Here is a 104228-nt window from a genome sequence, read left to right as displayed (position 1 = left end):
ATAGGATTCTTATCTTTTCTATAGAAAGATTCTGCACAAGTTTTTCTACTAAAATTAAAATGGTTCTATTATAAATGATGCAAAATGGATGAAAGGTTTACGTCTTATTACAAATATTGCTCACAAAACATCTTAAAGTTCCAGGAGATACTTACGCTAAGAATAAAATCTCCTTGAGAGCTTTCTTTAACGACGCAATTAATACAAACATAAATAGAAGTTTCCAAGAAGTAATAAAATATCGATGTACTAAGTAAAGATATATTTATTTAAGTACTTAACGAAACAACAGTATTCTAAAAACATTTTCTATGAACAATAATAGATCCAGACTCTTCGTACTCGGATTTGGAGATCCACATTTGCTGGAATGTCGTCAAGCTTGCCAAAATGCTTCCACCTGTCAAATATAATTTTGTTATTAGCTAATTTGATGTTATCGCCAAACTAAAGTAATCAGTAATAAAACATGGAGAGCGATTTTATCTGAAATTAAAAAAAATCTGATTTTATCTTAAATTTGAAGTGCTGTTTCCAAAAATTGCGGTTACTTTGAGATAGAATGTACGCTAAATAGTTTAAAACAAAGTAAGTATTATAAAGAAGTTATTATATCAATGTTACGGGTACAGTTTTGCTTAAGATTTATTTGGAAATATTATCTTTTGAATAATAATGTAGCAGTTCTAGGCAACAGCTAAAAATCAAATTAGATATTTAATATTTTAAACATGATATTAAAGACGTGGTAAAGGTTTTCTGCCCAATGCCCCTACATCTGACTAACCAGACGACATAAGTGAAGCATTCTATGTATAATGAATTATCTAACACCTTCCCAAAAGAGATTTAATTTTGATTACGGTCTATGGATTATTATGAAAGAAACACTTTCAGTGATCAAATGCTTTCATTTCTCCCTATTAGTTGTTTCATTTTTTCTTCTTTGTAGTTTCTTTAAAAAATTTCAGTATATAAATAAGATTATACAGGGTGTTTCAAAAAAAGGTAACCCCGTCTCTAGGGTAGGTAAAAAACTAAAAAATAATTGTGGTTTGCTTAGTAAAAAATTTTTGTAACGCCATCCGTTTTCAAGATACAGGGCGTTAAGAAAAAAAAATTTTACGCATTTTTTACGATTTTGCCAAAACTACTGGCAATATTGTAATGAAATTTTATACGAATATGTTTTGGAAGCTGATACATCCCATGAATTTGTTTTTATATCTGATTCTCATAGAGGACGCTAGTTACACGGATCGTACTAAGTATTAGTCAATATAACTTTTTTAAGAGTATAATTATTAATCAAAATTTCAAATAAACTTAAACATCAATTTTACACGAAGAAGGTACTCTTGGTAAAACTCGATACTGTGTACCGTGTTCGGAATATTTTTATTTGAAAATTATAAAGTAATAATTGATGCTGGTATAAAATAGTTAGTAATTAAACAAAACTCACAAGAAGAAAATTAAATTAATGACTAAGAACATAAAATAAAATTCAATTACAGTAAGTGTTCAAAATGCCCTCCGTTTTCGCGAATACACAAGTCTATTCTTTTTTCTAACGATTCCATTAACCTTCTAAACGGTAGGGGATCAGCTATGATGTCATTAAATTGACGTTGAATTCTTTCTTCCAATTCTTGGCGTGAATTTACCTCTGTAGCATAGACTTTTTCCTTAATATACGACCAACTGCGTAGTCCAAAGGATTAAAATCGCATGACCGAGGAGGCCAATGAATCGGAGCTTCTGCACCTCTACCAATCCATCGATTCGGAAAATGATTACTCAACCAATTACGACACCTTCTATCAAAGTGTGGTGGAGCTCCATGGTGCATAAAAAATAAAGATCTTCGCTCGTTTAGCGTTAAATCTTATAATATCTCGAATAAGGACTTGTTTAAAAAATCAAGATACATATCACCATTTAGATTTACAGGTAGAATATGATAACCTATTAATTTGTTACCTAAAGTTGCTGCCCAAACATTAACTTTAAATGAGTGTTGGTAATGTGATACCCTTTTGACTCGTGGATTCTCATCACACCGGTAGTGTGCATTATGGGAGTTAAACATACCTTGTCGCGTAAAGGTGGCCTCGTCCGTAAAAAGAATGCATTTTAAAAAATTTGGATTGTGGGCTGTCCTGTGTTGCAATGTTTCACAAAAATCCACTCTAAGATCATCTGGCAAGAGCTCTTGGACTTGTCTGTAATGATAAGGATATAATTGCTGTTTTTTCAGTATCCGCCAAGTACTTGAAGAAGAAGTATTTGTTTGTCTTGCTATATTCCTTACGCTAACTGTTGGATCTTGATCAAGTAAATTTAAAATATTATTTTCTTTATTAATTGTTCTTGTTGTTCTTGGTCTACCAGAATTTATTTAATTTGGTCTCACATTCCCAGTTTCTCGACAACGTCGTTCAACGGCTCTAAATTTTTTTTTACTTGGTAAGTGTCTTCTAGGAAACTTTTCTGCATAACGTGTCACAGCTGCACTAGAACATCCTAAACATTCGCCTAAGGTTAATAACATGTCAGTGTATTCAACATTTGAGTACATTTTGATTTGATTTTACAAATAACAAGGTTTCAAAACTCTAATTAATGTTGATTTATCGTCATAACAATCAATAAATGTCAGATTTCCATGGCACACTGGGAGAAAATAGAGGTATACCTATTAGAACTTTATCATTACTACCAGCATCAATTATTACTTCATAATTTTCAAATCAAAATATTCCGAAAACGGTACACAGTATCTAGTTTTACCAAGAGTGCCTTTTTCGTGTAAAATTGAATGATGTTTAAGTTTACTTGAAATTTTGATTAATAATTATACTCTTAAAAAAGTTATATTGACTAATACTTAGTACGATCCGTGTAACTAGCGCCCTCTATGAGAATCATATATAAAAACAAATTCATGGGATGTATCAGCTTCCAAAACATATTCGTATAAAATTTCATTACAATGTTGCCAGTAGTTTCGGCAAAATCGTAAAAAATTCGTAAAATTTTTTTTTCTTCAACGCCCTGTATCTTGAAAACGGATGGCGTTACAAATATTTTTTACTAAGCAAACCCCAATTATTTTTCAGTTTTTTACCTACCCTAGAGACGGGGTTACCTTTTTTTGAAACACCCTGTATATTAATTGACAAGCGTTATAGAAATGGAATCAGTGCAGTTAAAACATATCCCGGAACGGACACCGGTTCCGACCACAATCCTGTTATCGGTAAAATCTCAATTAAACTGAAGAAAATCAAACGCAGAGAGAAGATAAAACCTAGCCTCGAAAAACTTAAAGATCCAACAGTACAGGCAGAGATAGAGAAAATACTCAATGATACACTCAAAGAAAAATTCAGTGAAGCACCAGCGGTAGCAGAAGAATCAGTAGAAAATATTTGGAACACCTTTAAAACAACAATCACAACTATACAAATAGAACAACTACAAGACAACGCAAGAAAAACAAAGAATACATGGATGACATGGATTCACTAATGTTTGTATTTTGAGAACGATTTCCGAAGTGGAAATTAAAACGTCAATAAAATTAATTTAACCTTTAATTGTGGCTTATTCCCATTTAAATAGTAATTACTTTAACATGCCACAAGAAAATAGCTTCAGAACAATATTAAGATTAAAATATTATTCTGTTGTCGTCCTAGCCTTAAATAGGAGAAAGACAGAAAAAATTAAGTGGAGTGATTTTAGATACAATTGATTGGATCCCGCTAAATCACTAGTTTGTTATAAATATCTTGAAGATATGAAAATTTTTATGGAGAAAAGGCTCCGACACAAAATTAAACAAATGTACTGTTATTGTAGTACTTGTACTAAAAGTTGTATAATGACTCGAACGAATAATATAATTTCTCATCGCTCACAATAAGCATAAAAATATTGTTGACCTGTTTATAGTGCTCCAATGATTTTATTCTTAAATTCACGATTATTTTTATGTAAAATATCGTTAAAAGTTGAGTGCTTTTTTACACCTTGATTTTATTATTATTAAATTCATTGAATAATGCTAAACTATTAAATTATAGCCAATTTAAAATTTATATTTGTAGAAAATTTTCATTATCATTTTAAAATCGGTTCTTGTATTATCCGATGGTCACTCTTTTTGGAGTTCTCATTAATTTTATACTTGTTTTCAGGTCTTATTTGCATCTATTCTTTTTCGACAAAAAGATCTTCAATATGTTTTTATTCTCTATATGATTTTATCATCATCATCATCATCATCATCATCATCATCATCATCATCATCATCATCATCATCCAGCCCCATTTTCACATCCATTGTTGGATATAGGCCTCCTCCAAACGTCTCCAGTTCTCTCTATCTCTAGCTGCTGCAATCCAGTTTGTTTCTATTCTTCTTAGGTCGTCGGTCCATCGGGTGGGTAGTCTGCCTCGACTTCGCTTGTCGGCTCTTGGTCTCCACTCCAATAATCTCTTCGTCCATCTTCCGTCTTCCATTCTAGCAACATATCCAGCTCACCTCCACTTTTGTTTATTGATTCGCACTAATTCGCAGTATAATATCGTCTACGCAAGTTCTTCGGCGTATTTCCTCATTTCTCACGCGATCTTTCAAGGTTAGGCCCAGCATTGATCTCTCCATTCGCCTTTGTGTTACCCTCAGTTTTTCGGCAGTAGCTTTCGTTAAAGTTAGGGTCTCTGCTCCGTAGGTCAAGACTGGTAAGATGCATTGGGTAAATGCCTTCCTTTTCAGGTGAATTGGGGTATTTGTTTTAAAAATGTCTCTCATCCTTCCATATGCCGCCCATCCCAACGTGATTCGTCTATTTAGCTCGCAGGTTTGGTTGTCTCTGGTTATTCTGATTTCATGACCCAAGTATGTGTATTTATCGATTAATTCTACCTTGTTGTTATTGATCTGTATCTCTTCGCTGGGAACCATATTGGTCATCATTTTGGTTTTCTCGAAATTTATCTCCAGCCCAGTTTCTTGTAGTATGTCATTCAGTTCTTGGAGCATGTCTTTGATCTCTCCCAGATTATCTGACAGAAGCTCGATATCGTCCGCAAAACGTAGATGGTTTAATCTTTCTCCATCGATGGATATTCCTTTCTGTTGCCATGTTAGTCTTTTAAATGCATACTCAAGAACGGTAATGAACAGCTTTGGTGACATGGTATCACCTTGCCTGACTCCCCTTTTTATTTTTATTTTATTAGTTGCTGAATGTAGACTTATGGCTGTTGTGGCATTTTCATATATATTTTTAACTATATTACAATATCTGTGGTCGACCTTGCAATCTTGTAGTTATGATATCATATGATTTTATACTACAAATTTTTTAAACAATAGAAAAATGTACACAAAAAAACGATGAAAATTTAACAGAAACTTTAACAGAATTATCGCCAGTAAGTATTTAATTGGCTGCATTACAAGAAAAAGTACCAGTAACTAATATATAACTAAGAATCTAACATAAAAAATAGGATTCATATCATGTACATCGCTATTTGGTGTTTTTGGAATTGGTATAGTGGCTCCGAGAACAACTAGTCAGATTGATCACATTTTAATAGATTCAAGTTATGGAACAGACGTAACAAACTGGAAAAGTTATAAAGGCGCAAACATAGACACATATCATTGCCTAGAGATCTCAACAATAAGGGACTAGAATTTCAAATACCTACAAAGAAAATAAAATGGATAGAAAAAAATGGAATATGCAAAAGTTGAGAGATGCGACAATTGTAGAACGGTATTCGGAAAATGTCACCAACAGACTAAGGAATCAAAATGTAAATGAAGAAGGCCAGACAGATATAAACTCCTACTGGACCAGAATAAAGGAAGACATTGAAGCAGCAGCGAAAGATGAAATAGTTTGGCGATGAATGCAAGAATGCAAAAAAAGAAAAAATAGAAGCCTACAGAAAGATGCTTACTCGACGATCTAGAACAACTGTACTTGTAAAATCTCAATAGAGAGAAAGAATTCAAAGCATTCTATGAGACAGTTAACATCAACAGACATGAATTCAAGGCAACCACAAGACAATGTATTAAATAAATGGGTGGAATACTTTAACCAGGAAGCAGATATCGTAAACAAGAGCAAGAGTAAACAAGGCAGAAACAAGACCTGACACAGAGAGAACAAAAAGGATGTTAGAAACAGCAGAGATGAAAAATTAATGGTAAGACACTATGGGACAAAGCTAGAAGTACAGATATACGACATAGATGCAAGGTGGAGAACATCAAAAACTAGGTAATAAATAGAAGAGTAGAATGGAACGATCATATAAGACTAATGACAACGAATACAGTAGTAAAGACGATCAGTAGAAAGACCACGCAAACGATGGAATGACAACTTACTGGAGGCACATTGAAAAACAGACAGAGTCATGTCTATATAAAAAGAAGAAGAAGAAGGAACCAGATATCGTCAAATATATAAGATAGGACGTCTGAGGTGGACAGGGCATGTAATGTGGATGGAACAAAATGACCCAGCTAGAAAAATGCTCCTTGATAGACCCATTGCCCAGAGAAGAAGAGAAAGGCCCAAAATAAGGTTCCTTGATATCATCGACGAAGACCTGAGAAATATGGGAATACGTGAGGAGGCTAGGAACCAAGCAGGTTTGTAAAGCCAGAATGATGATGATAGTGGCTCTGAAAATGCTTTAGAACTTTGAGTGATCTATATTAAATCGTACATTAAGAAATGGCTCATAAAAAAAACAAAATCTTGGAATGAGAACAAAAATAACGAGACTCAAATGAATCATTGGACAAAAAAGAAAGTGATGGATACAAAGAGAAAAAAGAACAAAGATAACGAGATATATATGCAGAAAAAAATTAGGAACCAAATAGAAATGAAGAAAGAGACATGAATAAATGGGAAATATTAAAAAACATTAGAAACAAGCTAAACATGAAAAACCATCGAAAAACGCCGATAAATCATGAAAGACCATTAAGACCTATAATATTTATATAAAACATCCATTTTCTCACCTATCCATACGGAATATTTCCTCTCCGGAGGTGCGATTATTTTGATTTTCATGGAAGCTGGTGCCAGTGCAGCTATTTCTTTTTGTATTCTATCTGCAATACCCACAAACATAGTACTACCTCCTGAGAGTACTGTATTGGCGTACAGATCCTTCCTGATGTCCATATCGGATCGCATGATGGATAGATATGTAGTCTCTGCTATGCCCGGGATTTCCATACCTAAATAATGGCAAAAAATACTTAATTTCGTTAGTTGGGTGAATGAAAGTTAGTTTTTTTATACAGTACGTTAAGTTTTAAATTAGATATGCACGCTATAAATGGCAACACTGCTCGCCGTCGACTTTCCACGAACCGCCGTTGCCCCGTCACTAAATATTTGTCATTATACAGTGGTTATTTAGAGCAATAACAGCGAAGATTTTTAATTTATTTTTGTAAAAAACAGTGTTTTTGAGAAAAGACCAATTCCTTATGTACAGTCAGTTGATAATATTGTTAAAAATTTTGAGAGTTGTTATTACCTCTAAGGCCTATATTCGGCAATCCGAAGAAAAAACAAAATAGGATATAAAAAATCAGAGGAGTAGCCCAGAAAACGAAGGTTTTCACCTCGCATTTTTTTCAGAAAAGATCTATTCACTTAAAAATTTAAGAATAAGTAGTAGTTAGTCCAAGGATCAAAATCTATATGATGCCGAAAGGCGTCTTAATCATGGGGGCTGTTGCCACCCCATCTCGGGGGTGGAAAATTTTATTATTTTTATTTTGGTAATGAGGGATTACTTATGACCCTTAAAAATGAATTTTCAAGGATTGCAATATTTAAAAATTTTACTTAGAGCACCAAAAAATCATTATTCAATTCATCTGAACCAAATTTCACTCTTTTAAAGCTTTTTTTTATATAGGTTTTGGTAATAAGGAGCAGCTATTGCCAAAATGCACGTAAAAAATTAAAAACGGCCGTCGGTCCAATAAAGATTTTGAAGTAGAGGATAAGTTGAACTAAATCCCAAATTTTTATGCAAATCGGTCTTTTGTGCGGGAAGAAAGCGTGTATAATGGTTGAAAATTTTAAGAGACTGATTTAGATTCAGTTCAATCAAACTTTATTCTTGCCTTTCAGCTACATTCATCCATTTGGATCCAGTTTACATAGACTATATAATTTGCAAAAATATTTTTTTTGTTTTCTCCATTATACACGTGAGTACTCGTGAATTTACAAACTTTCTGTGCCAGATCTCTTATTGTTATTACTTCCATTTATTTATTTTTTTAACTTTTTTTGTAACATTTCAGTGTCCTTCTCTGTAACGTTCTATAAGTCAATTCCTAAAAAGAAACTTACCAATTAGAGATGGCTGAAACATAGCTTCCGGACATCTGAACCGTTCATTTCCCAGCGTAATGATCTGCCCGTCGGGCAGTTCGTACGATTTTTCCAAGCAAGTAGTATTTTGAGCGATCGCTAGATCTTGGTCGAAGTCCAGCGCTACATAGCAAATTTTTTCCTTAAGATCTCTGATAATTTCTCGTTCTGCTGAAGTTGTAAAGCTATAACCACGTTCCGTGAGAAGTTTCATTAGATAGTCTGTGAGATCTCTTCCAGCCAGATCCATACGCAGGATAGCATGTGGTAGGGCATAACCTGAAATCATTTTCACGTATAAGTTAGTAGAATTTGATTATAACTGTCGTAAACATGACAAAAGTAAAAGAAAAGTCGACTAGTATAAAATCTGGAAAATAAATTGGCTAATATGTCTTACATGAACAGATAAAACTTTGAAATAAGATACAATTACGTTGGTTTACCTTCATATATAGGAACTGTATGAGACACTCCATCCCCCGAATCCATAACGATACCCGTTGTCCTCCCGCTAGCGTATAAAGACAGGACAGCCTGTATAGCAACGTACATGGCCGGACAATTAAACGTTTCGAACATTATTTGGGTCATTTTCTCGCGATTGATCTTTGGATTTAACGGCGCTTCGGTGAGCAGGACGGGGTGGTTTTCTGGAGAGATTCTAAGTTCGTTGTAGAAGGTGTGATGCCAAATTTTTTCCATGTCGTCCCAGTTGCTGATGATGCCGTGTTCGATGGGGTATTTGACTGTAAGGACACCGCGTTTTGTTTGAGCTTCGTCTCCGACGTATGAGTCTTTTTGCCCCATACCAACCATTACACCCTAAACAAAGTTGTTAATATGATCAGAATTGTTTTAATTGATGATTTTTATGTTTTATTTTCCTCCAATTATCATTGGAAATTATTGGTTAACCCAGATATTACTACCGTCCTTTTAAAAGGCAGTGTAAATTATGCGTAATTTAGGTTAGTACAGCTACCAACTGATAGATGGCTCTAGATGGAGTGTTTTCAAGAGCCAGCATTCGACAAGTTTTAACGATTTTAGTGCGCGCACATGCTGTAATAATTGTGAGGTTATCTGTGTAAATTGCCAGGTTTTGGACTACAAAATGGATGCTTATAATTGGAGGTAAGTCTAGAATTAAAAAACTGTTACTTCACGGCATTGGCATGTGGATTATTGTATAATAGGGACTTATGTACGTATATTCTTGGCTCGAATAGTTGTCACGTTGTTTCAAAGGCTCGCCGCTTGGGATTTCATTTTGTTCTTTTAAAAGGACGGTAGTAATTAGTACTACCAACGTGCGTATTGTTTCAGGAGGCCTCTCAAATTGCATGAGCTATTAGAAGAGCTTGATTCTGATGAAATCCCAGTCCCTCCAGATGGTTTGATCATATTTCCCCCAGAAAATGCCAATGATGATGTCACCGATTGCGACTCCGGCGATGAAGAACTAACTACAATAAATAATTTACCGGGTAGTCAGTTGAGAAACGATGTAGAACTTGTTTTTGACAACGCGACTGAATTACCACAAGATTCTGTGAATTTTAGCCTACCAGAAGAAGATTCGGATGATGACAATATACCATTGGCTTTGTTTCTTTCCAAGGAAAAGCTGCCCCATCAATTAGAGAAGAGAATATCTGCACACTGGATTCAAGGAGACTTGTATCAACACCCTGATTGTACCTCCTGGAAAACTCAATTTGGACCGAAAATGACTCAGTCGCCGATGGAAATTTTCAATTTATTTATTGATGATGAAGTCATCAATTTGGTTACCGAATACACTAACATCTACGCAGGACAAAGCAATCTTTTGAACGACATTACTCAAAATGAGATTCGATGTTTTATAGGCGTTCTTGTATTGAGTGGTTATGTGGTTGTGCCGAAAAGGTACATGTACTGGGAAAATCGTGACGATTCGCACAACGCAATGGTGGTAGCTGCTATATCTAGGGATAGATTTTCCCACATAATGAAAGTTTTGCATGTTTGCAATAACTTGTCATTAGATAAATTTGATAGATTTGCCAAGATGCGACCCCTGTTCGACGTAATAAACAAAAAATTTATACAATTTTCCCCTTTAGAACAACATCACAGCATAGATGAGGCAATGGTTCCGTATTTTGGTCGCCATCCCACAAAACAATTCATCAGGGGAAAACCAATCCGTTGGGGGTACAAAATGTGGGTAGGAGCCCTTCGTCTGGGATACATAGTTTGGTTTTCTCCTTACCAAGGTAATTCCACTACAATACCTGAACAATATAAAGTCCTTGGATTGGGTGCATCAGTAGTTCTATCCTATGCAGACAGATTGAATGAAGTATGGCCTCAAAGGCGATTCCATCTTATTTTTGATAATTATTTTACTTCTATTCATTTAGTGCATGAGCTAAAACAAAGAGGCATATTTGGTACAGGCACTGTAAGGGAAAATCGCACCATGAAATGCCCTTTACACTGTTCATCTATTATGAAAAAAACTGAACGTGGTAAATACGAGTATCGTCTTGATAAAAATACAGGAATAGTGGTTTGCCGCTGGCATGATAATAATATCGTTTCTATTGCTTCCAATTTTGTACCAGTAATGCCTTGCTTCTCTGTAAAGAGATTTTCACAAGCAGAGAAAAAACATATTCAAGTTCCTCAACCAAATATTGTTAGAATATACAATAACTTCATGGGTGGCGTTGATCGCAGTGACCAGAACATCAGTTTATATCGAGTGTCCATAAGAGGAAAGAAATGGTATTTTCCCCTTTTTGCTCATTGCGTTGATATGGCTATTCAAAATGCGTGGCAGATTCACAAAACTCAAGACGGTAAACTGGATCAACTTGAATTTAGAAGATCTATTGCAACTAATATTTTGGAAACTTTTAAAAATGAAACAAAACGCGGACCTTCTAAGCGGAATTCGAATTCGGTAGCCAATTCAAGATATGACGGTATTAACCACTTGGTTCTTTATCAAGAAAAGCAATCGCGATGTGGATATTGTCACAAAAAAGTCCAGTTTTTGTGTGAAAAGTGCAAAATACCTTTACATCCAAAATTTTGTTTTAAATCCTTTCATTCTTTGTAAATTGATACTAATAAAATATATATGATATCTGGTACCGTATATTACTACCGTCCTTTTAAAAGAACATGTCAAAACTTGACAGGTATCGTCATAAAAAAATATATGATTGTGTTTTTTGGTTCCATATGCTATAATTTCCATGAAAATTCGAAATTAATTCAAAATGTTAACAATAAAAGTTTCAGTAATATCTGGGTTAAGAAGAGATTTTATAGTAAAAATAAGTAAAAAGAACACTTTGAAAACTTATCCAGAAATACAGAAATCCAGAAATTATCCAGGTAACTGTCAAGTTTTTTATTTAATATACAGTGCTAGTCAAAAGTTCGTTCCCTCTCGTGTCTTTTGAACGGTTATTGTTCATAACAATCTACTAGTCATAACAGGTGACGTAATAGTGACAGATGACGTTACAGCGCCACTGTAACAGATAATTTTTAATGGGGCCTTGCCTAATGGCAAGTGATAACTTGTTTGAAAGGTATTGGAAATACCCATTCAGTCATAATACTTTTGTTTGAGTTTAAGCCCATTTTGATGAATAAATTAAATAAATACTAAAAGTGTAGCTTCTCAATAAATTTTTAATAAACGTACTTTAACCTTTAATTGTAGCTTATTCCCATTTAAATAGTAATTACTGTAGCTTCTCCTTTAATTAATAAATATTTAACAACCAGTTCTTATAGTAAGTGTTTAAAGAGAATGAGTCCAATGCGTGCAATGGAAGTTGTAGAATAGCAAAAAAATCTAGTATAGTTACCTTATATCGTGGTCTGCCTACGACACTGGCAAACACGGCACGTGGTGCGTCATCTCCCGCAAAGCCAGCTTTACACATGCCGGAACCGTTGTCCACGACAAGGGCGGTAACATCGTCGTCACACATTTTTCGAGATATTTAAAATAGCTCTTTAAAATAAAAAAAGTTTTTTTATATTTTACATACAGGGTGAGTCTTTGGTGCAACATTGATCGATAATTCATTATGGTACAGATTATAGAAAAGTTATTTAGAAAAATATAGGCAATGATGTGCTTCATGCTTGGAAAATGTACCGAATTCTACAAAGTGATTAATAAATGCGTGGGAAAGCAAACATACATTTCTTGAAATAGGATATCGTGTATATTTTTTCACTGCCTCAAAATTTTGGGAAGAATATGAATTGGAAAAGGCTATTAAAATTGAACAAACCATAAGCAAAGAGGAACTAAAGGCTATAAGAACTTTAAAAAATGACGACTCCATAATCATCCTACCAGCAGACAAGGGGAATGCAACTGGGATAATGGATAACATTCAATATGAACACAAAATTAAAGATCTAATAATAAACGGACCTTATACAAAATTAACAAAGGATCCAACAAAGCCTTTGGAAAACAGAATAATATAGAACTTTATTCAAGTTTAAAGATTATTTAACAAGTTATCAGAGATTAATTACACCTCATTACAGTAAGAGCCCTCATTTTTATGGAGTACCGAAAGTTTATAAAACGAATATACCACTTAGACCCATTTGTAGTACCATGACTTCTCCTTGTAGTGAACTGACAAAATTTTTATTAAATATTATACAATCATTTGCAAATAAAAATGACACATTTATAAAAAATACACAACATTTTTTAAATAAATTATCAAATATTGAATTTAATTCAAATAATACTTTGGTAAGTTTTGACATAAATAGTTTATTTACGAATGTGCCATTAGATAAGATTTTAGATAAAACAAAATTAGAGAGTGATGATACATTGGCAACTAAAACAAGACTAAACATATCAGCTATAATGGAGTTATTAACATTATGTAACTGATACATATTTTCAACTAAATAATGAATTCTATAAACAAAATTTTGGTCTGGCAATGGGCTCTAGTTTATCTCCATTATTAGCCGATATATTTGTAGAAGATTTTTAAACAAAATTTAACAAAATTTAAAACCTACGGTATGATCGAGATATGTAGATGATGTATTCTCAATATGACCTTATGGATCAGAGTTTTTGGACATATAGCTGAATAATATAAACGATAAAGAAGAGACAATAACATTTACCACAGAAAAGGAATAGAATAACACACTACCTTTCCTGAATGTTTTAGTCTCTAAGAACGATACTGGATATGAGACTCAGGTGTATAGAAAACCAACACACACCAACAGATATTTAAATTTCAAATCAAATCACAATATTAATATTAAAAACGGAATCATTAAATCCTTATACGATAGCGCCAAAATTGCTTGTTCTAACGAAAATTCGTTCTTGGAGGAAAAACATTTGTTAACATCTGTTTTATTAAAAAATGATTATCCTTGATCGTTTATAAATAAGGAATTTTTAACAATCGACCGAATAGAACAGAACAACTTAGAACGAGATCCTACAGCATACACAAGTAATAATACGAGGAAAATAACAATACCATGCATAAAAGGATTATCAGAAAAACTTAAAAGGAAACGAAATAATTTCAACATTTCAACAACATTCAAAACAACAAACACATTAAGATCTATTTTGTCTAAAACCAAACCTAACAATGAACAAGAAAGGACAAAGAATTGTATTTATAAAATACTTTGTGAATGTGATCAGTTTTAGTTAGGTGAAACATCAAGGCCATTAAATGTTAGAATAAGTGAACATCAATCTTATATTAAAAATAAAGAATTTGATAGATCTCAAATATGTAAACACGCATGGGATAATGAACATAGGGTTCAATGGAATGATTCAAATATAGTCCTAAAACAAACGGATGGTAAAAAGAGAAAAATCAAAGAATACCAATCAATCCTATTTACAGATGAAATTTACTTTATAGTTCAGGGACGGAGCCGGCGGTCGAAATTCGTCAGGAATTCTTACAATGAAAACCTTACACATTTCATATTGATCAAACCGTAAAACATTTAGTCAAAAAAATATTTTGGTAATGTTTTCATACATGGAGGTTAGATCTTTGGCACCAATCCAAGCCATGATGAACAGTCAAAAATACAAATCGATGTTGGAACAGAGTTTGGACAAAATGTCAGTCCCAAGGAGGAGCGATTCTTCAACAGGGCTTCATGTCACAAGTTAAAGCAAAGTTTAATGATGTAATTTTTCAAAAATAAGAAGATTAATGTTTTAGATGGCCCTGTAGTTCCCCATTGAAAATTTATGGCCAAAGCTAGACTGCGCGAAATCGACTGTACTACAAACATAATAATGATAGAAGCGGTTATTCAGGTTTGGTTTCGAGATGAAACGATATCTGGGAACTGTCAGAAGCTCGTAGATTCTATGCCAAAACGGATAAAAGCAGTAATTGCAGCCAAAGGAGGATATATTTCCTATTAAATTATGTAAGTTTACCTTTATAGTTTTGTCAAAATATAATTTTTTTTCTAATTAAACTGTTTTTTCATTTATTGATATGATTCCAAAGTTCGCACAGTACTGTATATGGATAGAGAAGATAGCAGAAGATATAGGTAGGTCAGGGATGGATAATGATTTTAAAAAGTTCTATCAAAATTAAGAACCGAAGATGAGACGTCAATGGATATAATGGGGGAAATAAAGAACAAGTAGAAGATAACAGAGAAGGGAAGAGGATAACAGACTAAAAACCGAAACAAATTAAAGAAATATGAAAATATAGAAAAAAATGAGGAAAAACGCAGCAAAAGTTATGAAAGAGAAAAAAGGGGAGACAAGAAAAAGAAGTAAGAAATAAAGTGTCTAACCTAGGAAGAAGTGACAATATCAACACAATAGACAAACAATGACAAAGCAGTATGTGAAGATAATATTCTATATGAACTGATAAAACATAGAGAAGAAAAAATAAATGAATCAGAATAAGTAATAGTAATTAATCAGTACAAATTCATAAAATTTGTAGAAGTGTGTGGAGTCGTAGTAGAGTCGTGAATTTGTAGTTTGTGGAGTCTAAGAAAGCTGGGCAAAAATCAAGTCTAATATCTTAACCTCGGCCAATAAAGTTCTTGGTAAAAGAAATATAAATGAAAATAAATCGTTTACAAGGCCAAGAACTCCATGGTTTTGTACAAAAGTGTCAAGAAATGTAAAGAAGTAGAAGAAGAAATTTATAGAATGAATATTAACACCTAAAAAATTAAACACAGAAAAAACACCAAGACCAGAAAGCTAAGTTAAAAGGAAAAATAACACATGCGATAGAATCAATCAATGAACAAAAAACAAGAAGTGAAGTTGAGAAACTTGAATGGAAAATGATAAGAACAATTCTAGGACCTTAAATCCTCCCATACGGAGAAAGAATGTTAAAAAGAAAAATAGTTATATATAGTAACTAAATCACAACGTTTGGAATGGATAGGACATATCATCAGAAGACTGACAGACAATATGGTCAAAAAAAGTACAAGATGGGCCTCAATCTAACGAAGATGCCAAGAGATACCAAGAACTAGAAGGCAGATGGCATAAAAATCATGATAATAAAGCAATGGGAAAATAAATGTAAAAATAAAAGGATTGCAAACCGACAATAAAATCAGTATCAATTACGAGGATGATGATGAACTACTGTAGTGGTGTTTAGCAACTCTATAATATATAATTTTGTATTTTAAATCATTTCGAAATGCAAATTTTTAGTTTGATAATATTTAGTGATCCTCTTGATTTCTTAATAAAAAAAATATAACTCGTGCTAAAGTTAAATACAAACACTGAAGTATATAAAAAAATACAACAAAAGACCAATTTACTAACCAGCTAGTGCCCACAACTGCCCACTAAACTAGACACTAAGCCACTCAGAACCTAACTGAATAGTAACGTTATGGTAAATGTCGATCTTGTTGGCTGCTCTGATTAATATCGAAGAAGAAGCAGAATATATTATAAACAATCACTGATTCCGCACCGTTAAAAGTAATTTTTACGTAGCAATTAAACATATCGAACTGTCTAATTTTTAACGGGCTGTTTCAAACTCAATTTTTTTCCTCGTTTATCGGCATTTGTTAGCTGTGTAGTTGTAAGTAATTGGATCCAACGGGAATGCTTATTAAAATTGTAATCTTATGTTTATGTAGACTCTGTTAGTTTGTACGATAAAATTTCTAGTGAGTCTAATAGTAAATGACAAAATTAACAAAATACACTTACTTGTCTAGGTTGTATTTCAATATCTATAATATACTTCATTAAAGGCAAAAAATCGCAAAAAAATAAAAAAAAAAATACGATTTTTCCACTCAGTGTGCCCTTGTAGGCTGTCTTAATCAGTTCTGGCCAGTGCCGGATTAAGGGGGGGCTATGGGACTATTAGCCCCAGGCGGTAAATTTTGAGAGGCGGTACGTCGCTCCCAGTACGTTTTAATTCTATATGTGGATATTTCAAATTTATGGCGTTGATTTTCTGAAATATCATGGTAATAAAACTTCGACTCGTTACCGATAAGATCCGTGCCTGCGGTAGCAGGTCGCACAAAAACTCGTTTCATGTGTCCGAGAAATCGGCTAGCGCCACTGCGCCTGACGGCAGCGTGTCCGGCTCCAACACGCCATGTCGTCAGTGGTCAGTCGTGTTAGCGCAGTTTTCGAGACTAGTCTCAAATTTTACTTATTTATTAGTGAAGTGTTTTCGTGACGTTTCGAAAAAATGAGCGGCAAGGAAGGAGGTGCATTTTGGAAACGACAAAAGTTAGATAAACAGCAAAAATTAAATGTAGTATTAAAAAAACCCAAGATTTTACATCCTAAAAAGAGTTCTCCTGAACGTCAAATTCTAGTCGAAAGTGGTGTTAATCAAGTTGATTTACAAGATCCAAAATTCTGTCCAAATTGTGTAGACGAAGTGCTGAAAGAATTCAAAACACAGGATCTTAACTCTTTGAATCTTCAAAAAGAAAAATAGGAAAACAAAACAGGTACTGCACTAAATCATTATTCTATAAAGTTTTAAAGAATGGTGAAAAAATTCGGCGTGAGTAGTTAGTTTATTCCAAAAGTACAGGCTCTTTATTTTGCTTATATTGTCGACTCCTTTCAAGTGGAAATTGTACTTTTTCCTTTTTTACTGGATTTGACGACTGAAAAAAGGCTAAAGAAAAATGTGACAGTCACGAAAGGTCAGTCGTTCATTTAGAACATCTTTTCAAGAAATTCATTGGGTATGAGGAAGATCGATGATTCTCTGTGGCAACAGATTAAATATGAGACCACATATTGGCAAAACATATTACAAAGAGTCGTTATTGTCATAAAATTCGTAGCTAGTAGGGGACTACCTTTTAGAGGAACCGAAAATTTTGGTTCTACTAGCAGTGGCAACTACCTTTATTAACTAGAGTTGTTGGCGGAATATGATCCTCGTTTAAAAGAAAATATGCTTCAAAAGGCTGTGGTTCAGTATTTTATTTATCAAAAACGATTTGTTTTAAATATTTGCAGGTGCTTTCGAACCACATATTAGAAGAAATTGTAAAACAAATTCATTGTGGCAAATATTATTCAATCAGTGTTAACTCTACGCCTAATATAACACGTACTGACATTCATTATTAGGTATTTCTCGGACACCGAAACACCTGTCGAGAGGTTCATACAGTTTTTAGACAAAACTGACCACAAAGCCAAAGATATTTCCATATCTTCGGTAGCATTGTAAAAATTTTGTCCGACCTGAATATAAATATCGATGACTGCAGATGACAATGCGAATAACATGTCTGCCGTTTATAGCGGTCTTCAAGCCCGAATAAAATCTAGAAATAGTTTGGCAAAATACGTACCATGTGCAGCCCATTCCACTAAATTTGATTATGCAACAGAATGCACTATGGAAAGTACTTTTTTTTTGTTGCTGAAGAAATTTGTTTTTCTCAGCTTCAACTTACAGATGGAAACGACTCACTGATCTATTGAAAAATTGTGGCCATACAACATTTGTTCCAAAAAGAGATAATGTGACTCGATGGTCAGGACGATTTAATGCATTAAAAGCTCTTAATTTATGCTATCAAGATATAAAGCAAGCACTTTTAGAGTTATCCTCTAATGACGACAAGAAGATGCCAGTTGGGTGTCGAGCAAACAATTTACACGAAAAAATGGCTACGTTAGAATTTGGTATTTATGTTGCCTTTTGGTTCGAAATACTGGAAAGAACTGATCTAGCGAGTAAATATTTACAAAGCGCAAATATGGACTTACATACATGTTCGTCTTTGTATAGCTCATTACAACATTTTTACGAGTCTCTTCATGATAAATGTAATTTATTTGAACAAAAGGGACAGCTCTTATCACAACAAACGGAATACAGCAAAGAAATTATAAGTCGCAAAAGAAAATTACAGTTTGACGAAGCAGGTACAAAAGAGATCCTTACACCGCAAAATAAGATTAGAACTCAAGTTCTGTATAAAACAATTGATTGTTTAGCAAATAATCTGAAATCTAGAGGAAAAGCTTATGAAGATCTTGCCATCACTTTCTCATTTTTATTTTCTGTACCCCTTTCAGAGGATAACGTGATTTCTTTCTCTTTCAGTGGCGGTATAGTATGACTTAGCCCCCGGCGGTCCATGAACTAAATCCGGCACTGGTTCTGGCGGGATAAAAATATCTCAGTGGTTAGAGATATGGAGTAATCAGATATGAGCTATGTGTCTAAAGTGTGGACTCATATATATATACAGTGGTAACTCGACATAAGAGCGCTTTAAGAGCGTAGGCGCAAAATTTCGGGCCAATGCTTTTTAAATGCATTCATTTTTTTCCAATCCTGAGAAAACTAACAAATATTTTTGAAAAATTTAAACGCAGAATGAAAGATTACATTATTACAGAGGGCCAAAAGTCACTTAGAATAAACAAAAAGTTTTTTTGAATGAGATATTTAAAATTCAAAATCATACTAAATTTTCTCTTTTTTTCACCCCTGTAACTTATTAAAATAAACATTATAGAAGTTTTCAGGGACTTTCGGCACTCGGTAATAATGTATTCTTTCATTCTGCGTTTAAATTTTTCAAAAATATTTTTTAGTTTTCTCAGGATTCGAAAAAAAAAAGAATGCAGTTAAAAAGCATTGGCCCGAAATTTTGCGCCTACGCTCTTAATATACTGTTATGTTTTTATTAAATCTAATTTATTGTTTTTATTTAATATTGAAGGTTCTACACTCATAACACTTAAAAGTTTATTTAAATTCTTTATTTGTACAATATAATTAATTTATATTACACCAATGTGTAATAACGCGATGTTCAAAAACTAACTGTCCTGTTTACAACAAAATTCCTCTTCAAATATAAAATGCCGTTAATTCCGGAATCGCCGCGATTCCCGATCGAAGAGCCCAGAAGGTCGCTCATACTGGTTTTATTCGGCCTGCTTCTGGAAATTTCAAGTCGTGGGTGACTCATCAGAATTCAGGTAAACAGGTCTTTCAACTGAGCGCCGAAATAACTAGAATAGAAAAGAATTAGTTATAATATATTTACAGTTTTATATGCGATAATATTTATCGTAACAATACGAGTGTTTTGAGATACGAGCCGCGGAGCGAGCGATATTTTGCTTTGAAACGAGAGCAAGATTTGAGATACGAGGAATCGGTTTTTATTCAAATTCATACCTCTCATTTGACTACTTCTAATTTGCTTTGTAAATAAAAGGTAGTTTTACTAATAATAGATCTTTACAGCCTCGCCATAAAGATTATTTTACGGATCTGTACGTGACTATTACTTGGACCGACAAATTAAATGGTGATTGGAAGTTAAATCCGACAAAAATTCGGATTCTAATACTAACCTTATTTCACTCTCGATGTCGGTGTAATTTACACTGTGTACATTTTTACTATAGACTTCACTCTGTCTGCTTTGTTTCTTTCCCTCATTTTCGAAGTATTATTGATAAGTTGGGTTCGCGTTTTGTGCTTTTTGTACATAACAATATAACATTTGTTTTTAGAATCATGAGTTCGAAGAAGAAGATGATGTCTATTGAACTGAAACGTGAAATGAATGAAAAAGATGAGCAAGCTGTACGTTGCTGTACGAGCTGTACCAATAACTGACTTAGCGAGAATGTAAGGACGTACCACATCAATGATATATACTCTACTTAAACGGAAGATGGTGATAAAAATGGTATAATGACAGCTATCTAAACTCCGGACTTCTCTCTATAAAAAGATGAAGAATCTATTAATGGTGTGGGTGACAGAGAAGCAGGGTATAATGACAGCTATCTAAACTCCGGACTTCTCTCTATAAAAAGATGAAGAATCTATTAATGGTGTGGGTGACAGAGAAGCAGCTTCAAGGAGGAACCTTAACATAAAGCATCATATGTGAGAAGGCACGAGCGATTTACGAAGATTTGCTGAAGCAGATTACACACACTTCCACAAATGGTGAATCGGAAGACTCATTTAAAGCCAGTTGGACTGGTTTGACAACTTTAGAAAAAGGACCGGCATTCACTTCGTCGTCAGGCATGGCGAGGCAGCAAGTTCGGATGTGAAAGCAGCTGAAGTTTACATCAAAATACAGGATAAACCTGGTGTTTGTCCCTTCTGTTAAAAAATATCTACAGCAAAACAACCTACCCATGCACATCCTTGTTGTCCTCGATAATGCCTCTTCTCACCCACCAAATCTCTAAGAAGATGATCTACTTCAAGAGTTCAAATTTATAAAGATTCTCTACCTACCAGCCAACACCACTCCTATCTTGCAGCCCATGGATCAGCAAGTGATTTCTAATTTTCAGAAGTTGTATACCAAGCACATTTTTCGGCGATGCTTTAAGGCGAACCCTTCGAGAGTTCTGGAAGGACCACTTTAACAGAGTAATATGCCTAAGAATTATTGAGCAAGCCTGGCTAGGTGTTACAACAAGGACCTTAACCTCTGTATGGAAGAAGCTGTGGCCTGAGGTTGTAGATGGAAGGGACTGCGAAAGACTGGAATCCGAAGTGTCAGTGGTAGATGAGATTGTTTCTCTTGGAAAATCCATGGGTCTGGAGGTGGATGAAAGAGATGTGAAAGGACTTGTCGAGGAACAGTCTCAGGAGCTGACAACCGAGGAGTAAGACGAGCTACATTCGCAGCAGCAGACGTTGGTTCAACGAAAAATTCTCTACAAGAGATATAAAGGAGATTCTGGGAATGTGGGTAAAAATCACCCCGAAAAAGTTACAACTGATGTACTACCACCAGAAGAATCGAAGCCAAAATGTCGATATACTCAAGACAATAAGGATTTTACTAAAGGAGATCTGTCATTTGGATGAAGATGTCGTACCAGTTCAAAGAACTCCGGGAGCAATTGGGAGCTGTGGTGACTGTGGATGGAAAAATAATCGATAAATGAAATATTTTTGTTCGATTTGTAAAAAGTATCTTTATTTTTAACATGTAAATCCAATTTGCAATGGCTGTAACAATATTCCGGTTTAATTTTATTATGTTTTTTGCCATCTCTCCAATTCATGTCCCATTTTAAGTCCTTGATGTCTTCTTTGAGTTCGTAGACTTTTTCATCTTGGCTTAATGAGCTTATATTTCGAGTTGCGATGTTCAATCGTGTGGTTTTTGGCGATTTCTTGCTTCTTCCAGATTCCATGAAGCTGTCCTTTTTTCCAAAGGAGTGGGATTTGTCATTATTGTATGGTCTACACATCTGGGGACCCATTCCTTTTGTTTCAGATATCGCCATATTCCTCTTAAAAGGTTTTTTAGCCGTAAAACACCACGCTTTTTAGACGGGTTGGTGAGTGATTTTATACAACTCCTAAAATCAAGGGATTGGCACTTCCGCCATCCACACCGTACCGAAGATATTCATCTCCGCCGTGGCTGCCATTGTGGACTTCCAAAGGACTATCCAAAGGAGTTCCTACCAGCTACCCAAAGATTATTTTATAAAAATTTAAAGAAAATGCATCCAGGGGAATATTCTATGACCGGTCTAGTAGACCGAGTGCTACTACTGATACCCAAAATTAAACTGCGTCCACTGAAAGGGTAAGTCACAAGAGATCCTAAATACAATTAAATACTGCAGAAAATAATTATGTGATGGATTCAACTACACATTTAATTAACCTAGTGTAACCTATTAAAAAAATGCTGTAGAAATAAAACTTTTCATGCAAATGCATATTAAAATCGCATTTTCCGAGTTTCTCTAATTAATAATTTATACGATTTTTATATTTACGATATCTAATTATATGCAAGAAAATCATATGCCGAACGTGAAACGAAAACGTTCGTGTTTGATTATTTAAATTACATTGAATATGAAAATTATATATGCAACACGGCGGAAAAATAACTGTTTTTTGTATATAGATTAATATAATGCGTTAGTGAGTTTCAAATGTTTCGTTAATGATTGATAGAAATGTAAATTTTTGACATATATATGTCACCTTTAATACCGTTGTAAACAAGAAATAAATCCTGCGTTATAAAAATAGAAAATGTATCAACATGTAGTTAGTAAGTTAGTGTATGTAAAAACTTTTGCAAAAACTTTATTTCTAATTGAAAAATAGTGTAATTTACGCCAAACACGATGTATTGTGTGTTGTATATGTGAGGGGCCTAGAAGCAAAACCAGCAATCTCCATTTTTTTAGACAAATTTTTCAGGAAATAGAATTTTTTAATAAAATTTTAACGTTTAATTTTTTTGTTTATATTTATTTGTACATTGGCTATAGTTATTCACAAAATTAACCTAATTATTTCATTAAATTTTAAGTAATTAACAATTTACGTTTGGAGATTTCTGGTTTTGCTTCAAACACTTAGAGATTGCCGATTTTGTAACAGAAAAAACAAGATTGCCGTTGTAAACAAGAAATAAATCCTGCGTTATAAAAACAGAAAATGTATCAACATGTAGTTAGTAAGTTAGTGTATGTAAAAACTTTTGCAAATATTTTATTTCTAATTGAAAAATAGTGTAATTTACGCCAAACCCGATGTATTGTGTGTTGTATATGTGAGAGGTCTAGAAGCAAAACCAGCAATCTCCACTTTTTTAGACAAATTTTGCAGGAAATAGAATTTTTTAATAAAATTTTAACGTTCTATTTTTTTGTTTATATTTATTTGTACTTTGGCTTTAGTTATTCACAAAATTAATCTAATAATTTCATTAAATTTTAAGTAATTAACAATTTAAGTTTGGAGATTTCTTTTTTTGCTTCAAACACTTAGAGATAGCCGATTTTGCAACAGAAAAAACGATATATGAATGCGAAAAAACACACATCTTTCTTGAAACTAAATTTTTATTAAAAAAATCTGAAAACAAATATTTATGGAACAAAAAAGTTTTAAACAACCAAATCTAAAATTTAATCACAAGCTTGAGCTTGATTTCTTCAATATTGTTACGAAAGATTTATCCCACATAGGAAAAGTCCATTGACAAAAAAAGAAGTTTGGAACGTCAGAAAATATATAATTATATAGTTGTCAGTTAGTTAAAAAGATTGTAATATTGTTGGTGTTGAATAAAGTTAATTTTCAAGAAGTGTAACATTGGTGACAGCGGTGGGATAGAGAAATATTTAGCAGTTGTTAATGGTAAATACAAGATCCACTGAGTTTGACAAAGAAATGGATACGTCCGGACCCCCTGCATGGTTTTTAAAAATGAAAGAAGATGAAGAGAAGCGTAGACAAGAAGAGAAAGCGGAAAATGAGAAGCGTAGGCAAGAAGAGGAAGAGGAAAAGGAGAGGCATAAAAAAATAGAGGTACAAATCATAGATGGTTTATCCCAAATTCACAAAAGTTTTCAGTTAGAGATAAGTCAAATCATTAGCAAAATAGATAAATTAGAAGAAAAACAAAACAATTTTGAAAATAAAATAGAACAACAATAAAATGATTTGAAATCTAATTTACAAATACAAATAGTTGAGTTAGAAAAAAAAAATTAATACCCAAGCTTCTTTATCTAATGTTTCAGTAACTAACGTCGAATCTAAACAAACAGCTTCATCACCTTCCATAATTGAACCAGGTACAATTAGAACTAGTAAATTTTTAAAACCACCCTCATTCGATGGTCAGACAGCATGGGAAACTTATCGTTTTCAATTTGAAGCTGCAGCTAGAGCAAATGGCTGGAATGAAAAAGAAATGGCAGCTTCTTTGGTGGTGTCGCTTCGAGGACAGGCAGCAACCGTTTTGCAATTCCTTCCCCAAGATGCACCCAGTTATACCTCTCTCGTTGAAGCTTTAGAGACAAGATATGGCCAACAGCATCTAAAGCAGGTTTTCCAAAGTCAGCTAAAAATTCGATATCAAAAACATAACGAAAGCCTGCAAGAATTTAAAGCCGACATTAAAAGACTATTGCACTTGGCATACCCTCAGGCACCTAAAGATTTTCTGGAACAAATTGGAATACAGGCATTCATAGATGGACTACAGGATGTTGAAATGCAACAAGCTCTCCGATTACAACATCACAAATCGCTAAATGGAGCACTAGTCTCAGCCCAGGAGTATGAAACGGCAAAAAGCATTTCCAGATCTCACCCAAAATTAAGAGAATTAAGATTTCAAGAAAATGAAGAAATCACAACCGCAGATAACCAACAACCTATTTTATACCAAATTTTAAACATAGTGCAAAATCTTCAACAAAAACCTCGAAATGAAAACAGAAGATGTTTTAATTGCGGGAGAATAGGACATTTTCAAAACAATTGCAGAAGTCCATCCCAAACAAGGAGAGAACATCCAAAGAATGAGGCTAGAAGGTCGCCTAGATCAACATCCAGAAGCCCATCACACAGTCCTATTAGAAATACTAGTAGAGATAGGTCTCTAAGAAATCGATCTCCCACAATTGACCACAGATACGCAAACAATAGCCAGGGAAACGAATAAAAGTCGACACTAAGGGGCGGGCGTCGGCTGTATCTAATAAAAGCCCCCAAATTCCTACTTACACTTTACATAAAAATGAACAGAATTTATTACTTAAGGGCTACGTTGAGAATCAAAAATGCACCTTTATTATTGATACCGGTGCAACCAGATCCTTTATTCGAACCGGATTTCTGAATGAGAAACTACAACCCACTAAAACAAACTTAGTTCTTGAAGCAGCTTCAGGCCACACTATTCCAATTCATGGAGAGATAACGGCAACCATACAGATTGATAACAATGTGTTCAATATCTCCTTCATTTTCTTCAGAATCAATAATGTTTTCTAGCATATCATTATTAGTGTTTAAAGCGTTCTGGTAAAATTCGTAATTTTCTAGATTTTTGCATTCTTCTCCAAAATGTTTTGTTAGGAGTTAATAACGTTCTGAAATTTTAAGGGGTTAAATCCTGATATCTTTTCCAGCCTTACAATCGCTTAATAATTGAAAACTTAAAGTGCCAAGAGGCAGTGCCTTTTAACATCTTGTGCTATAGGCTTCTTCTTTCTAATTAGTAACTTCAACATCTTTTCCCATACGAATTACTTTGACAAATTGACTGAATACCTCATTGTATTGTTCTGGCCTGCTAATAACTCATATTTTCTTCAACAGTGTTGTTCGATTCTGCCAAACACGCGATCTCTAGAAAGAAATGAGTGACCTGCAACTGGGTATATAAGTTCAATAGAATGTAAATTTTGTGGGGAACCCAAAAACCATCTAGCGCATATGGCGACTATACTGCAATTTTTATTTTGACCACCGCATCCATCGGAGACCAATCTCAAAGTTTTATAGCCTTCAAAATTTGTTTCATTAAATCGACGAAATAAAGAGGAACTTACCTCACTGGATCCTTTATGAAACTCATTTTCGGTCCATGCATACATGAAAGATTTTTCTGTGGTTTGCTTATTTTTTGACGATCCTTGTATAAATATACAACTGTCGGCTATAGTAAGCGTTTGATGCGAGCCCTTTGACAGTACTTGATTTTTTTGACAGTCGAAGTTTATGGTAATTAAATCATCTTTTGTCTCTCGTAGTAGTGAATAAAAAGCCTTTGCTCTTAGTTTATGAACGCCTTTGTTGATAAATACGTCTTTCTTTTTATGCGCATTATTTGTTTTAACTTTAATTTGCTCATCAAATGACAAACAAGTAAAACCAAACCAAGATTCCAAACCCCAAGTTGAAACATTTCTTAAAAATATGTCGAAAGCAATAATCTTTAACTTTGTTTTAATTAACTTTAGGCCTGCAAGTAAATGAGGAGAAAACTAAGATAATGGCATCAACACCCAATAATAGAGCCAGAATCATCGGCCACCAATTCATGATTGATAACTCTACCTTTGAAGTGGTGGGCTCCCTGAACACCAAGGAGAACGTCTTGACGGAAGAAATCAAGCGAAGAATAATCCTAGCAATCCTTTTGGACTGAGTAGACATATGAAAAGCAGAAACTTAAGCCAAAAAACAAAAATAACCATATACAAAACCCTTATACAACCAGTGTTGACATATGGATCGGAAACATGGACTATTTCCAAGGCAAATGAAAACCTCCTGCTTATATTTAAACGAAGGATCCTGAGAAGAATATGCGGTGGCATCTGTGAAAATAGTGTTTGGAGAAGGAGGTACAACTACGAGATATATCACAGATATAAACATATATTTGGTGGTAAAGACGTAGTATTCTTTATAAAAATAGGAAGACTAAGATGGGTAGGACATCTGGCAAGATCACAGCAGAACAACCCTCCTAGAAGAATCCTTATGTCACAACCTGTGAGAAGTAGAAGTAGGGGTAGGCCAAAACTCAGAAGGAGGAATGGTGTAGATTAGGATGGTAGAAAAATAGGCGCAGCAAACTGGCAGCAGTCGGCAATGGATAAAACTGACTGGCGTAATAGACTTGGGAAGGTCGAGGCTCTTTTATAGGACTGTAGCACCAATGGTGATGATGATGAACTTTGTTCTAGTTCAGTTCAAGATACAAATATACATGATTCAAATAATACTTCAACTTTCTTACCACAAATACTAGATACTACAAATACTGCAGCTAGCTAAGATGACGCCCCCGTACTACGAAGGTCCCAACGGGTGATAAAAAAAGCCTGTAAGGCTGGACTTTTTAATTTATTAACCCTAAAAGTTTAGCATTTCCTTACGAGAAGGAGAATTGTCATATACTTGACATTTTAGTAGTTCTATGACATATTCTATGACGTACTCATTCCATTACTACCGGAGTTACGGTATGTAAGTTACCACACACATGTTTTTAATTAGTAAAATAAAGGAACATAAAATACATTCAACACCACTTTTTAAATTACACGTACATATACAACAATAACCACAGACAAAATAATTTGGATATTCACCTAAATCAATGCAGGCCTTAAGTAGCTTATTAAACTTAAGGATTACTCTTGCTTTGGACCACTATAGAAGTTCTTGATTGTCTATGTTAAACCCATAACAATACCATTACTCTCTTTTAACAATAATAATTGTTTTCTTGTTGGTTTACCTTTCCTAACTCATCACAAATATACCAAAAAGTTTGACTAGAAAGGTAAACGCAAATACAATTTATTTATGAAGATTTTACCAGCTGCATAAATACACTATTTTGTTAAATATAGGTACGCATTTTAAAAACTGTTATAATACACTACATATTAATAACTTTTAATGATTAATAAATATCTGCAAATGATTTTAATAACTATTAATAACTATTAATAGCTGTTAATAACCGTTAATAACCGTTAATAACTGTTAATAACCGTTAATAACCGTTAATAATTGTTAATAACTGTTAATAACTTTTAATAGCTGTTGATAACTGTCAATAACTGTTAATAATGAGTACTATCTAATCCGAACCAATTTGGTGATGTTATATAAGAAATTGTAGCTCTTTCAGACAATTAAAAGTAAAGTGTGGTGGCGTTTCAAAACTAGATTCACAAAAATCAATCAGGGGGATATAGTTAAGAATCTTATAGAACTGATTTAGCAAAACCTAGACTTGGTTGTTCAGATTAATTGCAGTCAAAAGATCGAATAACCGTTTCAAACTTGAAAGAACCTATTCAATTGAAAGGAGATGACAAACTTTATAAAAAAACTGCTGGAAGTGTATTTCAATGCTATAAAATGGACCATAATACATTTATTATCTTTTTGCTAGTAAATTTTGCTCGAAAACATTTCAGTACTGCACAACCAAAAACTGTTACAGCCCTCTACCTGTCAATTGTCCTTCTTAACTGTTATTATAAATTAGTTGATTATCAACACAGAAGGGTCAAGGAATGCAACGATCTCCTGTCTATTCTCTGGGAGCTCTGCATAGTGCTTCAACCATCTGTGATAAAGGATCCTCTACGTTGATTCCATCTTCGGTAGATTTCCATTATTTCTTACATTGAGAATTAAATAAAACACTTTTTGAAAGCCACCGAAAACATCTACTTCCATAATCCAATACAGGCAAAGATAAATGAAAAACTAACACAGTGTATACCAGTATCAAGCGGAGTCAGACAGGGTGACTCGTTAAGTCCACTTGTCTTTAATATAATAATGGACGAATTAATACAAGCTGTACGTAAAGGTCATGGTTACAGAATTGGGAACAAAGACATCCAAATATTATGTTATACAGACGAAGCCGCATTAATCGCCGAGATAGAAGACGAGCTCCAAAGATTACCACACATCTTCAATACAACAGCTAAGAATTACAATATGATAATATCAGCAGAAAAAAACAAATGTAGGACAAGATCTAAATTACCACTTTGATGTAAAATCGAAATTGATGGGAAAATAATAAAGCAGGAAGCAAGGTTTAGATATCTGGGAATAGATATATCTAGTTACGAAGATATTGAAGAAGAAGTACGAAAACAAAGCTTAAAACAAGTAAAGCGGCGGGATCTCTTAATGACACAATCTGGAAGAACAATCACCTAAGACAAGACACAAAAACAAGAATCTATAAAGCAGCAATTAGACCTATGTTAACAAAAACGGCTGAGACAAGACCTGACAGATCTAAAGCGAGACGACTACTAAAAACAACAGAGATAAAAATACTTCGACGAATATCAGGGAAAAGTATGTTGGAGACAAACGGAAACAGGAGTGGAACGAACAAATTAGTAGAATGGCAGAGGATAGAAAGGCATGAATACTACGAGATAAGTCACCAAATGGACGAAGAAGTATTGGAAGACCAAGAAAAAGATGGTGCGATAATTTAAAAAATTTAGAAGGCTAATATTGAAGAAGAAACAAGCTTTAAAGCCTACATTACGAAGGAAGAAGAAGAAGAAGACATTTTTAAAGTAAAAACTTTCACCAGACAAGAATCTAGGCGTGAAAAAGGGGAGTAGAGCCCCAGCAGAGGGCTTCCAGAATGTAATAAACTCTATATGAGAGTCCGCGCAAAACTGACTTCTCTGACCTAAAAATGTTCCACATTTTTATACGTTCGTACGCGTCGATGTGGGTATTTCCAGGTAAACTGACCAATGATAGAGGTTTTGAGGCGAATCGATGCACAAGGGGTTGCATATTAGTCTATAACTAAGAGCCTACGTTGACATGGCCGATTTATAAATAACACTAGATGACGTAGCAGTACTAATCGAACAGGATTCAGAGAAGGGAGCAGCTGCACCTACTTGGTAAGTAAGTTTTGTTCCTTATAACATCCCTTAAGGCTAAATTTGATCAATCGCCTTGTTTTACAACTTGTCAATCAATAAAAAAACGTCTAATCAACAGACTTTTGCAAGTATATTAGAATGATTCTAAGAATGGCGTTAGAAAATTGAACGACGACCTATCTTAAGCTTCAGAGCTTTCTTCAACATTACTTGAAACATGTACGGCTGATATCATTACACAGCCAGAAAACAAATGGTCGAGAAGCATAGTTTGTTTATCTCAATAAGCCTAAAAAGGAAGCTATCGATACAGTACTTTCATGTCTAGCTACAGACTTATTCTGTTGGCATTAAGATAGAAACTTTTGAAAGATTTTTTTTTTCACCTTGATCTTCACCAAGCTATCGATACAGAATTTTCATGTGGAGCTAGACACTTATTCTGTTGGCAGAAGCTTTTAAAATATTTTTGTTTCTTCACCTTACTATCTTCACCAAGCTATCGATACAGTACTTCCATGTTGAGCTACACACTTATTCTGCTGGCGTTTAGATAGAAGCTTTTAAAAAATTTTTATTTCTTGATTTTGGGTTCAGTTTTCTTTTAGAGGTTCCATTCGGAACCAACTATTGTTGACAGTCCAACTATTCTCATTATTTCTTTTATATATAATTTTGTACAGAGGTTGATACATTCTGGTTCTTGTTAACTCTCTTATATATTAATATCTCTCTGATGACCTATTAGATTTAGGTGGTATTTTGCAATTCTCTAGAACAATAGGAGAAAATAAAAACAGATATTATAAAATATTTATTGTCTTTTTATAAAAGCTTACATATGTTGTTTACATAAAATTTAAAATTAATTAGCACCATTACGGAGTATCTTACATTGCTGGTGTAGTTTTCCAGTAACTCAGGTATAAAAAAATAGCGAAAGGTTTAGTAAACGCGGAAAAATAGGCCCCAACCATCACCGATTAGAAAATTGAGCACATTAGATTGGACAAAAACGAATTTCACAGTTATAAAAATGTGAAAGATATTTTTGTGGTTTATTAAAATATACGTTAAAATAGGGACAGTGTGTCTCGAGTTTTAAGCAATTTTTCAAGAAGATATTTCACTTTAATGTATTAGATACATTTGGTCATCATGAACACATTTGTTTCGGTTATAAGCTTCTCAGAATCCAAGTATAACCAAAAGTTTGGAGATCGTTTTAATGATTCAATTATTCATCTATTGATTTTTTTATATCTAAGTTCCTTCTGATTCCTATTTATATCGTTTTAAAACCTTCATCTATTTCCAGTACCAAATTGTTTTATTTCAGCTATGTATTTAAAGTTTTTGTCTAAAGTTATGCTTTTCTACAATCTTTTTTTATTTTAAAAACATATAAACCCATAGATTTGAAGTAAAAAAGTATATTTTGGGAAAATATTTATTTTATAATCAACAAAACCCATTTGTAGGCTGAAATCAACGTCGGATGGTATTGGGTAACCAATAAACAATAACCAATAAACAACGCTTCGTTAATTACGAATTGGCGCCCAACGTGGGGCACAAACCCATGACTCTAATTTTAAAAGTTTCATGCTATCATGTCTATCGGCTGAGCTAGCCGAGAAACATTTTTTTATCCCAGGCTTTTAATAATTAAAAAATTGTTTACCAACTAGTTTGTGGTCAAATGCGCTGTTTATTATTCTATTTGATCAATCAATCCGTTCTCAATTGTGTAAAGATAATTTAGTGAAACACCTTCCTACTTATTATATGGTAAGCATTTTACAAAACTTAATGAGACACATTGCCCAATACCCAGTTCTACAGTTCTTCAACTTAGAGGACGTTATTTGTGCTTGAAAAAGTGGAAAACCAGGTAGGCCCCTTCGAATAAAAAATCGAACCAAAAACACACCTTACATTGTTATCACAGCTTGTTACTAATATTATTTGAATTGAGAATTTGTTTTCACGGATAAAACATTTGCATTATGTAAGTATAAACAATATTAATCTGTTGAGCAAATATTTGAGGAGAAGGTCTAATTTGGCAACCTCGGATAGTTGAAAATTTCGTCTCTGAACAGTCTCTTTATTATTTAGTCCAAATTTTTGGACTGAATATTGTTTTTTTACATAATGCAAACCTACAGATTGTATTAAAATAATAATATGCGTTTAAAATTTAGAGGTAATATACAAAATAACAAGAAAATTCTTTCTTAGTATAAAAGGGCAGCTTTTCTTTTAATATTAGCACATAATTAGGAATATCTGAGTACTTTAGGCAGTGTAACTGCTTTTTAAATAGACCTACAGGCATTCACAAGCTGCCTTTGTAGATATTCGATTTATTTGTAGCTAGCTTCGCTATCGTTATCACCGAACCAGCCTTTCGGCGGCTGACTACGCCCGACGTAACTAGAAGACGCTTGGCTTCTGAATTCTTGAGTTACTACTTGACTGGTACCGCGAGGTCCGGTCGTGGTACTCGCTTGGCTCGTCTGCCAGACTGCGCGCTGCTCGCCTGTGCCTCGCGGAGGCTGGAATCGGGAGCTGCGTTGGGATTTAGGAGTTCCTACAAAGATAAATTTATTAGACCAATGTATTTTGATGGTTGTGATCTAATTTTACCTTCTGGTGAAGTAAACTCGCTCGCTGTATCGTACCTAGACGGCGCCACCCATCTCTCCGTAAATTCGCTAGCAGATCTGGCTAGACTCGGTTGGCTCAGCGATCTAGCCAGCGAAGGATGCCCATGTTCGGAATCTTCGTAGTATCTCTTGTCGGGATAGTAGCTGGACGTTTCGGAAAAGTTATCCTGCCTTCCGAAGTCCACCGTCATCTCCGACATAGATCTCAAATCGGCTTCGCTTCTATAGCTTGATCTGGAGTTGGAGTTTTTCCTCGATCGTTGTGGCAGGACTAGAGGCTCTCGGGTGAGAGTGCGAACGGAGCTCTCGCCATCGGAGTCGTATTCATATAGTGTTGGCAAGCTGCTGCGGCGACTCCTAAGAAAACACGTTTTGTTAAATCATATAAAGAAAGAAAAACACCAATTTCATAGAAAATAGGAAAAAATAGGATATGATGAATCAATGAGAAAGAAATGATTAAAATGAGATGAGTGAGAAGGTATCAGAAAGCCGAATAAGCCTAGGAAAGACAGTATTACCTGTTGTCCCATTTTCTGCTTTTTGGTTGCCTATCAGGTGGCGCAAGAATCCTGATAATAACATCCCATTTAGGCTGCTCGAAAAGATTAGTGTATCTCGTATCACTCCTAACTCTTTCGTAATCCTCTCTTATCACACATTCCGTCAACAAGGTTCTTAAAGTTGATTCTGTGGTGATGATCTGTCGCCATTTCATTTTATCTGCTGTCGTCAATTGTGAATTAAACGTTTCTGCACTATCGATAACTGGACCTTCCTCTTGTTCGGTTGGTTGGAAGACTCGGATGAGGACGTTCCAATTTGGAACTTCGGGATTTTCTGGTGGTATGTTGAACATCGATAAGTAATTCTCTTCTCTTGTGTGCACTTCCGATGTAGTTGTATATCTACAGAGAACACAACAAGATAACAATGTATGTTAGAAAGAAAATTATAAAGATTTTTTACCTTGGAGGGGATGGTGCTCCCAAATTAGCGACAATTTCTGGTGCGTTAAGTGGTAATTTGTCATCTACGATCAGGTTTTGTGGCGGTAAACTCATGGTAGCTCTCTCTGGTTTTGGAGTGAGAGTCAAGCCTGAAGCTGAAGATATGTCAGAGAAGTTTTCCCATTCTGGAGGTTCTGCCATATCAACTGGGTAGTTTCTATAAGAAAAATAAATACATTAATACTCCCAGCAAATTTATAAAATTCTAGTAGTCATTACCTAATGGTAACGTTCCATTTCTGGTCATCCACCGGTTTGGCTCTGGTGTGGTACTCGGTAACCAATCGCCGATGGCGTTCTATGTCCTCTATTGTCTTCTTTTCGGTGATGGTCTTTAAGAAAACATCGTCAACCATGTGAGAGGTTATCTCTGGTTTGTGTACTATAGCTATTGGTGGTTCGAAGGTATCCGGTACGTCCTCTGTCAGTCGTTCTCGTTTTGGTATTATTGGTGGAGGTGGTGGAGGAGTTGGAGCAACATATCTATAAAATTAAAATATTAAAACAAGCTCAAGTTAAGTGGAAAGCATTTTTAAGGTATTATGAGTAATCGTATCTTGTTTTTCCTTTTCGTCATGATTTGCAAATCGATATCCTCAACAAGATAAACTGAGCAGCAGATTTTTTGCTAAGTACATGCAATTCTTGTGGAATTTCATCCTCTTAAATACATTTAATTTTTTGCCATCTCCTTTTGATATCTTCTGTCCAAAAATTGCCTTATATTAATGACACGCATATTAACATATGAGAAAATAAATTGTTAAATAAAACACATTGAAAAGAAACAAAAAAAAAAGAGTAGCGCATGCAGAAGCTTTCTGGCACCTTTACACATTCCCAAAATCAAAATCAAGCATAGCAAAACATTCCTTATCTCCATTTAATGTTTACTAACCGTTCCTCTTGCATCTCCATTTGCCTTCGAAGGATTTTGTTATAAGTGGGGGCGGGTTGAATGTGTTTTGGTGGGGGATGAAGCTCTGGTACGTAAGTGAATTGATTTCTCTCATGTACCAGAGGTGAATCCAATGATCTGGAAAGAATTTATATATTTACATATGTCTAATTAATATTGTTAGGTATGGTTTTGATTTTAATGTGAATATGGTTAGAAAAAGTTATGTTCTTTATTATTATATGATTGTTATTTATGTTTTTTTTTGTAAATCGAGGTTATGTTATGTTTCTATCGTCAGAGTAGGTTGATAAACTTTTGATTTGATTTTAATAAATGAAAAAAAATGTTTTCTGAAGATGTCATCGTCTTATGGAAGAAACATTGTAGATCTATATATCAAGACAATAATCTAAGCAAAGAATAAGTATATAGTTGTGATGAGTGACAGATGTAGATCTTTCCTCTTTAAGTTTCTCCACATTTCTTACTGGCTATCATCTTATCTATGCAACAAAGTGCATTTTTTTTTTTTTTTTTTTTTTTAAAAAACAAAATTTGTTTAATTTACTAACAAAGTGCATATTTAGTTTTGATCTTTTTTTCCTTTTCCATGTTTTCTATCGTAGTAAACTTTTCATTATCTTGACCTATCCTAATCATGATAAATGTAGACGAAGAACTGATAAACACAGCAGAAGATTAATGACATTGAAAAGTAAGCTCAGTCCCAAGACAAATTGAGAAGATTATGTCCAAGAGTGGACAAAAAGGGCTGAATGATTGTAATCATTGTCTAATCATATAGTTGTTTCCTTGTCCTATATTACTCTTTTTATTATCAATTGTCTCTAGTTCATAATATTATCATTACCATGCGACCAATGAGCAGATGTACAAATTTACTTATATATCAATTCACTTTTACCAAATATTTCACGATTTGAGGAATAAAGTTGTGTAAAATACGTCTTCACATTTGCAGTAACACTTTAAAATATAATAATGTACCATGCATACCTTATACTTTCTTGCTGCTCTAGAATAGTCGACAAATTCCTATCAGTCCTAGTACTCTCAGTATCAGACAGCGATATACTAGGCGGTGGAGGAGGACTCTTTTTGACCTTGACCTGGACATCGAACTTGGGCTGCTCCTTTACAGCCAGCGGCAACCGCGGTACCATAGCAGCGGTAGCGACTGCGTTCTGGACGTGCTGCTCAACGGTATGGCCGTACCCTTCGCTGTACACGCTACTGTTATCTTGTATGTAGGCTTGGTTATCGTAGCTTCCCGCAGACGATACTGGCAGTGATCCGGTGTCTACGTCTATTTCCGAGTGGGACTCTGATGGGTAGTCTGAGGGTAGATTGTCACTCATGAGAGGACCTTCGCTTCCCGCACTGCTTGCTGCTGCTGTATATGGTAAGACATTGGCTCGAGGAATTTTTACACCTTCCATTATGGGAAGGCTTCCTATAACAAACATTTAAAGATGTTAGAGGAAGAAAAAATTATCGAAGGCTCGACAACATCACGTTGTTGTGAAAATTTAAAAAGTTTGTAAAAATTTCTAATATTACTTTTTAAGTAATATTAGACACTTTTAAATGCTTTAACTTATATCTTTAGGCAGTTTTTATGTATAAATATGTATATAACAAAAGTCAGCCTAATCAGAAAACTCTTTTGTTTGAAAACACCATTGTGAAACAGTTTTTTTGAATCCAAGTACTTACCTAAAGAACTTCTGGATATTTTGGTAATTTCCGATCCACTTCCCAGAGTAGAAAACGGTTGTCGGATGACCGTTAACGGTCTTCTTCTTAGACAGTAGTACGAGCATCCTAATCCTAGTAAAAGTAAAGATAAGAAGAGGATACCGCAGATAATCAGCAAGATTTGGAAACCTTTCAACGGTGCAGCTACTATGGGCGATGCAGGAGCTTCAGGTCTACAAAAAAAAATAGAATTAATCGTTTTTTACTAGCTTATCAGTTTATTTCAGTTTCCTTATTGATAGAATAGAATAGAATAGAAATAATAGTTACTGTCACTGAAAAATTTTATGGACAAAGCTCACAAAAACTAACAATTAAAATTTATTGAAATCACATAAATCGTCAAATCCTCATAATTTTATTTATGAGAGATCTCCATGTCGAAGGTAACCGTATGCCGTCACCTCTTTTATTGAGACAATTTAGCCCTTTTTCAGTTTCTATTGCTTCTCGGATAATTCTTGGTTTACAGAAGCGGATGGGGGCTATGGTTTTGGTTCAAAATCAATTTTGTGAGTTGTATGAAAATGGTGTTCCTAGAGCTGAAATTGAATGGGAATTGCAAACAAAAACGGAATGTTCATAAATTCTATTTTGAATTCTACGATTTGTTTGGCCCATATAGGATCAGGTAAAGTCTGCACCAGAAATTGGTGAGCTTAATTTGCGCAATATTCATTGGTTAATGGAATTGTATTAAAAATATGAATTGTACTTACACGATACGTGGTAGAGGTGCTGGGGGTGGTACTATAGGTGGAGGGTACCTACACACGATGGTTATAACTTCGTCACCATCAATTTCGAAGTGGGGGTTGAATCTGACTACTATATTGTTGGTAAAAACACGTTGAGGACCCTAAAAAGTTAAAAAATACGATTAAACTCTTTGATATATACAATTTACCGGAGTTTAAACTTCCTTATACATTGATTTAGTTGACAAAACCAACTTTATATTATAGTATGCGTTATAGTGTAAGATTGTTCTACTCCGATCTTAAGGCTATAGTTGTATATATTTGTGACGTCAACTGCCAGCCATTTTTTAGAGAATTTTTCTGGTGGTATGTGTCTGTTTCTTAAACCACTTGGTATCCAGACTAGTCTCTGACTTTTCGTTTGTTTAAGATGCTGGTTCCATTGTCTCTTCTGTCTTTCCCATCGTACAGAACTCTAAATTTTACATATATATTATTTGGTTATTTGGTAGTCTGTCTCAATTGGTCTTAAGACTCCCTCATTTCTCACATACTTAGATTCTTTTTGTTTCTGATTTATCTGCTCTAGTTTCTCTCGCATGTCTCAATATAGCTCAAAAGTGCCAAAACCAGCAAAAAGATCGTATTAGCCATAACATCTTAATAGATATTTAAATAACAATGAAATTAACAAAAAAGATATTAGAATAATCCTTAAATCTGTATTGGCAACAAAAAGTAAATATTCAAATAGAAGCCGCTGTGTCTGACAGAACTGTAATCAAAAAGGGAGTTCAGCAGGGTTTGTCTGAACTTTCAGTGATCTCAATCTGAATTCTCGTAATTTTTAGTAGTGCTTTGTAAAAGTATTATGTTCGTAGCGCTAGTATTATATTAGCTGGTATTAGTATTATATTCGTAGCATTTTACCAAGGCCTCTTCCAGTAGAACAAGTTGATCTTCATTTACGGAAATTTCTTTGATACTCACTGAATTTGTTATCTACCACATGAGCGTGGTGGTCAGACCTTTCTAATTATCGGCTGGCGAGGTAAACAAACACCGTTTACCAAACACACAACCGATCCTCCGGCACACAGAAAACTTAGTCGCTGACTTGCCGGACGGGCACACATATTTGGAGAAGAAGTTACACAAAAAGACAAGAAAAACGTATCCCTGTTACTCCCACCAGTGAAACGTGGTCTGTCTCAAAGTCTGCTCCAGGATAAGTCTTGACAGATGTAAAGCTGTTTCGGAATCTTTTATTTACTAAAATGTAGTCTATTTGATTCCTAATAATTCTCCCGGGTCTGTCTTGAGGGGATTTCCACGTATACAGCTTGCGAGGTGGTAATTTTAAGAATGTGCTACTGATCGTGATAACTAGTTCTAAGTCTTCTGCGAATTTTTCTAGGAGATCTCCTCTCTCGTTTCTGACTCCAAGTCCATGTGCTCCAATGTACTGTGTCTTATATCCAGCTCCAATCTTGGCATTAAAATCGCCCGTAATAGTGAGAGCTTCCTGTCGAGGAATTTTCTGTATGATACTGTTGATTTTCTGATAGAACTCAATTGCTTCTTCCTCTCTTTTTCTGCAGTGGGAACATAGACTTTATATGTTATATTCAGTAAGTTATTTGCTCGGTAGTTGTTGCATATTCTATAGTCTCCTTGTTTTGGGAGTGTCACTATAATTCCCTTCTTCCATTCTTCGGGCATTATTTCTTTGCTCCATATGTTCTGTATTAGCTCATAAATCTATCTGTAAAGTGCCTCCCCACCGTATTTTATAAGGTGTGCACATATTTCGTCTTTTCCAGCGGTTTTCCCGTTTTACATATTTTCTCTTTCACTTCTGTATAGGTCAATTCTTCTTCTTCATCTTGTTCTGGTTTTGATATTGTTTCTCTTTCTTCTTCTCTATCTGTTTCTTGATATATTCCTTCGAAATACTTCTGCCATTTTTCTACTTCTATGGCTATATTAGCTTTCCGTTTTCGGTTACCTAGTTTTAAGTATTGGTACATCGATCTATTGTATACCTTTCATTTGTCAGCTGTCAGGTGTCATCTCAAGCATAACATCATTAGGCGGCGCTAGTAATGCTATACAGATAGACCATTTTCTCACAGTATATGTAGTTTGCGGTAGCAGTAACGTGGAAATTTACAGAAGAATAATCTGTAAATCATGCTACCTCCAAGAAAATCTAAATGACGTATATAAAGAACTGATAGTTTCATGGAGCTGAGATTTACTTTGTTGTGTGTGTCCTTACTTTATTTCCAGATTTTTATTTATTAATATACAGCTTTATACATGTAAGATACCTTAGAAATAACTCATTACCTGTTTTGTTCCACACCCTTTCAAAGGCAGCTCCAACTTGTAGCTCAAAGCTCCTTTCCCATAGACCCTACAAGCCGAATTCCTATCGAACTGCGCGTAGGCTATTCCGTAGAATTTATCGTTGAATTTGAGCTCTATCTGCATGGAACCAGCTGCGCAGTTCAGGGCGGCCTTGGTTCTATTGAGGAAGATGACGGGACTGAGGTCGTCGAGCTTGGTGACTTTTCCATCGAGAATGCCTTGTTCGGGAAGGCCTTCTCCTTGGTAGGCGATGTTGTTGGCTTGATCGGCGTAGTTCGATTGTGCTGCTGCGAGTGCTACGCAGAGGCATACGCAGAGCCATGGCAGTGTGTTGTTAGTCATCTGAAATAAAAAAAAATGAAAGCACTTGTAAAGAGAAAAGAAAAACAAAAACTAATAGATTTAAATGACAATTGTTAGGTCTTTTAAAGAATTTTTGGATCATTTCGTTGGTAATTGTAAAGATTTGTACAGTAGTCGCCAAATATGAGAAACCAAGGGCGCGCATTTATGATTCTTCGAGCATGCCCATCGGTAGGTGAAGAAGAACTACAAATTCTGTTAACCAAAGTAGTGCGAGAAGGAGAACTATACGGCCTTAAGGTGAATGTAAAAAAACCAAAACAATGGTAATTTCAAAAAAACACACACCAGTTATAAACATACTAGTCAACAACAATCTAGTTGAACAAGTGAAAAAGTTTAAGTATTTAGGCTGTTGGATACATGAAACCTTAGACCAAGAACAAGAGGTTAAATGTAGAATAGAACAGGCAAGAAACACCTTCTTAAAGATGCGACAGTTACTCACTACCTGTAATCTTGATTTGTCCCTACGATACCGCATGATAAAGTGTTATGTATATAGTGTACTATTATACGGCGTGGAAGCTTGGACGTTAACAGTCAGCTCGTTACGACGTTTAGAGAGCTCTGAGATGTGGGTATTTCGTCGTATGCTGAAAATTCCATGGACCGACCGCGTTAGAAATGAAGAAGTTTTAAGGCGTATGAATAGAGAACGTGAACTCACAGAAATTGTCAAGAAACGTAAAACGTCTTATCTTGGACACATATTTAGACACGACAGGTATAACTTTCTTCAGCTTATTATAGAAGGGAAAATAGAAGGCAGACGCGGCCCGGGTAGACGACAAATGACCTAGCTGCGCAACATCAAAGATTGGAGAGGATTAGACTTTCAAAGTTTAATAAGGAAAGCCCAAAATAGGGAAGACTTTGCAGAGGTCATCGCTAACCTTCGCTAAGAAGACAGCACCTAAAGAAGAAGAATAATCTCCAGATGTGGTCCCTGATTTAAATATCAACAAACTATTTTTAATAAAACCCATTTCTCCTTCAGCGCGAACTATTATAAGCCTTTAGAGCAGTGTTTCCCAAAGTGGGGGTCGCGACCCCCTGGGGGGTCGCCATGAGGTACTAGGGTGGTCGCCAAACATTTCCAAAATAAGACAAAAGTACCACTTTGTTAGATCATGTATTTTTATTTTAACAACGCCGTAAATAGAAATTAACAATTAATTATCAGACGAAATATAAAACTAAATATTAAAGTCCGTAAAAATAAAAGAGTAAAACAAAGTCAAATATTATAATCTTAATGAGAGCTATGCGCCTGTTTCTGTGAAACTAATCTTTCAAATCTAGGCTGTGTATTTGAAACACACACAATTATATCATTTTCAAGTACGAGACGATTTCTAACTCTTGTTTTAATGGCAGCCATAGACGAGAAACTTAACTCACACAAATATGATGTTACAAATGGAACCAAACATTTTACAGCTTCACTCGCCAACTGGGGGTATCTTTTCGGTCCAAAATTGGTCCGAGTTCTGGGAAAAAAATTGGAGCTTCAACATTCCATCACTTGATATTTCAATAAGTTTTTCTTTCATGTTTATTGGTATTTCAACATGCTGAAAGGAATCGGCTAAAAACGGATTTAGTATCCATCTGCAACTGTCGTAACTGTTTTGAATTTCTTTGAATTTCTTCGGGGAAATAATCACAGAGCTGTTGTTTTAAATTGAGCAAAGTAACATGCATGTCAGCAAAAACTTGTTCAAAATTTGTAGTACTGTAATTGGATACATTTTCCATAATTTCCTCAAGGCACTGGAATGAATCGAGTTGTTTTTTGCCAAGTGAGGTCGACCATAAATCGATTTTTCTTAGAAACACCTTAATTTTATCTGTGGCTGTAATTATAATAATGTCGCGACCTTGTCAATTACTGTTCAAAATATTTAATTGCTCGAAAATATCATCAAGGAAACCTAGTTTCAGAAGCCAAATAGGATCGGAAAATTGATTTTCATATGGGGACTTCTCATCTTTCAAATACATTAAAAGCTCTGCTCTTAAGGGAAATATTCTTTTTAAGACGTTGCTCCTTGAAAGTCACCTTACTTCGGTGTGATAGAGAAGATTTTCAAATAAAGCACCCATGTCTTCGCAAATTTTTCTAAAAATACGGGTCTGCAAAGCTTTTTCTTTAATGGAATTTACAACTTTAATGATGGTTTTCATAACACAGTCCATTTCAGGAGGTAAAGCTTTGGACGCAAGAGCTTCTCGATGTAAAAAACAATATCTCCATTTGGCATTAGGCATTATTTCTTGTAATTTGACGACAAGACCAGATTTATGTCCTGTCATAGCTTTAGCGCCATCTGTGCATATAGCAATACATTTACCCCAGTCAATATCATATTTACTTGTACGTTTCACAAAAGTGTCGAGTAAACATTTTCTAGTGGTATTGGTCTCCAATGGGAAACAAAATAAACTGTCTTCTTGAATGCCATATCTTACAAACGTAATGAATTGGGCACAGTTAGATATATCTGTGGATTCGTCCATTTGAAGAGAGAAGTACGTGCATTTATTAAGATTTTCCACAACTTGCGCTTGAATATCTTCTGCCATATCACTAATTCTTCTTTGGATAGTATTATTTGACAAAGGTATTGTATTTAATTTTGCAGCCTCTCTTTTGCCACACATTATATGTACCATTTCAACAGCTGCTGGAAAAATCAGATTTTCAGCAATTGTGTGCGGATTACTAGTTTTGGCAACACGATAAGCAACTTTATAACTTGCTAATAATGCTTTTTCATTAGTAGTGGTTGCCAAGGGAAAACTGTCTTGCTGTTTGTGAACGACGTTCAGCTTTCTTTCAAAGAATTCTACGGGCTTGTTTTTTTTATCTGGATGTTTGCTATTTAAATGTCGAAGTAACTTTGATGGCTTCATGCTTTCTTTTGACAAGACTTGTCCACAAATAACACATTGTGGTTTATTGGAAATAACGGTAAAACCATATTTAAGATATTCATCAATGTAGAATCTGTTTTTCTTTTTATTGCTGCTACTGCCACTTTCAGACGTAGATGGCTCTGCACTTCTTTTTAAAAACTCATCCCTAATTTATAATTTATCGTAGACGTAAATACGTAAGCGGGAATACGTAAGTCGTAAAATATTTACTCATTACTCAACACCGCGTTCGCCACCATAGGCTGTTTGGATTCGAACTGAGGTTTCGTTGCGCATCGCCGCTTATATAAAGCCAAAACGAGGCTACGAGAACGTTCCAGAGTGCCATCTAGTAGCGAGCGCTTTCGCGATTATCATGGAAGAGTTTTACGATGTAGACACAAGCTAATTTGTCGCGGTGTACAATGTGCAGTCGACTTCTTATTATTTATTTTTATGTAAATGCTATTCTGGCAGAAGTACCTACTACTAATTACTAGTGGGACAGATCGCAATCATTAAAATAATTGTATTAAAATAAAATAATTGTTTTTGATTTAAACTTAAACAGTAAAGTAAAATTAAATTTGAGAAACCATCAGATAATTGTAAATTAGGTACGCTATTTCTGTCAAATAATATTGAATAAATGAGTGGGGGGAAATTGGGGGGTCGCGAACAAATTTTTTAGCAAAAAGGGGTCGCGGTTTAAATAAGTTTGGAAAACTCTGCTTTAGAGGAAGCAAACTTAAACCCAGATGTGCATGCAATAAGTTTTGACATACAGCAAACCCTTACCACACCAAATCTTACCACTGGTCCCATGTTCTATAAGAGAAAACTGTGGTGCTATAATTTAAGCATACATTCCCTTGGAGATGGTCAGGGTCACTTTGTTATGTGAGATAAATCCACTACTAAAAGAGGGCCGAACGAAATAGCTAGCTGTTTCAAAATGTGCTTTGAGAAAAATAATATTTGTGGCAGAAAACTAATAGCTATTTCAGACAATTGCTGCGGACAAAATAAAAACTGGACCGTCAGTGGTCTTTTTCGTTATCTTTTACAAAATGGCTATTTTAAAGAAATAGTTCATATATTTCCTCAGGTAAAACATACAATGTTGCCAAGCGACAGGGACTTTTCTGTTGTAGAAAATTATGTCAAGAAGATCTGTGAAATGGTCTATTCGCCCAATCACTGGAAAGACATTTTAATCAACCGGTAGGTGTTTTACAAAGTAGTGTGAAATTATGCCTATCTTCAGAAGTTCCCAAAAATATACGAGCCGTATTTTTTAAGTAAGTACCGTTTTGGAATTAAAAAAAGACGTGCAAAGATATGGCAATAATTTTATTTTTACATGAAAGCCTGTACCTTAATCTACTTTTCTACATAATTTCCGTGAATTTGAGGTACTTGTCATAACGTGGCATCAGTTTTTAAATACCCTGCTGATAAAATTCTGCCGCCTGACTTGTTAACCACTGCATCACAAATGTTTTGACTTCGTTATCGTCTTGAAGACGCTGACCGCCCAGGTGTTTCTTCAAGTGCTGGAACAAATGGTAGTCGCTGGGCGCCAGATCAGGGCTGTATGAAGGATGATCTAGAGTTTCCCATTTAAATGATTTGATGAGATCTTTGGTCTGATTAGCCACATGTGGACGGGCATTGTCATGCAGCAAAACGATACCCTTACTCAACTTGCCACGTCTTTTGTTCTGGATTGCACAACGCAGATTTTTCAATGTCTCACAATAAGACGCTGCATTGATTGTCTCATTACGAGGCAGAAACTCCACTAGCAATACTCCTTTTCTGTCCCAAAAAACTGTGCACATGATTTTCCGGGCAGAAATTGTTTGCTTAAACTTCATTCTTTTGGGTGATGATGAATGTCGCCATTCCATGGATTGTTGTTTCGATTCTGGTGTGACGTAGGCCACCCACGTTTCGTCACCAGTAACAATTTGGTCTAAAAAATCTTCACCTTCACTGTGGTACCGCTCAAGGAAAGTCAATGCACTGCCTAAACGTTGGGTTTTGTGCAAATCCGTCAACATTTTTGGAACCCAACGTGAACACAATTTCCGGTAATTTAAGTTCTCGGTATCAATGCGATACAAAACACTACGAGAATACTGAGGAAAGCAGTCGGACAATGATGAAATTGTAAAGCGTCTGTTTTCTCTCACCTTTTCGTCCACTTTCTACACCAAATTTTCATTAACGACCGAAGGACGCCCACTCCGTTCTTCATCATGCACATTTGTGCGGCCATCTTTAAATGCTCTCACCCATTTCCTTACCATTCCATCACTCATAATGTTTTGTCCGTAAACTTCAACGATCTCACGATGAATATCGATCGGTTTTACGCCTTTAGCACTAAGAAATCGTATAACAGCCCGTACTTCACAATCAGCGTGACCCACGATTGTTGGAGGCATCTTAAACACTGGAGTAAACAAGTATACAATGAAGAATCAGACTGTAATGGCGTCAGTGCGTAGACAAGAGATGTAGGTAACCAGCGCTCATGCGCGGAATGCCGACCGTAGCGCTGCGGCGGCGGAATCGCAAAACGGTACTTACTTAAAAAACATGCCTCGTACAATATTCAGAATCATACAACGGATTATTTAACTCCATGTTCTTGAATAAAAGAGAAGACCAACAGCTGCAGAAGAAAAATTTCCTACCCTTACTCAAAAATATAATCATCCCCTTAGTATTGATCCAGAAAAACTGAAAGATGAAAAATTATTCTTGGAATGGATTCCAGCAGATTATCGCGAGTGGTATATAAGTTTAAATCAAACTCCTAGTACCTACCAAATTATGTTAAGTTAACACCACTTAAACTTTTTCAAATATTTTAGGTAAATAATGTTAAGTTGTAGTACATTATGTTCATATTTTCCTCAATAAACATTGTAAAAAAATATTTTGTACCTATTTCATATTTTGCCTACTGATTAACAACATAATCAGCTAATTTTAGCATGATTCATAGTTTTTTTTATAAAAAAAATAAGAATATTTATTTCAAAATTCAACACTTCAAAACACAAATCTTCTTTATTGTCTCTTACCATTTTTTACTGCCGGACCCCTCAATTAATGTTTAAAATCATTCATTTTTGTCTTTATAGCTCAGACGATTTCTTCTTCTTCTTCCATTCATTTGCTTGACCTTAGCTACCAGGGCTAAATCGGACGATTTCGTTTATAATATTATGTACAAATATGTTGCCATTGTTATGCAACCAGTGATGACCTAGCCATTACCGTTCGTTTGAACCAGATAGTCGAATCAATTGAATCAATAAATGATTATCCACCAAACAGATAAAAATTCTGAAGGGTGTTAGACAAGGTTATATCCTCTCACTATACTATACTATCACCCCAAACATCCAACCATAAATATCTATGAAATAAAAGGAACTTTAAATACAAGGTGTAAAAAAATAAATTCTTAGAATCAATCCTGTGTAATAATACCAACTTACTTAATTAAAACTTCTATACGATCACGGTCAGTCTATTATAAATTTTAATAAAGATTTTTAATTATATGTTAGACAACATTCACCACAAGATTGCCCACTCGATAGGAAAATATATCGCAATCACTTAAGCCAAGGATAACCGCCTTCTGTCGTTCTTGTCATACCTTTTATTATGACCAGTTTTTATTTGTTTAAAATATTGCCGACAGCTATAACCACACTAACTGTCGTTCTTTGTCACAATCGTTAAATAAACGATTATTACTTTATTACAATTTAATACTGTTTCAAATGTGTAGCTGGATATTTTTCTTAAACAAATTTATTACTCTCGTCAAAGCGTTTATAGCGATAAACGTGAATGTTTGTGGGCAATTTGCTCTTTTGATATACTCAGGCTATGTAACAAGATTTTCTTTGAAATACATAACTATGTGTCTATGATGCTTTGTTTCTTAACAGGTTGACTGCCATGTGCACTAATATCATATATAAAAGATTGTTTGGGGAAATCAATGTATCGGCTCTGGAGGCCACACTATATTGTTTGTTAAATCAGCTTTTTATTTAAATATTTAATTATTTTGGGTCTTCTATGTATTTTTTGGGCATCATCATCATCATCACCATTAGGGCTTTACAAGAATTTCTCTCCAATCGTCCCTATCCATCGCCTTCCTCCGCCAAGCACGTATTCCCATATTTCTCATGTCTTCATCTTTGTTATCAAGGAACCTTGTTCTGGGTCTTCCCACTCTTCTCTGACCAATGGGTCTATCAAGGAGCGTCTTTCTAGCTGGGTCATTTTGTTCCATCCGCATTACATGCCCTATCCACCTCAGATGTCTTATCTTAATATGTTTTACGATATCGGATTCCTGGTATATTCGATAAAGTTCGATGTTGTATCGTCTTCTCCACACTCCATTGTCATTCACTGCTCCATTGATTCGCCTTAGTACTTTTCCTTCGAAACATCCTTCCCAACATGTTTCCATTACTTTTTGTTAGAGTCCAGGTCTCTGAACCATATATTAGGATTGGGCATATTATTGTTTTGTAAAGTTTTATTTTTGTATTTCTTAATATAATTGTGGATTTAAGGAGGATATTGAGCACAAAAATAGCATCTGTTGGCCTTGCAAATTCGGCCGAGCAAAATGTTTTTGCAATATACATCAAATATAGTATGTTCATCACTGTTGTACTCATGTCTTCACAGACCTGACTAATTTAATTTGATATTGTCCACCTTGATACCGAAAAGTTGGTGACAAGTCTTATAACAAAAAAAACAGCAGAAAGTTCTCAAAATATAAATCTTCACATTTTACAGAAAAACATAAAGGAGTAAGATGTCAAAATATCTATAAGGAAGTGGTGAAGAAAGAGAATCGAAATCAATCACAACCAAGTCTAAAAAAGTTTCAAGATCAGTCATCCATTTCGAGATTCACATTTTCAACATAAATTTAGATAAATATGGATATAAGAAGATATATGTGGTTCATACAGGATCGAGCTCCGCTTTATTGTCGTTGAGGAACTATTTCCTGATCGTTGGATTGGAGAGGTTGCAGAGGTAGTGAAGTTCCGTGACCACCTAGAACACCCGATGTAATCCCTTAGATTTTTATTTCTGGGGTATATGAAATCACTGGTTTACTCACAAGAATTAAGTAACTGTTACTCACTATGGCAGCAAATAATAATTTTATTACCAATCAGCCAAACATATTTTTTAAAGTTAGAAGATCGTTTAACGAAAGAGTTCATAAGCTTTGAGGTAAATGGGCTTCATATTGAACGTCCCATACTTCATATCACTGCTGGCCCTGTTATGTTTTGGACAGGCATTATGACAGCTGCGATGGAATTGGTGGTTATTGACATGACTATAACGGGACAAAGGTACATCATGGATTTTAGAACCTCACGTGAAATTATGGCGAGGAGGTCTGGGTAAATATTTTGTATTTATGATATATTAAGCGGTTAATGACTACTTTAAGATCTGCTTTACGGTAGTTGTCTAGGTATTCGCAGTTTGGAGTGGCCTGTGATATCTCCAGAACCCTATTGAACATACATGAGATGACCTCTCCAAAACTGTTCATTTCCGAAGCAATCCTCCTAGAACCCATCATGAACCTGCAATTGCTTGTAGAGAAGAATAGAAGAATCTGTCACAGAAAATGATTGTTCACGTTGTTATGTATTTATATTTATATATTTTGTTTCAATAAACAAAAAGTTAAAAAAAGTAATTAATATTTTTTTCGTTAATAAACAAAGAATTTTTTATTGAATATCTTTCTGATTAGGTAGGCCGAAAAACTGGTTAAAAAAATATTTAAAAAAAAGAATCTCCTACGACCAAAGAAGCCAAGTTCGTATTCTAATGTTTCTTAATCATATCGCTTTTTTTATAAATAAGTTTGAAATTTATATAATTTGTAATAAATAGTAGGCCTTTAAAATAAAAGTTATCGCGTGGACGTTACCAAGTGAGTAGCAGAGGATAACTCTTGGAGTACGCCAAATTTTGAGATTGGCACTTCAAATTGAAGCGCGCTGAAAAAATTTCAATATCTGCGGTTCTAGAAAAGATAGAACCTTCATTTTCTTTATCTTATATTCTTCATTTTTAAACCAGAGTAATTAAACGAAACATTAACAACTGGATAATTTTCATTCCCCCGAAAAATCGGAAAATGCCGGAAAATTCATAAATTGATATTTAACCTTGTATAAAAAGATAGTATGGAGGGCCGTATAGCTCAGGCGTTAGAGTGTCTGACTTGCACGTAGAAAGCCAGGGATCAAATCTCAGCTCCGGTGAGAACAACTAGAAGTAATAATGGGCGGTTGAAGCGTAGCACTGGCCGTTACTTTCCTTGTATACAGTAGGCAAAATATATGGCGGACTATAATCCATTGTCCAGGCTTCTACCCTGATATAATCCCAAAGCTGCACTAGCGATATAAAGCGAGACTATTATTATAAAGACAGTATTTTGGACAAAATTCGTTTATTAAATCCTTCTTTATACTCATTAATGTCTTTTCAAAGTTGATTTTTTTCTTTATATAAAAACTATTTGAACATTAATATATGAACGTATATTTGAAGAATATATTATATTTGCAGAAAGAAAATGGCTAAAATATTAGCTATTTATACTTAAATCTGTAGCAGGAGCTTGCTTGAAGAAGATGTTTATGAATGAAGCTGTGCATGTTATAGTTTGTACATCTATTTCATCGTTTGTATAAGGATGTATGTATTACAAGCCGAGATTTTACAACAAAACAATTCCAAAACTATGTTTCGCTATTTTTAAACTTAGTGCATTGATTCCTTTCTGGTAGAAAATGATACATTCTTAAAGGTTTTTAACCTTGATTAGCAACTATTAACCCATTGTCCGCAACAATGATGCTTTTGTTTATTGTATTGTCATAGAATGTCTTCAGGTCACGCCAAAGAAGTAGCTTTCATAATGGATGACCAAAGACCAAAGACACGTGCGTTTTTTTAAATCGCTTAATCAATACGGTGATTTCAGACAGAAAATTACGGGACCTAATTAACAACATTATTGTTATTAACACTAATGAGCGGTAATTAGATGGCACGCAACCAGTGTCATCGACGTACAATTAGATTTGAACGCCGAGAATAGAAAAAATAGTATTTTTGAAACGGTAAATAATAGAGATGTCACGAACATATTCTCAGAATCGGAGCTATCAGTAATTTATACTGTGATGAATGGAAGGTTATACAAACAACAAAAAATAAATAAGTTATTGATATAATCAAATCAATGAATAAACCCATTCAAGCAAGATTGTAGGCGGATGATCTTATAATATTTTTAAAGGGAAACAATATAGAGCAGTGGTCGCCAACCTCTTCAATGTGTTGAGCTACTTTGTTAATTTTGGAATAAACAGCGAGCTATCCACACAGAAGCCACGTAACGCAACGTAAATGAAATAATCCACAGTTAATCTATCATTATATGTATTTATTTTACTGTTTAACTGGTAATACATAATACATAGGTACTAATAATAAACTAATAACAAAATAACTAATATTACTAGTACGTACTTACGTTCATAGCTACATTCCTACCTATCAAACGAAGGTATTTGAAAAATAAACACAAACTTTTATCCAGCCACAACGGCATGTCACGTATGATTTAAAAATAGTTAATAATAACAATAAAAAAGTAACGCACTATCATAAACATAAACATTGAAAAATAAAAAAGCACGTTCAATGAGAAGGCTGACACTCAGACTCATCAATAATTTTTTTAATGTTTGCAGTATAATTTGATGCAGCCATTCGAATACAATTATCCAAATGTTCATCTGTAAGTCGATTGCGATATTTGTTCTTAATAAACTTCATATTGGAAAAAGAAGATTCACACAAATAGATTGAACTGAATAATGCTTTCACTTTCAAGGCAACACGGCATAGAACTGAATATTTGTCTTTACTTACAATAAGCCAGATACATTCAGTACTTGAGACTAACGATTTTAAGGCTAAATCATTTTGAAACTCAATGACTTCCATTTCTGTTGCAGCGATGTCTTCGCCAAAGTTCTGCATAACACAAGCTGCAAACTGCTGGATATCAATTTCCATAAAGGATGAAACAACAAACTGCACTACTAAAGCCATTTCATTGAAATCCTTAAAACTATTTTTGAAGTTACTCCTCAGGGTAGAAATTATTTCTACATCATATTTGTTGTCATACGGTTCTAATGGATTTTAAGATATTTTTTCTGAAAGAATAGGAAAATGCTTTGAATCGCTGTTAATTAGGTTTTGTTCCCAAAACTCCAGCTTTTTGATAAATGCTTTTATATCAGAAATCATTTCCGCTAGTTCTTTGTCTCTCCCCTGAAGCTGCAAATTAAGTTCGTTTAATTTCTCTGTAATGTCCACGAAAAAACCAAAATCTCTAAGCCAGATTGAATTTTCTAGTTCCGGAGTCGGTTCATCGCGTTGTTTGAAAAATTGAACTATGCCAGATACGACATCATTAAAACGTTTCAGCACCCGTCCTCTACTTAACCATCGGACTTCAGAGTGAAGGAGTAGGTGCCCGTATTGACAGTCAACTTCATCGGCCAAGGTTCTGAATAATCTACTTTGTAACGCTTGAGCTCTAATCTTGTTCACAATTTTTACCATCAGTTTCATAACGTTGTATAGTTTCAGGAAATTTCCACATAATGCTTGCTGATGGATAATGCAGTGGTAACAGAGAAATTGCGGACAAGTTTCATCTTTACGACATAACGCCACCAGACCCTTATCACAACCCACCATAGCTGGAGCGCCATCGGTTGTCAAGCCTACCATTTTCGATATTGGAATTTTCTCGTAAGAAATAATCTCTGATCTTCTTTAATTGTAAAATCACTAAAAACCATCCTGACGAACACGGCCATCTGGGCAGTGTCAACGACATCTGTTGATTCATCCAGTTGAAGTGAAAAATAAACACAGTTATCTAAGTAGGTTCTTAACTGTAAAAAAATATCATTGCTCATTACTTCTACACGTCTCATCACTGTATTAGCAGAAAGTTGCATAGATTTTATAGCTGAAACTATCTCGTCTTTATTTCTAAAGTTGGCAAATAACGAATCAGCAGCTTCTAAAAACGCCTGTTTTATCATTTCCCCGTCTTCATAAGGTTTCTTTTTTTGTGCAATTATCTGGGGCACACGGTGCGATGCTTCAGTTGCAGCCTTATTTTTGTCGTCTGTTCTTAAAAATATTGATTGTTGTCCAATTAACTGTTTTTTTAACTGTTTCAGTTTCTCCTTTCTGGCGGCAGAATGTAGTGGGAATGATTTTTCAAAATTAGAATGTACAGTTTTATGATGTCTCTCAATATTTCCTTTTTTAGCAACGGAGACCGAAGTATTACATAACAAACACACATTTTTATCTTTAACTTCTGTAAAAAAGTATTGTTCTTCCCATTCCGAATGAAAGTAGTATGTCTTTACCTTCTTACAACTGCTTGCCATAATATTATTTTTGTTGTTCTCTACTAACCCAACCGCTGGACGTTGGTTACGCGTTCAGTTTTAAACTAAGCGCAATGTCGCCGCGCCGTGCGTATTTATCCCGTTCAAAGCAATCCAGATCGTTCTCGAACACTAACGCGCTGGTCCGGCTGGTCGGTTCTATAAATAGCCGATTCTAGCTTGACGGCGTCAGGGGCAGATCGCTCACCGCAACGTTGCCGCTGTTTATGGTTAATATTATGACATTTAGATTTTTTTGTGGAATTTTCGGAAGCTTCTCTGGTTTTTGCAGTTTGTATTTTTCAAATTAAAATCGTTGTGAGAGCTACCAGAATTGCCTCCGCGAGCTACCGGTAGCTCGCGATCGACAGGTTGGCGACCACTGATATAGAGAATATGGCCAAATTACTACAAGATTAACTCGATAATTTTATAGCATGGTCTACAAGTAGTGGTTTTCAATTTTCTTCATCTGAAACTCGCTGTATCGTATTCGTAAAGAGAACAAAGCAGACAAAGGAAATACCTACTTTAAAATTTGAGAGTCAGATACTTGAATATATAAAATCAATTAAATATCTAGGTTTAATATTTGATCCATCTCTAACCCGGAAGGACCATGTTACGTTCCAAATTTAAAGTAGAAAGTCCCACCTCTATTTTATCAAAATTTAAATAATTCAAGACGTGTAAGAGCGGTTGCCTATAATATATTATAAGCAAGGTAGCGAAAATAAAATTAATAATTTTCAAATAGGGGTAATGTCTGGCAAATTGTGCTGAAGTTAAGGGAAGACGTCCTCTTTTTTGTGAAGAAACTAATTTAGATCGTTCTTTCTAGAGTCATCTTGGAAGAATTGGGATCATAAAATTGAAATGTTTGAATCTCGGAATTATTCGGTGACCTCCGTGTGTCAAGTTGTCAAGTGTTCGGAAAGACGACGAAAAGGGAGTGATTCTAGGGGATTCTAGGTTTGACGGTGTTACTGAAAGGTTGGGCTAGATTAAAAACGGCATTTTGTTTTTTTGCTGCTGTTCCATGTGGGATCTGGACTAGTCCGAACCGTGTGGATATTTAAGGGGATTTGCTGCCTTCGTGGAAGGTTTTTTTTTTGGAATATCCACAGTTTCGCTAAAAAAAAAGCGGATCTACAGTACACGTGAATACCGGGAGTCGCATTTAGATCAAGAAATTAGCCTTAAACACGAGTCCAAATAGCCGACTACGATTCGGTCCAATTTGGGATATTTCAAACCCCTAATCTGGCTAAGAAGGGGTTTGTTTTTTTTTTCTGCTTCTTCTTCTTCGTATTTTTCCGTCTGGCTGTAATTTTCAACTTTTCAACATTGTCACACAAGTCGATGTACATCGGCAATCGTATGGGATTTTGGATTGAAGACACGCTGAACTGTAACTGGAATTCCACGCGGTGAAGTATATGAAAATTCGAGGTATGGATCGATAATTAATTTTCAACGGAAGATTTAGGTGCCGTCTAATTTGGTTTACGGAATACAATAGTTTTTTTTAAAGATTATTTGCTGTTAGTTTTTATTTTTATATTTACAAATACTTTACAGATTTTTTTTAAAGATTATTTGCCGTTTATTTTATTAATTAAATATTTACACATACCTATTTTAATTTTGTAAACTGCGTCTAAGGGGGGTTATATATTTGAGATTTATTTTTTTATATTATTTTCTGCGCACGCACTTGAGCTCACGTGGTGTCCTATTTGCGTTAATTATTTTTTTTTTTTTGGTTGGTATTGAACCGCACACCCCTTAGCGTCCGGTACTTTTGATACGTCTTACCTTTTATTTTGTTCTGTTAAATAGAAATAACTTATGAATTTTTGTTAGGCAAGTAGAAGCCACATTTTTATATTATTTTTTTGTCAAGCCTATGGTAAAGTTAAATAATATTGTAATTTGTATTTATTTTCAACTATCTTGGCAATCTATTTATTAAAATTGACTAAATTCTAATCTGACAATTTCATTTATTTTTTTATTTATTCAGGTTGTATACTGTTACTTAGTATTTTAGTAGTAAACCTATTGGTAAGTTGGTGGTTTATTGAATAGTAACGTAGGGAAGGCTGTGGGCCAATTTACCTGGCGCCCCTGATATAACTTCGGATTTTTTTGTTTTGTGGACCGCACGACCATCTCCACTGTTTTGTCTAGCCGCGAGCCATTCCCAGACTGTCACCGTATAGTACTTTTCTTTCCGGGTGTACGTCTAATTTAAATTTGGTACATTTTGTATTTTTTTTTTATATAGATTCGCTTTTGTACGCCACAACCACATTAAATATATTTCAGCAATATGCCAAAAAAAAAGCTATACGTGGTGGGATTTTCATTTTTCTAAATTTTTATTTTTTAATTTGAAATAACAATTTTCCTTAAGTTTTATAAAAATCCTCCGGTCGTTAGCTCTGGTCTAGATTTTCATTAAAAATACATTTAAATTTATTTACAAGCAAACGACATCAACGTCCAAATAAAAATTTCCAGGTATTCGCTCGATAGTTATTTTCCTTCACCTACAAAGACCAGTAAATATTACAGTCAGTTTCTCTTTTTACTGTAATGGTCGTTTAAGTATCTTGTTTTTACTTAAAATGTACGCTTCGTGATTAGAAATACTCTGACTGCTTCCTTATCACTTTCGGTAAAGAAAACAATATATTTTCTAATAGATCAGTAAAATAACGAGTTTCCCTAGACACTCTTTGATACTGGTGCTGAAGAAAATGAGTCACCTAAAGGAATAGAAGAAAAAAATTCAGTGTTGACGCTTTGTTACTCTGTTTTATTACATTCCTGAGAAATAACTCTCATATACAGGGTGTTTCATTAATAATTGGAAATATTTTAACTGTAGATTCCTGAGCTCAAACTATTAAGACATGTGGCTCCTTACTGAGTTATAAGATGTTTATTTAAAAAAATAAAAACTGCTTGTACCCAGTACTTTAAAACTATTTGATATATTCTTGTCATACTTAGCTGAAAGTGAAGGTACTGTGCATTCTACTAAATTATGTTAAATAAACGTTTCTGGCTACTACCAAAGGCATACGACAGGGGAAAGTGAAAGGATGACCCTTCCCAAATTCTACGCCACTGGCGGAACTGCCATTTTAGCACAATTTTTCGATTCTTCAATACTTTCTATGTAAATAATACACTCTTTATTTGGAACGATAAAGTTATTATTTTTCGAGATATTTGAAGTTAAATGAAGTGATGCGACAAAGTCATTTTGATTATTGTGTTAATTATGTCTGTTTTTTTGGGTCATAGGATTGCATTTAATATGCAAATGAAATTTTAATCGCTATCACCAACAAAACATTATGTAATTTATTCAAATTTCTTGAAACTAATGGATGCATTCAACATTTAAAAACAAATTGTGGTTCTAAAAAGAACTATTTTGTTATAATCTAAATAAAATAGACATTTAATAATAAAGACCTTAGAGAGAATACTTAGATTATGAAGCAGAAGGACAGCAGCATTTCGTACGAGTCGATCCACTATTGATATGTTGTTCGTCGACCTACGGAAAGCCTACGACAGCGATCACTGAAGAAGCTGTAGCAATCAATGGAAAGCACGAATATTAATAAAGAATTAATAAAAGCCGTCAAAGTACTATACAACCAACCAATAAAGAAAACCGAATACCTGTGCATTGGAGTAGAACAAAAAGATCTCATATTAGACGATAACACCACGATAAAGCACTGCTGTGACTACAAATACCTAAGTATTACTATTTCACAAGATGGAACATTAGACAAAGCCATAAGAGAGAGAAATACGTCAGGGAGAAAAGCCATCACAATGTTAAACAGCATTTTATGGGACCAATCCATCAGCAAAGAAAATAAAAAGAGGATATATGAGACTATAGTAAAAAGTATCACTTTATACACCTGTGAGGTATGGCTGCTGAAAGAAAGAACACTGGCAACGCTGAAAGCGACAGAAATGGATTTTTGGAGAAGAGTCGCAGGAAGATCTAGAAGAGAAAAGATTACCAACGAACGCATTAGAGAAATAATGGGAATCAAACGAACAATCTCAGATGACCTAACAACAAAACAACTTATCTGGTTCGGACACATACAAAGAATGGATGAACAACGAATACCAAAAAAAAATATTAAAATGGCAACCAAAAGGAAAGAGAAAACGAAGGTATAAATAAAGAACTGAGAGAGAGCCATACATGAAGACCTATGGAATAACCGGAATAAGTGGCGATTGGAAGTCGGAAAATGGCGTAGAACGTTATAAACCGACAAGTAGTAGTATAATACTACTACTGCAGTTATCTGTAAGTGTTTTTGTCACTTTCCAGGTTTCACATCAGTAGAGTAGAACAGAGATGACATTTGACTGGAAAATGCGGATCTGTGTCCTTGTAGTATACTCGCCAGATCTCCAAACAGGGTTTAGTGTGTTGAGCTTTTCGTATTCTCATACGAATATCGTCCTCTCTACCTCTGCTTTCTGTCTGTATGTTGTTGACAGTAAATAGCGTGTTGTTTCTTGCATTTACTCTTTTGAATTGATTTTCAAACCTACTTTATTGGCTTTAGTGGAAAGTGTTTCCAATTAATTAGCCACATATTGGAACCTATGTCCTAAGAGGCAGATATCGTCGACGTATTCCAGATCGCTTAGGCGTATGGTTAACGTCCATTGTATCCCTCTTGTTTTGGAGTCTAGTTTGAAGAGAACATAGTCTACTGCTATGTTAAAAAGAAACGGAGAAAGCACGCATCCCTGTCTGACTCCAGTAAGTATGTCAAATTCGTCGCTGTTGATTCCATTGTGTGTCACGCTGCATTTCGCCTCAGTGTACAGTGACTTTATAATGGAAATTATTTTATGCAGGATGTTTCTTAGCTCTAAAATTTTCCATAAAGCAGCATGAGATAAGCTGTCAAAGGCACGCTCGAAGTCAACTAAAAACATGTATAGGGGTGTGTTCCATTCAACCGATACCCTCACAGTATTAATATGGTCTATGCACGAGGATTCTGGTCTAAAGCTTGCTTGACCAGCTCGATATATTTAAAATACGTTTTATATTACTTTTTGATATACTTTTTTTGACTTGCTACAAACAGTATTTTTGTATTTGTTATGTAGTTAAATAAATAAACTCAAACTCACTCATTCTTGGTAGCTTTGGCACTTTTATTTTGAAGAAAAGTATTAGTGTTAGAGGTGCAGTATAATATCTTTTTGTTTAATCAAGAGTTGCATTATTTTATTTGAAGTATTTCGGGAATTCTAAAATTTTTTGTAGCTATACCTGAAAAAAAGCTAAATTCGATTTTAAGATTCTCTCCATCTATCTTTAAAAGACTTTTTTAATATTGAAGTCACTTAATTTGCAAATTCATCCTTTTGTGTGACCTTCTACTCTATAACAATTAGTATTTTATTCTCGTCTTTTGTAGCAGTTTTATACAGTGTGGCGCACCGAAAACGAAACAGAGGCATTTACTGGCAGATGATTCCTTTTTTGAAAAAACGCTCGGACCCGTCGATTTTGTTTTCGAGGGGGACACAAAATTGGCATAAAATCACTTTAACATTTGCAGCCCCTTAAGCGGGGGTGGCATCATCCCTAAAATCTTAAATGAAAAGGGGGGTCGAATGATCCATTATTTGAAAGGTCTTTCAACTCCCTTTATAATGATGTAAAATTCATGTATTCAATTCAGTAGTTGTGGAGATTTATTGATTTAAAGTTTAAAGTAGACTTTAATAGGTACATCAAATTAGTTTGTACTTCTTTCAGAAGAAATGTGAGTAAAAGCATTTTCTTGATAAGTAAATGCTTTTATTTATTACGCCCATGGTTTATTAATAATAAAAATAGCAATTGAAGTGTCCTTTGTGACAAAAAAAGTTGTTTCTTGAAGAAAGATAAGTAGAGAATGCCACGTACTTATTTTAAATAGGAAATAGTACATTTGTTTGCGATTGATTTGACCAATCTTTGTTGTTAAAATATCATTTATTGCTTTATACATAAATTAACCATGGTATATTCCACGGCAGAAAGGGTTGAAATTATTGAAATATTTTTCGGAAATAATCAGTGCGCTAATAGAACAGCACAAATTTTTAATGAGCGACACGAGAACAATAATGTGCACCGAAAATATGTTCTAGAACTTGTAGCTAAATTTCGGGAAACTGGATCAGTCGCCAATAAAAAACGTAATATTGAAAATCCTATAAGGAACGAAGCAACAGAAGTGGGGGTTTTAGGGCAAGTTATTGTAGATCCTACATTAAGTACCCGCAAATTGCAAACTTCGTGTGGTGTTAGTCGACGTACTATCCAACGGATTCTAAAGGCCCATAATTTTCATCCGTATAAAATTCACCTTGTACAAGAACTTAATGAAGACGATTTTGATAAGCAATTAGAATTAGTTATATAAAGTTATGAGTGAACGAATTACAAACGATGAACAATTTTTATTTAACATTTGCTTTTCCGACGAATGTTCCTTTTTTTTTAAATGGCGAAGTAAATCGTCATAATTGTCGATATTGGTCGGACTCTAATCCCAGAATTTACCATGAGGTACACACACAGCAGCCACAAAAATTAAATGTTTGGGCTGGCATTTTTGGCGATCATTTGGTTGGTCCTTTTTTCTTACCTAGAAATTTGACTGGTGAAATGTATTTGGAATTACTGCAAAATGCCATAGATCCTGCGCTAACAGATATAATTGAAAATCAGAATGATGGTCGATACGTTGAGAATATGTTGATGTTCCAACAGGATGGTGCCCCGCCACATTACGCATTAAGAGTTCGGCATTATTTAGATCAGACCTTTCCAGGTCAATGGATTGGTAGAAGAGGTGCCGTTGAATGGCCCCCAAGATCGCCAGATTTATCACCTTTGGATTTCTTTTTGTGGGGTTACTTAAAAAGCAAAATCTATGCTACTCAGCCAACATCCTTAGAAGATTTACGACAAAGAATTGTGAATGAGTGCCATCAAATTACTCCTCAAATATTGCAAAATGTCCGGCAACGTTTTCAGCAAAATCTTTATTATTGCATGGAAAGTAATGGTGGTCATTTTCAACATTTACTTGGCTCACAGGTCAGTTCATTCTTTATTTTTTAACAACTTTGCTGCTATGTATTGATCTCCTCTTACGATGATGTATTTAAACTTTAAATCAATAAATCTCCAAAACTACTGAATTGAAGTACATGAATTTTACATCATTGTGAAGGGAGTTGAAAGACCTTTTAAATGATGGATCATTCGACCCCCCTTTCCATTTAAGATTTTAGGGATGGTGCCACCCCCGCTTAGGGGGCTGCAAATGTTAATGTGATTTTATGCCAATTTTGTTTCCCCCTCGATAACAAAATCGACGGGTCCAAGCGTTTTTTTTTTAAAAGGAATCATCTGCCAGTAAATGCATCTGTTTCGTTTTCGGTGCGCCACCCTGTATAAATCAATGCAGCATTCTTTGCAAGTAATTGCTCTTGTGATTTTTATATCGTACCGTCTGTATCACCGATGTTTTCAACTATTTTCCGTCCATGTCGTACCCCTTCTTTGTTTTTTCTTGTTAGCTTCCTTCGACCACGATCACACTAATTATCCATACGTCAAATTCCACGCCACTGCGACGCATTCAACAACCGACCAAACAAACAAGAGAAATCGAAAGTGTTCAGAAGCGATTGCTAAAATTAAGGTCACCTTATTTGTACGTATGCGTCCAATTCAACTTTCATTTTTTTAATCGTAATATCTTATGGGTATAACGTTATGCAACTATTATCGTGTAAAGTTACTTAATAAATATTCGATACATTTCACATGCGATGTATGCTTGACACGACACCGTATCGTAACTAATGAGCTTTAAGTTGCAATTATATATAAACTATAAATATGTACGTTTTGGTGCGTTGAAGACAAATGTGTTTATCATTGAAAAAGAATTATTGATAAGTATAAAATGTAACAAAAAATTCAGAGAAATAATCCAAAATTGCTGACTGAAAGCTCTCACAATGATGATGTACAACACAGAGAACATTAACTTTTGGAAGTAGCAGAAAATATAAAGAATGAGACAGCAAAATCGCCAACGATAGAAGACGTTGAAAGGGCAATAAAACTACAGAAACATTACAAGGCCCCTGGATGCTCTGGAATACCCCCAGAATTGTTCAAATCGGGAGAAAGCAAGATAACGAAAAGGATATATGAGGTCATACACAGAATGCAAAATACAGATTGCCGTGATAGTCGCCAACATTCGAAACAGATAGGCACTACAAAAAGAAGATACACAGAATATGAAGAGAAGAAAAAATACCAAAAGAGTCGAACGAAAGTTTCATCTACCCAATCCCAAAAAGATCGACAAACTTTTCTGTCAAAACTATAGAGGAGTCTCCTTGCTGTATTGTGGATATAAAATATTTACCAATATACTTAACCATAAACTACAACCAGATCATCTGAGAATATTGGGCCGGATTTAGACAAGGAATTAGAGTTTAGACCAGCCAGAAACAAATCACCCGGAATAGACAATCTCACAGCTGAACTATATAAAGAAGGTGGAAATGTTACCATTATGGTATTACAGCAGCTTATAAAAGAAATATGGACACAGAAATCCCTCTCCAATGATTGGAATATTGAAATACTCTTTGAACCATATACAAAAAAGGATACACCTTTGAATGCCCTAACCACAGAGGAATTACGCTTCTAAATGCAGCGTATAAAATATTTTCTACAGTATTTCTTATGGCACCACCATATGCAGAAAGGATAGTAGGAATATACCATACTGGAGATTGCAATCCTGAATCCACGTCTGAGGTGGATAGGGCATGTAATGCGGATGGAACAAAATGACCCAGCTAGAAAAACGCTCCCTGATAGACCCATTGGTCAGAGAAGAGAAAGACTTAGAACAAGGTTTCTTGATAGACATGGGAAATATGGGAATACGTACCTGGCAGAGAGAGGCGATCAACGTCAACGGATCATACTTGAGATTCGCAGTTTTAAAAGCCGATAATATCCAAAAACTAAATAATATGTTACAACAATTAAATGCAGTTTCAGGAGCGGTAGGCTTAAAAATGAACTACAGTAAAACAAAAATACTGAGAGGAGACCAGACAAATATAACAGTACAAAATCATACTATAGAAAATGTTGAACATTATGTATATCTAGGTCATGTCATCAAACTAGGAAAACCAAATCAAGATGCTGAAATTAAAAGAAGAACACAACTGGCATGGGGTGCTTTCAGCAAACTAGCTAGCATATATCTTGAAAAACACCTCCATTCCTGTAAAATTAAAGAAAAAGGTGTATAACACATGCATACTACCAGTTTGTACCTACGGCTGGGAGACAGTAGCTCTTACCAAAAAATCTGCTAAAAAATTAGAAACAACGCAAAAAGCAATGAAACGAATCATTCTTGGAATATCACTGAGAGATAAGATTAGAAACAGATTAGTAGAAGTTTCTAAGATTGTTGTTTACCTGTTCTCTTGTCCTTTCCAGTATAGTTGCGTTTTTCAGTTGCTTAACGTCTATCTTTTGTTTAACTGCACTTTTCTGTAGTTTCTTGAATCTTATATTTACTACAGCCACCACCGGATTGTGATCCGATTCTATATCAGTGCCTGGATAGGTTTTTGTAGACGTGATGGAGTTTTTAAACCAGCTTCTGATTAGTATATAATCGATTTGATTCCTGACGATGTTTTCTGCATTATCCCTTGGTGATGTCCACGTGTACAATCTACGGTTTGGTAATCTGAACATTGTGTTCATTACTACAAATTCTTTTTCTTGGCAAAATTGTATGAGACGTTCACCTCGGTCATTTCGTTGTCCAAGTCCAAATTCACCAGTGCATCCATCAGTTTTCACCTTACCAACTTTAGCGTTGAAGTCGCCCTTGATTACGGTTACCTCTTCTTTTTTGGTCGATTCCAGAATGTATTCAAGGTGTGTGTAGAATTCTTCTATTTCCTCATCCTCTTTCTCTGCTGTCGGTGCATAGACTTGAATAATGTTAATTTTTCCTTTGTTCGACTTTAGTTGGATTGCTATGATTTGTTCTGAATATGGGGTAAAACTTAATACCGATTTGTTGACTTCCCTTTCTACAGACATAAGAGCAGTGGCAGGCAAACAGTGGATTAGATTGACGCAAGATAGAGAAAGATGGAAGCAATTGGAAGAGACCTACATTCAGCAGTTCATGAAAAACGGTTGACAAAGAGATTTATTTAACTAGATAACAAATACAAATACTGTTTGTGGTAAGCAAAAAAAAAATACATAGTAAATAAAAAAGGAATATAAAACGTAACTTAAATAATCACAAACAATAACACATATTAAACAGAAAAAGACACAAAACATGTTTACACTCCAAAATCACTATTATTTCGCTCATTAAATTTTTGAAATCTCGCAAAAATACGAATACCCTCGTTCCGGGAGGCGGTACTATCATTTTTTAGTTTGAAATATTAAAGAATAAAAAAATTGGTCCCAAGAGTCTATTCTCAAATTTCAAAATCAATGTTTTTGGCATCAAAAAAGTAGATATTTTGTGTGAAATTCGTCTATACTTATTTACAAATGATTTTGATTGAAACCATTGCTATAATAAAACATCACTTACCTTTGTTGTGTTACCTGCTACCAAATGAACACATTTTTGGGTAATTTGTAAACCTGTAAAAGAGAGATAGATTAGAAATAAAAAATTCGATATTATTACGTTAAAATAGTCAATGATGAACTAAAAACACCGACGAAAACAAAAGGAAAGTACCTATTTAAGATATCACAGACAAGAGTCAAATTTGAAACAGATAAAACATTTTTTTTTTAATATAATTATTTTTATTTACAATCTACATCATTACAGAATATTAAGTAAATGTGTTACTGGTTTTAGGCGTGAAGAGCGTTAATATTTTTGTTTAGTTTTGAAGTAGGTCTTGGAGCCAGGTTCTATCTAGTCTTCTTGTGGCTATACCATTGTTGAATTATTCCCTTACTAGCTCATTTTCATGGTGAATTGTAGGTTCATTTTGTGACTCCGTGGCTCGATGGATTTCTTCTCTGATGAAAGCAATCTTTCATCAGAGAAGTCGTAGTGAAGTGTTTGATTTCTCAGGTACCATGGTACATCCTATCCATTATCCATATTTGGATAGGATAAGGAAGGCACAAAGAGCGATGGAGAGACAAATGTTGGGTATATCACTTAAAGATAAAAAACGTAATCAGTGGATCAGAACCAGAACAAAGACAGTAGACGCGATAGAACAAGCAGCAAAACTGAAATGGAAATGGGCTGGATACAATGAACGTCTCCAAAACGGACGATGGAACAATGCCATCGGAAAGTGGCGTCCATGCAATGCAAAGAGATCAAGAGGCAGACCACAGATGAGGTGGAAAGATGACATCAGGAAACAAGGAGGTCCCACATGGCAGAGAACAGCTCAAGATAGGGAAAGATGGAGAGAACTGGGGGAGACCTACATCCAACACTGGAAGGATAGAGAATAGCTTCAAAAAAAAATGGTGCATCCACTATCGATCTTAGCACTTTAGACTAAGGAATCTTTGGATGGTATTCAGTGACATTGGCTTTGCACAGCCCCATAGGTGTAGTCCGTAGAACCAGATAGGTTTGAATATTGCTTTGTATAAAAGAATTTTGTTTTGGATGTTAAGTTTTGACTTATGCCCAAAGAGCCAATACACTTGCCGGAATTTTAAGTCGAGATGCCTTCTTTTGGTCTGAATATGTTTCTTCCAAGTAAGACGTTGCTCAAGATGGAGGTCAAGGTTACTGTTGGTATTCTTACAGGTGGACATGTGTTGTGGGGTTTGGTAAATGTTATTTGAGTTGATTTTGTTTTGTTCTTCATTTTGTGTACCAATCAATGAGTATGTTCAGATGATGTTGCAGGTTTTGTGAGGCTTGTATGGGATCTTCATTTACAGCTAGTATTGCTACGTCGTCAGCAAAGGAAGCGATTGTAGTATTACTAGTCTCTGGTATAACGGCTGTGCAGAGTGAGAAAAACAACGGCATTAGAACACTACCCTGCGGGACACCGGAGTTGATAGAACAGAGGTTGGATTGTTGGTCATTGAATTTTAAAGATAAGTATCTACTTTATACGTAGGATTTGAGTAGGAGGAAATAGTTACTGGGTAGTGCTATTTTTACTTTGTAAAGCAGATGTCTGTGCCAGACTTTGTCAAACACTTGTGAGATGTCTAGGAATATAGCGTTGCAGTATTTCTTTTCTTCGGGTCTTTTTGATATTTGATTTATCATTCGATGGACTTGTTGGGTAGTGGAGTAATTTTCCCAAAAACCTAACTGATATTTTGATAGTAATGTAAGCAATTCATGATCTACGTATATCCTTTGTAGCCGCAATATTTCAAAAACTTTGCTCACGGTTGAGAGTAGGCTGATGGGTTGATAACATGTTGCTTTATTGGGCTCTTTTCCTGGCTTGATAATCATAATGATTTCAGCGAATTTTCATATTTTTAGAAAGTATGATAAGGTAAGCATGCGGTTAAGTATAACTGTTAGCACAATAATGGTCTTGCGAGGAAGTTGTTTTAGTACTTGTGCCGAGATTAAATCATAACCTTAGGCCTTTCGTGAGTTCCGTTTGTTTATTTCTTTCTTGACTTCTATAGTATTAAAATTTTTGAGTGGGAGGGAGATTTGACATGCTGTGCTAATTAGTTCTTCCACTTCTTCATCAGGGTCTGCTGGCTTTGTTTGAAATCCCTTTGTAAGATGTTCAGCAAAGACGTCCGCTTTTTCTTTGTTGAAATATGGCCATGCGCCATTTGGTTTACGGATGGGAGGGATAGTTGTGTATGGTGTCTTAAGCTTCTTAGTCGCCTTCCATAACGCCTGGTCATTTGTTGTAAGGTTTTTAATCTAATCTTAGAAGATTTGGTTATTTGCGGCTTTGATGGCTACTTTAAGTTTACGTAGTCTACTGAATATATTGATATAAGATTGAATGCTCGAATAAATGAACTTTGATAAAATTAAAGGCAGATTTCGAGCACAATTTTATTAAAAGTACTTAGGCAATATTTAATTAATACAATTGTGCTCGATATCTGCCTTTAATTGTATCAAAGTTTATTGAATATATGTTGATCTATGTTGTTTCTAGATCTTTTCCTCCTCGCACGGCGTTTTTCAGCAAAGAGTTGGCGAATGAACAGGGCAACATTTGTGGTATGTGTTGGTTTGCCTTCAGTTTGATTGCGATGACGCCTTTTGTACAAGAGTGGTGAATTATTGAGCTGTTGTATCTATATCATGTGTAGATTTGATCCGCAGATTAAGATTAGTGTTTTCTTCTAGATAGGATTGAAAATCTGCCCAGCTGGTGTTTTTTGACGTAAGATAAAACATGAAATTGAACAATTGGGTTCAAACAAACGAAACTCTGCCAAACTTTCCAAACAAAACTTTCGAAGAAATTCGAAAACTGAAAAACTAGGAATTAATATTTTTTATCTGGATGAAAAATGAATTAACGAATGATATTTTTTCGGAAAAGTTTGGAAAAATTATCAGGTTATAAATATTCGTCAGGCGTTTACTGAACATTTGCCTACGGGACTGAAATTTCCAAGTACTGAAAGAACAACAAAAGAACATTAAGATACGGAATTGCGATTACCACTTTGTCATTGCTTACTTAACCTTACTGAACTAATCTAGGTTCAAATGTCACGAGAACAATACCACGTTTAAACGCGAAGCTTCTTCTTCTTCTTCCCTCTTGTATGTAGGCTTTAAAGCCCGTTTTTCTTCAATATTAGCCTCCTAAATTGTTTAAATTATCGCACCATCTTTTTCTTGGTCTGCCAATACTTCTTCGTCCATTTGGTACTTATCTCGTGCTATTCGTACTATCACATCCTCTGCCATTCTACCAATGTGTTGTTTATTGTACTCGATGGCCTTTTCTGTAATTTGTCTTAGTACAAATACGGCGTCTACGCAGGATCTTCCGGATCTGAATTCTTGTTGTTCATTTGATAAACTTGTTAGTTTATTGATTTTGTTGGTCAGGACTTTTGTGGTGAGCTAAGTGCGGTGTTCAGTAGATTTGTACCTCTATAACTGTTGGCGTCTTCATCTCCTTTCTTGAGAATTGTTTAGAGCGACTGTGAAAGCCGTTCTGAAGAGGCCTATTAGACCGAAATACGTTTAAGCGGATACACAGGCACACTGTACGTGAAATCAAATCTTAACTGTCTTTTCCTTTTTATTGCGATATACTCTGTACGAGTACTAGAAACCAAATCGCTAATAATTTTGCTTAGTTGAGGAGATATGTTGCGGAATGCAATTTTTAGATTCCCCATCTCTCTAATAACATCTTTATCAACGTCTGTATTGCCTTGAAATTCTTAGAAGGCACAGATTAAAGCAAAATTCTGAATTTTGTTTCGAAAATTAGTTTACTGCTTTTGTTTCATTTCGTATTCTTCTATAGGTGTCTCGGGATTCTGGAGTATTTGATATTTTATACTTCGTGACGGCCTCTCCTTTCTCTTTAAATTTCTCTTTTATTTCTTTTCTGAACCGTGATGTACAAAGTGAAGCTATTACTACTAAATGATTCATACATTTCTTGTGTGAAACATTTTTTTCTACATCGCACAGATTTTTGGTAGATCGAGCCGTTTCCTCTTCGAGGGGGGTTTTGAGGAAAATCCGGAGCATCAAACTGTTTTACATCTTTTTTGGGACATTCTTAACAAAAATTCAGCTTGTTCGTATGATTTTTAGAGATCAAACTATAACTACTGAACTATAATATAAATCCAAGTCGTAAACTCCCATTAAGATTTATATTATAATTTGACAGCCTTTCCTGTATTTTATTACAAAAAAAAAAATATAATTTCGACTGCTCGATTAATTCCACATGAATTGAAATCGTTAATTTCACGTCGAAAACAGTTGTTTACTACAATAGTCCGAGGCCGGATGTTTCGGCACCAGCATCGTCCGTGGTGTATCTTTTATCTAGATAATTGTCGTCAATTTAAAAGTAGAGTGATAAAAGTAGAGCGAATCATTGTTAAATAATAGTTGGACACCTGACTTGATGACTACCTACTTGTTTATTCATTGTCTTTTTGTTTGCGCACGGAATCGACAAGAAGGTGTAGGTGATTTCGTTCAAGTACGAATGTGGACGCTTCGTGGATGTGTCACTGTTTATATTGCGAAACAAATAGCATTAAAAATTAAGAAGAATATACGAGATTAGTGTTATACTGTAAAAATATATATATCCAATATCAATTGTTGATATGGTCCAGTTAAGTCTAAAAAGAAGGAACCATGGACGTGGACCCAGCAATAAGATACCTTAAACACACACTGTTTTGAAGCTTCGATATTCCTGGACAAGAGGGCAAAGGGGAGTAAAACGGGTATCGATAGACTGTGATACTTCCTCAATGAGCATAAGCGTGCTTGAATTTTTACTCGCGGGGTATTTTAAACACGTTTTTATAGAAAGAATAAAATACAATTTTATTTGCTTTAAAATTAATACAATAAAATATAGTTGAGCTCAAGTTAATTTTTTAATAGGTATCAAATAATCCTACGATAAAAAAAACAATTAAAAAATATACATTTGTCAAATTTAAGTACATACCTATATTTATTGATAATGTGTTAAAACATATTTTTTCAAATTGTGACAAATTTGTTTTAATACAATATCAATAGATTCCACGTAGTAAGGGTTTCTGCTACAAAATTATTTATTGATCATTCCAAAGCTCTTGCTGGCATTTGACATAAAATTATTTGCAAATGTACCTACTTATTAAAAAGTAGGCGTGAAAATGTATAAATTATTGGAAAGCTATTTACCGAACAGAAATATTAAAGTAAAAATGGTAAATAGACATAATAGAAGACGTTGGTATAGAAATAAATTTTTATTGATTGCGAAATAAAACAGTCTTAGTAAGAACGCTTCTTATGCGCACGGTGTTAGCATCTAAAGTAGTCCTCGTTTCATGATGAATTCCAATTTTAAAATATTTCTCAAGAACCAATTTTAAAAGTTGCATAGAGTGACCATCGATTGCATCTTCATCATACATATGGTCACCAAAATGCTCATAGATTGATTTTGGGACATTTTGTATGGTTTTATTAATCAAAATATTCATAAGGTTTTTAACTAGTCTGTTGTAGATATTTATAGTTTTATTAAAAAATCTGAAATATTTTTCAGCTTCCTTACAAGTTTAAATAACCAAAAAGGATGCTTTTAAAAGGTGTTTTTATACTGTTTTCTCTGTTGAAGTTTAGAGTAAGTTTCATCATTAATCAATATTATTTGGAAACCTACATAGAAAAATAAATGAGTTTTATTCATTTCACTAATTTATTGTTAATTCATGAGAAATATTAAATTAAAAATCTACTAAACAGATCTTTTTAATCAGATGATGTCTACTTACAATTTAAAAATGTCTATACTAATTTCATGAACTAATATCTTGTTCAATATATTAATTAATATGAATAAACCCAATGGTACGCCTATGAAAGACATATTTTAAAATGTAAACACACAGGCTTCCTCAGTTCCTCATCTTAAATAATGTAAACAAACAGTACTTACAAATTAAATGAGACATTGGGATGTAAATATTTCGTTTTTTTTGCAAATGCAAAACTGTAGCACCATTATTATAATTTGTTTATTTCACTATTTACAAATATCACTTAAAATACAGCCAAAATATCGAAAAACAACTTTTCCTCATCTTGGCTAAAAAGTAAACAAACATGGACATGACATGGAACAGCATTTGAAGTTTGACGTAGAGAGCCATAAGACAGAGAAATGTAAACACCGTTGCCATTAATAAATAGGTTTCAGTGCTTCTACATATAAAATAATTGGTTGATATCTGTTATACGCTATTATTAAATGATATGCACACTATGTGCACATTTGATGTTTTAATTACAATTAAATATATTAATATAAGTAATAAATTATTATTTTGGTTTGATAGCACCTGTAGAGTATAAAATAAATATAGTTATATTTTCAGCGATACGTAAATAAGATATTTTAATAAAAAAATGTGACAACATTTGAAGGTGCTGAGAATGTGACCTAGTCAAATAATTTTGGCTTCACATTTTTATGTAAATAACTGAGTCCATCTGTGTTTATACGTCCATGGAAGGAACCATTCCTACTCTATATTCGTATTCAACATTTAATAGTCGGGGAAAAACCTTTGAGACGCTACTAGTCATAAAACGTATAAATTGAATAAAAACCTTGAATATAAATAGCGGTTTTTGCATACCCTGTAAAAATGTAAATGTCCCAATAAATACTGTAAAAGTTAAAATATAAAATGCATCCTACATGAGTACCCGACCTTGCAGCCTTCATTCCAAATATGTAAGCGTCGTTAACCATGAAATGTTGCTAAGCATTCGAGCTACGTAATAGGCCAATCTCGAACAAGCGGTTTCCATTAGTACTAATATCTTAAGTGATTTGTTTTTAATGGAGCAGCACTTTTTGTGCAAATTAATAATATTATTCGTCCTTTTTATGAAGAAACAAATTGTAAAAGACAAATACCAACAATACTTAAGCTTCAAATCATTACAAGACAAAATAAAGTATAAAGAAAAACAAGCAGAAGTACGAAGGAAAATCTCTAAGAAGAAGAACGAGTCTTGGGAAAGAAACTGGCAACGAATAAATACTTATCTAGAAGGGACCAGAAGCACAGAAAGCTGGAAATTGATAAAAAAATTAAGAATAGGAAAGAATAACGAAGTAATACAGAGCATAAAACCTGAAGACTGGGAAGAGTATTTCAACGAACTTTTGATAGAGAATAGAGTTGAATTTAAAGAATGTAGAAATCAAAATCAAGATAGAATTTCAATAGTCCGTTCGCCAATAAGATTAACAACAGAAGAAAATAAAAATGTATGTAAACAGCTGAAGAGGAACAAAGCACCCGGACCAGGAGATATACCCGGAGAATTGTTTAAGTACGGAACGAACAAATTGCACAAATGTCTTCGACAACTATTTCAAGAATGCATAAACACAAGCGAAATCCCTACGGAATGAAAGATATACTTCAGTACTATACATAAAAAGATTGATAAAAATAATTGTGAAAATTACCGAGGAATAGCTGTAACCGGATCTATGAGTCAAATATATTGAAAGGTTTTAAAGAACTGAATCGAGAGAGAATATTTGATTATAAAGCTGAAGAACAAGTAGGATTTCATATGGGTCAATCCACTATTGACAACATTTTTTCCTTAACCCAAATAATAGAAAAAAAGATGGCACGGAATCAAGAGATTCATATGTTGTTCGTCGACCTATGGAAAGCCTACGACAGAGTTCCACTGAAGAAGCTGTAGCAATTAATGGAACGCACGAATAATAATATAGAATTAATAAAAGCCGTCAAAGTGCTATACAACCAACCAATAACAAAAATAAAAGCAGGGACACAAATAACAACAGGATTTATAAAATTAAAAGGATTAAAGCAAGGATGTTGTCTGTCCCCCACTTTATTTAAAATATACCTCGAAAGTTCTTTAAAAAGATGGAAACAAAAATGCAGGACAATTGGGGATACCGCTCACCAACACTATGGTATATGCGCTCAACTTTGCAGACGATCATGCAATAATGCCTCAAGATTATGACGATTTAAACTATATGGCACAAAAATTAATTGAAGAGTGTGATATATGGGGCCTAGTAGTAAATAAAAAAAGCCATCACAATGTTGAACAGCATTTTATGGGACCAATCCATCAGCAAAGAAAATAAATAGAGGATATATGAGACTATAGTAAAAAGTTTCACTTTATACAGCTGTGAGGTACCGCCACTGAAATAAAGAACACTGTCAACGCTAAAAGCGACGGAAATGGAGTTTTGGAGAAGAGCCGGAGGAAGATCTAGAAGAGAAAGGATTACCAACGAACGCATTAGAGAAATAATGGGAATCAAACGATCAATCACAGATGACCAACAACAAAACAACTTATCTGGTTCAGACACATACAAAAAATGGATAAACAACGAATACCAAAAGAAATATTAAAATGGCAACCAGAAGGAAAGAGAAAACGAGGTAGACCAAAAAAAGCGAAGGAATAAATAAAGAACTGCTCGATATCTGCCTTTATTTTTCAAAGTTAATTTATTCTTTGTTTACAAGCCATTTAGTATCGATGTGTATTTTTAGTATTTTTTTACAATGGAAAAAGTGAAGTATCGTACAGTGATTGAAGTTTTCTTTTCGAAGGTTTAAAACCAAAGGAAATTTACAAACAAATGTTGAAAGTGTATAAGGACTTTTTGCCTCCAATTGGTATAGTATAAAGATGGGTTGCCGAATTACGTAGTCGTACAAGCCATGAAGACGATCCAAGTCAAGGACGTCCTAAACAGCCACAACACCAGATATCGTGACTGAAAGAGCATTAGGCATAATATTTTGACTGAAAGATTGGGTTTAACAAAAAGGGGTGCTACATTTACTAACAATGGGACAAAAATACATTGTCAGTAATGTATAGAGCATTTTCCAAAGGTTAAAGTAGATTTTGTGCATTGATTCATCACTACGGATGACACTTATGTCTATCATTATGAACCTGAATCAAAACAAAAGCCTAAAGAGTGATGTGAACCTGGTTCTCCGGCTCCGAAACTAGGTCGTGTCCAGAAATCAGCCAACAAGGTATTAGCATCAGTTTTTTGGGATGCGAAAGGAAATTTGTTTATGGTTTACTTGCAAACTGGTAAAATAATAAATTCTGAATAACATTGTAACCTTTTAAATCAGCTGAAGGAAAAAATTTGTGGAAAAAACCCAGCTTGCTGAAGAAAAAATACTTTTTTATCAAGACAATGCACCGTGTCATATTGGCACTTTGACAATGGCTAAAATCCATGAATTAAAGTTTGAATTGTTAGAGGATCCATCGTATTTACCAGATTTGGACCCTAGCGACTTCCATCTGTTTTAACACTTAAAAAAATGTATGCCCGCAAAGCGATTTTCATCAAATAATGAGGTGATAACGGCTATGAAGGCATATTACTTTAGGAATGGAATTCATAAATTTGAATCTCGTTAAGACAATAGTAAATTTGCCCTTTTGCTTAGAGAACGCCAAATTCTTGCAAAAATTCCAGTTACACATTTCTAAATTCGTTGTAAGCATCTTCTATCGTACTGAAAGAAAACTTAGATGTTTTGAGAGGAAAATAATCCGAAGAATATTTGAGCCTTATCACGACATTAATAGCAACCAATACCGAATGAGAACAAAAAGTGAGATCAAGCAGATGTATAGAGCGAGCGATATAGTCCAAGAGATTAAATCCCAACGTCTAAGATGGGCTGGCCATGTCCATATACTTCCTAATAACCGCCTTGCCTAGCTAATATGGGAGGAAACCCCCACAGGAAGAAGGCCTTTAGGACGTCCACGAATGCGATCGAGAGACAATATATGGTTAGATCTAAGAACAATAGGGCTACTTACTGACCCAACGATTATGGACTACCGTTCAAGATGGAAGCCAGTTGTGCAGTCAGCCAAAACCCACCCCAGGCTGCAGTGCTACGAGAAGAAGAAGAATCTTGTATCCTTAGCCAGAGTTGTGCACAATTTTGTATCGGATCGGAATAAACAAATGCTTTTATGTATCCATAAACACAATAATCGCAAGGATTCAGTCGCTGGCCAAGCAACTGGACCGCCTCTTCCAATCCAGTGATCTTCATAGTTATTATCAAGAAAGTCCCGTAGATTCCTGCTAAAGTGGGCTGGACAGCCGTTATGTAGAAAGTTTTGCCAAATATTTAAAGGCACATCATCTAACAAAACAGGTAAAACATTTTTAAAAAAATGTAAGTATTCAGCACGATTTAAACAAGCAGGCAGTTTCACAGGTTCACAAGTCCAAATTAAACAAAATTATAGATAAAGAGTTTCTTTTGTCCCAATCCTTCATTTCTTTTCCATTTATGTAACTATTGTTTGTATTTGCATGTTATTTTTATGATTCTTGCGAATTTAGCAGAACTTTTAGCATCCTTAGCTTTGTATACTGTAAGTTTTCTTTGTAAGTGATTAGAAAAAATTACAAGAGTAACTAAAAAGAGACTGATCTGCAAGGTAAAGTAAAAATCTAAATCAAATTACATTGTTATGTTTTAAATTTAATGTGAGCTTGATATTTGTGTATCAAAATTTGAATTTAACATTTTTTTATCCTTTTTCCACACCTCTACGAACTGGCCTACAATTTCGAATACTTGTCCAAGCACCGCAGACAAGATTCTGACCATTATCGAATGCTGCTTTACAATAATGACATAAAAAACACATTCCGATACCCCATAGTGAACCTATGTACGTTTATTCTAACAAGCCAATTTCCATTCGCTCGTATATCTCTTCATATTTATTTTAAACACCTAGCTATTATGTATAGATACAAAACCTCTTGCGAAATTTAAGTCGTACCTTATGTGGCACCGATTAGATAACCGCGACCATATGGTTCATTTGAATTATAGTTATTATTTAACTGTTGGACCCGTATGGTATGTCGAAATAGGTGATTTTTTTATATAGTGGCTTTCCATAATCCATTTAAACCATTTTTTTATAAATCACCGAGAAAAAACGTAACTGGAGGCTTCTTTTACCTCTTCAATCACACGACAGACTAACTGTTGACGGCACGCATTCATCTTCAAGCTGAAATATTCATTGGATGTTTTTCATTTACATTACTATTTTTGCGTGAATCCCTTTTGATCTAAATTGCATTTTGTTGTCTATAGCACGTTTTACCAATATCTAGTCACCCATTCTTACTATATAATCAATTTATCGAAGTCTTTCATAGCGAGTTCTGAGATAGATGTTTCCATATTCCAATTGTTAATCTAATCCAGTTATATGTTTGATAATGTGTTTGCCCTAAAATGCTTTTGGCTTTATTCTGAGCTTCTCTTCTTCTTCTACGGCACTACAGCCCAAATTAAGCATTGGCCTCCTTTATTTTTGCCTTCACCCTTGCTTATCTGTGGTTGATCTTCTCCATATACGGATTCCTAAAAGGGCTTGTGCATCGCTGTTTACTCTGTCTTCTATCCTCTCCCATTCTTATCACATGTCCGGCCCGTTGCAATCTTTGTATTCGAATGAAGTCTGACAGAGGTGCTTCCTTATAACGTTGATGGAGCTCGTTGTTGTATTGACTTCTGAAGATTCCGTTTTACCTCACAGGTCCTAGTATTCTCCTCAGTACTTTCCTTTCAAATGTATCGAGTTTGCTTTTGGATGTTTCTTTCAGGGCCCATGCTTTACTGCCATAGCATGCTATTGGTCGAATTAAGGTTTTATAGATTCTCATCTTTGTATTTCGGTGGACATTTTTAGATCGGGAGAGGGCAAAATAAGTTCTCTTTGCCTGCGTTATTCTCTTCCGTATTTCTCCATCTTCTGATCCGTCGTCATATATTTCTACTCCCAGGTATGTAAACTTTCCTACCGTTTCAATGTATTCGTACACATGCCTGAGTTTCATCCATTGTGGCTTTAATGAGTCACTCACCCGAATTCTCAGCCACATATATGTAGAGGGCAACATCCCGGAGGAATGGCTTAAATCGATATTTTTACCTCTTCCAAAAAACAACAATCCCAAATCATGTAATGACTATAGATTGATAAGCCTAATGTGCCACCCTTTAAAGATTCTCTTGAAAATTGTTCAAAACCGAAATTATAAGAAATGTGAGGACCAGATAGATCAAACGCAGTTTGGCTTCAGAGGAGGCATGGGTACAAGAGAGGCATTATTTGCGTTGGCGGTACTCTTGCAGAAATGTCGGGAATATATCAAGAGTGCATATGTATGCTTCATAGACTCTAGGAAGGCCTTTGACCGAGTGCAGCATATAAAGTTAATAGATGAATTAAAAAACATCAATTTAGACAAAAAAAAACATTGAGTTTATTAAAGCTATATACTTGACCCAGAAAGTAGTAGTAAAGGTGAACGACATAGAAACAAATAATATACCGATTGCGAGAGGGGTCAGGCAAGGATGCGTCTTTTCTCCGACGTTTTTCAACGTGTACTCACAGATCATATTCAGAAAAGCCTTATGGGAAAGAAAAGAGGGAATAAGAATTGGTGAAGAAATCGTAAACACCATTAAATTTTCAGATGACACGGTAATTATGGCTGATAGTATAGAAGAACTACAAACTTTACTAGTATGTACTATACGATAGTACTTTATGATAGTATCAAGGGGTCCAATAAATAATAAACAACTAACCCTTGATGGACAGCAAATAGAGAGAGTGACAAAATATAAATATCTGGGAGCTTACATCAACACAGAATTAGATCCAAACCAAGAGATCAGGGTACGAGATCAAGCAATTTTTGTGTGACAAAAATCTGAATATTGTGCTGAGACTGAGGTTTGTTGAATGTTACGTCTGGTTCCAACTATTATACGGGGTAGAAACATGGACCTTAAAAGCACAAATAGTTAAGAAGCTTGAAGCCTTTGGATATACCGGAGAATGTTGAGAATTCCAGGGACTGCCAGGGTCACCAATGAGGAAGTGCTGAGAAGGATGGGTCGAGACAAAAAATCGTTGAGAACAATAAAAGTACGCAAGACTGCATACCTTGGACACATACTGAGGAATGATAAATATAGTCTTCTGCAGGTCATCATGTAGGGTAGAGTCGATGGCAAAAAGGGTATAGGTAGAAAGAGGAAGTCATGGCTGCGAAATATTCGAGACTGGACAAACATGACTGTAGACGAATTTTATTCCACGTTGCAAAACACAGAAAAACTTTTAGAAATGTGGTCGCCAACCTCCGTTAATGGGGACGGCATAGAAAGAAGAAGAAGATTGTAGAGTTTGTTTCTTTTGACTGAGTCGTATGCCTTTTGAGCTTCTCTAGTTATTTCTTTGTTTACCTTTTTTATTCAGCAAGTAACTGTGATATGACTGGATTTTTCTAATTACTGGAATGAAGAAGAAAAAAAAAGAAAAATTAACAATTTGAGTTATTCAACGACAATTTATAATCTGAAAGGATCGAGAAAGTGAGAAACAAAAAGTGTGAAAATATTACCACCTCAACGGAAATGTTACAAACACTTTTGACACAAGAAGGGTTGTTGTAGACTTAAAAATGAAAAGTAAATTATACAGTTCATACAAGTTACATTTTTAGTAGTTAAAATGTATACTAACATTTTGAAAGAACATGGTACATGGGAAAATAGGAAGAAGTTCGTCTTATTGGAGAAAAATCCTTAAATTTTATAATCCTCCTCACTTCTTTAAGTATCAATTGGATTGTTTAGGAAAAGAGGTTGATATTTTATTAATAAAAATGTAAATTTTTATAGAATGATCATTCCTTAACAACGTATTTTTCGATCGCCTTATATTTAAATAAATTTGCGATTTAAATCACAAAGAAAAGAACAACAAATAAGGCATCTAGTAGTGCTCGTTTCAACAGTTTAATTGCTTAAAAAACAATGTACGTTCAGTGAAGCCTTCGTTCCAGTTTCACTTACACCAATGAACAAAGACCGGTCTGCTAGTTAATTCGCGAGTAAATTATTTTTACTTGGATCATAGTTGCTATTAAAAAATTCCCAAAAAATGTTATTATTCTTAATTTTAACAAGAAACAACAACGGTATTGTTAATTACGTTTCTTGAGGTAAGTATATTAAAATTAAATTTAATATATAACTAGCTGACCCGAAAGACGTAAATATATTTAGTTTTTCTTCTCTGTATGTCCAGATAATAAATGTGTGTCAACGTACCTAAGCCACAGTTTGGGTTTATGCTCAGCTGTTTGTATTGCTTTTTGTTTGCTATTACCGATGACAGCGGTGAACCCAACTTGTTTATTCCAAAACAATGGTTTTTCTAAAAACCAAAATTATTCAACGCGAAGTCAAACCCGCATAAAGTCCTTCGTCAAAAATTCTTTTCATTTTATCAAACTTCTTAAACAATACCCTATCTTACCGTCAGACATTCTAGTAAGTTTCGATATCGTTTCACTCTTTATAAACACTCCTATAGACGAAACTCTGAAAACTAAATACAGTACTCAGCATGACCACTTATCTCTCATTACACATTGTATGTCCAGAACTTATTTCATCTTCTAATTCTACAGACAAATAAATGGTGCCCTGATGGGCATGCTACTATCTCCAGTAATTGCCAATATCTTTATGGAAGATTTTGAGAACAGAGCACTATCCACATCAATGTTCAAACTCACATGTTGGCTATGATATGTTGACGATATATTTATCATTTCACCTCACAGAAGAGATGCTTTTGTGTCTTCAATAATCACTCAGAAGTTTATTCAATCCTTGTATGAGCCTCGGTAGAATATCAGTTCAATTTGCAACAATACCTTCAGGATTTGTTGTTTCATTAAAAGAAAATCAGTAACCAAAATATTTATGATAAAAATGTTCCAATAAAATAGAGTTGCCATAAACTATACTAGAAGTACACACAAATACCCACAATCCAATGTTATTACTGTTCGATATGGTTATATTTTACTAACATAAACAACTGTACTAATTAAAAAAAACACACAGCTATATTAATTCGAAATATCTAAGAAAAACTAACTACAAACTTCTTTGTATAATTACCAAAGTAAATCTCTGGTAAATATCTATAACGAAATTAATAAAATCAAAATTATATACAACAGAATGGAAATTCCTATTAACGAAACTCACATTATATTAGAAAATACAACCAAACAATAAGAATATTTTAATTAATATATAAATCATAAAAAAACTGTTTCTATTTTCCTTTTTTACCTAGTTCATACATTTTAAAGACAGGTTCGTTATCGACTAATCACAAAAAGCAGTAATTTTAGACGTCCAACCTTTAAAATATTCTTTCAATCAAATAACTTGCAATGAATCACATTCTCGGATTTAATTAGTTGAAAACAAAATATATAAAAAGCCTTATAGACGATATCAGGAAGTAATTGGTCAAGTAAATAACCAATTACCTGCTGTGTATTGACTCATTTAAATGAAATAGGTGGATCATTTAATGAATCATCATCACTCAGAAGTTTCTACTAAAGGATCACACCCACATGTAGGCGGACACTGTCCATGCGCTGATAGAGCGAAAAAGAAAAAAACAACAGAATTTCTATTTTAACGCCCTAGGACTGGCACCAGTTACTGAGACAAAACTCAATGAAATATACCGTAGATAATATGAAACTAGAAGATTTTAAAAATTTTAGGTCTTTGTAGGATATCAAAATATCTCAAAATCTTTGATTAATAGAAAAGGAGACATTAACAAACAACAAGTTCTTTTGTCAAACTGTGTTAATCTACAAGTAAAACAAAACAGCATGGGAACTCTATTATTAAAAAGTAATTTTCATGATAAGGTGTAAGAGCATCAGCGAAACATTAGGTGTACACCTTACACCTTATGTTTCGCTGATAACCAAATACTGATTGCTTAGGATCATGACGACTTGAGTTACATGACTCGGAACCTAATAGAAGAATATAACAAATAAGGTCTCGAAGTCAACATTAAGAAAACTGAAACCATGTGTATTGGAGGGACAAAACAGTCCATTATATTAGACGATGGGGTATAAATTAGACACTGTGATAAATACAAGTACCTGGGGATGAAGATAACTCAAGATGGAACACTCGATGCTGCTATAAAAGACAGAAACATACAGGGTAGAGAAGCCATATCCATGATGAACGGCATTCTGTGGGACCAAACAATATCTAAAGCGAACAAACAACTCATATACAACACCATACTTAAAAGTGTAATCACATATGGCAGTGAAGTTTGGCCAATGAAACAAAGAACATAGAAACCGTTACTAGCAACAGAAATGGACTTCTGGAAAAGAGCAGCAGGCAAATTAAGAAGAGATCGGATACCAAATGAGAGAATACGAGAAATGATGGGAGTCAAGCATGCAAAACAGTTAATATGGTACGGCCATGTACAGAGAATGCTAGATGATAGGATTCCGAAGCAGATTTTGACGTGGAAACCACAAGGAAGAAGAAAAGAGGAAGACCGAGAAGAAGCTGGAGAGAGGGAATTGAAAAAGACCTAGAGGAAAGAGAAATCCCTCCAGGCCTATGGTTAAATACAGAAGAATAGCGGTTAGGAGTCGAAAGGCATCGCTGATGAGAACGCTGTCAACCGATAGTAGTAGTAGTAATTTTCATGATGAAAATCAGGAGATTGACCTTGTTAGGTTTCGAAGGCGACACCTTACATTGCTAAAAGATTTGCAACTGGTATCACAAAGTCCAATACCTATATCACAACAAAAGGCATTACTTTCCTAAATTTTAATAGTGACTATCCAGAAGGAGACTTACTTGTGGATGACCGAGTCGTTTTTATGCAAAATACCATTTTGGTTAAATACATAGATGTATTATTTGTATTTGTAAAGGTGAATTGTATAGAGCAGCGAGCTAGAGCAGCATTTAGCAATATGAAAAAGCTCCTCCTAAGCAGAGATTTGTCTCTTTCCCTAAAACTACGTCTAGTTAAATGCTTCCGATCTTACTGTATGGTGTGGAGGCCTGGACGCTGACGGAGATGCTCACGAGAAAACTAGAAGCATTCGAAATGTGGGTGTACCGACGCATTCTTCGTATATCCTGGACCGAACATGTCACCAACATAGAGGTAATCCAAAGAATCGGAAAGGAGAAGGAAATCGTGAATACAATTAAACAAAGAAAGCTTGAATATCTAGGCCACATATTGAGACACGATAAGTACCGTCTACTGCAATTGATTGTCCAGGGAAAAATAGACAGTAAGCGAGGGCCAGGCAGGAGAAGACACTCGTGGCTCCAAAATCTGAGGAAGTGGTTCGGGCTCACATCGGTCGAACTATTCAGAAGCACCGCAAACAAGATCAGAATTGCCATGTTAATAGCCAACGTTCGCAACGGACAGGGCACTTGAGGACGAAGAAGAATTGTATAGTTAAATCAATTCTGTAAGTCAAATAGTATTGTAGTTGTTATTAAATACCCCAAACCAAGTCTTACACTACAATAACTTTATTAGAAGGATTCAACACCATGGCCATTAAAACGGTTAAAAAACACAGAAAAACATTAGTTTTTTAATTATAACAAATGTATTATGTAGATAACAGTAAATACAGTAAATAGAATGTTCTGTTAAAATACTGTTTTAATATCTCAATAAATAGCTGCAACAATAACACATAACACATTTTGGTGAAAAAAAGTTTAGAACTGCTGTCCTGTAAAGTAATGAAAATGGATATATATTCCGAGGTACAGATATATACATATTATTTTGGAACTATACGATATCGATTTAATAATCTCTGTTTAATATTTAGCTGATTTTGAATGGTAATTCATACGTATGTCAATTTTTTGCATATTTTAGATTCATATCTAGTAAAATAAATGGAAAAGAACCAATCAGTACCATCAAACGTTCGCCATACTTCGTCGACAGCTCGCAGGAGGAATAACTACGTTTTTAAAGATGTTTGATAAAGTACAGACCACTCGAAGGATAATTACAGCTGTACTGAAGAAGATTAGTATCTTTCTAGCGTGAAAATATGATATTACACGTTCAATCCATTCTCGCCAGACAAAAATTCAAATGGCCTACGTGTAGGTGATAAATCTTTGCCCAGCCTGATGGATAGATAACTCCTACAGGGTTGTGCAATGTAAAATGTGGTGTTGTCTGTCTAAAAGTATGAGTTTTATCGATTTCAAAAGCTTTTATTGAAAATATAGTTCAGTATTTTGTTGATTTGATTGTCTTTTCCGTTATATTAAACTTGTATATACTTATTACAGAAATCTGTTGAAATATTAGGCAAAACTGTGGGTTCAACTTAACTACTTGGATTACACACCATTTATATACTTTGCTTTCAATTTTAATTTTTAATTTTAGTATTTTAATTACATAGTCAGATTTCTTCCTTTCTACATTACAGATAGTGTTTGGTAGACCATTTTATTGTAGTCAACTACCCACTGTCTAATATATTGTTTAGTCTTTTTCTTGTATTCTTACTTTACGTCGACTTCAGTTGCTCTCAAACTAACACCCTAATTATTATAGACAGGTTTGAGTGTGAGATCTGGATTATTCAATCTACTTAAAAAATATTCTATATAATTTTATATTTCATCAGTGACCTCCTATAGTAGTGTCAGTTGGACTTTTGGTCAATACTTAGTTTCATAGAATTTTTAAAAGGTGCAGATCACATATCTATGATTGTAACTGCTCATCCAAGCTGTCATTTGTCACATGTCACCCCAACATTTCCGTTAGATCGGGAAGCATTCTGTCTCCGGCTTTGGCACGCAATGTAGTTTTTCTTTAATAATTTTAAAGTGTTTGTTTGTCCTTTTGTAGTGTAGTGTAATGTACAATTATATGTTTATGACATTTTGTTCTTGTCAGATAGGCCGCAATTGACGAAGTAAGTCTATAAACGTTAATCACATAAAAACTCTTTATCAACCATAAACTTTTTATCGAAGTTAATCAATTTCTTTAGTTATAAAAAACGTTTCTTGGCTTATTTCAGATGCCCCTGAAGATGATCTAGGGATCGAAAGTACTTGGGCAAGATTAAATTAAACTGTGCTCGATATATGCCTTTTATTTAATCAAAGTTCATTTATTCGAGCATTGAACCTTATATTTATTTATAACTATAACACTTTAAAAATTTTAAACAGTTTACATAATATTAGAAATATTTCGTATCATGCGGCTTCTAAACGGTTCAATGCCAGTTGATGCTTTTTGACATCAAAATAATTGGCTATTTATATTTGGGTCTTCGGTATCGTAATTTTTAAGTACTCTGTATCTTCTTGAACTGTATAATATCTAAGTTAGTGTTAGAATCGCGTTATCTATCAATTTTGTCTTATTTATATGTCGAGAATCCTAATAGTTCGTATTATTAAATCATCAATTCTATTCATCTGATTTAAATAACCGATTCCGACATAAAGAAACCATCTAAACCACAGCATCGCGAGCTCCTAACTGTAAAAGAAGAATTCTCATAATCGTAGCATGATTTCATTCTTTATGGCAGTTGTGGCGATGCCTTAAGATATGCATTCGTTACTTTCAGAGACGGACAACGGTGATCTCTTGCATAGATCTAGTTAACGAGAAGACGACAAATTATTTGACGTAGTTAAAGTAAAATGCACGTGGAATACAAGTCGTTTAATAGAACAACGAACGGTTGTTTGAGGAAATTATTCGTTTTCAGTTATGTCTCAAGATAAGTCTTAAATGTAAGGTGATAATTGTTACTTTTTTTTCTTTGGTTACTCTGTTTATGTGATTACTTCATCAGACTGATAAGGAACTGTCATACTTGTCATTTTGAACGGTTTTGAAAATTGTACGGCAAGTTTTGGATGTGTTTTTGGTTCATCTTCTGGACAATAGTCACTTCCGCATTATTTTCTGCTTCCATATTTCCTTAGTACTCGAGAAACTTGTATAATTACTTTAATTTACACACAAAGGAACACGTGCAGTGAATCAGATGCTTTTTTTTGTCAGTGACATTATCTACCCAAGAAACAGATATGAACTAATCCGATCAAGAATCACTACACATTACACCTTAGCAATCGAATTATCTTATCTGAAAAACATCACATATTATGGACATGTGACTTTCTTAGACGAAAGAGAGCGGACTTGTGATATTTTTAGAAGAACATAACAAAGACTATAGCGGGATAAGATGGTCAAAAGTGCCCCCGCACCGATCAGCACCGCGACTTGTGTTTTCAATAAAGCATATAAAAACATGACTTTATGTAAATTTTTAGATTCCCAGAGCCCATAGAACCTCTTAAATCTAAAAAGGAAGCTTTTTTCGACTTTATTTTTGTCTGGACGCAATTTTACTTCAAAAAATCTGAAAAAATTCATGAAGATGTATCTTTTAAGTACAAAATAGCCTGATTTTTTTCAAATTTTTATATTGAAAATTGAGTTCAGTAAAAATCAATGAAATTTTCAATAATTTCTTAGGTTAAGTTAATCATTTTTGGCTAACTTTTAAATAGTAATTTTTAATGTATTTTTTTCGTTGCTTTACATGTCTAAGGCAGAATTTTCAATTTCTGAACGGAAAGCGTCGAAAAATCAAAAAAACCGTTTTTTTAATCATCTATTTGCACATAACCTCAAAACTCAGTTGATAATTCAACATTTTTTCTTCCACATTATTAGATTCTTTTGTAGAAGTCCCCATTTAACTCTTTCATAAAGATAAAATTCGAAAATACCACGTTTTTTATCCCTTTCGCACTTTTTTTTACCTTACCTCAAAATCAAATAGTTAGATGAATGCTTTTTCATCTATTTTCTTACGGACTAAGAATCGTCATTGTTAAAATAATCATTTTTAACTTACAAATTGCGAAAAAATCGTGTTTTTCTAATATTTTCCCACTTTATTGGCTCATAACCTTAAAATCTAGTAGCTAAATGGTCGAATTTCCGCGTATTTTTGATTGCTCACCTTGATTAGATTTTAACATTCTTTCGATTATTAGATCCTGTAACCCATCATCATTTTGATCACTATTCAAACACTTAAACTCAAATTCTTTTGATCTTGTGATAACAAAAACAATATATAATTACATGCTCTAACATAGGCTAGGGTAGCGCCTTACACTTATTGCAATTGATATTAGTAAGTAAGCACAATTTAACTTTCACAAATCAACCTCTGACGATATCTCAAAATTCACATCTACTATGATGCACAATAGTAAATGCGACACTCTTCGTTTCCTTAATGAATCGATAAATCACTCTATCGATACAAAATATTGATATATATTGCACTTTGATGATTTGAGTTCGAGGATATCGTAACTGATGGCGTACGCATAAGCGCGCCTATGTGATAACTTTAATATATAGTCGGTTCGCTATATTTACGCGGGTTTCGGATTAACAAAATTATGCTAATGACTCATTGATAACCAGTTGCAGTAAACGACTTCCCAGAAAATTAGGTAAAAACTGCATTAATGGTCATATTTTAAAATACATTAAAATAACATTAGGGTAGGTATAAATTTGTTACAATATTGCAGTTGAATTGATTATTTGCCAGTGTTGAAATTGTATGTTTGGTGGAAATATTTAAAAATGCCTAGACGTGTGTTAGATGTAGATAGTCTAATTTGTAGTGTACATAAGTATTTTACGGATGAAAAAGAAAATGGCGGTCCTTTAAAATCGGTAATGTCTGTTCAACAACGTGTATGTGATGCTCTAGGAATTAGTATCTAGAATCTTACCAAACTAAGAGGAGTATTATAAAATTGCAATAATAAACGGCCGAAAGAAGATCACCGAAAAACTCGCCTATCATTGAAAACGAAAGATATTCCAGATGGAAAAAAATTTGAAATTCGTGATAACATTTATCGAATGCGAGCCAACAAGGAACATGTGACCTTAAATACAATTCTCTCGAAAATTTGACGAAATTGGCAGAACAAGTCTATGGCAAGTGATACATAATTTGGGTTTCAAATTTCAAAAGGAGGATAACAGAAAAGCCCTTTGTGAAAGAAGTTCTGTTGTGCATAAAAGAATTAACTTTCTAAGAAAATATTCTAAATTAAAAGAAGAAAGGGCAAATTTTATATACTTAGACGAAACATGGATATTTTCTAGGGGTGCAACCAAGAGAATATGGCAAGATGATAACGTAAAGTCTATCAAACATACTGATGGAGAAGGGAAGCGACACATAATTTTACACGCAGGAGGGAAATCGGGTTTTATAGAAGGTGCTGATTTAATATTTTCATCTAAATCAAAATCAAGCGACTATCACGATAATATGAACACAGAAATGTTTGTAAAATGGTTACATGAAAAACTTCTCCCAGGTTTAAGTGAGCCCAGCGTAATTATTTTAGACAATGCACCTTACCATTCTGAAGTATTAAACAAAAGTCCAACGAATTCTTGGACTGTTAATAAAATTAAAGAATGGTTGACAAAGGAACATATACCATTTACACAACATATTTTAAAATCAGAATTATTACGCTTGGCAAATATCCACGCAAAATCAAAAAACTTTGTTGTGGATCAGATTATTGAAAGTTACGGTCATCAAGTTTTACGTCTGCCACCGTATCATTGCCAGTTTAATCCCATAGAATATATATGGGGAATAGCAAAACAATATTATGACAACCATATTGGGCCTAACGGTTATAGAGACGACGCAGTTCGGGAAACTTGGCGAAAGGCACTTTCAATTGTAACTCCAGAAGTGTGGTGCAACTGTATATTCAAGTGCGAGAAACTAATAGAAGATTGGTGGACTCATGAAAATAAAATAAACGAAATAAGTCCAATCATAATAACAATTAATGGTGATGACAGTGATGATGATGACGATTATGATATTTTTGATGATAATGACTGATTTTCATTTTTGTTGCCAAGTTAATTTTTTTTATTTTTCATTAGAAATTCTCTCCATGCAACAAATATACATAGACCATATTTTCTGTGTGAAGTGTAATATAAAATTATTATTAGGTTTATATTGTCAATTATATAAAAGATTTTCCATTATTATTTAATTAAAAAAAGTTATGGATTATTTTTCAATTCATTTGACCAGTTGATATTTCCCCAAAGAGCAGGTAATTAAAACTGGGTACTTACAATAAAATTTTTTATCCGAAACCCGCGTAAATATAGCGAACCGACTATACTCGATGCTTTCGATACTTTTCCATGTGATTGATAGTTTTCAAGATCCTCAAATTTGTATGAAGTCATGTTTTTATATGCTTTATTGAAAGCACAAGTCGCTGTGCTGATCGGTGCGGGGCTTTTGACCATCTTATCCTGCTATAGCCTTTTATCTGTAGACTAGTGATTTTGCCTGTTACTATGTGACGGGGGATCCAATCAATTGTATCTACAATCACTCCTCCTAATTTTTTTTTGTCTACCTCCTATTTAAGGCTAGAAGGATAATCTGTTGTACAACTTTCATAACAAATCACTTTTCAAAGTCACTTTTGGAGAGTCGCTGAACTTTTTGCGTTAAGTCCTCTGAATAGACTTATTTAAAAAAATTCTCAAGACTGCCAAAAATATATCTTTGTTGTCATACATCTCGACGATATTGCCATTTTAAACCAGTTACATAAAACCGCTAGACCCAATCATGCGCCGCATATTCATCCACCTAAACCTATCTTTATATCGTCGTCGGCGCTGATGCTCAGAAAAGATGTAAACGGTCGGTCAGAAGCGTAACCCCGCAGTTTCTCGGCCGCCTCGAATATCGTTCGAACATGAAGAGACACACCAGCGCGTCGGCCAACTAGCAAACAACGGAATGTTGAATAATAGTCCAGGAAATGGGTTTTATGGTAAAACATCAACCTACGAAGGAGAATCGTGACTAACGTCGAGCTTGAAACATATAGATAATGAGATTTATGCGTGAATGGAAGTAATATACAAAATAATGAATGCGAATCGATAGAAAATCATTGTAGGTGATTATTTTCTACAAAAATTCATACAGATTCACCGTCCTCGAAGTAGTTCGGATATGCACTTTTTGTGTTGGCATTTACTGCTTCTAGCGATGCGATTTTCATCTCCATTTTAGTGAAAAAACAGGAAGAGGAATAAAAAAAAAGTAGAAGGGGTCCAAATCCGATGAATATGTTGATTAATGCATATTGACGGTGATGTTTTGGATAAAAAACTATTAAGAAGTAATGGAACATTGTCGTGGTTCAATACCCATGGCAACACAAAATTACATGACGTATGTCAGAGGATATGCCGACATCTTCAGCAACATAACAAACCTCGTAATGTTTTTAACGTGACAACGTCTTAAATTAGGTTGTGGCTCGGAGTCATTCATGAAAAAGTGTAACGCCCGCTCACGTCTGTTACGGTGAGTCACCGAACGAGAGAGAGGCCCGCCGGACCGGCGAATGCCTTGCGTCTCTCTCCCACTCAAACATGATCGGTCCGCTGCGCGCGCAGCACTAGAGAATTAGGCGCGTTGAATCGGTGCGTGCTTGTGTCTCTGTCTTTCTCGAGCGTTCTTGGCGTTCAAGACACATTACAGCAGAAACACTTCCTTTCATTTCATATTTCTCCTATCATCGTCCTATCCTCAACAAAATCACTTAAATAGAAATTAGTTAAGTTTAAGTTTACATGTACAATGTTTTAGTAAACAAAATATATTTATATAGTTAAAATTTGTGCAATTCTTATTTTCATTCAATTCCTTGTTCCTATTGTGCAATTTAATAATATTCATATCAATAAATATTCTACCGAGAAAAAGACGTTGTCACGTAAAATCTTCGCCCGTAAAACCGACTTTACAGGCAACCGATTTTTTATTAATTTCAAAATTATAGATTGCTTGATAATGTTATTTTTAGTCTATAATAAATCTTATTACGTCAAATACTCTATATAAATCAATAAATATTGCAAGTTTCACAGCATCCAAACAAGTATATAACCAGAAAACAAAACGGCTCTTCTAAGAGCATATATTGACAATCATGACTATAAACATCGAGGGAATTTTTGCGATAAGCAGAGAATTTTGTCTGAACTGTGTAAAATTTACAAATGTGCATTCAAAACACTCACCGTGACAAATCAGCACATAGACCTAGCCTTGAGGAAATGTAACTTAACACAGAACACCGAAATGCGAAACATGGAAGTGCATTCTGGTGAGAAGAGACATTGCTGTAATATCAGTTGAAAAAACTTGCCACAACGATATAGAAATTCTTCCCCTTTACAGTGGATCTCTGTATACAAAGCTCCATGAAGAGATTTTGTCTTCTTCCCTCCAAAAAAATTCCTATCTCAAAAAACCAGATTCACTTCGAGGATTTCAACAGCAATAATTTTCATTAGGGGTAGGTATACGTTGTGACGTAAATGTGGTAGTCAAACATTTTTAACCCTCTTTCACAAACTATTAATACACGTATAGCAAGAACGTGCTTTGCCAGAAGATTGGAATACTGGAATTGTATGTCCTATACACAAAAAAGGAAACACGCTTGACTGTTTTCCTTCTTAATATGACATGCAAAATGTTGTCCCTAACGCTTAAAGAACGTCTGGCACCAGAGAGGCTTTTTGAAAAATAGTTCTACCATTGATCACATATCATCCACCAGACAAATATTAGAAAAACGACGGAGTATGACATAGACTGATATATTCTTCACAAATAAAAGGCATTTTATTAAATCTTGTCCAAGTACTTTCGATCTCAGGGCATCTTCAGGGGCATCTGAAATAAACCAAAAAAAGTGAGAGAAAATTAGTGATAATTTGGGTGTTTGAGTGACATGTTTGAGTGTGAGATCTGGACTATACAGTCTACATATAGTAGTGCCAACTGATGGTAGGTATACGTCAACTGACAAAAATGGAGATCTTGTGGTAGATTCGGGTAAACAAAACATCCTAATACTGTTGCACGACGCAAAACTACCTTATTCGTTCTAAAACAAAATATGGAAGAAGGAGTAAAACCCGGAGATCACCTTAATCAGAATATTTTTAGAGGACCGTACTCAGGTTTAACAAAAAATTTAAATGCAACTAATTTTATCGTGGGAAATTTATAGAAAATAAACAATGAAATAAATACACAACTAAATAGGTTATTAGAATTATTAAAACTATTAAGAATAATAAAACCAAATATTTAAATGAGCACCAAATACTTTTCCAAACGAACATCTATCAATTATTATTTTAAACAGTACTTTCAAACATTGTACTTTGTATTTGTACTTCAAAATCAGTCCATTATTCTTAAGAAATGCTACTTTCTACGCCATACTTCTTTTTATCCTCCCTTTTGCTTTCTATTACCAACCATTTGGTAGTTGGGTCGTAAAGAATTTTATAGATGCGAAATTTAAGAGAATAATTGAGGCGGTAGCTAGAAGAAGAGCCTATCTGCTAAAAGTGTATTTTCGGAAACAAGCATTCAAAGATTTAACATCCATGAACAAAAAGAACCAACACATTGCATTGTGCATTGCGTTGTTTGCAAAGTGCATTGTTCCATCATTATGCACGTGTGTATTGAATACGTACATCCATGAAAGTCTTTTATAGAACTGTTTTGGCAACGGTAGATTTTGTGGTAGATAGAGGCACAAATCTTTCTTAGCTGTGCCAACACTTCACTAAACAAAGTGTTGTTCCAACGTAAAAAACCGTAATATCGTAGAAAAAATTGGTAGACTGACAGAAAACAACATAAAAGTTCAATTTTGTGTTCTCCGGAAGAAGGGCCCATAGGCCTATAGGCCCTTGTTCTAGCCACCGCCTCAATTGATCAGAATCGCAAATCAACTTTTTAGATCAACGGTAAAAAGTCTTATTTTATTACATTTGTTCTTATAAGAGATGTAAACTCAAGTAGTTCACCTAGATTCCTTTTCTAGCATATCCCTGTCGAATGACACAAATTTTCTTCGGTTAGTTCGTTTCATTACCCAATTGTTCTATCGAAACAATGCAGTTGATTCTGTTCGACTACGAACTCAACAACATCTCACGATCTTACATAAATAAAATCTCCGTACGCATTCTACGATTCGGCTACAATAACGATCCAACTTTCTCTCCTCGTAGCAATTCTTTAAGATTTAATTTTTAATTCTATTCCGTGGTGAGCACCGTTAGGATAACAATCGTTTATTTATATAACAGAGCTCTTATTAAAATAATAAAGCGACCGTTGAAAAAACGACTGGAGAATGGTTTATACAGTATACAATAAATGGTTATTTTTGATGAATAAATAAATATTGTCTTGTGATGCTGTTATTGTTATACATAGTATTATTATAATTGATTAGTATGAAGATTAGTAGAAGAGGTAAATGATGGACCAATAATATTACAGCAGGAAGTTTATGCTTCAGCTCCAATTGAGAGGTATTTTGTCTTTTCTAAATTGATTTTTAATCCCCATTTCTGGTATTCTTCAATTAGTTTTCTAAGCATGTATTCCATGTCATCTTTGTCATTTGAGATTACCACCTGATCATCTGCAAACTGTAAAGTATATATGTAATCCTGATCGTTCAATTGTATACCCATTCCTTTGACTCTCCTTTTCCATTGTTTCAGAACTGCAGAGATATCGATGACAATCAAAAAATAAATCCATGCAACGAATATAAATACCTGGGCGTCATCTTCGACCGTAGTGGAAAAGACGAATGAGAAATAGAACATCGAATTGTACAAGCACGAAGAGCTATAGCATGTTGGAACGGAATTCTATGGAGTAAAGAAATATCAAAGAAAAGAAAATGGAACATCTATGAGACAATGGTTAAAACTAGCCTACTTTATGGAGCTGAGACATGGAGAATAACCGAAAAATATAAGAAAAAGGTCGAAGCCACGGAAATGGATGCCATCAGAAGATCGATGAGAATATCAAGAGCCGACAGAATACGGAATGAAGTGATAAAACAACAAATGGGTATAGAGGGCACTATAGTTGAGGATATTGAGAGAAAACAGCTCATATCGTATGGGCATGTGAGCCGAATGGGGGACGAAAGATTGCCTAAAAAAACGATGATGTGGCAACCTCCAGAGAAGAGGAAACGAGGAAGACCACCACAGAGCTGGAACCTGGGAGTTAGGAAAGCGATTAGCGCTCGAAATCTGGACGAAGACCTAACTCAAGACAGAATACAGTGGCGTTTGGGAGTTGGACAACGTCGTAAGACGTTATAAAAAACCGAATATATATATATATATATATATATATATATATATATATATATATAATATGTTTTGTATAATAATATGACAAGATTATTTTTATTTAATAAATAACTCACACAAAACAGAAAGCAAAACAAGATACAATTGATGTAAGAATTTTTAAATTGTTATTGTTTCAAACGCAAGAGCTTTTGAAAAATAAATAAATCGTTTTGTTCGCACTGGGTCAGTTGTATATAAAAAAAAATGAGAGAACCAAAATTGTTCTAAGTGAAGAATAGTTACGATCTGGAGGTTGGATCCAAAGCGTAAGGGTCACAGCGGAAAACATCGGGTGACTACTGCTAAGACTGATCACAAAGTAAGAGATATTTGCCTAGTAAACAGAAAGAAACCACTGCGAATGCTTACCCAGGAGATAAGAGATGAAGGAATTTGTGTCAGAAAGAACAGTTCTTCGGAAACTTATCGAAAACAAACTGATAGCTGGGACACCAGCTCGAAAGCCAAGAATTACTCCGGCTATGATAAAGAAACGTTTCGATTGGGTACAAAAATACAAAAACTGGACAGTGGAAGGCTGAAAAAAGGTATATGTGTGTTGTTTTGTTTGAATATGAATATTAAAATCTAGAAAAACATAAGCATTTCTAGAAATTTTGTTGATTTCAGCTCTGCTTCTCGAACGAATCCGTTTTTCAAGGTTTGCCAGAAAAAACGAAGTTTGTTCGGAGACGTCCCAACGAGAAATGCAAGCCCGACTGTATTGTGTCCACTATCAAACATCCACCATCACTCATTGTCTGGTCTGTGGTATCCAGCAAAAGTACATTCCGTCTTTACGTGGTGAAAAACACGATGAGACAAGACCAGTACCGGAAAGTACTCGAGACGAGACTTTTGCCACAGCTGCAGGAGTGGTTTCCTGGAGAAGAGGAACCTCTATTTATGCACGATACTGCTCCTTGCCACAAGGCTAAAAGTATTTTAACTTATTTATTAAAACAAAAAAAAATTAAAATTCTTGACTGACCAGGCAACTCGCTTGATATGAACGCTATTGAGAATGGGTGGGAATTACTGAAAAGGGAGGTTGCGAAAAAAAAACATTACTAATAAAAGGGAGTTACTTGAAAGGCTCATATAGGAGTGGAATCATAATCCTCACCTCCAGGAAACTATTCAAGCCTGTATCGAGAGCGTGCCTCGACGTGTTCAAGCTCTTTTAGCAGCCAAAAGCGGACATACAAAATATTAAATTTATCCCCACTTTGTAAAAATTTTGCTTTTTTAATAAATAAATATTTTTTGTTAACCTTTTTAGTACAGTTTAAGTACCTAAGAGTTAATATTCACAAAAAGGAACAAAACAGTAATTTCTTTTAAATATATTCATAATTATGAGAGAAATAACTTCATATAGTAAATTTTTCCTTGCTTGGCCTAATAATTTTGCCAGGTACTGTATATATGTATATTTATATATATATATATATATATATATATATATATATATATATATACATATGTAATATCATTATTAAGTAAACATATGTTTTTAAATCAATTTGCTGTGTATACTTTTTTCAAGCAGAGCGTAATCTACCGTTACCCGTGCTTACTGGTCGATTCAACCTAATAATAGGAGAACTTACGCAACAAGGCCGATCAAACAAAAATCTCAACTGACCATGTGCCTATCCGACCGTACAGCATTAAAATTTAAACACCAATACCTACTAATGTGAAAAACAAATAATATGACAAAATAACATAAATTCAAGGTAAATAGAACTGCATGACTAAAAGCGCTGGGTTCTTTAGAATCGCCACACCTTAATATCATGGAATGCTGTGCACAATTGTTATTCTAAGTCAAGTTTTCAGAATTATTTACCAGGAAATAATAATAGGTATTATTTGTCGATAGTCGACCGCAAGTTGTATATATATGTAATGCTAATGAGATATGAGTACTAGTTTTCGATGTACAATGAGTCACGCATGATATTAACTGAGGTGTTACGTTGATTGGTACTATTCTGAGTATGTTCAAAGCTCTCCTCTTTTATTACTACCATACAAATTTTTGTTTTATGTTATTTCAATTTTTTGCTGTAATTGCTAGTCATTTTTTTGTCTTGATAACTGGGTCAGCTACGAATGATACTTCCTTTTTTTTTTAGTTCTATATCCTACATTTTTTTTTGGTTTCAACGAGAATTTCGTCCATATTTATAACTAAATCTTACTTATCTTTGTAAAAAAAGTAACAGTTATATTTGTCGACGATCTCAGACTTTAATTTAAAATAACAACACAATTCTCTCAAAGGAACCTCAGACGAATACCCATGAAATGGTAAAGTTAAAACCAATACAAATGGACGAATTTGTCGACCACCATTATTTTTGTTTTAGCTTTATTGAGTTTCAGACCAACTTTATTGCTTTCGTACTCAACTCTTCGCAGGAGATTGAACATTTCTTACTCATTTGCTGCTGGAAGTGTAGTCTCATCTTCTTCTTTAAGTGCCATCTCCGCGACGAAGGTTGGCAATAATCATGGCTATTCTGACCTTCGAGGTAGCTGCTCTAACAATTGCCTCGAGCTGCAACCAAAACACTCTCTCAGGTTCTTCAACCAGGAAACGCGTCTTCTTCCTACGCTTCTCCTACCCTCTACTTTTCCTTGAATTATGAGTCTCAAGATGTTGTATCTTTCGCCTCTCATCACATGTCCTTTCTGATACTGTATATTCCATTTCCCTCTCTCTACCTATTCTCCTTAACACTTCTGTATTCGTGACTCTATCTACCCATGGAATCCTTAACAATCTTTTAAATGTCCACATTTCAAACGCGTTAAGTCGATTTATTGTATTCCGGTTTAATGTCCATGATTCAGCTCCATAGTAGAGTACACTGTGTATATAGCATTTAATTAGCCTTATTCAGAGGGTCAATGTCAGATCTTTTCTGCATAAAATCGTTTTTATTTTCACGAAGTTAGCACGTGCCTTTTCAATTCTTCCTCTTATTTCTGCAGTATAATCGTTATTTTCTGTAATTCTCATTCCCAGGTAAGTATATCTTTTTACTCTCTTAATCTGCTGGCCGCCTACCGTTAATATTTCGTTTGTATTGTTGTTTTTGCTAATTTTCATGAATTTGGTTTTTTATGTTAAGAGAGAGTCCGTATTCTCCACTATATCCTAATATTTTGTTCATTATTCTTTCTTTCAAGTTGTCGGCTATTATGACTGTATCGTCGGCATACCTAATGTTGTTCATTAAACTTCCGTTCACTTTAATGCCGACTGTCTCGTTTACCAAAGCTTCTTGTATGTCAGAATAAGCATTAAACAATAACGGCGACAGTATGCAACCTTGCCTGGCCGCTCTCGTTATCTCCACTTCTTCTGACACTTCTCTTTCACTTTTGACATTTGATCGTTGGCTGTAGTATAAATTTGATACCAATGTTACATCCCTCACATCCAGAATTCCAGATTCTTGTTTTTGAGTACTTCTATAAGTCGGTCATGTTTTACCTTATCGAATGCCTTGTTGTAGTCTATAAAGCATACATAAAGATCTCGATTAACATTCAAATATCTTTGGGTCAGCACGTTAAAAGAAAATAGTGCCTCTCTTGTGCCCACTCCATTCCGAAATCCAAACTGGGAATTACTAATATCCATCTCCAGCTTAGCGATATTCTATTATGGATGATTTTTAGCAGGGTTTTTAAGGTATGTGACATTAAACTGATCGTTCGATAATCACTACATTCTTTGGCATTTACTTTCTTTGGTAGACAAATAAATGTTAATGTCAGCATTTAACGTGAAATGATTCCTGTGGAATAGATTGTGTTCAGTAGTTGGACTAAAATATCTATGTTTTTTTCATTGACCAGTTTTAGCTATTCACTTGGTATTTCATCTGGACCAGCAGCTTTATTATTTTTCATGGACTTTACTGCATGCATAACTTCTGACTTTGTTATTTCGGGTCCCTCGTCTTTACTCTGATTATCTTCATATGTATTTTCCTGTCTCTGATCATGGAATAATTCTTCTATATATTCTTTCCATCTTCCTAGTTTTTGTTCAGTCTCCACTACAATGTTTCCTTGTTTGTCCATTAGTATGCTTGAGATTTTTTGTTTTGCTACCCCAGCTAATTCTTTAACTTTCTTATGGAGATTGAAGTTATCATATTTGTTTTGTAAGTCTTCTATTTCTTGGCATTTTTCAGTGAAATAAGTCTCTTTAGCTTCTCTTATTTTCCTTCTTATTTGATTATGCAGCTATTGATACTAAGTTATGTTGATATTCTTTTGCCTTCTTCTGTCCTCCAGTCCTCCAATGCTTGTACTGAGAATATATTTTCTGTATAACAGCTCATATAAAACGTTAAAATCATATACGTTAAAGTACCTGTAGTTAGACAACAGCATTGATAATACAGAGAAAATTAACTAAAGAAAAAAATGTTAGTAAAATGAAAATTTCGTAGTTAAAAAAATTTGGTAAAAGATAGTTTAGTAAAACTCCTCCAAACTCCTGCAATGCAAACTAATAAAAAAAATTAGCTATAAAGATATACAACCTCTAATAACATTTGAGATGTGAATGTTTGTGAAGACCATCCTTAGATTTTGGGAAAAAATTAACAATATCGAAATATAACATTATGAAGAATGATCAGAGGACAAAGAAAAGAGATGAACGAACTAATAAAAATGAATCACATTCAGAAGGAAACATGGACAGACTACTTTTGAACCATAATAATAATAATAATATATAATGATAATTTATTCATCCTGAAAGATCATTTACAATAGGACAAATTGAGTAAAAAATATAAATATTTGTAAAACATCACAATTTTAGAATTAAAAGATAAAAGTACATAGTATTAATTATTTACATCACCCAGAGATTCACTTACACTGTAGAAACAATTTTGCACTAGAAAAGATTTTAATTTACCTCGAAATTTATTTAAATTTGTTTCAGATTTAATACTGAAAAGTCATAAACCCTTATAATATTGGGATTTTTCAAATCGTGCTGTATTATGTTTTGGTACTCTGATGAAGTGATTTTGCCTAGTTGAGTACTGGTGATAATCAGAGTTTAAATGAAAAGTAGTTTGGCTTTTACACGTAGTATACATTAAAAAAAACGATCGTATTATACTGGTAAAATGTTGTATTTTTTTAAATATTGTCGATATGAATGCCTATTTGGTAAATTAAAAATTAACCAAATTATCCTTTTCTGAGAAACAAACACTCTTGCAGCATTCACAGCACTACCCCAAACATTTATATTGAAGGCCAAGTGAGAATAAACAATTGTATAAAAACATTCAATAACTATTTCATTTTAAGAAAACTTTTCAATTGCACTATTGCATAATAACTACCATTTATTCTTTTGCAAACATGATTAATTTGAGATTTTCAGCTTATGTTACTATCAAGATACAAACCTAAAAGTTTAGTGGAAGTTGTAGAATGACCATATATATATATACAATAGCACTAAAGGCCTTAGAGGCCCATGGCTTAAAAAAATTGTTCTTTCTTCATTTTCGCTTTCCTTTATGTACTGAGATCTTCTCTGGCTCGATATGTGATTTTTCTCCATTCCTTCTTGTTATTCATTTTTCTTTTCTGGCCTTCTAGTCCAATTTCTTCCATATCTTTTTCTACCTCCTGATTCCATCTATTTTTTGGCCTTCCTTTTCTCTTTTTTAAAGTTATAGTGTAGTTCAGTACCCTTTTTGGAGTCCTCGTGTTCGGCATCCTTTCTAGGTGACCTCGCCATCTTAGTCTCTGTCCCTTTATGACTCCTATTATGTTAGGTTGATTATATAATTTCTTTAACTCATCATTTGATCTTCTTATCCATAAACCGTCCCTTATTATTCCTCCATATATCTTCCTCAGGATTTTCCTTTCCCATATCTCCAGTAAATTTTGTTCATTTTTTGTCATTGTCCATGTCTCACTGCAGTACGTTACTATTGGTTGTATAGTTGTTTTGTATAACTGTATTTTTGCCTTTCTGGATAAAAACTTGCTTTTCAACATTCCACTAAGAGCATGTACACTTCTATTGCCTGCCATTATTCTAGCTTGTATTTCTTCTTTAATGTTAGGTTTGCGTGATATTATTGTACCTAGGTATGTAAATCTTTCTACCATTTCGAATTCGTATGATAATCTTTCTTCTACTTCTACTTTAAACTTTTGTCCATCCCTGAACTGATCATCTGTCCACTGCATACATTTTGTTTTAGTTTCATTTATGTAAAGTCCCATTTTCTTTGCTGCTTTTACTATTCTCTGTACTATCTCCTGTAGCTCTTTTTTTCCTCTTGCCAGCAACACTATATCATCCGCAAATGCCAAAACTTGGTGTCTTTTATGATATAGGAGTCCTTCTCTATTGATTTTCGCTTCTCGCATTATTTTTTCTAGGCATAAATTGAAGAGTAATGATGACAAAGGATCGCCTTAATCCTTCGTTTACTATAAATTTGTCCGATACATGATTGTTTACTTTGACTCTGTTTTCTGTATTCTCTAAAGTAAGATGTATCATGTTACGCAACTTTCTGCTAACTCCCAGTTCCTCAAGGGTCTCTTTTAATTCCTTCCCTTTTATTCTATCGTATGCTTGCTGGAAGTCGATGAATAGCGCTATCGTTGGTAAGTTGTGTTCATAGCTTTCTGCTTGTAATTCTCTGATTATGAATACTTGGTCCGTTGTGCTTCTCCCTCGTCTAAATCCGCACTGATATTCGCCTATTATATTTTCAACTTCTTTTTCTAGCTTATCTTTTATGGATTTTGATAGGATTTTATATACGGTATTTAGTAACGCTACTCCTCTGTAATTACTGCATTCTGTTTTGTCTCCTTTTTTGTGTAATGGGCAAATAATGGCTTCCTTCCAATCTTCTGGTATTCGTTCTTTTATCCATATCTCCTTTATGATCTTGTATATCCAATTATTTAGCAGTTTTCCACCATATTTCATCATCTCTGCTGTTATGTTATCGCTTCCAGGGGATTTGTTGTTTTTCAGATTTTTTATGATTTCCTTGATTTGTTCTTTGCTGGTGAATTATCTTCTATGTCTTCTAAGTGTTCGATTCTTGCTTCTGCTTCCATACAGAATGACCATAGTTTGTAGAAATAAATATTAAGGAGGAAGACGTAAAGGAAGCATTAAGCAAATTAAAAAAATATTATTGAAAAAAACAGAATTCTTCAAGAATGGAAATCAAGCATCCTAAATGCACAAAAACAAAACAAAAACAAAATGCATGGTTCCATGGTTACAACCAAAAAAAAAAAACTGGTGCGAAAATAAAAATCATGACTGACAAGCATTTTAATTTTCCTACTTTTAGTTTATTTCCCGATTTTTATCGACCACGATCTCACCTTCTTTAGAAAATTGAAAAACGCAGTCTACAGCTTTCGCTAAAGAAGGATATGTAAGAAAAAGAATAGGAAGCAATATATAATTCTAACTCTTTAATCAAACTCATTTGGATTCTAATTTTAAGATATAATCTAAAATTTTATATCTTAATTTGTTTCTTCTCGTTAATATGGATGATTTCGCAATATCGTACAAGTAAGAGTTGTATTGTTAGCCATGTGCACCAGTTTCAATTAATTGGGCATCAACAATAGCTAAACAGCACGAAAATATGTTAATGTTTAGTTGGTAATCGCTTTTTAATTTAGAGTTTAAATGTAAATTTAGATAACAATTAACAAGAAAGCAATATCATTATAATAAACTTAACAGATTGGTTTCCAAGTAATCGTTTCGGTGGATATTTATACTCTACTAAAGAAAAATAGTACAACAAACTAATTAAATTGGTATTATATGTAAATACCAATTTACAATGTTTTATGTTTTTGGATTTCCTTTTGTACAATGGCAAACCAGATTAACGTTTGTCTTTATTTTATCAGTTATTGTGTATCTCACTTTCTGTTCTCTTTCTCCAATTCTTTCCCTATTACGAGAAGTTGTGATTTCCTACCAAATTATCTTCTTCTTTAGGTGCCGTCTTCTTAGCGAAGGTTGGCGATGACCTCTGCAAAGTCTTCCCTATTTTGGGCTTTCCTTATTAAACTTTGAAAGTCTAATCCTGCCCAATCTTTAATGTTGCGCAGCCAAGTCATTTGTCGTCTACCCGGGCCGCGTCTGCCTTCTGTTTCCCCTTCTATAATAAGCTGAAGGAAGTTATACCAAATGATCAACTATCTCTTTTTATCAGCTGCTATCCTGGGTTGCTCTCATGGACTCATAAAATCTCTTGCCACTGGCTTTCTGCACTTGATCTGTCCATCGAGTGGGTGAGCGACCTGCACTTCTTGCACCATGTCCGAAAAGCTTTAAAATGCTTCTGTAATGTTTCAATTATCACACCACATCTTCCTTGGTCTTTAAATACGTCTTCAACCATTTGGTGACTTGTTCCCTTATATTCTTGCTTTAGTATCTTCTGCCAGTCTCCTAATATATCTGTTTGATTAATATTTTTTAAGTACCGATGCGAAGTATATTTCTTGTTTTCCATAAATTCGTTGTCCTCTTTCTCGCGTTAGTCGTCGTAATGAAATCATTCCTGTTTCTATTTCTATGAGCTGTATAGTTTTAAAGTCTATCAGTAGGGTGCTAACCTGGCTGTAGACTCCCTCTTCCTTTATCCAGGCTTGGGACCGGTAACAGTTCTGTCGAGCTACTCGATCCACCCAACAAAACTGCAGGCGGAGTTGTGCACTACAAGAGACGAAGAAAAAAGGAAAGGGTCAAATGATGCTAGATGACTATCTGATGATTTACAGTGATCAGTGGTGTTGCGAAATGAACCAGAGCCAAAGAAGGAGTCGCCTTGTTAGTACACAGAAAATTTTTACACCAAGTACAAGAATGCAAATATACCTTTGAAAGAATAGAAAGTGTAAAAGATAAACTGGATGTCAAACCTCTGAATGTGATAGCAATCTATATACCAGAGAACAATAGAGATACCACCACAATACAGCAAACATGTACAAGAACAGCAAAGTAAGTTAAAGTAATTACAAAAAGGAAAATAAAGATAAAAGGCGCAGTCAGACGGATTGGACAAAGAACAATATATTAAAAAAAAAACGTAAAAAGCATTTTTATAAACTCCTAGTTTGCTGCTATAGTTGCCCTAAATCGTCCTCCAGATGAGAGTGTTAAATACATAGTAGCAATTACAGAAGCCATATTAGCAGCTTCTTCTTCCTTTCCTTCCTCTTTATAAGGAATTCCGCTTGTTCATTGGCGGATTAATACTGTTTCTCCATATAATGTTATTAAGGTATCCTACCTGTCAGGTTGCTTTTTGTACTTAATCTCTCACTTCTTTGTACAGGTCTCCATAGCTGGACAGTGTAATTCCCAGGTATTTTATTTTCATTACTTATTCAATACTGATGCCATTCATTTCTATTTTACATCTGGTTGGTTCTTTGCTGACTACTATTGCTTTAGTTTTCTGAGATGAGATTGTCATATTAAATTCTTTTGCCCTTATGTTAAATCTGTGGACCAGTCTTTGCATACTATCTTCATCTTGGGCTATCAATACTGGGTAACTTTTTCGTCAAGTGTCCTCTCCGCTACGGAGTTTGGTAATCATCATTGCTATTCGTATCTTTGAAACTGTTGCTCAAAATAATTGGTTAGATATGCACTGGAACCAGTCTCTTAAATTGCGCAGCCAAAATATACGTCGTCTCCCCACGCTTCGTTTGCCCTGAATCTTTCCTTGGATAATTAACTGGAGCAATCGGTACTTTTTCCCTCTCATCACATGATCAAGATATTCCAACTTTCTTTTCTTGATGGTGATCAACAGCTCCCGTTCTTTGTTCATTCTTCGAAGAACTACTGGGTAACAGAGTATTTTTATTTCTTAGTTTCCCATTCTTTATCATCTTTCTTTGTTAACGCTTTTGATAATTTCATCCATGATTGAATTAACGAGCATGGGGCTCAATGAATCCCCTTGTCTTATTCCGTTGCCTATTTCTATAGATTTTGTAAGTTGTCCATCTATTCTGACTTCCATTTTGTTATTTTGGTAGATGTTTTTGATGGTTTTTATAATATTTAGGGAAACTTCTTTTTTATACAGAAGATGGATTACGTCTTTGAGTCTTACTCTGTCAAACGCTTTCTTTATGTCAATTAGACACAAAAATGCTGGTCTATTATACTCTAGTGATTTCTCAGTAATTTGCTTTATAACGAATATTGCATCTGTACACGATCTTCCACTACGAAAACCCTATTGTTCATCTGCTAAACAGGTGCTAAAATCCTGCTGATTTATTAGCACCTGTAATAGAGAGCACCTAGATGATTCTACTAACTTCGACATCATATCTTAGTAGATTAAAAGACTATACAATGAAAAGGCTGTAATGACAACAAATATCCTTAAAATTTAATAACAATGTCGAAACGAATGGCAGTGAGAAATGGGATCAAATAATTATATGGGGCAAACTATGAACATACAGCTTCTTTTACATTACAACAATGCTTACTAGAACCAATCGTTACCTATAGAATATTTATAAAAGTTTCAAAAATTTAAAGAATTATAATCGATAAATCAGGGAATTTAAGAAGATGATTCCACTGGTTTTGACATGTAATGACGATGAACAATGTTCAGGTACGTCATTCGTAGAAGAAAAAAAGTGGATTTGATGAGAGACCTGTAGAACAGTGATTGGAAAGGTAGAAAGATATGAAGGCAATAGAGGCAGGAAAAATGCCAGACCCCAAGACGCTGTTAATCGATTATTTCATATTTATCGATGTATTTATGTTACAAATTTTAATTGCTATTGTAAATAACTCAAAAATATTTGTTATAGCACTAGGAGCAATATAATATAATATAACTTTAAATAGTTGAAGAAAAGATCGAAAATAAAGAAGAATGTAGATGATACAGCAGTCGCAAAATACATTATAACATGTTATAACTATCTAATAACTAAGAAATATGTTTTTCTAACGATATTCTCCCTCTAAAATATACTTACATTGTATTGAAATTGACGCAAATTAACGCGTTTACTTTAATAATGTATAAAATTAAACATTTTTAAAAAATTACGTAATATAATGAATCCAGTTATCTACAGCTATTTTTTGGCATTAATTTAAGTATTAACAGCTATAAAGGCTTACCAAAAAGATATCTGCAGTAATCCACAGCCCAACACCTGCACTTTTCACCCTTAATAGCACAAACACCCACAAAATCACTGAAAAATCACAGTGTCCTAGCGTAAATCTCTTCGGTGGTCTGTCGTCTCTTTCGCTTTGGCTCCGGACTCCGGGTTTACCTCCACCAGCTTGCTCGCCGATGACGGTGATGGCGCTCACCTCGCTTGGTCTCAGGTGGGGTCAGTTCGCCTTCTATCGTGGACGACGTCGTCGAACGGGGCCTTCAGCGGTCGGAGATTTTCAGTGGCTTACGCATGCTGGCAAAAATGGAGGATTCTTCAAAAGGATTTAACAAACCTTAACAATGATGTTAATTTATTTCTTATAAATATATTTTTAATGCTAGAACCGAGTGCAAAACCTAAATGACAACTGACATGAAGTGAGATACATCATTATAAAGAACAAATTGAAAATTGCTATCAGGTTCTGCGGAAATGAAGATATTCTTACATACACATCATCATTCATCTTCAGCATTCAACATACAAAACGGTGACATATTTATCAATATTTTGTTGACCTTTACTCTAATAATCTAACACTCTTATCACCTTTGCATGTACGTTATAGTGAGTTTCTATGCACTTTTAATTCAAATATGGTAAGCATTTTTTATGATTTGAGCAAATCTGCTTCAACTAATGAGATACATAAGAAAAAATCTCATTTAAAGGTAAACTAGAAAAACGAACAAGTAAGTCAAAAGTCTGGAATCAATAATTTTGTTTGAGCCACAAGCACAAGAAATTCCAGACAAGTAACAATCCAGACTACCAAGAAGACCAATTATTCGAAATTCTAAAACAAGTCTACATAAGTAGGCTTGTAAGAAGGCTTAAAGAACTCTACATAAGTAATTCTTATACAGTGTGTAAAAGCCAAATGGAATAAATTCATTATTTTGGTTACTGTATATATTTATAAAAAATCCCGAAACACGTCAAATTTAAATTATAACTTGACATTCTTTAACTTGAAAATGCAACCCCTACCTTCAACCCCCTTAGAATGACAGGTACAACCCCCAATATTTAAAATGGGAAGTATAGGCTTGTGATATACCGTTTGAAAGGTCTTTTCATTATCCATTC

The 104228-nt window shown here is 34.4% G+C and overlaps 2 protein-coding genes across 3 annotated transcripts; both read right to left on the bottom strand.

The window, feature by feature from the left end:
- Positions 1–253: 253 nt before the first annotated feature.
- Positions 254–16428, bottom strand: LOC140449156 (actin-3-like). Its single transcript, XM_072542305.1, has 6 exons — positions 16333–16428; positions 12326–12474; positions 8894–9272; positions 8427–8726; positions 7070–7291; positions 254–400 (listed from the first exon to the last, which is right to left on the bottom strand). Exons 2-6 carry the CDS (start codon positions 12449–12451, stop codon positions 297–299), a joined length of 1131 nt encoding a protein of 376 aa, XP_072398406.1. The 5' UTR covers positions 12452–12474; positions 16333–16428; the 3' UTR covers positions 254–296.
- Positions 16429–31047: 14619 nt separating this feature from the next.
- pot (zona pellucida domain protein papillote) lies at positions 31048–103287 on the bottom strand. 2 transcript variants are annotated; one of them, XM_072542300.1, is made up of 12 exons: positions 103096–103287; positions 63324–63376; positions 39662–40024; positions 37328–37467; positions 36567–36781; positions 35847–36303; positions 34827–34964; positions 34148–34411; positions 33888–34085; positions 33440–33826; positions 32899–33275; positions 31048–32842 (listed from the first exon to the last, which is right to left on the bottom strand). In XM_072542300.1, the coding sequence occupies exons 3-12, from the start codon at positions 40022–40024 to the stop codon at positions 32616–32618; spliced, it is 2766 nt and encodes a 921-aa protein (XP_072398401.1). In that variant the 5' UTR covers positions 63324–63376; positions 103096–103287; the 3' UTR covers positions 31048–32615. The 2 variants fall into 2 exon arrangements, with proteins under 2 accessions (XP_072398401.1, XP_072398402.1); XM_072542301.1 differs by lacking the exon at positions 34827–34964.
- Between the last annotated feature and the right edge of the window lie 941 nt (positions 103288–104228).

This window comes from Diabrotica undecimpunctata, chromosome 8 (genome assembly GCF_040954645.1).
Source record: "Diabrotica undecimpunctata isolate CICGRU chromosome 8, icDiaUnde3, whole genome shotgun sequence".
In the NCBI taxonomy this organism is placed as follows: domain Eukaryota; kingdom Metazoa; phylum Arthropoda; class Insecta; order Coleoptera; family Chrysomelidae; genus Diabrotica; species Diabrotica undecimpunctata.
The sequence above is the reverse complement of the archived record's forward strand: the minus strand, read 5'-3'. Positions and strand labels throughout refer to the sequence as shown.

Excerpts from the sequence above, each read along its gene's own strand:
- LOC140449156 (XM_072542305.1), bottom strand. The coding sequence starts at position 12,451 with ATGTGTGACGACGATGTTACCGCCCTTGTCGTGGACAACGGTTCCGGC. Across the intron at positions 9,273-12,325 it reads TAGGCAGACCACGATATAAG|GGTGTAATGGTTGGTATGGG; the intron begins GTAACTATACTA and ends AACTTTGTTTAG. Across the intron at positions 7,292-8,426 it reads GTTTCAGCCATCTCTAATTG|GTATGGAAATCCCGGGCATA; the intron begins GTAAGTTTCTTT and ends GCCATTATTTAG.
- pot (XM_072542300.1), bottom strand. The coding sequence starts at position 40,024 with ATGACTAACAACACACTGCCATGGCTCTGCGTATGCCTCTGCGTAGCA. Across the intron at positions 34,965-35,846 it reads GAGCAGCAAGAAAGTATAAG|ATCATTGGATTCACCTCTGG; the intron begins GTATGCATGGTA and ends AATTCTTTCCAG. Across the intron at positions 33,276-33,439 it reads AGCAGAAAATGGGACAACAG|GAGTCGCCGCAGCAGCTTGC; the intron begins GTAATACTGTCT and ends GTGTTTTCTTAG.